Source organism: Ovis canadensis, chromosome 25, assembly GCF_042477335.2.
Source record: "Ovis canadensis isolate MfBH-ARS-UI-01 breed Bighorn chromosome 25, ARS-UI_OviCan_v2, whole genome shotgun sequence".
Taxonomy (NCBI): domain Eukaryota; kingdom Metazoa; phylum Chordata; class Mammalia; order Artiodactyla; family Bovidae; genus Ovis; species Ovis canadensis.
This window is the reverse complement of record NC_091269.1, coordinates 20,622,863-20,735,352: the sequence shown is the minus strand read 5'-3', so window position 1 is coordinate 20,735,352 and position 112,490 is coordinate 20,622,863. Positions and strand designations below refer to the sequence as shown.

Genomic DNA, 112,490 nt, shown 5'->3' with positions numbered 1-112,490 from the left:
TATTTAACTTATATGCAGGGTACATCATGTGAAATGCCAGGCTGGATGAAGCTCAAGCTAGAATCATGACTCCTAGGAGAAATATCAATAACCTCAGATATGCAGATGACATCACCCTTATGGCAGAAAACGAAGAAGAACTAGAGAGCCTCTTGATGAAGGTGAAAGAGGAGAGTGGAAAAGCTGGCTTAAAACTCAACATTCAAAAAATGAAGATAATGGCATCCAGTCCCCTCACTTCATGGCAAATAGATAGGGAAACAATGGAAACAGTGATAGACTTTATTTTCTTGGGCTCCAAAATCACTTCAGACGGTGACTGCAGCCATGAAATTAAAAGACGCTTGCTCCTTGGAAGAAAAGCAATGACAAAGCTAGACAGTGTATTAAAAAACAGAGACATTACCAACAAAGGTCCATATAGTCAAACCTATGGTTTTTCCAGTAGTCATGTATGGATGTGAGAGTTGGGACCATAAAGAAGGCTGAGTGCCAAAGAACTGATGCTTTTGAACTGTGGTGCTGGAGAAGACCCTCCAGAGTCCCTTGGACAGCAAGGAGATCAAACCCATCAATCCTAAAGGAAATCAATCCTGAATATTCATTGGAAGGACTGATGCTGAAGCTGAAGCTCCAATACTTTGACCATCTAATGGGAAGTACCGACTCATTGGAAAACATCTTGATGCACTGAAAGATTGAGGGCAGGAGAAGGGCACAGAGAATGAGACGGTTGGACGGCATCACTGATGCAATGGAGGTGAGTTTGAGCAAACTGCGGGAGATAGCGAAGGACAGGGAAGCCTGGCGTGCCGCAGCCTATGGGTCACAAAGAGTCGGACGGGACTGAGCGACTAAACAACCTCCCCAAGGCACCTGCTACAGCTGGCTGAGACACCACAGCACCTAGAATACGCCGCGACAGCCCCGCCTCCTGCCCTGCCCCCTCCGTGAGCGCGGAAGGCTGGGCACCACCCCCACGCCCTACCCTGTGCAACCGGGAACTGTAGTTCTACAGCCCTGCAAGCCGCCGGCTGCAGCAGCTGAGACTACCGCTCCCAGAATGCGCAGCGAGCCCCCCCTACCCCTCGCCTTCCCTCCGGCGGGAGGTCCTGCCACGCAAAGAAGAGAGCGTTTTCTTCCCCAGCACCTCCTGCCTGCGGAGACAAAGCGAGGCGGGGAGCCCAGTGTGGCTGGAGTCACCCTGCAGACAGGTACGTCTCCACGAGATGCTGGTGGTGAGACTGGGTTTCTCGCTGACCAGCGAGCGGCTTGCACTTCCGGCAGCCCGCGCAGCGCAGCCTGGGGTTCCTGGAGCTCGGCTGGGCCAGCTGCCGCTCTGCGCACTCCTCTGGCCGCACCGTCTCCTTTGGTCCCCGCTCCGCCGCCAAGTGCAGTGAGGCTGGGGCGTGGGGCGCCTCCGTGGTTACTCAGATCTTTACGGACAACTCGTTGAAGCCCCACGCTGGGTGTCTGAAACAGTAAGTCCAGTTTAAAACAGAAGTACAGTACCTGGTACCTAGGGACCTGGAATTGCCTTTTGAAGGCCTCCTTTTTCTCTCTCCCTCTGGACTGCGGTAAATCTTCCCTCTGGACCCGGCATCTAGAGCTGAAAGTGAAAGTATTAGTGGCTCTCAGTCGTGTCCTTTGCGACCCCACGGACTGTAGCCCGCCGTGCTCCTCTGTCCATGGAACTCTCCAGGCGAGAATAGTGGAGTGAGTAGCCAGTGCCTTCTCCAGGAGAACCTTCCAAACGCAGGGCTGGAACCCGGATCTACCGCATTGCAGGCAGGTTCTTTACCGTCTGAGCCACCAAGGAAGCCTGCCAAAGCAGTCTTAATAGACAAAAAAGGTATTAGATCACGGACTCCAGAGGAAAAGTCTAAGAGACAGTATGAAGGGCCAGAATGGTTTTTTTTTTTTAAAGCACTCAAAACTGGAAACATAACTGACCTGTATGTAGAAATCCAAAATATTGTGGTAACAAAATGAATTTTTTAAAAACCTGAGCCAACAGTCTTGCTAATAAATAAATGCATATCCTGTAAACAAAAGGATGTAATTAGTAAAAAGGACACGAATTTTACACATTACATTTCCAAGTCATAAGGCAATAAAGTTAGAAATAAGTAGGGAATTTAATTATCAACTCCTCAAAAAATTTTCAGTTTTTTAAAAAAATAAATTTCTGGGTCTGGGTGCAAGTCCAAAACACAAACAGAGTACCTATAAATATCTGTGCTTACAAATATATCCTAATCAGATATACGCAGTGAAGGTGAATCGAGAAAGTTCTCTGACTGGGAAGCTCCCTGAGTGCCCAGGTCCTGTTGGTTGAAGCTCTTGAGTGCCTCCTTATGAGTGGGAGCAGCAGGGAAGGGGGGGCAGTGCTTGGAAATGGAGCTGATGCAGCAGCTGGTAGCAGAGGCCTCCCTCCTCCTCAGCCTGAACCTGCCTTCACAGTCCTCTCCATCACAGAGCCGTGCTGCCACCACAAGTGGGCTGGTGTTGGCAGACAAGATCACAACCACCCTGCAATAGCACATGGGGTGGAAACTGGCAGCAGCAGCTGCAGTAGGGGAAGTTAACAGCCAGGAAGAGTATATGATCTACCCTGTGCAAGGACTTGTGGTCCCAGAAGTTCTGGTGAGGACTCGGAGCCAGGCTGCTTTGTCTCTCCTTTTCTCCACCATTCTTCCTGTGACTGGTATGGAAATCCACAAACACATTAACAGTGCCCCTCTGTGGGCTGTGTCAACACATGGAAGTACACAGATGAAGGAGTGTTTTTTTAAATTTATTGATTTAGTTGGGGCATGTGGGATCTAGTTTCCTGACCAGGGATTGAACTCAGGGCCCAAACATTGGGAGCTAGTTGTCTTAGCCACTGGACCTGGCATCCAGCTTGGAATGGGTGTGCATGTTAATTGGTTGTGTGTGCTAATTGGCTACCGTTGGATGATAAACCACCCCAAAACCTAGCTAGCTCGTGGTTGGACTCATGGTCAGCACAGTGAGCTTAGCTCAGCTGAGCCATTCTTTCATTTCACCTGGACAGCAAGGTGCGTGTATGGTCTGCTGCTGGTTGACTAGGGTGCTCTACTTCTAGGGTTGAGCTGGGGGCCACCTGGGCACCTGGCTGTCATCCAGCAAGCTCATATGGGCTTGTTTTCATGGAGAGCAGGGATCCAGAGAAAAAGCAAAACATTCAAGATCTTTCCAGCCTAGGCCCAAAGCTGTCAGGGTCATACCTACTGCATATTTCTCGCCAAAGCACATGAGACTGAGAGGGTAACAGGCAGGAAGGCCAGGGGTCTCCAAAGAGAGGAAATAGCCTGCAAGTGTCAGACTTTTATCTCTCTTAAGCGGCAGGAGGAAGCAAACTAGTGCTATTTTTTCCTTCTCTATACAAATTTAAAAGGAGGTTTCTCTTAAAATTCTGCGATGCCATGACACCTGGTTTCACCTGAAGTTAACTATTCTCCAACCTAGAGATAACCAATGCCTTTTTCTTATGGAAATGTTTATCTTAAGCTATGCTAATATACTATTCATTTACCCCAAACTCTGTCTTCAAGTCTGTTCCGCTTGACAAACCAGTATGTTATACTCAGATATTGTTCCTCTAATCTATGTAAATGAAATTGTTTGTATGGTGATCTGCCCTTCTTCAAGATTCAAGTTAATCATTTTATGGCCCAAGATAAAGCATTTGGTGCCAAGATTATCCCAAAATACATCTTATGGGTAAGGGGCCTGGTGCCATTCTGAGTTTTAAGACATTCTTTTCTTTCATTAACAGACTGCTAGTGACTATATTACATCCAGCTGAAGACTAGCAGGGGGTACTCTTTCTGCCCCCCCTTCTCTTGCCTATGTCAGAAGCTTTCTCTATCTCCTTTATACTTTAATAAAACTTTATTACACAAAAGCTCTGAGCGGTCAAGCCTCGTCTCTGACCTCAGATTGAATTCTCCTCCAGGGGCCAAGAATCGCGGCATTGTGATTCAACAACAACCTTTCAAGACCAGCCTCACAAAGTTTAAAGGACAGATTTCTGTCTCTCCATCTTTTGTTTCACTTTTTACAGAACCAGCTGTAAAATCACATTGCAAAGGGCATGGATATAGGTAGAAAACACACAATCACTGTTTTTACAATCAGTATCATCATTCCTAAACAAACAAGTTTTATATATAGGTGCCAAGAGAAGTATTAGTAAATTGTTGAAAAGCTCACAGAGCTATTAAACAGCTGGGATACACTCTGTCACATCCACCTGATTCCACAGCAGTCATTGCCAGTAGACCACTCTTCTCCTGCAACAACCCCAGAGTCCTGAGAAGGTGGCTGCTGCAACTGAATGAAGATTCCTCTGATTCTTCCCATTTAGTACTATTTAATATCAAAATAATGCCCTAAGTACAATGCAGAAGAATTTGAATAATTTAAGGAAAGCTCTGAATTTAGGAAATCAAGCCCAAAGGTATTTTTCCTTTCTAATCATAGAAGACATTTTAAAATATTAATACCTAAAATGCACTCCACATATTTGAAAATTCTTTTCATCACATTTTGCTATTTCTAGACTATGTAAATCACAAATGGACTAAGATCTACCTGTCAGATAAAGAATATATTTTTCAAATTAAAAGATCTTCAGAAAACGCATTCCATCAGCTACATTTCATGAAATCAGCTGAGTAATGGTAAGGGTTTTATCCTTTCCTTTCTGCAAACCAATTTTCCAGGACAAAAAAAAAGATATGATCCAGTGAAGACTCACAGCTGACTTGTGGCAGTAACTATGCCAAAGCTTAAGAGGAGCCTAGCAGCCGTGGCTATACAGAAGGCCTAATTACAGATAAGCCCCGCAACCCCCATTCCACCTCCAACAAGGCTGTAGAAGGCTTCCCCAGGCCCCACAACCAGAGATATTACAGTACTACCAGACAGGAGGGGGGTGGATGCAAAAATCTCTGTGCTCTCCCACCTCCCTAGATCCATCCATGCCAGGGTCACGATATAGAACCCTGCTTTGGGGAAGCTGTCTCCTAAGGTGTCTGGTTACATGGGCCAGGACCCTCAGTCTTATGTGCCCTCTAACAAACCAAGGGCACCCCATCCAGAATCATGACCTCCCATCATGCCCTGCAATAGCGGGAGCCAACAGAAGAGTCACTTAAGGTCATCCGACTCACCCCTATGCCCTACCAAGGCACCTGGCCCCTAAGTCACCCAACAAACAAAGGATCTGGCCCCAAGTCGGCAGCAGGCCCTTTACTCAAGCACTGGAATGTTCACTAAGGAGAGCAGGCCAGCAACTTAAGGAGCCACTCCAGGAATCCACAGCCAGTGCAAATGGCCAACCGTAGCACGTGTGAGAGGCCGGGGCCAGAGGAGGTGTTGGAGGAGTGTCTAATTTCCTCAGTTCTGTCTTGTCACAACAAAAACTTGAAGTGACGGACCAGTGTTACAGCTCCATGCTCCACCTCAGTTTTATTTAGAAAACAAAGGAAAATACATCCTTGAGGCGTGAGGGCATGCTGACCCAAAAGACGCGAAGAGGAGAGAGAGAGAGAGACCCCTGTCCCTCTGACTCCTCTTTTTATATGTTTTTCTCCTACCCCTGGGCCTGCCCGATGTGAGCTGGGCTAGCCTCGAATGCTGTTTCTTCTGCCTGAGGTTCTCATTCTGGTCCTCGGCCCTTCCTTTGTTCTGTTTTCATGGGCTTCTCCCTTCCTTGTCTTTTAGCCACCGCCATTCTATACTCCATTTTCCTACTCTAACTACCTAACATTCCCCCCCTCAAGAGATGGGAGGCAAAATTCTTTGGGAATATGGGCGTCAAGGTCTTTCTGGCTACTTCCTGCTGAACTGGGATGGTGAGGGGCATTGGGCCTCCCCCTCTTGCCAGTCTCAGGCCTCAGAGTCTTTATAGTGGTGTCCATCTAAGGGTGAGTGATATTTTCTGTGGTCGGCTATAGTTTTATATATCCTTGTTGAACTGACAATGCATGTTGTAGCTTGTTGACCTGGGCAGAAACAAAACGAGCTAGACAATTGATAATACATGGAGCAATCATAAGCAGAATCAATATGGTGATTACAAGGACTAGCAGGGGCATCAGCCAACTCCAAATTCCCATCACAGGAAGATCCCCCAAAGGGAGATTGTAGGCACCCAGAGAACTCTCCAGCTCGTTTTTTGAGATCTTGTAGGGTCTGAATGTTTTTCTTGAGGACTGTGAGACTTTCTTTAACTTAGCTGGAGGTATTTACCCAGAAACAACACTTACCATTCAGATGGCTCAAGTCCCTCCTTGTTCAGGGCTCAGAAGATCTATCTCCTGTCTGTTCTGGAGTACAACCCCTGCCAAGCTGTGTTGGCTCTTTAGAGCTGTCCTGAGAAATCTTATCCCCAGAAACTTAATTTGGGGGGTATTTGTTAGAATGGCACTCATTTGTAGTTCTGAATAGGTATCTGAGATCTCCCAGGGGCTCACAGGTATATTGAGTGTCCTCTTCTGTTTTCTTCCATGGCTTGACTCAGTTCAATTCAGTCACTCAGTCATGTCCGACTCTTTGCGACCCCATGAATCGCAGCATGCCAGGCCTCCTTGTCCATCACCAATTCACGGAGTTCACTCAAACTCATGTCCATCAAGTCGGTGATACCATCCAGCCAACTCAACCTCTGTCATCCCCTTTTCCTCCTGCCCCCAATCCCTCTCAGCATCAGGATCTTTTCCAATGAGTCAACTCTTCGCTTGAGGTGGCCAAAGTATTGGAGTTTCAGCTTTAGCATCAGTCCTTCCAGTGAACACCCAGGACTGATCTCCTTTAGAATGGACTGGTTGGATCTCCTTGCAGTCCAAGGGACTCTCAAGAGTCTTCTTCAACACCACAGTTCAAAAGCATCAAAAGTGCTCATCTTTCTTCACAGTCCAACTCTCACATCCATACATGACGACAGGAAAAACCATAGTCTTGACTAGTTGGATATTTGTTGGCAAAGTAATGTCTCTGCTTTTCAATATGCTATGTAGGTTGGTCATAACTTTCCTTCCAAGGAGTAAGCGTCTTTTAATATCATGGCTGCAATCACCATCTGCAGTGATTTTGTAGCCCAGAAAAATAAAGTCTGACATGTTTCCACTGTTTCCCAATCTATTTCCCATGAAGTGATGGGACCAGATGCCATGGTCTTCGTTTTCTGAATGTTGAGTTTTAAGCCAACTTTTTCATTCTCCACTTTCACTTTCATCAAGAGGCTTTTTAGTTCCTCTTCACTTTCTGCCATAAGGGTGGTATCATCTGCACATCTGAGGTTATTGGTATTTCTCCCGGCAATCTTGATTCCAGCTTGTGCTTCTTCCAGCCCAGCGTTTCTCATGATGTACTCTGCATATAAGTTAAATAAGCAGGGTGACAATATACAGCCTTGACGTACTCCTTTTCCTATTTGGAACCAGTCTGTTGTTCCATGTCCAGTTCTAACTGTAGCTTCCTGACCTGCATACAGGTTTCTCAAGAGGCAGGTCAGGTGGTCTGGTATTCCCATCTCTTTCAGAATTTTCCACAGTTTCTTGTGATCCACACAGTCAAAGGCTTTGGCATAGTCAATAAAGCAGAAATAGATGTTTTTCTGGAATTCTCTTCCTTTTTTCCATGATCCAGCGTATGTTGGCAGTTTGATCTCTGGTTCCTCTGCCTTTTCTAAAACCAGCTTGAACATCAGGAAGTTCATGGTTCACATATTACTGAAGCCTGGCCTGGAGAATTTTGAGCATTACTTTACTAGCGTGTGAGATGAGTGCCATTGTGTGGTAGTTTGAGCATTCTTTGGCATTGCCTTTCTTTGTGATTGGAATGAAAACGGACCTTTTGCAGTTCTGTGGCCACTGCTGAGTTTTCCAAATTTGCTGGCATATTGAGTGCAGCACTTTCACAGCATCATCTTTCAGGATTTGAAACAGCTCCACTGGAATTCCATCACCTCCACTAGCTTTGTTCATAGTGATGCTTTCTAAGGCCCACTCCACTTCACATTCCAGGATGTCTGGCTCTAGGTGAATGATCACACCATTGTGATTATCTGTGTCGTGAAGATCTTTTTTGTACAGTCCTTCTGTGTATTCTTACCACTTCTTGTTAATATCTTCTGCTTCTGTTAGGTCCAGACCATTTCTGTCCTTTATCGAGCCCATCTTTGCATGAAATGTTCCCTTGGTATCCTTAATTTTCTTGAAGAGATCTCTAGTCTTTCCCATTCTCTTGTTTTCCTCTATTTCTTTGCACTGATCGCTGAGGAAGGCTTTCTTATCTCTCCTTGCTATTCTTTGGAACTCTGCAATCAAATGCTTATATCTTTCCTTTTTTCCTTTGCTTTTCACTTCTCTTCTTTTCACAGCTATTTGTAAGGCCTCCCCAGATAGCCATTTTGCTTTTTTGCATTTCTTTTCCACAGGATGGTCTTGTTCCCTGTCTCCTGTAGTGTCACAAACCTCTGTCCATAGTTCATCAGGCACTCTGTCTATCAGATCTAGTCCCTTAAATCTATTTCTCACCTCCACTGTGTAATCATAAGGGATTTGATTTAGGTCATACCTGAATGGTGTAGTGGTTTTCCCACGTCCAGGGTAAGAGAAACCCAAGTAAGATGGTAGGTGTTGCGAGAGGGCATCAGAGGGCAGACACACTGAAACCATAATCACAAAAAACTAGTCACGGTTGATATAATTCAGTCAGTGCAGAACACTTCTATCACAAGGATCCCTCAAGTTGCCTTTTACAGTCGTATCTCCTTTCTACCCAGCCCACCTCTTATTTAATACCAGGTAATTACTGATCTGTTCTACATGTCTACAATCTTTGCATTTCAAGAATATTACATACAGTTCCCAGAGAAGGCGATGGCACCCCACTGCAATACTCTTGCCTGGAAAATCCTGTGGACAGAGGAGTCTGGTAGGCTGCAGTCCATGGGGTCTTGAAGAGTTGGACACGACTGAGCGACTTCCCTTTCACTTGTTACTTTCATGCATTGGAGAAGGAAATGGCAACCCACTCCAGTGTTCTTGCCTGGAGAATCCCAGGTGTGGGGGAGCCTGGTGGGCTGCTGTCTATGGGGTCACATAGAGTCGGACACGACTGAAGTGACTTAGCAGCTGCAGCACATACAGTTCCGGCAGGGAGCACGGTGAGAAGCGGATGGCTGCCTTTAACCCAGGGGCCCTCCAGGTCCTCTGACCTCTGGTGGGCAGGTGAACTGGGGGCCCCGGATGGCACCTCCTGCAGGCGGGCGAACCGGGGGCCCCTGGGCCGGACCGGGGCCCCTGATTGGTAGGTGAACTGGGGGTGCACTCACTCGGACAGCTTTGGCTGTGTCTTGCGGGGCCTCAGAGCTCTCACCACCATCACCCGCTGGAAGCCACAGCAAACCTCGCCCTCACCCTCACCCTCACCTCTGCAGCCTAACGGCGGTGGCCACTCAGAGCCCAGATCTCACTGACCAACGACCAGTTTCTTGGCCCAAGGCTGCAGGGCTTAGGCCAAGCCTCCACCAGGCCCTCGCAGGTGGGCGTGGATGCCTTGGACCCGCGCGGATCCGGTACCTGAGGTGACCACTCCTGTGTGGAGACTGACAAAGACCTTAATGGCGCTGAAGGTGAGCGGAGCTGCGGTGGGCAAAGGATAGAAATTAGCCATTCGGCAGTTGGTAGTGGTTCTACCAAGACCTTGTCATCGAAAGATATTAACAGAAATAGTGGAATAACTTACCGCATGCAGCCAATAGGAACTGCCCATTGCCCTTTGGGTAGACTGTCCAGTTATAGAAAGCCTATGTCTATAATGTGAAAAAGCTGCTCTCAACTTTTCACTCAACCTTGCAAAAGGAAACGCACTCTATCTAGGCCTTCTAGATATGAAGAGGTTGCTGAAGTATGATAAAGTCAAATTAGAAAATCATATATCTTGTAAATGCCCATTTGTTTTTTTTTAAACCATAGAAAAGACATATCTTCTGGAAACAATTTTTCTAAATGGAGTTGTTTGACCATTGTAAAATAGTAAAAAAGTTACAGATTAAAAGTCACACAGACTTGATGCAACAAAGATTGTCCTAGATACATCAACCAAGGCAGAAATCCTAAAGGAAAAGACTGACAGATTTAATTACATTAAAATAGAAACACACATAGCATTTTCTATCTCACTTATAGATAAAGTGATAAGCATGTGAATATCCAGGCTTCCCAGGTGGCACTAGTGGTAAAGAATCTTCCTGCCAATGCAGGAGACATAAGAGAGGTGGGTTCTATCCCTGGCTCAGGAACATCCCCTAGAGAAGGAAGTGGCTACTCACTCCAATAGTCTTGCCTGGGAAATCCCATGGACAGAGCCTGGCAGGCTATAGTCCATGCGGTTGCAAAGAGTCAGACATGACTTAGTGACTAAACAACGCCAACAAATGTGAATATCCACACGAAAAGGCAGTAGTAAAAGCACAAGCATATGGGCTGGAAGAAAACCCACCAAAGCGCCTCTAAGGATGGCGGGAGCAGGACAAGGAGTGAGGCTGTTAGGGAAACACACAAAAGGAATACCAACAGAACATTTTATTCTCCTCCCACCCCTCCCATAAAAAAATCTGACGCAAACATGACAAAGCATTCAATTTGATGAAGTCAGGTGGTGATGAAGTCAGAATGGATGTTAGTTTTCTCTGAATTGCTATGGATTTTGAAATTTCTTATTAAACATTTGGGGATAAAAGGCAATAATTAGAGAAGAATGTAAGCCTTACCACATTTAATACAGGTAAGTGTGTCCGTGCCTAGGAAGGGAATCAGAGGTTAATTAAGATGTTAGCAGCTGCTACCTCTAGGTGGAAGGATACTGAGCTATTTTACTTCTTTTGTATTTGTGTCTCTGCATTTTGTAAAGTTCTTTTGTAAAGCCAACACTTTAATATTTTAATCGAAAACAAGCAAGCAAACAAACAAAACCACATCCTGTTGACATACAGAAAAGCTCGAGTCAGACAGGACTTCATAGGTGAGTTCTACCTTAGAGGCCAGGAGAGTTTATGCAGGAAACCCTGACATCTAATAAATTGAAGCAAGGGACTCCACTAGATATTACACAAATTTCCTTAAGCCTTTAGGCCAAGTTACCTCATCCAACCAAAAAAAAAAAAAAATTAAATTAAGAGTGGGATCTATAGAAAGGACCTTCAAATGTAAAATGAAGAAATAATGACTCCTAGCTAGGAAGAGGTTTTCCAATAATTTTTACCCATATCTCACCCATCAGTGGGTTTCTGGCTTCTTCCCAAGTCATCTATTTATAGCACAGTAAGCAGCTCTACTCGGAGAAGGCGATGACACCCACTCCAGTACTCTCGCCTGGAAAATCCCAGTGGATGGGGGACCCTGGTAGGCTGCAGTCCATGGGGTTGCTAAGAGTCAGACACGACTGAGCAACTTCACTTTCACTTTTCACTTTCATACATTGGAGAAGGAAATGGCAACCCGCTCCAGTGTTCTTGCCTGGAGAATCCCAGGGATGGGGGAGCCTGGTGGGCTGCCGTCTATGGGGTCGCACAGAGTCGGACACGACTGAAGCGACTTAGCAGCAGCAGCAAGCAACTCTACTAGAGGCAATATTTCAGCAAGAGTCAAGTGAAAAGAAAATATAGATATCTGGCAACTGACCAAGTCTGTCATCGGGAATAAGGGCTAATTAAACCCATATTATTTCTAATAATTTATTTCTAATTATTTCTAATTAGTTCTAATTAGACCACTGTTCAGTTCCATTTTCTACGCCAAATATCACCAAACAGAACTGTGTCCTGTCTATAACATAAAGTTTTAATTCATAAAAAATACAATAAGCAGTTTAATATATTCATCTGGGCTTTTAGGTTGGTGAGTTCAAATCATTTTAGGTAAACGATTAAAATATACACAGCTGAAATTGACTTTTCATTTTGTCACGATATACTGATACATTGAATGTGAAAAACATCATCATATATTTTTTTAAATGAAAGTTGAGAGTTCATTGCAATATTGTTTGAATTCCCACTCTTCCATCTATTCCACCTAGTTTATAGTTAGAGTCAGGTTCCTTTCCATAACTTCTCCACCTTTACTTACCAAAGATAAGTATTTTGATTCTAAAGTAACTAAAATAGGCAACTTGTATAGGCAGGTTTTTGATTTATCTGATTGAATCAGTAAGATTTTTTCCCCCTAAGAAAACAGAGAGAAAATGACATCTCAAGAGGGGTCCTCAAGTTTTTCTCCTCTCCATGGCCATGAAGATGGTTAGATTTTGCTTTGAAATGGCACTGATGTTTCCTACCAGCCAATCTTCCTGCCATCTCATCAATCTTCTTTTTCGAAAGAGTAGCAATGATATTCCCAGTTTCCACCTGCTTTTCATCTCTTCCCTGTGATGCCAACAGTATGATGATAATAACACAAACATTTAGAAAAACAGAACCTCTCTTGGACCTGAACAAACTGTCACAGAGCCTTTTCTGAACATTTATATTTGTGTGTTTTCTTCCTCATAATGACAGAGAATCTGCTTCCCTGCAACTTTTAGCCTTCTAGAGCAGTGGACGGTGAGTCTCCATCTTCTGCTACAGAAGAACTCTTCTTGAGATTTCTCAAACTAGCTGGTACCTTCAAGAATGCAGACAAGGTCAAATGCTGAAAAGTGTTATGCAGGCTAAAGTGTTGAGAGTCAGCTCTGCCTAGCACTGAGGAAGTCACTGGTATATTTGTGAACAGTTTCACTGTCATGATGAAACAAACAAAAACGAGAGCAGGCAGTCGGGGGGCCAGGAGGCAACTAAAGGAGAAGGGACCGTAGTGCAGCCTGGACAGCGGGGTTTTCTGTTTGTTTTTCTAATCCAAGTGACTGACTTAAGCTTTGCTTGCCAAGGCACGCATTTCGAAGATGGCTGTCTTCAATAAACACACTGCCAGCTACGCAACTGGATAAAAAAGCTGGGCTCTACCTCCCCCTGCTCCATCCCGGAATGAGGCACCTTATTGCAAGCAAGTAATTTCTTGCATCAATTTTTTTTTAAAAAATGGAGGTTTATTTGGTGAAGCTGTTGAAAAGTCCTGGACTTGGGGATGAATTCAAAAGTCAAAGAGAAAGAAACAAATCTAATATGGAGTTAGATTTTATTGTTGTTGTACAGTAGCTCAGTCCTGTCTGACTCTTTGCGACCCCGTGGACTGCAGCACGCCAGGCTTCCCTGTCCATCACCAACTCCCAGAGCTTGCTCAGACTCATGTCCATCGAGTTGGTGATGCCATCCAACCATCTCATCCTCTGTCCTCCCCTTCTCCTCCTGCCCTCAATCTTTCCCAGCATCAGGGTCTTTTCGAATGAGTCAGCTTTTTCACATCATGTGGCCATTATTGGTGCTTCAGCTTCGGCATCAGACCTTCCAGTGAACACTCAGGATTGATTTCTGTGGCGGTTGTACACTGGCTAATTCTCACAAACACACAGGATGATGAGAGACAGTGCAGGCAGAGTCGCAGAAGAGCAACTCCCTGACAAAACGCTGTGTGTGTGTGTTACTCACTCAGTCGTGCTGGACTCTTTGTGACCCTACGGACTGTAGCCCGCCAGGCTCCTCTCTCCATGGGATTCTCCAGGCAAGAATACTGGAGTGGGTTGCCATTCCCTTCTCCAGGGGATCTTCCCGACCCAGGGTTCGAACCCAGGTCTCCCTCATTGCAGGCAGATTCTTTACCACCTGAGTCAGCAGGGAAGCCCAAAATCCATGAAAAGTGAAAGATACTCAGTCGTGTCTGACTCTTTGCAACCCCATGGCTGTGCAGTCCATGGAATTCTCCAGGCCAGAAAACTGGAGTGGGTAGCCCTTCCCTTCTCCAGGGGATCTTCCCAACCCAGGGATCAAACCCAGGTCTCCTGCATTGCAGGTGGATTCTTTACCCGCTGAACCACATATGCTGAGTGCATATTTGTTGGTAACTTATAATCTTTAACTAAGAGCAGTAAAGCAAGACGGAGATCAAAACTCTGGGATTAAGGGTCCTCCTGGAAGTCTAGAGGTAATCACATGAGAGTTGTAAAGAAAGGTCTTTGAGGATAAGAGAGTTTGTTCTGCGTGCAGAACAGTATCTAGCTAATGCTGACATGTCAGCCAGAACTTCTAACTTAAGGGCAGAGGGAAGAGCAAGCAAGGAAGAGAGAATAAGTAAGATTAAATTCCAGGAGACATTCCTGAGAAAGCAGCAAAACAGGGTTCCCCCAGATTTCCTTTAAGATTGACTGGTTTGATCTCCTTGCGGTCCAAGGGTCTCTGAAGAGTCTTCTCCAACACCACAATTCAAAAGCATCAATTCTTTGGCACTCAGCCTTCTTTATGGTCAAATTCTCACATCCATACATGACTATGGGAAAAAACATAGCTTTGACTACACTGACCTTTGTTGGCAAAGCAATGTCTCTGCTTTTTAATATGCTGTCTAGGTTTGTCATAGCTTGTTTTCCAAGGAGTTAGATTGATTCTTCCCTATTACATGAACATGGACAAGTTTCTTACCCTAAGTTACTTTCTTGATGTGTGTGTGTGCTAAGTCACTTTAGTTATGTCTGGCTTTGTGTGTCTCTCTGGACTGTAGCCCACAGGGCCCCTCTGTCCATGAGATTCTTCAGGCAAGAAAACTGGAGTGGGTTGCTATTTCCTTCTCCAGGGGATATTCCTGACCCGGATCGAACCTGAGTCTCTTATGTCTCCTGCATTGGCAGGCAGGTTCTCTACCACTAGTACCGCCTGGGAGGCCCACTTTCCTGATAACTACTTCTTTTTTTTTCTGGCTGTACCTCATGGCATGTGGGGTCTAGTTCCCTGACCAGGGATCAAACCTGCACCCCTTACACTGAAAGTGTAGAGTCTTATCCACTGGACCACTAGGCAAGTTCCCTCCAGATAGTTACTTTACAATGGTGGTGGGGTGGGGAGAATGTGTAGATAAAAATCAAGAAAATGTGACCGAATGTTAGCAATTGGTGGAAATCTAGGTTATAAGCATACAGCACTTACATGCTTTGTGTTGTTCTATCAATATTTCTGTAGGTTTGACTTTTCAAAAGAGAAAAATAACACTGGGAATAGTGGTAATGGTAAAGAACGGTAAATAGTGGAGAAATAAAGCTAGGGGTCAAGGATCCGCCTGCCAATGCAGGAGACTTCAGAGACATAGGTTCAATCCCTGGGTTGGGAAGATCCCCTGGAGGAGGGCATGGCCACCCACTCCAGTATTCTTGCCTGGAGAATCCCATGGACAGAGGGGCCTTGTGGGCTACAGTCCATAGGGTCACAAAGAGTCACAGGCAACTGAAGTGACTTAGCACACACATGAGGGAGGGGCATGGTTGATCATTGCAAAGGTCTTGGTGTAGGAGTCCTTTGTTCCCACAGCTGTCCAGGTAGATCAGGTCACAGTATTCCTATAGACCTCCAACAGGACAAATGTTATTCTCTGCTCGGCCACTTTTTATCTCTATACAAAAGGAAAAGTGTTTTACCCTTAAAGGTCAGAGCCTTCGGGCTCTGCGAATGGGCTATCCTGCGTATTTCAGGCTATGGCAGCATTCTTTATGCACGCAGTAGAACACAAAGACTCAACTAAAAGAAACAGATTTAATATGGAGTGAGATTTATTCTTCCCTATTACATGGACACGGACAAGCTTCTTACTGTCTCTAAGTTTCTTGCTTGATAGTTAAAAGTAAGAAAGAAGAAGAAGCTATGCCTTGCACCTTCCCTAATTATTTTGTGAACAGTAGTCATGGTAACAGATATAAAGTTCTTTGCAAACAGCAGAGCCCTTCCTGGGCACAAAGGGTCACCCGTGTGATTATTTGGGCATCACCAAGTGGTCCTAGATCACCTGGCCAACCCTCTTGCCTTCGGCTGTCTCAACTCCAGCCAGTCTCTGCTGCCACAGCCACCTTAACATACATATGCATGAGCGGCTTCCTGGCTTCTCTGCTCAGCATCACTGCAGACACACAGACCTGCTCCTGAGAACTGAGGGCAGAGCAACTCACACAGCAGACTCTGGCCTGCCTGCTTCTCAGCGCCCTGTCTACCCCCTCCTGATCCCTGGTGGCCAGCCAGCTCCCATGAAACCACCAAAGTCATCCCAGCATTCTAGAAGCATCCGGAGAAACACCAACCAGCACAACTTCTTTCAGGAGTCCCTGCTGCTCAGGTGAGCCATCCTGCCCTTCCACCGAGCACTGAAGGCAGATGTGTGAGGAGGGAAAGCCTGGGTCCCCCTTGCTTGCATCTCACCAGAGGACCAAGTCCCTATCCTGCTGGGTTCTCCTTCAGAATAAGCTCAGAAACTCCTTTTTCCAGGTCCTTATCCATCAAGAGAGGCAACCTCAGCCATGTGCAAAGAGGGTAGTATCTCTGTCTGCTTCTGATCGGCATCCAAAATCTTACACCCCAACCTGCCTTTATTGCTGGCCAAACCCGCAGATGTGCTTTATCTGTTTTTTCTTCTTATGCCCTGTTTTTTCTGTTTTTTCTTCTCTTTACTCCATCAGCAATATCAAGAGAGAACAGATGATACATCTGTCGTAAATATGAAGTTTCTGTTGGAATATAGACTGGTTAGAAATGGGGGAGTGTTACTCGAATTTGTTAAACATTTACAAAGGTATATTAAAACCTCCGTAAATTTAGAGAAAATGGAGAAAATTTTCCGTGGAGTAAGACAGTCTGAATTAGAAAAAACAAAGGAATTATTTCCGCTTACCTTGAAGTGCTTCCTTGAACAAAATAGCCACAGCACAATACTCTATCTGCTCCTGAAAAGTTGTATTAGGGTGCGTGTGTCCTTTTGAATTAAACACCGGAAGCTCAGCTCAGGTGCTCTGTGCTGCCCTAGTTGGGCGGATGGGAGGTGGGAGGGAGGAAGGTCCAAGGGGGAGGGGATATATGTATACTTAGAGCTAATTCACTTCCTTGTACAGCAGAAACTATTACTGAGTCCAGGCTAACTCAGTTCACCACAGGGCAGGCTAATGAATCTGAGAGAGGAAGCATTGAGGCAAGAACAGATTTTAGTTGGGGAGCCAGCTGACGGAGAAGATGCCAGGCTAGTGCCTCAAAATAACTTTCTTGTCAGGGCCTGGTTACCAGGATCTTTCATACCTCAGAGATGAGGGGTGGGGGAAGGTGAGGAAACCAAGTAAAAAGACTATTCAATCCTTGCAAATGTCCCCTGGAATGGGAAGCCTCAGGCAGGGGGATGTGCTTGACTTGCCTGCAGTCCTTCACAGGTGGGAGGGCAGCTCAGGTTATCTCCCTGAGGCAGGCCATTATGTAGGGTTAATAACAAAAAAGGGTTACAGTCACAGAAACAGATGCAACATAAATTCAAAATTAACCCTTTCTGGTTACAAAATTAACACAACATTGTAAAGCAATTATATTCCAATAGATATATAACATTACAGAAAAAAATTTGCATTAGAATTAGTGTATTCATTTTCACTGGGAATAAATATTGCTACATGTTGGAAAGTTTTCTCCTTAGTAGTAGTTCAGTCGCTCAGTCATGTCCGACCCTTTGCGACCCCATGAATCACAGCATGCCAGGCCTCCCTGTCCATCACCAACTCCCAGAGTTCACTCAAACTCATGTCCATCGAGTCCGTGATGCCATCCAGCCATCTCATCCTCTGTCGTCCCCTTCTTCTCCTGCCCCCAATCCCTCCCAGCATCAAAGTCTTTTCCAATGAGTCAACTCTTTGCATGAGGTGGCCAAAGTACTGGAGTTTCAGCTTTAGCATCATTCCTTCCAAAGAAATCCCAGGGCTGATCTCCTTCAGAATGGATGGGTTGGATCTCCTTGTAGTCCAAGGGACTCTCAAGAGTCTCCTCCAACACCACAGTTTAAAAGCTTCAATTCTTTGGTGCTCAGCTTTCTTCACAGTCCAACTCTCACATCCATACATGACTACTGGAAAAACCATAGCCTTGACTAGACAGACCTTTGTTGGCAAAGTAATATCTCTGCTTTTCAATATGCTATCTGCTGCTGCTGCTGCTAAGTCACTTCAGTCATGTCCGACTCTATGCGACCCCATAGACAGCAGCCCATCAGGCTCCACCGTGCCTGGGATTCTCCAGGCAAGAACACGGGTGGGTTGCCATTTCCTTCTCCAGTGCATGAAAGTGAAAAGTGAAAGTGAAGTCGCTCAGTTGCAACCCCATGGACTGCAGCTCACCAGGCTCCTCTGTCCATGGGATTTTCCAGGCAAGAGTACTGGAGTGGGGTGCCATTGCCTTCTCCTAGATATGCTGTCTAGGTTGGTCATAACTTTCCTTCCAAGGAGTAAGCGTCTTTTAATTTCATGGCTGCAGTCACCATCTGCAGTGATTTGGGAGCCCAGAAAAATAAAGTCTGACACTGTTTCAAAGGACTCATTCCAAATAGGAAAAGGAGTATGTCAAGGCTGTATATTGTCACCCTGCTTATTTAACTTATATGCAGAGTACATCCTGAGAAATGCTGGGCTGGAAGAAGCACAAGCTGGAATCAAGATTGCTGGAAGAAATACCAATAACCTCAGATATGCACCTCAGATATGATGACACCACCCTTATGGCAGAAAGTGAAGAGGAACTAAAAAGCCTCTTGATGAAAGTGAAAGAGGAGAGTGGAAAAGTTGGCTTAAAGCTCAACATTCAGAAAACTAAGATATGGCACCTGGTCCCATCACTTCATGGGCAATAGATGGGGAAACAGTGGAAACAGTGTCAGACTTTGTTTTCTCCTTCAGTTCAGTTCAATAACTAATACCCTGAAATATTTGCCCATGTAAATTTGCTTAGCTAATTTCTTGTTCATAGAAATGCATAGAAACAGCTGCCTGTTTCCCATCGTTATCTCAGGTTTCAAATGAATCCAAGCAAGATTGAGGGGGGATGGGGAGAGTCATTAGATGAGAGAGTTTGTTTTCAATTTATTTTACATCCAGAGTTACGGGGCAGAAGGAGTCCTTTCTTCAAAATTAAGCTGATTATCTTAGTTAACCTGTAAAAGAAATTGTTGTTTTGCCACCAAAGATGCTGCTCTTCAGGAATCCTACATAAGTACTTTCTTGGTTGCTTTCATTATGGCTGCTGATGGCATATTTTAACCTTTGAAGACTCTGTCTTTCACTGACCCATCAAAGTAAAACCCAGTGAATGTGTTCCAGTGTCTGCTAACACTGCTGGATTCTCTCTCTAAGGCCCAGGATCCCTCCTCCCCTTCCACACACACCACCTTCATCCAGATGACCCCTAGGCAGCAGGAGGATGAACTTACCCAGGGCAAGATCTTGGCCTGAAGCAATTCTACTAATCCGATTTCCTCCTTAATGCCCTGATCCATTTGCAACTTGGAGGACAGCTTTACTGTGGATGAAACAGCGGACAGCCATAATCCAGAACAAATCTTCCAGAATGTATGGTGAGCACAGAGAAAAAGAGAGAGCTGGGCATTCAGGGAGAGAAAGATTTTTTTATAGGAAGAAAAAAAGGGACTGGCTATAGAGAGAAACCAGTGCTCTCCGTTTATAGCCAACTCTTCTTACACCCTATCGATGGGATATTGTGCCCCGAAGGGAGGGGGTCTTAGTTTATCTTTAGCCTGAAGCGGGGGTCTTGCGTCACATAGTTGGAGGGACTCTCACAGTCGAGTGGTCACATAGTCTTGAGAAACTGGCACCAGCAGGGAAAACGGGACACTGCCTTAAGGAGAAACAGGATGCCAGCAGGGCGGTGTGGCGACTGTGGCTTCATCTCCTGTCTGTCAGGCCAGCACAACGGGCCACTTTTAAATAATACGCTACGAGCCCCAACACAGAACATACCTGTTCCAGAAAGATCTCATGGCAAACATTCGCTGCCGACCCTGGACCACAGGGCGGAAGTTGAGGGCGCTGAAGTAATGGCCTCGACAGAGCCAGCTGGCTATTGCAAGCGCATATGTGAGTGCCAAGTGCTCCAGTCCTGTCGGACTCTTTTCGACCCCATGGTCTGTAACCCACCAGGCTCCTCTGTCCGTGGAATTCTCCAGGCAAGAATACTGGAGTGGGTTGCCATGCTCTCCTCCAGGGAATCTTCCCGACCCAGGGATCGAACCCCCATCTCTCATGCTTCCTGCACTGGCAGGTGTGTCCTTTGCGACTGGTGCCACCTGGGAAGCCCCATATGAGTGGTATCATATGGCATTTGTCTTTCTGTCTCACTGACTTCACTTAGTGTGCTCGTCTCTAGGTCCATCCACGTTGCTGCAAGTGGCATTAAAGTAAAGTTAAAAAATCACTCAATTGTGTCCAACTCTTTGCAACCACATGAACTATATAGTCCGTAGAATGCTCCAGGCCAGAATACTGGAGTGGGTAGCCTTGCCCTTCTCCAAGGGATCTTCCCAACCCAGGGATCGAACCCAGATTTCCCGCATTGCAGGCGGATTCTTTACCAGCTGAGCCATAAGGGAAGCAAGTGGCATTTGCTCATTCTTTTTATGGCAGAGTAGTATTCTGCTGTACGTATGCACTACATCTTCTCCACCCATTCCTCTGTTCAGGGACATTTAGGTTGCATCCATGTTCTGGCTATTGTAACTAGTGCTGCATTGAACACTGGGGTGCGTGTATCTTTTCGAAATAGAGTTTTCTGTGACTTCTGAATGACACTAAGGAAAACAAAACAACCTAACTGGTCACCTTTGGAGAATGATTATTTTGAATTTTGGTAAATATCAGAAAAGACTGAATCAATTCAGCCTCCATTTCCCACCACCAGTCTGCTGAAGCATGGAGGACAGGGGACAGTGTTCTCCTCCGCTGTAGGAACAGTCCTCAAAATCTCAGTCAAGGGAAATTCTCTCCGACAAATAATCGATTCAGTGTCTTCAGTGAGTAAATTGCAAGGGTAAATAGAGAAGTAGAAGCCGATGAATTGAATGTGATGTACTCAGTGTTGATGGCTGGGTGCTCAGTGGAAAACGGTTAAGGAGAGGTGAGGCCGTGATGACCACATGATCCAGATGGTCAGGGCACACATGGCGGGGTCTTGGTCTCTGAAAAGCACTGGGGAGGCCTCAGGGGAGGTCGGCTCAGTCTATCTTCTTACCTGACTGGGATTGCCAGGGTGTTTAATATTCGTGTATCAGGGCTTCCCAAAGAACCTGCCTGCCAGTGCAGGAGACACAGGGCTTCCCAGGTGGTGCTAGCGGTAAAGAACCTGCCTGCCAGTGCAGGAGACATGAGGCATGAGTTCAGTCGCTGGGTTGAGAAGATCCGCTGGAGAAGGGCATGGCAACCCACTCCATCCCATGAACAGAGGAGCCTGGTGGTCTGTGGTTCACGCGGTCACAAAAGAGTCAGACACGACTGAAGTGACATGGCATATTTGGCTAAATTATTTGCCTTATGCTGTTGTTTTGCTTGAGGGTTATTTTGACAATTTAAAAAAATTAAAAGAAGTTCAGGAAGTCTTGAAGGTGAGCAGCCAGCCTGGTCCTAGGCGTGTAAACTTCTCCCCTTCCTGCGACAGTAGTCACTGTCTCTCATATTTTCTTAGAACTTTTATTGTAAATTTACCCATAAATAAACTTGTGTATTTGGTTCTGTGCTTTCTAAATGGTACACTGGAGGTTTTTTTGGGTATGTGTGATTTTTTTATTCTGTTTTCTTTCCTGTAAGGAACTGTGTTAGGTCAGATCCTCTGAGAAGCAGACCTAAGGCAGGATTAAATATGTGTGGACATTGTTGAGGGAGCAGCCTGCAAGGAAACTGGGGAGGGAGAGTGTCAGGTGGGAGGAGGCGTCCGGTGCAGCCCAAGGAAGGCAGAGGCTGAGATGGTTGGATGGCATCACCGACTCAATGAACACGAGTCTCAGCAAACTCTGGGAGATAGAGAAGGACAGGGAAGCCTGGCATGCTGCAGTCCACAGGGTTGCAAAGACTTGGACATGACAGAGCAAGCGAACAATAACAATAGGGAAGGCAGAGCTGCCTGGAGGTGCCCACACAGGGCCTGTGGGCATATAGCAATGCGGATGGACCTAGAGATTATCATACTAAGTGAAGTAAGTCAGACAGAATTTGACAAATAGCATATGATATCACTTATATGTGAAATCTTTAATGTGAAATAAATGAACCTATCTACAGTACAGAAATGGGCTCAACAGACACAGAGAACCCAGTTGTGGTTGCCGAGGAGGGTGGAGGGGAAGGATTGCGAGTTTGGGGTTAGCAGATATAAACTATGATATCTAGGATGGATAAACAACAAGGTCCTACAGAACAGCTTGGGGAACTATATTCAATATCCTGTGATAAACTGTAATGGAAAAGAATATGGAAAAGTATATGTAGACCTTAAATCACTTTGCTGTGCAGCAGAAGGTAATACAATATTGTAAATCAAGTATATTTCAATTATATATATAAGCAGAGACCTTCAACATGTTTGCCTACAGCTCCCACCATAGGGGCAGTGAACATTCTCCCAGCCCCACACCTCCGCGCCTTTTCTGAGGACCTGGACGTTGGATTGAAGAAAAAAAAAGTTTTAAAGGGTCCTGGGTAAAGCCCTAGAGCGTGAAGAAAGGCCCAGAGCATATCCTTAGGGAAATACCAAGACACTATTTATTACACAAAAATAAGACACAGTTCATGTATTTAATAGGGGAAGAGTCAGATAATGTTTATTGGGACAGGAAACATTATGCAGCCATTAAATAATACTTAATAGTGGGTTTCTACTGCATTCCCTTTCTTCATGTTTCACTTAAAATGCTTCCCAGGACTTCCCTGGCAGCCCAGTGGTTAAGACTCTGTGTTGTCAATGCATGGGGCACGAGTTCAATCCCTGGTCAGGGAAATAAGATCCCATATGCCATGTGGTGTGGCCAAAAGATTTTTTAAAAGTTTCTCCACTCCTTGTATGTGGTAGGGGAAAAACACATTCATGGGAGTGAGGCCAGCATGGGTTGCTCTCCTGTTCAACCCACTTCAAGCCCAGCAGTAAGGACAATCATTTCCAATTTCCCAGGATGGGAAGGCCATCCATTCATTAAATATCGTGCTCAGGGCCTGACAGTGAATGGAAGACTGAATTGAAACAAGGACCTCCTGTCTTCATCTTTAATAGGAGACACTATCTCTTACACCACAAGTGTGCTATAGGTTAATTCTGCAGACCAACAATGTGACTTCTGTCCTGGGTGACCAGCCTGGGTCCTTCCATTTGTATCCACGACGAGAGAATGGTTTGCACCATCAAGCGCTGGAAAAACTTTTAATTCTGGCTGCACTAGGTTTCTGTTGCCTCACGTGGGCTTTCTCTAGGTGTGGGGCACGGGCTTAGTTGCCCCTCAGCATGTGAGAGCTTATTAATAAGCCCGAAATGGGCTTTTCGGGCTTCCCTGGTGGCCCAGTAAAGACTCATGCCTGCTAATGCAGGAGACTCCTGGCCAGGAGTCAAACCCTAGTCTCCTGCATTGGAAGGTCGGTTCTTTTTTATATATAATTTCATTCAGCTAGCTATTTACTTATAGCTGTCTTCAGTGATGCTCGGACTGCTCTCTAGTTGTGGTGAGCAGGGGCTACTCTCCAGCGCAGTGTGAGGGCTTCTTACTGCAAGTGCTCCTCTTGCTTTGCAGCACAGGCTCCAGGGCAGGTGAGCGTCAGTAGCTGCAGTTCCTGGGCTTAGTTGCTCCACAGCCTGTGAGATCTTCCCAGATCAGGGACCGAACCTGTGTCGCCTGCACTGTGCAGGTGGATTCTTTACCACTGAGCTGCTAGGGAAGTCCTTAATGGGGAAAACTTGAACAAAAAAAAAAAAGGTTCATTCACAGAGCCCAGCCAAGCCCTATTGGAGCCTGAGCCCACCCCCCAAAACAAATCACTAATAATCAACCTTGTCTTTAACATTTTACTCTCTTGTTCATCGTGGATTTTTTTTTTTGCATTAATTTTTATTTTTCGAAGTCTTGCATTTAAATTTTATCTATTTTGATTCCTGAGTTTTTTGGCACCCTGTTAAATCTTGCGCCCGAGGCAAGGGTCACGCCTACCTCACCCTGGGCCAGCCCTGCCTTTAAAAAGTGAAGACATTTTCCTTCATACATGATATTTGTTTTTTCTCTCTGACTTACTTCACTCTGTGTGTGTGCGCCCAGTTGCTTCAGTTGTGTCCGATTCTGTGGCCCTGTGGACTGCAGCATGCCAGGCTCCTCTGTCCATGGGATTTTGCAGGCAAGGATACTGGAGTAGGTTGCTGTGCCTTCCTCCAGGGATCTTCCTGACCCAGGGATCGAACCCGCATCTTTTATATCTCCTGCATTGAGAGGTGGGTTCTTTACCACTAGCACCACCTGGGGAGCCTGTATGACAGTCCCATGCTCTGAGGCGACAGAAATGGGAGGGAAATCCAAAAAAGAGGGGATATATGTATACGTGTAGCTGATTCACTTTGCTGTACAGCAGATAGTAACAACACTGTAAAGCAACTACACTCCAATAAAAAAATAATTTTAAAAAAGTAAAGGCATTTTCATTACAATTGGGAATAAGTCAGGGATGCCCCAGTACCTCTGTCGTGTAAATGGAAGGGCAGTGCAGCCAGACAGAATGCTGGAGAAGAGAATCAAATGTTCGACTAAAAGTACTGAAATTTCAAAATGGGCTTTTCGGGCTTCCCTGGTGGCCCAGTAAAGACTCATGCCTGCTAATGCAGGAGACGTGTGTTCGATCCCTGACCCAGGAAGACCCCACATGCTGTGGGGCAACTAAGCCTTTGTTTTTCAGCTATTGAGCCTGTACTCTAGAGTCCAGAAGCCAAAACTAATGAGCCCACGTGCCTCAATTACTAAAGCCCATGCTCCCCAACAAGGGACACCACTGCAATGAGAAACCCACGCACCACAACTCTAATCCTCCTGATTAGAGAACAGCTCAAGCAGTAAGATGCAGCACAGCCAAAAATAAACAAACAAAAAGGCTTTTACAAGATCAGTAGAATTTTTTTTTATGTACCAACAACAGGTATATAAGATAGAAAAAATCTATTCCCCATGGCTACAAAAACTAAAACGTCTTAGAATGAGCTTCCTGTGTCGATAGCTATGAAGAAACCCACAGTGCTGTTGACATTTAAGGTTCGAATAAACGGGGAGACGTATCTTGAGTGAAAAGACCTGATGTTGTGTGTATAAAATTCCATCACTGTTGGACAGTATGAAGTAAGGCACAAGATGATTTTTCAGCCGACTTGCTGCAGTGGCTTGGCCACCTGGATTTCTTTGTTGAGGCAAGAGGAGGAGCCTCTATTTTTAAACTGTGGATAGAAGTGGGCTGTCCTTGGCCACATCTGTTTGTTCCAGGGGACAATGCGCATGCCACTTGGGGGGCAAGAAATGTGTTCACTTCCCCAGCCTGTGAGCTGCGCCCCCATCACAGCTGCCAGGAATGCAAACTCCCCATGAGAGGGACTGGACATCTTCCCTTGAAGCGGGCATGTCCAGCCACTATCTGTAACCTTGATTTGTTGTTTTTTTACGAAAATGCATTTATTTAATATAAATATATATTTTCATAAATAAGTATAATATTTTATAACCTGTGTATTTTACTTAACATATTGTATCTTCCATGAAATAGTTGTAATAATATCATTTTCAATGATTGCAATACTCATCACTATTTTATCATAATGTACAAATTGCATGTTATTGGACATTTAAGTAGTATGTGATTTGTACATTAACAAATAAATTTTCTTTATTTCAGACAATGTAATGGTGAAATGGACATCCTTTTTAGGCTATACCTTTGTACACATGGGCTTCCCTGGTGGCTGAGCATCTGGCTGGTAAAGCATCTGCCTGCAATGTGGGAGACCTGGGTGTGATCCCTGGGTTGGGAAGATCCCCTGGAGAAGGGAAGAGCTACCCACTCCAGTATTTGGCCTGGAGAATTCCACGGACTGTATAGTCCATGGGGTCGCAAAGAGTTGGATATGCCTGAGCGACTTTCCCTTTGTACATATACACCATTGTTTATCTGGTGTTCATTCCTAGATTTGGAATTGCCAGGCCAGTCTTTTGAAAGGTTTTTGATTCCCAGTTGCAAATTAGTTTCCAGAAAGGTTATGCTTTTTAAAAATTAAAATTATTGCCACTTTTATTTTTCTCCTCTGTCATCTTTTTGTTGGACTGTGATTGCTTTCTGATGTTGTGTTAGTTTCTGCTGCACAGAACATGGGAAGTCTGCTGTGAAATGAGGCTTGGTGCTCTGGGTGCATCCTCTGTGGTCACCCGTGTTCTAGGAAACACTGGACACCTTGCCTCTCCCTGGGAGCAGGTCTCTGAAATGGGCCCATCAGTTTCAGGTTTGGGAATGGGGTGACACAGAAGGATGCTCAGACCCTGCAGGGTCCGTCTCAGCGACAGTTTTCCTGCTGTGGGACCATTTCTGGTGTGTGAGCTGCTCTGGATAAGCATGGTGGATCTGCTGGAGTCTGGTGATGCTATGGAGACACAGCCACACGTGAGCCTTTCAGGTTCCCTAAAGGACAGGAAGGAGATTTCCACTGACCTCCCTTCCCCCACTGTCTCTCCAAGGGTCTGAAAAAGAAATCCTGTGAGTCAACGTGCCCATTGAGAATTGTCCAGGGACTCTATGTTTTGTGGGATAAAATGTAGGGTTCTGGAGGGTGGGGTTCGGGACCTCCCTGGTTTGGGCCCATGGGATCTTTGCAGTGTCCTGCAGTATCATGACCTGAAATGGCAGCCACATCCCTTGCACCCTCCTGGGTGCCACCTTCTCCTGGTGGCTGTCCTCCCTCTGGTGTTCCCCCCAACTCCGTCCTGAGGCCCCACCCCATCAAGCCTGTGAGGCTGGGGCTCATGTCCAGTGTCTCTGTGTGGCATTCAGCCTGGATGGTTCCTGGCAAATCCAGTCAGTGGTTTTGTTTTGAGTGAGGAGGAAGCAGAAGCTTGTGTGTGCTGGGAGTTGGAGGCAAGCAATGGGAAGATTGGAGATGGGCTTCAGGGGCAGCAGATGAGATTTGGAAGGGGTAGGGCACCTCCTCTTTGGTTTCATAATATCTTTGGGATGAAAGCTTCTCTTTTTCTTTTTGAGAACAAATAACCTGATTTTACAACCTGTTGTCTCCGTCACCTGGGCTCCTCAACCCAGGAACCATCTTCACAAAGTCATGAGTGTGATGGTCAGCAGGTACATGAAAAGATGCTCAGCATCATTTCTTAGGCTTGCTGCTGCTGCTAAGTAGCTTCAGTCGTGTCCAACTCTGCGACCCCATAGATGGCAGCCCACGAGGCTCCCCCGTCCCTGGGGTTCTCCAGACAAGAACACTGGAGTGGGTTGCCATTTCCTTCCCCAATGCATAAAAGTGAAAGTGATGATGCTCAGTCGTGCCTGACTCATTTCTTATGAGGGATATGCATATCAGAACTACAGTGGGGTACCATCTCACACTAGCCAGAGGGGCCACTGTTAGACAGTCCACAAATAATAAATGCTGGAGAGGGTATGGTGAAAAGGGAATCCTCCTACACTGATGCTGGGAATGTCAGTGGGTGCTGCCACTATGGAGAACAGTATGGAGGTTCCTTAAAATACTACAAATAGAGCTACTGTATGATCCAGCAACCCCATCCCTATCCGAAAAAAGATATATACACCCCAGTGTTCAGTGCAGCATTATTTACAATAGCCAAAACATAAAAACAACCTCAATGTCTATCCTCAGATGAATGAATAAAGATGATGTGATACATATATACTATGGAATATTACTCTGCCATTAAAAACGAGAGAATGCCATTTGCAGCAATGGATGGACCTAGAGATGATCATATTAAGTGAAGTAAATAAATGAAAAACAAATATCATACAGTATCATCATATCTAAAAAAGATATAAGTGAACTTATTTACAAAACAGAAACAGATTCATAGACATAGAAAATAAACCACGGTTACCAAAGAGAAAGGCTGGGGAGAGGAATAAATAGGGAATTTGGTATTAACAGATACACACTACTGCTGCTGCTGCTGCTAAGTCACTTCAGTCGTGTCCGTCTCTGTGTGACCCCATAGATGGCAGCCCACCAGGCTCCCCCGTCCCTGGGATTCTCAAGGCAAGAACACTGGAGTGGGTTGCCATTTCCTTCTCCAATGCATGAGAGTGAAAAGTGAAAGTGAAGTCGCTCAGTCGTGTCCAACTCCTAGCGACCCCATGGACTGTAGCCCACCAGGCTCCTCCATCCATGGGATTTTCCAGGCAAGAGTACTGGAGGGGGGTGCCATTGCCTTCTCCGCAGATACACACTACTATATATAAATTAGACAGTCAACAAAGACCTGCAGTACAGCACAGGGAACTATATTCAAAAAGAATATGTATGTGTATATATAGATATATAAAATGCACACACATAGATATATATAACTGAAGCACTTTGCTGTACACCAGAAACTAACAGCATTGTAAGTTAACTATATGCTAATCAAATCAAAGGGAGAATTCATGCATGAGCAGGGAGTTGGGGGGAAGTAGCAGGTGTCCTGGGAAGTCTCCAGGGTCCCCTTTCCTCCTCCATCCCTGGTGCCCTCCTGTCTCTCAGGCAGAGCATGTGCTGGTCCTGGCACCATAGTCAGCTGAGGAGGGGCACCCTGTCATTCGAGTGGACGCGAGTCACTTCTGGGTGCCCCTCGGGTTGGCTGTGTGGGGTGGGCTCTGACTCTCCTGTCCCCCTTCCTGACTGCAGTGGCTGCCTCCCGGTGACGACGGCAGCGTGAGCCCCGCCAGGGCCCACCTGAAGTGTCGGGGTGCTGCGAGCAGCCTACTGAGCTGCAGGGCAAGAGAGGGCCTGGGTCCCGAGCGGAGGACTGGGAGCTGGCCCTGGAGCAGCACGTGCCCGGCGGCCCGGAGCTGGCAGCCCTGTGGCCCGAGAGCCTGCGTCCTCTGAGCAGGGCGGCCCCGACCAGAGCCCCGACGGGGACTCCAGCTCTGACTACGTGAACAACACCTCGGAGGAGAAGGACTACGACTCGGGGCTGCCTGAAGAGGAGGAGGGCATCACCTACTTCATCCGCTACTGCCCCGAGGACGACAGCTCCCTGCAGGGCAGGGACTGCGAGGGGCGAGGCTACCTGGCCCATGACGCGCACCACCTGGAGATGGACGAGTGCCAGGAGGCAGTGCAGGAGTGGACAGAACCGGGGCCCAGCGACTCCCCCCAGGGCCTGCCCACCCACTGAGGCCGGCTGCCGCCCCGAAAGACACGAGTGCAGGCCCAAGTCTCTGAACCTCCCTCCTGAGGCCAAGCAGCCTGCTGACGCCCTGGGCTTCAAGACCAAGAGGAGCTTCAAGATCAAGACCAGGACCTCAGAGGAGAGGCCCAAGTGGCCCCAAGAGGAGGTAGAATTCTGGCTGGCCCTGGAGAAGCAGATTGAGGGGCTGAGAGCAAAGGCTTCTGTGCAGCCCCCAAGTCAGAATGCGAGTCAGTTCTCCATGCGTTCAGTTATGCATGGAAGTCCCGGCCACTCCTGTTCACCCATCAGATGCCGTAGTAAATGTTGAGGAAATCTTGTTGAGGCTGATTGGCAGCCAGGGCCCCCAGCAGACACCCAGCCCCCCAGCAGAGCTTGGGTTCTTCACCTGCTTGCTCTGGATCTGCTCGTGTGGGGGTGGTCCCTGAGACTGTCGCCCCTCTCCAAGGGGTTTCGGTCAGTCACAGGGATCTGGTACTGCTGGCAAGTGCAGACAGCTGCAGCCAGTGGTTGGGACAGCCCAGCGGTGAGGGGCAGCGAGCCGAGTGCATTTCACAGGGGCGGTGGAATCTGGGGACACTTCTCTGAAAGACCCGGGGCCTTGGTATGATTGGCAGTTCACTGTAAATAACCATTTTGCAAATGATTAGTTGAAAGTCTGCCAGTCTTGGAGAAGAAATGCATGCTAATGAGGCCAGTAGATTTAAGCATAACTGTAGCAAAGTAAGCAAAGTAAGTGTGCATTCTAATAAACACTTTTGAAAAGTTCCCTTTCAGAAAGAAAAACTTACGTGTATATAGAAAGAAGATGCATGTGAAGGAACTTCTATTTGACTAACTCTATGGAAAGTGAGAATGAACTGCTTTCATATTTATTTTTAATTGAAGTGTAGTTTCTTTACAATGTTGTGTTAGTTTCTGCATTTCCCTCTTCCTGTGTTGCTGTAAAGCCATCTCTAGACCTTATGTAATTTAATCCATAAATTGTTCAGTTGTATGTGTGTTTATTGCATTTTTTACATATTTATACAAAATCATAATGGCTCCTAAGACAAAATTAATGGTAATCCTTTAATATCATGAAATATCTAGTAGATATTCAAATTTGTTATTCTGTAGTTTTTATAGGGTCTTTCTTCGATTGAAAATCCCAATAATAGGTACCTATTGCCTTTGCTTGTTATATCTCCTTTGAGCTTTTTTGTTGTCATTTAGTTGTGTGTGGGGAGGGGGTGGTGTAAGCAGGGTCTTTTTTTTCCATGATATTATTTATCTGGGAAACTCAACATATCTCACAAAGTATACTCATGGATTCCATATGACCTCAAGAAAATTAATCACTCTGTGCATCAGACTCTATATCTATAAAATGAGAATAATTAGACATCAATCCAATTAGTAATCATTTATTATATCCCCATAAGATTAATGACATTCTTTAAATATTTTTAAAAATAAAGTTTTAAAGGCATTTTACTGTTATGCAGCGCATACACGGAAGCATATTGAAGATGGGCTTGAGATCAGGTATACAGATGAACAACGTGAAGTGATATACAAAGATCTGGTTGGGCCAACTCAAGCTATCTGGTAGTCATGTACAGATATGAGAACTGGACCATAAGGAAGGCTAAGCACCGAAGGTTGATCTCTATGCTTTCAAAGTGTAGTGCTGGAGAAGACTCTTGAGAGTTCCTTGGACAGCAAGGAGATCAAACCTATCAATCCTAAAAGAAATCAACCCTGAATATTCATTGGAAGGACTGAGACTGAAGCTGAAGCTCCCATACTTTGTCCACCTGATGCAAACAGCTGACTCATTGGAAAAGACCCTGATGCTGGGAAAGATTGAAAGCAGGAGGAGAAGGGGGAGACAGAGGATGAGACGGTTGGATGGCATCACTGACTCAATGGACATGAGTTTGAGCAAACTCCAGTAGATGGTGATGGACAGGGAGGCCTGGCACGCTGCAGTCCATGGTGTCGGAAAGAGTCTGACACAAATGAGCAACTGAACAACAAGCTCACGTTATATTTTGTCATCAGCATTTGGGAAAATTTTTACTTTAAATACAGGTTTTTTTTCTTATTTTAATTGGAATGTAATTGCTTTACAGTGCTGTGTTAATCTGTGCTGTACAATGCGAATCAGCTGTATGCATATGTATATCCCCTCCCTCTTGAGCCTTACTCTCACCCTCCACACCCATCCCACCCCTCTAGATCATCACAGAGCACCGAGCTGAGCTCTTTGTACACAGCAGCTTTGCACTAGCTATTTACTTTACACATGGTAGTGTGTATATGTCAAGGCTACTCTCTCAGTTTGTTCCCCCCTCCCCTCCCCCAACTGTGTCCACAAGCCCATTCTCTATGTCTGTGCCTCTGTTCCTGCCTTGCAAAGCTCTTAAAATATTCTTTGTATCATTGATGTTACTAGGTTTCTCTATTATGTGTATTGGTATTGGTTTATCTTTATCCTGCTTCATTCTCAAGTGCACTTTTAATTTGAGAACTCATCTCTCTCTTCAATTATGTAGAATTATCAGATATCTCTTCAAATACTTCTACTCTTACTCCAGCTGGTCTCTTTTTCTTTAGCTCAGGTTTGTTAGAATTTATGAAGCTGTCCTCCATATCTCTTAGTTTCACTTCAGTTCAGTTCAGTTCAGTTCAGTCGCTCAGTCGTGTCCGACTCTTTGCGACCCCATGAATCACAGCACGCCAGGCCTCCCTGTCCATCACCATCTCCCGGAGTTCACTCAGACTCATGTCCATCAAGTCCGTGATGCCATCCAGCCATCTCATCCTTGGTCGTTCCCTTCTCCTCCTGCCTCCAACCGTGAACTCCCTGATGTTCAAGCTGGTTTTAGAAAAGGCAGAGGAACCAGAGATCAAATTGCCAACATACGCTGGATCATGGAAAAAGCAAGAGAGTTCCAGAAAAACATCGATTTCTGCTTTATTGACTATGCCAAAGCCTTTGACTGTGTGGATCACAAGAAACTGTGGAAAATTCTTCAAGAGATGGGAATACCAGACCACCTGACCTGCCTCTTGAGAAATCTGTATGCAGGTCAGGAAGCTACAGTTAGAACTGGACATGGAACAACAGACTGGTTCCAAATAGGAAAAGGAGTACGTCAAGGCTGTATATTGTCACCCTGCTTATTTAACTTCTATGCAGAGTACATCATGAGAAATGCTGGGCTGGAAGAAGCACAAGCTGGAATCAAGATTGCCAGGAGAAATCTCAATAACCTCAGATATGCAGATGACACCACCCTTATGGCAGAAAGTGAAGAGGAGCTAAAAAGCCTCTTGATGAAAGTGAAAGAGGAGAGTGAAGAAGTTGGCTTAAAGCTCAACATTCAGAAAACGAAGATCATGGCATCTGGTACCATCACTTCATGGGAAATAGATGGGGAAACAGTAGAAACAGTGTCAGACTTTATTTTGGGGGGCTCCAAAATCACTGCAGATTGTGACTGCAGCCATGAAATTAAAAGACGTTTACTCCTTGGAAGAAAAGTTATGACCAATCTAGATAGTTTCACTTAGAATATTTATATCTGCCTCCGCCTGTCCCTGCTATATGCACGTGGCCTCAGATGCCCGTGGAGTGGTGTCCACAAACTTGCACCAAACTCTTTTGTTCAACGGGCAACACCAGGGAGGCATAGTTCATCACCAAACCATTGAGAAGAGCTCACTTCCCTTCTTAGAGTCCAAATGTTTATTACCACAGGAAGGATTAGATCACCTTTTGTATTTCTATGAAATAATTATTTAGGATACTATGTAGTAGGTTAAAAGTTGTTGACCTCTATGTACTGACATGGAAAAATTGCTAAGACATCTTGAATAAAAAAGAAAATACAAGTAATGCATACAGTTGACATCATATGCACCTATACACACACACACAATGTATGTGTAAGGATATATATATACACATATGTGGAGGAGGGCATGGCAACCCACGCTAGTACTCTTGCCTGGATAGTCCCATGCACTGAGCAGCCTGGCAGACCACAGCCCATAGGGTCGCGAAGAGTCGGACACGAGTGAAGAGACTTAGCATGCATATGTATATATATATATATGCATATATAAACTTTAATTGATATGCCTATTAGTCAGACTGCAAAGTTTAGAGCCAGCCATCACCAGAGAATTGATGTTTTCAAACTGTGGTGCTGGAGAAGACTCTTGAGAGTCCATTGGACTGAAAGGAGATAAAACCAATCTTAAAGGAAATCAACCCTGAATATTCATTGGAAGGACTGATGCTAAAGCTAAAGTTCCAATACTTTGGCCATCTGATGTCAAGAGCTGACTCGCTGAAAAAGACCCTGATGCTGGGAGAGATTGAAGGCAGGAGGAGAAGGGACAACAGAGGATGAGACCGTTGGATGGCATCATTGACTCAATGGACATGAGTTTGAGTAAACCCTAGGAGACCGTGAAGGACAGGGAAGTCTGGCATGTTGCAGTCCATGGGGTCACAAAGAGTTGGACATGACTGAGTGCCTAAGCACAGAACAGCATAAACCCACACTCATGCCCAGTTCAGTTCAGTTCAGTTCAGTCGCGTCCAACTCTTTGCGACCCCATGCTCAGTAACTCCCTGGAAATGCTCACAGTTCCCTAGTCAGGGAACTAAGATCCCACATACCACACTGCATGGCCAAAATAAAAGTAATAACCAGACAGTTTGGCAGATGGGAGATTTGGTGATCAGGGAGGCACTCGTATTTGTTGAGTACCTTCTATAAACGGTGCTAAGAGCTGCTTATCTGTTATCTCATTTTGATCTCTTGTCCATTTATATAGCAGGCCTCATCTCCCTCTTATAAATAAGGAATCCAAGGCTCTTAGGAAAAATAATTTGTGAGGAATCATCAACAGTGTTGTCACAAGAACATACTATCAAGTGGAGAAGACATCATTCAGGCCCTAAGGAGAAATGTTTACTAATGGAGAAAATTCTTAAGCATGTGGTTCCTCATTTAGGAAAATTTAGCAACCTCCTTTTTGGTCTCTAGAAGTATTAAGCTTATTTTTGTGATGGTTAAAGAATGGCTCTGCCCAAAGGCAGAGGAGTTAGACACAGGAGTGTGCGAAGTTTCTTCTAAGTCTTGTGAAACTATAAATTGGTGTGTTTATTTCAGATGCGTTCTTGTTTATTTCCGTTTCTTAGGGTGGATAATATAAATGCAGCCGTGATGGATTCGAAAGAAAAGATACGTATTCTAAGTGAAGAGGCCAAAATAGGAGCACATAGAAAACCAATGCTCTTTCTCCATCTTAGTGACTGTGGTGGAGTCTTTGTGGAATTGGAGCAAGCCTGATGAATAATTCACAAGAAACTGATTGCCCTGAAAACATCTTTTCACAGTGTGCTTTGACACTGAGTTCTTCACTGCTTCTGTCACTGAGAAGTCAGAACTAAATCATGGAAAGGGATTTTTTTTAATTATATATGTATACATACATATATATACACACAAAATATTTGCTGATTACTTTGGATTTTTTCCTGATTTGGAGACAACTTTAATTACTGAATACTTATGGAATATTATTAAAATCATATTCATAGAAACAAATTATTCCTGTTTTGAAACAGGGTGATCGAGTACAGTGTATCTGCTCTGTGGAAGGGGGTGCAGGATGGAGGCATAGAGGACACTTGGCAGCTGCATGGCCGCGAATCTGGAACAAGGGCTTCCTAAGGACGCTATGGAGAGTTTGTTTAGAGCAAACTATTTAAGGACAAGGAGTCTTTACCTCAGAACTTTTGTTCTTCTGCAGCAGCACATGGTCACAATTCCCCTATTTGGGGGCCTAGTGATGGATTATGAACAGGAAGTTTTGTGGCAAGCTTGGTGCCTAATCTACTGGGTGCATAGATGGGTAATTTTTTTAAAGTGGTAGCCATAGAAAATTGGAAATGTCACAGGAACATTTCATCCAAAGGTGGGCACAATAAAGGACAGACAGAACTGGTAATGACCTAATAGAAGCAGAAGAGATCAAGAAGAGATGGAAAGAATATACTCAGGAACTATACAAAAAAGATCTTCATGATCTGGATAACCACAATGGTGTAGGCTCTCACTGAGAGTCAGGCATCCTGGAGTGTGAAGTCAAGTGGGCATTAGGAAACAGTGCTGCCAATAAATCTAGTGGAGGGAATGGAATTCCAGAAGAGTTATTTAAAATCCTAAAAGATGATGCTATTAAAGTGCTGCACTCAATACGTCAGAAAATTTGGAAAACCTAGCAGAGGCCACAGGACTGGCAAAGGTCAATCCTCATCCCAATCCCCAAGAAGGGCATTACTAAGGAATTTTTAAACCACTGGACAATTGCACTCATCTTCCATGCTAGGAAGGTTAAGCTCAAAACCCTCCAAGCTAGGCTTCAGCAGTACATGAACCAAGAACTTCCAGATATTCAAGCAATAGAAAAGGGTTTAGAAAAGGCAGGGGAACCAGAAATGAAATTGCCAACATTTGCTGGATCATAGAGAAAGCAAGGGAATTCCAGAAAAACATCTACTTCTGTTTCATTGACTATGCTAGAGCCTTTGACTGTGTGGATCATAACAAACTGTGGAAAATTCTTAAAGGGATGAGAATACCAGACTGCTTTACCTGTCTCCTGAGAAACCTGTATGCGGGTCAAGAAGCAACAGTGAGAACACTGTACGGAACAACTGATTGGTTCAGGATTAAGAATGGGTTACCGCACAGCTGTCTGCTGTCACCCTGTTTATTTAAACTATATGCTGAGCACCTTGTGAAAAATGCCAGGCTGGATGAGTTATAAGCTGGAATCAAGATTGCTGGGAGAAATATAAACCTGAGATATGCAGATGATGCCACTCTAATGACAGAGAGTGAAGGAGAAGGAAAGAGCCTCTTGATGCGGGTGAAGGAGGAAAGTGGAAAAGCCAGCTTAAAACTCAACATTTAAAAAATAAAAATTAAAAAAACCTAAGATCACAAAGATTTTAGCCATGAAACGAAAAGATCCTTGCTCCTTGAAAGAAAACTTATGACAAACATACATGGCATATTTGAAGCAGACACATTGCTTTGCCAACAGGGGTTCACATACCCAAAGCTATGGTTTTCCCTGTAGTCATACAAGGATGTGATAGTTGGATCATAAGGAAGGCTGAATGCTGAGGAATTGATGCTTTCAAACTGGGGTCCTGGAAAGACTCTTCAGAGAACTGTGCCTGTAAAGAAAACGAACCACTAAATCCTAAAGAAAACAACACTGGATATTCACTGGAATGATTTAGGATGAAGCCCCAGGCGGAAACCCTACCCCAGGACACCAGCAGACAAATAATATCAGGCAAATGCTCCAACTCCCACAGATGCACACAACACACACACACAAACGCACAGACGCACTAGCCAACAACACAGACCAAAAGCCAAAAGCCACAAATCAGGGAGACTGAGATTACTGGGAGAGAGAGACAGCAAGACGACCCCACAGGCTTCCAAAGCCCCGGCTGCCACACCCTCCCACCTCCACTGTAGGTATCCACCCGGCCCCCCCAGTCGACCCGACCCCACCGTCGCCCACCGACACACTCACACGCACACTCTCTCCCACACTCACCCTCTGGCCTGGGGGCGGGGGCTGGGTCTCGCCTCAGGGAGCCAAGCCGAAGGGGACCTTTGAGACCTCGGCTGCGAGGAAGTCTTGGGGTCCCCACGGGTGATTGCCAGCCCCAGGGCACCGCGTCCAGCCGGGGCTCGCCGGGCCCAAGGCTCACGCCCCCTCCCTTGCGCACGGGCCGCTCTCTGCGGTGTGTGACGGTCTGTGCCAGAGTGTCCGTCTCGGATGGGATGCCGTCCCCTGTGCCCTGTCCGTCTCCCGCTTTCCGTCTCGCTGTGGGTCGGTCGCTCTGTGTCTCCGTCTCTCTGGCTCTCCCTCCCTGGGTGTGCCTGCGCGCTCGTGTCTGTCTGTCTGTCTGCATCTGCATCTGCATCTGCATCTGCCCTCTCGCCGTCTTGGGAGCCTGTCTCTGAACCTTCATCTCTTTGCGTCTCTGTCTCTCCTGACCCCCGGCCTGCCGTCCCTTCCTCTGGCCCCGGCCTCTCACGGGTGGGTGCTCTGGCCGTGGCCCTGGCTGACGAGCTTGCGCCGGCCGGCTGTCTCACTTGGCGTGGGTGCCTGCGAGTGTGTCTGTGTGCCTGTCCGTGTGGCTGCACGTCGCTCGTCTGCACCCTCAGCAAGGTCCGGTGCTTGGAGGGCGGCGTGGGGGCAAGGGGGGGGCCTCGGTAGGGCGAAGGGGCGGGGCTGACGAGCTCTGGTCGCCGGCGCTGGTGGCTGCAGGTGGGTTTGGGCACCGCGCAGGTGCCGGGCAGGATGGGCGCTCAGGGCCACGGCTGGGCTGCGCCTAGGCCCGCAGGAGGCTCAGAGGACCGCGGGCCCCAGCGGGCCCCGAGGCCCTGGGCAGCGAACGCCTTGGGGAGGTGGGCGAGGGGCTGGGGGAGGGGCGGCGGCCCCCGAGCCGGGTGGTGCCTGGAGGGTCCCAGGGTGGGAGAGCGCCACGACCTCGGCGCCCCTCACTCCACCCTCCCCGCTACACCCCCCGGCAGGCACACCCGGCCGGCTGCTCCCGGTCCCGGAAGCCCTGTGGTCCCCCGGGCCGGGCCGGCCGTGTGTTGGCCGGGGCGGGGGGGGGCGGGGGACGTGGGCGGGGGCGGGGCGCGGGGCGGCGTGTGCCGGCCACCGGGCCGCCGGGAGTCCGGTCGCGGGTGGTGCAGCTCAAGTGCAGCGCGCGCTCCGTGGAGAGCTGGAGAGCTGCGGCCGCCGGCTGGCCCGGGCGGCAGGTCAGAGCGAAAGGCAGGCGCAGCGCAGGGCTCTTAGGGCGCCTGGCGGCAGCCGCCTCCGTCTACGGCCATACCACCCTGAACGCGCCCGATCTCGTCTGATCTCGGAAGCTAAGCAGGGTCGGGCCCGGTTAGTACTTGGATGGGAGACCGCCTGGGAATACCGGGTGCTGTAGGCTTTTTGTTGTTTCTGTTTTGCCCTGCCTCCCCTCTCCTTTAGCCCCCGGCCCCAGCCGCACCGCAAGCCGCACCAGCCGCTGGCCCCTGGCACCCCACCGCGCTCAGAGCCGCCGCCTGCCTTCCAGCCCCTCTCAGGTTGGCTGGCCGGGGCCCCGACTCCCGCTGCAGACCTGGGTTGCCTCCGCGCGGCCCGCGAGCCCCTCGGCTTTCGGCGTCCAGGAAACCAGAGGAACGGCGGCGGCGGGGGCGCGGGGGTCTCTGTCTGGGGCTCCCTTGGCAGGCCTCAGGCAATTCTGGGCGGGGCCGGGGCCCCAGCCCCACCCCCAGACGCATCCTGGCAGGCAACCTCGCGGTCTCCCGCAGGCGCGGGCGCACAACACACACACACACACACACACACACACCCTCACGCCCGCCCCCCTCCCCCCAAACACAGGCACACCTCCCGCAGCCCAGACAGGTCAAGAGCCGGAAACCACAAGTAAGGGAGACGGAGAAAGAGGGAGAGAGAGAGACAGCAAGAGGACCGCACAGGCTTCCAAAGCCCCGGCCGCCACACCCTCCCCCCTCCACTGTGGGTATCCACCCGGCCCCCCCAGTCGACCCGACCCCACCGTCGCCCACCGACACACTCACACGCACACTCTCTCCCACACTCACCCTCTGGCCTGGGGGCGGGGGCTGGGTCTCGCCTCAGGGAGCCAAGCCGAAGGGGACCTTTGAGACCTCGGCTGCGAGGAAGTCTTGGGGTCCCCACGGGTGATTGCCAGCCCCAGGGCACCGCGTCCAGCCGGGGCTCGCCGGGCCCAAGGCTCACGCCCCCTCCCTTGCGCGCGGGCCGCTCTCTGCGGTGTGTGACGGTCTGTGCCAGAGTGTCCGTCTCGGATGGGATGCCGTCCCCTGTGCCCTGTCCGTCTCCCGCTTTCCGTCTCGCTGTGGGTCGGTCGCTCTGTGTCTCCGTCTCTCTGGCTCTCCCTCCCTGGGTGTGCCTGCGCGCTCGTGTCTGTCTGTCTGTCTGCATCTGCATCTGCCCTCTCGCCGTCTTGGGAGCCTGTCTCTGAACCTTCATCTCTTTGCGTCTCTGTCTCTCCTGACCCCCGGCCTGCCGTCCCTTCCTCTGGCCCCGGCCTCTCACGGGTGGGTGCTCTGGCCGTGGCCCTGGCTGACGAGCTTGCGCCGGCCGGCTGTCTCACTTGGCGTGGGTGCCTGCGAGTGTGTCTGTGTGCCTGTCCGTGTGGCTGCACGTCGCTCGTCTGCACCCTCAGCAAGGTCCGGTGCTTGGAGGGCGGCGTGGGGGCAAGGGGGGGGCCTCGGTAGGGCGAAGGGGCGGGGCTGACGAGCTCTGGTCGCCGGCGCTGGTGGCTGCAGGTGGGTTTGGGCACCGCGCAGGTGCCGGGCAGGATGGGCGCTCAGGGCCACGGCTGGGCTGCGCCTAGGCCCGCAGGAGGCTCAGAGGACCGCGGGCCCCAGCGGGCCCCGAGGCCCTGGGCAGCGAACGCCTTGGGGAGGTGGGCGAGGGGCTGGGGGAGGGGCGGCGGCCCCCGAGCCGGGTGGTGCCTGGAGGGTCCCAGGGTGGGAGAGCGCCACGACCTCGGCGCCCCTCACTCCACCCTCCCCGCTACACCCCCCGGCAGGCACACCCGGCCGGCTGCTCCCGGTCCCGGAAGCCCTGTGGTCCCCCGGGCCGGGCCGGCCGTGTGTTGGCCGGGGCGGGGGGGGGCGGGGGACGTGGGCGGGGGCGGGGCGCGGGGCGGCGTGTGCCGGCCACCGGGCCGCCGGGAGTCCGGTCGCGGGTGGTGCAGCTCAAGTGCAGCGCGCGCTCCGTGGAGAGCTGGAGAGCTGCGGCCGCCGGCTGGCCCGGGCGGCAGGTCAGAGCGAAAGGCAGGCGCAGCGCAGGGCTCTTAGGGCGCCTGGCGGCAGCCGCCTCCGTCTACGGCCATACCACCCTGAACGCGCCCGATCTCGTCTGATCTCGGAAGCTAAGCAGGGTCGGGCCCGGTTAGTACTTGGATGGGAGACCGCCTGGGAATACCGGGTGCTGTAGGCTTTTTGTTGTTTCTGTTTTGCCCTGCCTCCCCTCTCCTTTAGCCCCCGGCCCCAGCCGCACCGCAAGCCGCACCAGCCGCTGGCCCCTGGCACCCCACCGCGCTCAGAGCCGCCGCCTGCCTTCCAGCCCCTCTCAGGTTGGCTGGCCGGGGCCCCGACTCCCGCTGCAGACCTGGGTTGCCTCCGCGCGGCCCGCGAGCCCCTCGGCTTTCGGCGTCCAGGAAACCAGAGGAACGGCGGCGGCGGGGGCGCGGGGGTCTCTGTCTGGGGCTCCCTTGGCAGGCCTCAGGCAATTCTGGGCGGGGCCGGGGCCCCAGCCCCACCCCCAGACGCATCCTGGCAGGCAACCTCGCGGTCTCCCGCAGGCGCGGGCGCACAACACACACACACACACACACACACACACCCTCACGCCCGCCCCCCTCCCCCCAAACACAGGCACACCTCCCGCAGCCCAGACAGGTCAAGAGCCGGAAACCACAAGTAAGGGAGACGGAGAAAGAGGGAGAGAGAGAGACAGCAAGAGGACCGCACAGGCTTCCAAAGCCCCGGCCGCCACACCCTCCCCCCTCCACTGTGGGTATCCACCCGGCCCCCCCAGTCGACCCGACCCCACCGTCGCCCACCGACACACTCACACGCACACTCTCTCCCACACTCACCCTCTGGCCTGGGGGCGGGGGCTGGGTCTCGCCTCAGGGAGCCAAGCCGAAGGGGACCTTTGAGACCTCGGCTGCGAGGAAGTCTTGGGGTCCCCACGGGTGATTGCCAGCCCCAGGGCACCGCGTCCAGCCGGGGCTCGCCGGGCCCAAGGCTCACGCCCCCTCCCTTGCGCACGGGCCGCTCTCTGCGGTGTGTGACGGTCTGTGCCAGAGTGTCCGTCTCGGATGGGATGCCGTCCCCTGTGCCCTGTCCGTCTCCCGCTTTCCGTCTCGCTGTGGGTCGGTCGCTCTGTGTCTCCGTCTCTCTGGCTCTCCCTCCCTGGGTGTGCCTGCGCGCTCGTGTCTGTCTGTCTGTCTGCATCTGCATCTGCATCTGCATCTGCCCTCTCGCCGTCTTGGGAGCCTGTCTCTGAACCTTCATCTCTTTGCGTCTCTGTCTCTCCTGACCCCCGGCCTGCCGTCCCTTCCTCTGGCCCCGGCCTCTCACGGGTGGGTGCTCTGGCCGTGGCCCTGGCTGACGAGCTTGCGCCGGCCGGCTGTCTCACTTGGCGTGGGTGCCTGCGAGTGTGTCTGTGTGCCTGTCCGTGTGGCTGCACGTCGCTCGTCTGCACCCTCAGCAAGGTCCGGTGCTTGGAGGGCGGCGTGGGGGCAAGGGGGGGGCCTCGGTAGGGCGAAGGGGCGGGGCTGACGAGCTCTGGTCGCCGGCGCTGGTGGCTGCAGGTGGGTTTGGGCACCGCGCAGGTGCCGGGCAGGATGGGCGCTCAGGGCCACGGCTGGGCTGCGCCTAGGCCCGCAGGAGGCTCAGAGGACCGCGGGCCCCAGCGGGCCCCGAGGCCCTGGGCAGCGAACGCCTTGGGGAGGTGGGCGAGGGGCTGGGGGAGGGGCGGCGGCCCCCGAGCCGGGTGGTGCCTGGAGGGTCCCAGGGTGGGAGAGCGCCACGACCTCGGCGCCCCTCACTCCACCCTCCCCGCTACACCCACCGGCGGGCACACCCGGCCGGCTGCTCCCGGTCCCGGAAGCCCTGTGGTCCCCCGGGCCGGGCCGGCCGTGTGTTGGCCGGGGCGGGGGGGGGGGGCCGGGACGTGGGCGGGGGCGGGGCGCGGGGCGGCTTGTACTGGCCACCGGGCCGCCGGGAGTCCGGTCGCGGGTGGTGCAGCTCAAGTGCAGCGCGCGCTCCGTGGAGAGCTGGAGAGCTGCGGCCGCCGGCTGGCCCGGGCGGCAGGTCAGAGCGAAAGGCAGGCGCAGCGCAGGGCTCTTAGGGCGCCTGGCGGCAGCCGCCTCCGTCTACGGCCATACCACCCTGAACGCGCCCGATCTCGTCTGATCTCGGAAGCTAAGCAGGGTCGGGCCCGGTTAGTACTTGGATGGGAGACCGCCTGGGAATACTGGGTGCTGTAGGCTTTTTGTTGTTTCTGTTTTGCCCTGCCTCCCCTCTCCTTTAGCCCCCGGCCCCAGCCGCACCGCAAGCCGCACCAGCCGCTGGCCCCTGGCACCCCACCGCGCTCAGAGCCGCCGCCTGCCTTCCAGCCCCTCTCAGGTTGGCTGGCCGGGGCCCCGACTCCCGCTGCAGACCTGGGTTGCCTCCGCGCGGCCCGCGAGCCCCTCGGCTTTCGGCGTCCAGGAAACCAGAGGAACGGCGGCGGCGGGGGCGCGGGGGTCTCTGTCTGGGGCTCCCTTGGCAGGCCTCAGGCAATTCTGGGCGGGGCCGGGGCCCCAGCCCCACCCCCAGACGCATCCTGGCAGGCAACCTCGCGGTCTCCCGCAGGCGCGGGCGCACAACACACACACACACACACACACACACACACACACCCTCACGCCCGCCCCCCTCCCCCCAAACACAGGCACACCTCCCGCAGCCCAGACAGGTCAAGAGCCGGAAACCACAAGTAAGGGAGACGGAGAAAGAGGGAGAGAGAGAGACAGCAAGAGGACCGCACAGGCTTCCAAAGCCCCGGCCGCCACACCCTCCCCCCTCCACTGTGGGTATCCACCCGGCCCCCCCAGTCGACCCGACCCCACCGTCGCCCACCGACACACTCACACGCACACTCTCTCCCACACTCACCCTCTGGCCTGGGGGCGGGGGCTGGGTCTCGCCTCAGGGAGCCAAGCCGAAGGGGACCTTTGAGACCTCGGCTGCGAGGAAGTCTTGGGGTCCCCACGGGTGATTGCCAGCCCCAGGGCACCGCGTCCAGCCGGGGCTCGCCGGGCCCAAGGCTCACGCCCCCTCCCTTGCGCACGGGCCGCTCTCTGCGGTGTGTGACGGTCTGTGCCAGAGTGTCCGTCTCGGATGGGATGCCGTCCCCTGTGCCCTGTCCGTCTCCCGCTTTCCGTCTCGCTGTGGGTCGGTCGCTCTGTGTCTCCGTCTCTCTGGCTCTCCCTCCCTGGGTGTGCCTGCGCGCTCGTGTCTGTCTGTCTGTCTGCATCTGCATCTGCCCTCTCGCCGTCTTGGGAGCCTGTCTCTGAACCTTCATCTCTTTGCGTCTCTGTCTCTCCTGACCCCCGGCCTGCCGTCCCTTCCTCTGGCCCCGGCCTCTCACGGGTGGGTGCTCTGGCCGTGGCCCTGGCTGACGAGCTTGCGCCGGCCGGCTGTCTCACTTGGCGTGGGTGCCTGCGAGTGTGTCTGTGTGCCTGTCCGTGTGGCTGCACGTCGCTCGTCTGCACCCTCAGCAAGGTCCGGTGCTTGGAGGGCGGCGTGGGGGCAAGGGGGGGGCCTCGGTAGGGCGAAGGGGCGGGGCTGACGAGCTCTGGTCGCCGGCGCTGGTGGCTGCAGGTGGGTTTGGGCACCGCGCAGGTGCCGGGCAGGATGGGCGCTCAGGGCCACGGCTGGGCTGCGCCTAGGCCCGCAGGAGGCTCAGAGGACCGCGGGCCCCAGCGGGCCCCGAGGCCCTGGGCAGCGAACGCCTTGGGGAGGTGGGCGAGGGGCTGGGGGAGGGGCGGCGGCCCCCGAGCCGGGTGGTGCCTGGAGGGTCCCAGGGTGGGAGAGCGCCACGACCTCGGCGCCCCTCACTCCACCCTCCCCGCTACACCCCCCGGCAGGCACACCCGGCCGGCTGCTCCCGGTCCCGGAAGCCCTGTGGTCCCCCGGGCCGGGCCGGCCGTGTGTTGGCCGGGGCGGGGGGGGGCGGGGGACGTGGGCGGGGGCGGGGCGCGGGGCGGCGTGTGCCGGCCACCGGGCCGCCGGGAGTCCGGTCGCGGGTGGTGCAGCTCAAGTGCAGCGCGCGCTCCGTGGAGAGCTGGAGAGCTGCGGCCGCCGGCTGGCCCGGGCGGCAGGTCAGAGCGAAAGGCAGGCGCAGCGCAGGGCTCTTAGGGCGCCTGGCGGCAGCCGCCTCCGTCTACGGCCATACCACCCTGAACGCGCCCGATCTCGTCTGATCTCGGAAGCTAAGCAGGGTCGGGCCCGGTTAGTACTTGGATGGGAGACCGCCTGGGAATACCGGGTGCTGTAGGCTTTTTGTTGTTTCTGTTTTGCCCTGCCTCCCCTCTCCTTTAGCCCCCGGCCCCAGCCGCACCGCAAGCCGCACCAGCCGCTGGCCCCTGGCACCCCACCGCGCTCAGAGCCGCCGCCTGCCTTCCAGCCCCTCTCAGGTTGGCTGGCCGGGGCCCCGACTCCCGCTGCAGACCTGGGTTGCCTCCGCGCGGCCCGCGAGCCCCTCGGCTTTCGGCGTCCAGGAAACCAGAGGAACGGCGGCGGCGGGGGCGCGGGGGTCTCTGTCTGGGGCTCCCTTGGCAGGCCTCAGGCAATTCTGGGCGGGGCCGGGGCCCCAGCCCCACCCCCAGACGCATCCTGGCAGGCAACCTCGCGGTCTCCCGCAGGCGCGGGCGCACAACACACACACACACACACACACACACACACACACACACACCCTCACGCCCGCCCCCCTCCCCCCAAACACAGGCACACCTCCCGCAGCCCAGACAGGTCAAGAGCCGGAAACCACAAGTAAGGGAGACGGAGAAAGAGGGAGAGAGAGAGACAGCAAGAGGACCGCACAGGCTTCCAAAGCCCCGGCCGCCACACCCTCCCCCCTCCACTGTGGGTATCCACCCGGCCCCCCCAGTCGACCCGACCCCACCGTCGCCCACCGACACACTCACACGCACACTCTCTCCCACACTCACCCTCTGGCCTGGGGGCGGGGGCTGGGTCTCGCCTCAGGGAGCCAAGCCGAAGGGGACCTTTGAGACCTCGGCTGCGAGGAAGTCTTGGGGGTCCCCACGGGTGATTGCCAGCCCCAGGGCACCGCGTCCAGCCGGGGCTCGCCGGGCCCAAGGCTCACGCCCCCTCCCTTGCGCACGGGCCGCTCTCTGCGGTGTGTGACGGTCTGTGCCAGAGTGTCCGTCTCGGATGGGATGCCGTCCCCTGTGCCCTGTCCGTCTCCCGCTTTCCGTCTCGCTGTGGGTCGGTCGCTCTGTGTCTCCGTCTCTCTGGCTCTCCCTCCCTGGGTGTGCCTGCGCGCTCGTGTCTGTCTGTCTGTCTGCATCTGCATCTGCATCTGCATCTGCCCTCTCGCCGTCTTGGGAGCCTGTCTCTGAACCTTCATCTCTTTGCGTCTCTGTCTCTCCTGACCCCCGGCCTGCCGTCCCTTCCTCTGGCCCCGGCCTCTCACGGGTGGGTGCTCTGGCCGTGGCCCTGGCTGACGAGCTTGCGCCGGCCGGCTGTCTCACTTGGCGTGGGTGCCTGCGAGTGTGTCTGTGTGCCTGTCCGTGTGGCTGCACGTCGCTCGTCTGCACCCTCAGCAAGGTCCGGTGCTTGGAGGGCGGCGTGGGGGCAAGGGGGGGGCCTCGGTAGGGCGAAGGGGCGGGGCTGACGAGCTCTGGTCGCCGGCGCTGGTGGCTGCAGGTGGGTTTGGGCACCGCGCAGGTGCCGGGCAGGATGGGCGCTCAGGGCCACGGCTGGGCTGCGCCTAGGCCCGCAGGAGGCTCAGAGGACCGCGGGCCCCAGCGGGCCCCGAGGCCCTGGGCAGCGAACGCCTTGGGGAGGTGGGCGAGGGGCTGGGGGAGGGGCGGCGGCCCCCGAGCCGGGTGGTGCCTGGAGGGTCCCAGGGTGGGAGAGCGCCACGACCTCGGCGCCCCTCACTCCACCCTCCCCGCTACACCCACCGGCGGGCACACCCGGCCGGCTGCTCCCGGTCCCGGAAGCCCTGTGGTCCCCCGGGCCGGGCCGGCGGTGTGTTGGCCGGGGGGGGGGGGGGGGGGGGGGGGGCGGGGACGTGGGCGGGGGCGGGGCGCGGGGCGGCGTGTGCCGGCCACCGGGCCGCCGGGAGTCCGGTCGCGGGTGGTGCAGCTCAAGTGCAGCGCGCGCTCCGTGGAGAGCTGGAGAGCTGCGGCCGCCGGCTGGCCCGGGCGGCAGGTCAGAGCGAAAGGCAGGCGCAGCGCAGGGCTCTTAGGGCGCCTGGCGGCAGCCGCCTCCGTCTACGGCCATACCACCCTGAACGCGCCCGATCTCGTCTGATCTCGGAAGCTAAGCAGGGTCGGGCCCGGTTAGTACTTGGATGGGAGACCGCCTGGGAATACCGGGTGCTGTAGGCTTTTTGTTGTTTCTGTTTTGCCCTGCCTCCCCTCTCCTTTAGCCCCCGGCCCCAGCCGCACCGCAAGCCGCACCAGCCGCTGGCCCCTGGCACCCCACCGCGCTCAGAGCCGCCGCCTGCCTTCCAGCCCCTCTCAGGTTGGCTGGCCGGGGCCCCGACTCCCGCTGCAGACCTGGGTTGCCTCCGCGCGGCCCGCGAGCCCCTCGGCTTTCGGCGTCCAGGAAACCAGAGGAACGGCGGCGGCGGGGGCGCGGGGGTCTCTGTCTGGGGCTCCCTTGGCAGGCCTCAGGCAATTCTGGGCGGGGCCGGGGCCCCAGCCCCACCCCCAGACGCATCCTGGCAGGCAACCTCGCGGTCTCCCGAAGGCGCGGGCGCACAACACACACACACACACACACACACACACACACACACACACCCTCACGCCCGCCCCCCTCCCCCCAAACACAGGCACACCTCCCGCAGCCCAGACAGGTCAAGAGCCGGAAACCACAAGTAAGGGAGACGGAGAAAGAGGGAGAGAGAGAGACAGCAAGAGGACCGCACAGGCTTCCAAAGCCCCGGCCGCCACACCCTCCCCCCTCCACTGTGGGTATCCACCCGGCCCCCCCAGTCGACCCGACCCCACCACCGTCGCCCACCGACACACTCACACGCACACTCTCTCCCACACTCACCCTCTGGCCTGGGGGCGGGGGCTGGGTCTCGCCTCAGGGAGCCAAGCCGAAGGGGACCTTTGAGACCTCGGCTGCGAGGAAGTCTTGGGGTCCCCACGGGTGATTGCCAGCCCCAGGGCACCGCGTCCAGCCGGGGCTCGCCGGGCCCAAGGCTCACGCCCCCTCCCTTGCGCACGGGCCGCTCTCTGCGGTGTGTGACGGTCTGTGCCAGAGTGTCCGTCTCGGATGGGATGCCGTCCCCTGTGCCCTGTCCGTCTCCCGCTTTCCGTCTCGCTGTGGGTCGGTCGCTCTGTGTCTCCGTCTCTCTGGCTCTCCCTCCCTGGGTGTGCCTGCGCGCTCGTGTCTGTCTGTCTGTCTGCATCTGCATCTGCATCTGCATCAGCATCTGCCCTCTCGCCGTCTTGGGAGCCTGTCTCTGAACCTTCATCTCTTTGCGTCTCTGTCTCTCCTGACCCCCGGCCTGCCGTCCCTTCCTCTGGCCCCGGCCTCTCACGGGGGGGTGCTCTGGCCGTGGCCCTGGCTGACGAGCTTGCGCCGGCCGGCTGTCTCACTTGGCGTGGGTGCCTGCGAGTGTGTCTGTGTGCCTGTCCGTGTGGCTGCACGTCGCTCGTCTGCACCCTCAGCAAGGTCCGGTGCTTGGAGGGCGGCGTGGGGGCAAGGGGGGGGCCTCGGTAGGGCGAAGGGGTGGGGCTGACGAGCTCTGGTCGCCGGCGCTGGTGGCTGCAGGTGGGTTTGGGCACCGCGCAGGTGCCGGGCAGGATGGGCGCTCAGGGCCACGGCTGGGCTGCGCCTAGGCACGCAGGAGGCTCAGAGGACCGCGGGCCCCAGCGAGCCCCGAGGCCCTGGGCAGCGAACGCCTTGGGGAGGTGGGCGAGGGGCTGGGGGAGGGGCGGCGGCCCCCGAGCCGGGTGGTGCCTGGAGGGTCCCAGGGTGGGAGAGCGCCACGACCTCGGCGCCCCTCACTCCACCCTCCCCGCTACACCCACCGGCGGGCACACCCGGCCGGCTGCTCCCGGTCCCGGAAGCCCTGTGGTCCCCCGGGCCGGGCCGGCGGTGTGTTGGCCGGGGGGGGGGGGGGGGGGGGGGGGGGGGGGGGGGGGACGGGGGGGGGGGCGGGGCGCGGGGCGGCGTGTGCCGGCCACCGGGCCGCCGGGAGTCCGGTCGCGGGTGGTGCAGCTCAAGTGCAGCGCGCGCTCCGTGGAGAGCTGGAGAGCTGCGGCCGCCGGCTGGCCCGGGCGGCAGGTCAGAGCGAAAGGCAGGCGCAGCGCAGGGCTCTTAGGGCGCCTGGCGGCAGCCGCCTCCGTCTACGGCCATACCACCCTGAACGCGCCCGATCTCGTCTGATCTCGGAAGCTAAGCAGGGTCGGGCCCGGTTAGTACTTGGATGGGAGACCGCCTGGGAATACCGGGTGCTGTAGGCTTTTTGTTGTTTCTGTTTTGCCCTGCCTCCCCTCTCCTTTAGCCCCCGGCCCCAGCCGCACCGCAAGCCGCACCAGCCGCTGGCCCCTGGCACCCCACCGCGCTCAGAGCCGCCGCCTGCCTTCCAGCCCCTCTCAGGTTGGCTGGCCGGGGCCCCGACTCCCGCTGCAGACCTGGGTTGCCTCCGCGCGGCCCGCGAGCCCCTCGGCTTTCGGCGTCCAGGAAACCAGAGGAACGGCGGCGGCGGGGGCGCGGGGGTCTCTGTCTGGGGCTCCCTTGGCAGGCCTCAGGCAATTCTGGGCGGGGCCGGGGCCCCAGCCCCACCCCCAGACGCATCCTGGCAGGCAACCTCGCGGTCTCCCGAAGGCGCGGGCGCACAACACACACACACACACACACACACACACACACACACACACCCTCACGCCCGCCCCCCTCCCCCCAAACACAGGCACACCTCCCGCAGCCCAGACAGGTCAAGAGCCGGAAACCACAAGTAAGGGAGACGGAGAAAGAGGGAGAGAGAGAGACAGCAAGAGGACCGCACAGGCTTCCAAAGCCCCGGCCGCCACACCCTCCCCCCTCCACTGTGGGTATCCACCCGGCCCCCCCAGTCGACCCGACCCCACCACCGTCGCCCACCGACACACTCACACGCACACTCTCTCCCACACTCACCCTCTGGCCTGGGGGCGGGGGCTGGGTCTCGCCTCAGGGAGCCAAGCCGAAGGGGACCTTTGAGACCTCGGCTGCGAGGAAGTCTTGGGGTCCCCACGGGTGATTGCCAGCCCCAGGGCACCGCGTCCAGCCGGGGCTCGCCGGGCCCAAGGCTCACGCCCCCTCCCTTGCGCACGGGCCGCTCTCTGCGGTGTGTGACGGTCTGTGCCAGAGTGTCCGTCTCGGATGGGATGCCGTCCCCTGTGCCCTGTCCGTCTCCCGCTTTCCGTCTCGCTGTGGGTCGGTCGCTCTGTGTCTCCGTCTCTCTGGCTCTCCCTCCCTGGGTGTGCCTGCGCGCTCGTGTCTGTCTGTCTGTCTGCATCTGCATCTGCATCTGCATCAGCATCTGCCCTCTCGCCGTCTTGGGAGCCTGTCTCTGAACCTTCATCTCTTTGCGTCTCTGTCTCTCCTGACCCCCGGCCTGCCGTCCCTTCCTCTGGCCCCGGCCTCTCACGGGGGGGTGCTCTGGCCGTGGCCCTGGCTGACGAGCTTGCGCCGGCCGGCTGTCTCACTTGGCGTGGGTGCCTGCGAGTGTGTCTGTGTGCCTGTCCGTGTGGCTGCACGTCGCTCGTCTGCACCCTCAGCAAGGTCCGGTGCTTGGAGGGCGGCGTGGGGGCAAGGGGGGGGCCTCGGTAGGGCGAAGGGGTGGGGCTGACGAGCTCTGGTCGCCGGCGCTGGTGGCTGCAGGTGGGTTTGGGCACCGCGCAGGTGCCGGGCAGGATGGGCGCTCAGGGCCACGGCTGGGCTGCGCCTAGGCACGCAGGAGGCTCAGAGGACCGCGGGCCCCAGCGAGCCCCGAGGCCCTGGGCAGCGAACGCCTTGGGGAGGTGGGCGAGGGGCTGGGGGAGGGGCGGCGGCCCCCGAGCCGGGTGGTGCCTGGAGGGTCCCAGGGTGGGAGAGCGCCACGACCTCGGCGCCCCTCACTCCACCCTCCCCGCTACACCCACCGGCGGGCACACCCGGCCGGCTGCTCCCGGTCCCGGAAGCCCTGTGGTCCCCCGGGCCGGGCCGGCGGTGTGTTGGCCGGGGGGGGGGGGGGGGCGGGGACGTGGGCGGGGCCGGGGGGCGGGGCGGCGTGTGCCGGCCACCGGGCCGCCGGGAGTCCGGTCGCGGGTGGTGCAGCTCAAGTGCAGCGCGCGCTCCGTGGAGAGCTGGAGAGCTGCGGCCGCCGGCTGGCCCGGGCGGCAGTTCAGAGCGAAAGGCAGGCGCAGCGCAGGGCTCTTAGGGCGCCTGGCGGCAGCCGCCTCCGTCTACGGCCATACCACCCTGAATGCGCCCGATCTCGTCTGATCTCGGAAGCTAAGCAGGGTCGGGCCCGGTTAGTACTTGGATGGGAGACCGCCTGGGAATACCGGGTGCTGTAGGCTTTTTGTTGTTTCTGTTTTGCCCTGCCTCCCCTCTCCTTTAGCCCCCGGCCCCAGCCGCACCGCAAGCCGCACCAGCCGCTGGCCCCTGGCACCCCACCGCGCTCAGAGCCGCCGCCTGCCTTCCAGCCCCTCTCAGGTTGGCTGGCCGGGGCCCCGACTCCCGCTGCAGACCTGGGTTGCCTCCGCGCGGCCCGCGAGCCCCTCGGCTTTCGGCGTCCAGGAAACCAGAGGAACGGCGGCGGCGGGGGCGCGGGGGTCTCTGTCTGGGGCTCCCTTGGCAGGCCTCAGGCAATTCTGGGCGGGGCCGGGGCCCCAGCCCCACCCCCAGACGCATCCTGGCAGGCAACCTCGCGGTCTCCCGCAGGCGCGGGCGCACAACACACACACACACACACACACACACACACACACACACACACCCTCACGCCCGCCCCCCTCCCCCCAAACACAGGCACACCTCCCGCAGCCCAGACAGGTCAAGAGCCGGAAACCACAAGTAAGGGAGACGGAGAAAGAGGGAGAGAGAGAGACAGCAAGAGGACCGCACAGGCTTCCAAAGCCCCGGCCGCCACACCCTCCCCCCTCCACTGTGGGTATCCACCCGGCCCCCCCAGTCGACCCGACCCCACCGTCGCCCACCGACACACTCACACGCACACTCTCTCCCACACTCACCCTCTGGCCTGGGGGCGGGGGCTGGGTCTCGCCTCAGGGAGCCAAGCCGAAGGGGACCTTTGAGACCTCGGCTGCGAGGAAGTCTTGGGGTCCCCACGGGTGATTGCCAGCCCCAGGGCACCGCGTCCAGCCGGGGCTCGCCGGGCCCAAGGCTCACGCCCCCTCCCTTGCGCGCGGGCCGCTCTCTGCGGTGTGTGACGGTCTGTGCCAGAGTGTCCGTCTCGGATGGGATGCCGTCCCCTGTGCCCTGTCCGTCTCCCGCTTTCCTTCTCGCTGTGGGTCGGTCGCTCTGTGTCTCCGTCTCTCTGGCTCTCCCTCCCTGGGTGTGCCTGCGCGCTCGTGTCTGTCTGTCTGTCTGCATCTGCATCTGCATCTGCATCTGCCCTCTCGCCGTCTTGGGAGCCTGTCTCTGAACCTTCATCTCTTTGCGTCTCTGTCTCTCCTGACCCCCGGCCTGCCGTCCCTTCCTCTGGCCCCGGCCTCTCACGGGTGGGTGCTCTGGCCGTGGCCCTGGCTGACGAGCTTGCGCCGGCCGGCTGTCTCACTTGGCGTGGGTGCCTGCGAGTGTGTCTGTGTGCCTGTCCGTGTGGCTGCACGTCGCTCGTCTGCACCCTCAGCAAGGTCCGGTGCTTGGAGGGCGGCGTGGGGGCAAGGGGGGGGCCTCGGTAGGGCGAAGGGGCGGGGCTGACGAGCTCTGGTCGCCGGCGCTGGTGGCTGCAGGTGGGTTTGGGCACCGCGCAGGTGCCGGGCAGGATGGGCGCTCAGGGCCACGGCTGGGCTGCGCCTAGGCCCGCAGGAGGCTCAGAGGACCGCGGGCCCCAGCGGGCCCCGAGGCCCTGGGCAGCGAACGCCTTGGGGAGGTGGGCGAGGGGCTGGGGGAGGGGCGGCGGCCCCCGAGCCGGGTGGTGCCTGGAGGGTCCCAGGGTGGGAGAGCGCCACGACCTCGGCGCCCCTCACTCCACCCTCCCCGCTACACCCACCGGCGGGCACACCCGGCCGGCTGCTCCCGGTCCCGGAAGCCCTGTGGTCCCCCGGGCCGGGCCGGCGGTGTGTTGGCCGGGGGGGGGGGGGGGGGGGGGCGGGGCCGTGGGCGGGGGCGGGGCGCGGGGCGGCGTGTGCCGGCCACCGGGCCGCCGGGAGTCCGGTCGCGGGTGGTGCAGCTCAAGTGCAGCGCGCGCTCCGTGGAGAGCTGGAGAGCTGCGGCCGCCGGCTGGCCCGGACGGCAGGTCAGAGCGAAAGGCAGGCGCAGCGCAGGGCTCTTAGGGCGCCTGGCGGCAGCCGCCTCCGTCTACGGCCATACCACCCTGAACGCGCCCGATCTCGTCTGATCTCGGAAGCTAAGCAGGGTCGGGCCCGGTTAGTACTTGGATGGGAGACCGCCTGGGAATACCGGGTGCTGTAGGCTTTTTGTTGTTTCTGTTTTGCCCTGCCTCCCCTCTCCTTTAGCCCCCGGCCCCAGCCGCACCGCAAGCCGCACCAGCCGCTGGCCCCTGGCACCCCACCGCGCTCAGAGCCGCCGCCTGCCTTCCAGCCCCTCTCAGGTTGGCTGGTCGGGGCCCCGACTCCCGCTGCAGACCTGGGTTGCCTCCGCGCGGCCCGCGAGCCCCTCGGCTTTCGGCGGCCAGGAAACCAGAGGAACGGCGGCGGCGGGGGCGCGGGGGTCTCTGTCTGGGGCTCCCTTGGCAGGCCTCAGGCAATTCTGGGAGGGGCCGGGGCCCCAGCCCCACCCCCAGACGCATCCTGGCAGGCAACCTCGCGGTCTCCCGCAGGCGCGGGCGCACAACACACACACACACACACACACACACACACACACACACACCCTCACGCCCGCCCCCCTCCCCCCAAACACAGGCACACCTCCCGCAGCCCAGACAGGTCAAGAGCCGGAAACCACAAGTAAGGGAGACGGAGAAAGAGGGAGAGAGAGAGACAGCAAGAGGACCGCACAGGCTTCCAAAGCCCCGGCCGCCACACCCTCCCCCCTCCACTGTGGGTATCCACCCGGCCCCCCCAGTCGACCCGACCCCACCGTCGCCCACCGACACACTCACACGCACACTCTCTCCCACACTCACCCTCTGGCCTGGGGGCGGGGGCTGGGTCTCGCCTCAGGGAGCCAAGCCGAAGGGGACCTTTGAGACCTCGGCTGCGAGGAAGTCTTGGGGTCCCCACGGGTGATTGCCAGCCCCAGGGCACCGCGTCCAGCCGGGGCTCGCCGGGCCCAAGGCTCACGCCCCCTCCCTTGCGCACGGGCCGCTCTCTGCGGTGTGTGACGGTCTGTGCCAGAGTGTCCGTCTCGGATGGGATGCCGTCCCCTGTGCCCTGTCCGTCTCCCGCTTTCCGTCTCGCTGTGGGTCGGTCGCTCTGTGTCTCCGTCTCTCTGGCTCTCCCTCCCTGGGTGTGCCTGCGCGCTCGTGTCTGTCTGTCTGTCTGCATCTGCATCTGCATCTGCATCTGCCCTCTCGCCGTCTTGGGAGCCTGTCTCTGAACCTTCATCTCTTTGCGTCTCTGTCTCTCCTGACCCCCGGCCTGCCGTCCCTTCCTCTGGCCCCGGCCTCTCACGGGTGGGTGCTCTGGCCGTGGCCCTGGCTGACGAGCTTGCGCCGGCCGGCTGTCTCACTTGGCGTGGGTGCCTGCGAGTGTGTCTGTGTGCCTGTCCGTGTGGCTGCACGTCGCTCGTCTGCACCCTCAGCAAGGTCCGGTGCTTGGAGGGCGGCGTGGGGGCAAGGGGGGGGCCTCGGTAGGGCGAAGGGGCGGGGCTGACGAGCTCTGGTCGCCGGCGCTGGTGGCTGCAGGTGGGTTTGGGCACCGCGCAGGTGCCGGGCAGGATGGGCGCTCAGGGCCACGGCTGGGCTGCGCCTAGGCCCGCAGGAGGCTCAGAGGACCGCGGGCCCCAGCGGGCCCCGAGGCCCTGGGCAGCGAACGCCTTGGGGAGGTGGGCGAGGGGCTGGGGGAGGGGCGGCGGCCCCCGAGCCGGGTGGTGCCTGGAGGGTCCCAGGGTGGGAGAGCGCCACGACCTCGGCGCCCCTCACTCCACCCTCCCCGCTACACCCACCGGCGGGCACACCCGGCCGGCTGCTCCCGGTCCCGGAAGCCCTGTGGTCCCCCGGGCCGGGCCGGCGGTGTGTTGGCCGGGGGGGGGGGGGGGGGGGGGGGGGGGGGCGGGGACGTGGGCGGGGGCGGGGCGCGGGGCGGCGTGTGCCGGCCACCGGGCCGCCGGGAGTCCGGTCGCGGGTGGTGCAGCTCAAGTGCAGCGCGCGCTCCGTGGAGAGCTGGAGAGCTGCGGCCGCCGGCTGGCCCGGGCGGCAGGTCAGAGCGAAAGGCAGGCGCAGCGCAGGGCTCTTAGGGCGCCTGGCGGCAGCCGCCTCCGTCTACGGCCATACCACCCTGAACGCGCCCGATCTCGTCTGATCTCGGAAGCTAAGCAGGGTCGGGCCCGGTTAGTACTTGGATGGGAGACCGCCTGGGAATACCGGGTGCTGTAGGCTTTTTGTTGTTTCTGTTTTGCCCTGCCTCCCCTCTCCTTTAGCCCCCGGCCCCAGCCGCACCGCAAGCCGCACCAGCCGCTGGCCCCTGGCACCCCACCGCGCTCAGAGCCGCCGCCTGCCTTCCAGCCCCTCTCAGGTTGGCTGGCCGGGGCCCCGACTCCCGCTGCAGACCTGGGTTGCCTCCGCGCGGCCCGCGAGCCCCTCGGCTTTCGGCGTCCAGGAAACCAGAGGAACGGCGGCGGCGGGGGCGCGGGGGTCTCTGTCTGGGGCTCCCTTGGCAGGCCTCAGGCAATTCTGGGCGGGGCCGGGGCCCCAGCCCCACCCCCAGACGCATCCTGGCAGGCAACCTCGCGGTCTCCCGAAGGCGCGGGCGCACAACACACACACACACACACACACACACACACACACACACACCCTCACGCCCGCCCCCCTCCCCCCAAACACCGGCACACCTCCCGCAGCCCAGACAGGTCAAGAGCCGGAAACCACAAGTAAGGGAGACGGAGAAAGAGGGAGAGAGAGAGACAGCAAGAGGACCGCACAGGCTTCCAAAGCCCCGGCCGCCACACCCTCCCCCCTCCACTGTGGGTATCCACCCGGCCCCCCCAGTCGACCCGACCCCACCACCGTCGCCCACCGACACACTCACACGCACACTCTCTCCCACACTCACCCTCTGGCCTGGGGGCGGGGGCTGGGTCTCGCCTCAGGGAGCCAAGCCGAAGGGGACCTTTGAGACCTCGGCTGCGAGGAAGTCTTGGGGTCCCCACGGGTGATTGCCAGCCCCAGGGCACCGCGTCCAGCCGGGGCTCGCCGGGCCCAAGGCTCACGCCCCCTCCCTTGCGCACGGGCCGCTCTCTGCGGTGTGTGACGGTCTGTGCCAGAGTGTCCGTCTCGGATGGGATGCCGTCCCCTGTGCCCTGTCCGTCTCCCGCTTTCCGTCTCGCTGTGGGTCGGTCGCTCTGTGTCTCCGTCTCTCTGGCTCTCCCTCCCTGGGTGTGCCTGCGCGCTCGTGTCTGTCTGTCTGTCTGCATCTGCATCTGCATCTGCATCAGCATCTGCCCTCTCGCCGTCTTGGGAGCCTGTCTCTGAACCTTCATCTCTTTGCGTCTCTGTCTCTCCTGACCCCCGGCCTGCCGTCCCTTCCTCTGGCCCCGGCCTCTCACGGGGGGGTGCTCTGGCCGTGGCCCTGGCTGACGAGCTTGCGCCGGCCGGCTGTCTCACTTGGCGTGGGTGCCTGCGAGTGTGTCTGTGTGCCTGTCCGTGTGGCTGCACGTCGCTCGTCTGCACCCTCAGCAAGGTCCGGTGCTTGGAGGGCGGCGTGGGGGCAAGGGGGGGGCCTCGGTAGGGCGAAGGGGTGGGGCTGACGAGCTCTGGTCGCCGGCGCTGGTGGCTGCAGGTGGGTTTGGGCACCGCGCAGGTGCCGGGCAGGATGGGCGCTCAGGGCCACGGCTGGGCTGCGCCTAGGCACGCAGGAGGCTCAGAGGACCGCGGGCCCCAGCGAGCCCCGAGGCCCTGGGCAGCGAACGCCTTGGGGAGGTGGGCGAGGGGCTGGGGGAGGGGCGGCGGCCCCCGAGCCGGGTGGTGCCTGGAGGGTCCCAGGGTGGGAGAGCGCCACGACCTCGGCGCCCCTCACTCCACCCTCCCCGCTACACCCACCGGCGGGCACACCCGGCCGGCTGCTCCCGGTCCCGGAAGCCCTGTGGTCCCCCGGGCCGGGCCGGCGGTGTGTTGGCCGGGGGGGGGGGGGGGGGCGGGGACGTGGGCGGGGCCGGGGGGCGGGGCGGCGTGTGCCGGCCACCGGGCCGCCGGGAGTCCGGTCGCGGGTGGTGCAGCTCAAGTGCAGCGCGCGCTCCGTGGAGAGCTGGAGAGCTGCGGCCGCCGGCTGGCCCGGGCGGCAGTTCAGAGCGAAAGGCAGGCGCAGCGCAGGGCTCTTAGGGCCCCTGGCGGCAGCCGCCTCCGTCTACGGCCATACCACCCTGAATGCGCCCGATCTCGTCTGATCTCGGAAGCTAAGCAGGGTCGGGCCCGGTTAGTACTTGGATGGGAGACCGCCTGGGAATACCGGGTGCTGTAGGCTTTTTGTTGTTTCTGTTTTGCCCTGCCTCCCCTCTCCTTTAGCCCCCGGCCCCAGCCGCACCGCAAGCCGCACCAGCCGCTGGCCCCTGGCACCCCACCGCGCTCAGAGCCGCCGCCTGCCTTCCAGCCCCTCTCAGGTTGGCTGGCCGGGGCCCCGACTCCCGCTGCAGACCTGGGTTGCCTCCGCGCGGCCCGCGAGCCCCTCGGCTTTCGGCGTCCAGGAAACCAGAGGAACGGCGGCGGCGGGGGCGCGGGGGTCTCTGTCTGGGGCTCCCTTGGCAGGCCTCAGGCAATTCTGGGCGGGGCCGGGGCCCCAGCCCCACCCCCAGACGCATCCTGGCAGGCAACCTCGCGGTCTCCCGCAGGCGCGGGCGCACAACACACACACACACACACACACACACACACACACACACACACACCCTCACGCCCGCCCCCCTCCCCCCAAACACAGGCACACCTCCCGCAGCCCAGACAGGTCAAGAGCCGGAAACCACAAGTAAGGGAGACGGAGAAAGAGGGAGAGAGAGAGACAGCAAGAGGACCGCACAGGCTTCCAAAGCCCCGGCCGCCACACCCTCCCCCCTCCACTGTGGGTATCCACCCGGCCCCCCCAGTCGACCCGACCCCACCGTCGCCCACCGACACACTCACACGCACACTCTCTCCCACACTCACCCTCTGGCCTGGGGGCGGGGGCTGGGTCTCGCCTCAGGGAGCCAAGCCGAAGGGGACCTTTGAGACCTCGGCTGCGAGGAAGTCTTGGGGGTCCCCACGGGTGATTGCCAGCCCCAGGGCACCGCGTCCAGCCGGGGCTCGCCGGGCCCAAGGCTCACGCCCCCTCCCTTGCGCACGGGCCGCTCTCTGCGGTGTGTGACGGTCTGTGCCAGAGTGTCCGTCTCGGATGGGATGCCGTCCCCTGTGCCCTGTCCGTCTCCCGCTTTCCGTCTCGCTGTGGGTCGGTCGCTCTGTGTCTCCGTCTCTCTGGCTCTCCCTCCCTGGGTGTGCCTGCGCGCTCGTGTCTGTCTGTCTGTCTGCATCTGCATCTGCATCTGCATCTGCCCTCTCGCCGTCTTGGGAGCCTGTCTCTGAACCTTCATCTCTTTGCGTCTCTGTCTCTCCTGACCCCCGGCCTGCCGTCCCTTCCTCTGGCCCCGGCCTCTCACGGGGGGGTGCTCTGGCCGTGGCCCTGGCTGACGAGCTTGCGCCGGCCGGCTGTCTCACTTGGCGTGGGTGCCTGCGAGTGTGTCTGTGTGCCTGTCCGTGTGGCTGCACGTCGCTCGTCTGCACCCTCAGCAAGGTCCGGTGCTTGGAGGGCGGCGTGGGGGCAAGGGGGGGGCCTCGGTAGGGCGAAGGGGCGGGGCTGACGAGCTCTGGTCGCCGGCGCTGGTGGCTGCAGGTGGGTTTGGGCACCGCGCAGGTGCCGGGCAGGATGGGCGCTCAGGGCCACGGCTGGGCTGCGCCTAGGCACGCAGGAGGCTCAGAGGACCGCGGGCCCCAGCGAGCCCCGAGGCCCTGGGCAGCGAACGCCTTGGGGAGGTGGGCGAGGGGCTGGGGGAGGGGCGGCGGCCCCCGAGCCGGGTGGTGCCTGGAGGGTCCCAGGGTGGGAGAGCGCCACGACCTCGGCGCCCCTCACTCCACCCTCCCCGCTACACCCACCGGCGGGCACACCCGGCCGGCTGCTCCCGGTCCCGGAAGCCCTGTGGTCCCCCGGGCCGGGCCGGCGGTGTGTTGGCCGGGGGGGGGGGGGGGGGGGGGGGGGGCGGGGGGGGGGCGGGGGCGGGGCGCGGGGCGGCGTGTGCCGGCCACCGGGCCGCCGGGAGTCCGGTCGCGGGTGGTGCAGCTCAAGTGCAGCGCGCGCTCCGTGGAGAGCTGGAGAGCTGCGGCCGCCGGCTGGCCCGGGCGGCAGTTCAGAGCGAAAGGCAGGCGCAGCGCAGGGCTCTTAGGGCGCCTGGCGGCAGCCGCCTCCGTCTACGGCCATACCACCCTGAATGCGCCCGATCTCGTCTGATCTCGGAAGCTAAGCAGGGTCGGGCCCGGTTAGTACTTGGATGGGAGACCGCCTGGGAATACCGGGTGCTGTAGGCTTTTTGTTGTTTCTGTTTTGCCCTGCCTCCCCTCTCCTTTAGCCCCCGGCCCCAGCCGCACCGCAAGCCGCACCAGCCGCTGGCCCCTGGCACCCCACCGCGCTCAGAGCCGCCGCCTGCCTTCCAGCCCCTCTCAGGTTGGCTGGCCGGGGCCCCGACTCCCGCTGCAGACCTGGGTTGCCTCCGCGCGGCCCGCGAGCCCCTCGGCTTTCGGCGTCCAGGAAACCAGAGGAACGGCGGCGGCGGGGGCGCGGGGGTCTCTGTCTGGGGCTCCCTTGGCAGGCCTCAGGCAATTCTGGGCGGGGCCGGGGCCCCAGCCCCACCCCCAGACGCATCCTGGCAGGCAACCTCGCGGTCTCCCGCAGGCGCGGGCGCACAACACACACACACACACACACACACACACACACACACACACACCCTCACGCCCGCCCCCCTCCCCCCAAACACAGGCACACCTCCCGCAGCCCAGACAGGTCAAGAGCCGGAAACCACAAGTAAGGGAGACGGAGAAAGAGGGAGAGAGAGAGACAGCAAGAGGACCGCACAGGCTTCCAAAGCCCCGGCCGCCACACCCTCCCCCCTCCACTGTGGGTATCCACCCGGCCCCCCCAGTCGACCCGACCCCACCGTCGCCCACCGACACACTCACACGCACACTCTCTCCCACACTCACCCTCTGGCCTGGGGGCGGGGGCTGGGTCTCGCCTCAGGGAGCCAAGCCGAAGGGGACCTTTGAGACCTCGGCTGCGAGGAAGTCTTGGGGTCCCCACGGGTGATTGCCAGCCCCAGGGCACCGCGTCCAGCCGGGGCTCGCCGGGCCCAAGGCTCACGCCCCCTCCCTTGCGCGCGGGCCGCTCTCTGCGGTGTGTGACGGTCTGTGCCAGAGTGTCCGTCTCGGATGGGATGCCGTCCCCTGTGCCCTGTCCGTCTCCCGCTTTCCGTCTCGCTGTGGGTCGGTCGCTCTGTGTCTCCGTCTCTCTGGCTCTCCCTCCCTGGGTGTGCCTGCGCGCTCGTGTCTGTCTGTCTGTCTGCATCTGCATCTGCATCTGCATCTGCCCTCTCGCCGTCTTGGGAGCCTGTCTCTGAACCTTCATCTCTTTGCGTCTCTGTCTCTCCTGACCCCCGGCCTGCCGTCCCTTCCTCTGGCCCCGGCCTCTCACGGGTGGGTGCTCTGGCCGTGGCCCTGGCTGACGAGCTTGCGCCGGCCGGCTGTCTCACTTGGCGTGGGTGCCTGCGAGTGTGTCTGTGTGCCTGTCCGTGTGGCTGCACGTCGCTCGTCTGCACCCTCAGCAAGGTCCGGTGCTTGGAGGGCGGCGTGGGGGCAAGGGGGGGGCCTCGGTAGGGCGAAGGGGCGGGGCTGACGAGCTCTGGTCGCCGGCGCTGGTGGCTGCAGGTGGGTTTGGGCACCGCGCAGGTGCCGGGCAGGATGGGCGCTCAGGGCCACGGCTGGGCTGCGCCTAGGCCCGCAGGAGGCTCAGAGGACCGCGGGCCCCAGCGGGCCCCGAGGCCCTGGGCAGCGAACGCCTTGGGGAGGTGGGCGAGGGGCTGGGGGAGGGGCGGCGGCCCCCGAGCCGGGTGGTGCCTGGAGGGTCCCAGGGTGGGAGAGCGCCACGACCTCGGCGCCCCTCACTCCACCCTCCCCGCTACACCCACCGGCGGGCACACCCGGCCGGCTGCTCCCGGTCCCGGAAGCCCTGTGGTCCCCCGGGCCGGGCCGGCGGTGTGTTGGCCGGGGGGGGGGGGGGGGGGGGGGGGGGCGGGGGGGGGGGGGGGGGGGGGGCGGGGCGGCGTGTGCCGGCCACCGGGCCGCCGGGAGTCCGGTCGCGGGTGGTGCAGCTCAAGTGCAGCGCGCGCTCCGTGGAGAGCTGGAGAGCTGCGGCCGCCGGCTGGCCCGGGCGGCAGGTCAGAGCGAAAGGCAGGCGCAGCGCAGGGCTCTTAGGGCGCCTGGCGGCAGCCGCCTCCGTCTACGGCCATACCACCCTGAACGCGCCCGATCTCGTCTGATCTCGGAAGCTAAGCAGGGTCGGGCCCGGTTAGTACTTGGATGGGAGACCGCCTGGGAATACCGGGTGCTGTAGGCTTTTTGTTGTTTCTGTTTTGCCCTGCCTCCCCTCTCCTTTAGCCCCCGGCCCCAGCCGCACCGCAAGCCGCACCAGCCGCTGGCCCCTGGCACCCCACCGCGCTCAGAGCCGCCGCCTGCCTTCCAGCCCCTCTCAGGTTGGCTGGCCGGGGCCCCGACTCCCGCTGCAGACCTGGGTTGCCTCCGCGCGGCCCGCGAGCCCCTCGGCTTTCGGCGTCCAGGAAACCAGAGGAACGGCGGCGGCGGGGGCGCGGGGGTCTCTGTCTGGGGCTCCCTTGGCAGGCCTCAGGCAATTCTGGGCGGGGCCGGGGCCCCAGCCCCACCCCCAGACGCATCCTGGCAGGCAACCTCGCGGTCTCCCGAAGGCGCGGGCGCACAACACACACACACACACACACACACACCCACACACACACACACACCCTCACGCCCGCCCCCCTCCCCCCAAACACAGGCACACCTCCCGCAGCCCAGACAGGTCAAGAGCCGGAAACCACAAGTAAGGGAGACGGAGAAAGAGGGAGAGAGAGAGACAGCAAGAGGACCGCACAGGCTTCCAAAGCCCCGGCCGCCACACCCTCCCCCCTCCACTGTGGGTATCCACCCGGCCCCCCCAGTCGACCCGACCCCACCACCGTCGCCCACCGACACACTCACACGCACACTCTCTCCCACACTCACCCTCTGGCCTGGGGGCGGGGGCTGGGTCTCGCCTCAGGGAGCCAAGCCGAAGGGGACCTTTGAGACCTCGGCTGCGAGGAAGTCTTGGGGTCCCCACGGGTGATTGCCAGCCCCAGGGCACCGCGTCCAGCCGGGGCTCGCCGGGCCCAAGGCTCACGCCCCCTCCCTTGCGCACGGGCCGCTCTCTGCGGTGTGTGACGGTCTGTGCCAGAGTGTCCGTCTCGGATGGGATGCCGTCCCCTGTGCCCTGTCCGTCTCCCGCTTTCCGTCTCGCTGTGGGTCGGTCGCTCTGTGTCTCCGTCTCTCTGGCTCTCCCTCCCTGGGTGTGCCTGCGCGCTCGTGTCTGTCTGTCTGTCTGCATCTGCATCTGCATCTGCATCAGCATCTGCCCTCTCGCCGTCTTGGGAGCCTGTCTCTGAACCTTCATCTCTTTGCGTCTCTGTCTCTCCTGACCCCCGGCCTGCCGTCCCTTCCTCTGGCCCCGGCCTCTCACGGGGGGGTGCTCTGGCCGTGGCCCTGGCTGACGAGCTTGCGCCGGCCGGCTGTCTCACTTGGCGTGGGTGCCTGCGAGTGTGTCTGTGTGCCTGTCCGTGTGGCTGCACGTCGCTCGTCTGCACCCTCAGCAAGGTCCGGTGCTTGGAGGGCGGCGTGGGGGCAAGGGGGGGGCCTCGGTAGGGCGAAGGGGTGGGGCTGACGAGCTCTGGTCGCCGGCGCTGGTGGCTGCAGGTGGGTTTGGGCACCGCGCAGGTGCCGGGCAGGATGGGCGCTCAGGGCCACGGCTGGGCTGCGCCTAGGCACGCAGGAGGCTCAGAGGACCGCGGGCCCCAGCGAGCCCCGAGGCCCTGGGCAGCGAACGCCTTGGGGAGGTGGGCGAGGGGCTGGGGGAGGGGCGGCGGCCCCCGAGCCGGGTGGTGCCTGGAGGGTCCCAGGGTGGGAGAGCGCCACGACCTCGGCGCCCCTCACTCCACCCTCCCCGCTACACCCACCGGCGGGCACACCCGGCCGGCTGCTCCCGGTCCCGGAAGCCCTGTGGTCCCCCGGGCCGGGCCGGCGGTGTGTTGGCCGGGGGGGGGGGGGGGCGGGGACGTGGGCGGGGCCGGGGGGCGGGGCGGCGTGTGCCGGCCACCGGGCCGCCGGGAGTCCGGTCGCGGGTGGTGCAGCTCAAGTGCAGCGCGCGCTCCGTGGAGAGCTGGAGAGCTGCGGCCGCCGGCTGGCCCGGGCGGCAGTTCAGAGCGAAAGGCAGGCGCAGCGCAGGGCTCTTAGGGCCCCTGGCGGCAGCCGCCTCCGTCTACGGCCATACCACCCTGAATGCGCCCGATCTCGTCTGATCTCGGAAGCTAAGCAGGGTCGGGCCCGGTTAGTACTTGGATGGGAGACCGCCTGGGAATACCGGGTGCTGTAGGCTTTTTGTTGTTTCTGTTTTGCCCTGCCTCCCCTCTCCTTTAGCCCCCGGCCCCAGCCGCACCGCAAGCCGCACCAGCCGCTGGCCCCTGGCACCCCACCGCGCTCAGAGCCGCCGCCTGCCTTCCAGCCCCTCTCAGGTTGGCTGGCCGGGGCCCCGACTCCCGCTGCAGACCTGGGTTGCCTCCGCGCGGCCCGCGAGCCCCTCGGCTTTCGGCGGCCAGGAAACCAGAGGAACGGCGGCGGCGGGGGCGCGGGGGTCTCTGTCTGGGGCTCCCTTGGCAGGCCTCAGGCAATTCTGGGCGGGGCCGGGGCCCCAGCCCCACCCCCAGACGCATCCTGGCAGGCAACCTCGCGGTCTCCCGCAGGCGCGGGCGCACAACACACACACACACACACACACACACACACACACACACCCACACCCTCACGCCCGCCCCCCTCCCCCCAAACACAGGCACACCTCCCGCAGCCCAGACAGGTCAAGAGCCGGAAACCACAAGTAAGGGAGACGGAGAAAGAGGGAGAGAGAGAGACAGCAAGAGGACCGCACAGGCTTCCAAAGCCCCGGCCGCCACACCCTCCCCCCTCCACTGTGGGTATCCACCCGGCCCCCCCAGTCGACCCGACCCCACCGTCGCCCACCGACACACTCACACGCACACTCTCTCCCACACTCACCCTCTGGCCTGGGGGCGGGGGCTGGGTCTCGCCTCAGGGAGCCAAGCCGAAGGGGACCTTTGAGACCTCGGCTGCGAGGAAGTCTTGGGGTCCCCACGGGTGATTGCCAGCCCCAGGGCACCGCGTCCAGCCGGGGCTCGCCGGGCCCAAGGCTCACGCCCCCTCCCTTGCGCGCGGGCCGCTCTCTGCGGTGTGTGACGGTCTGTGCCAGAGTGTCCGTCTCGGATGGGATGCCGTCCCCTGTGCCCTGTCCGTCTCCCGCTTTCCTTCTCGCTGTGGGTCGGTCGCTCTGTGTCTCCGTCTCTCTGGCTCTCCCTCCCTGGGTGTGCCTGCGCGCTCGTGTCTGTCTGTCTGTCTGCATCTGCATCTGCATCTGCATCTGCCCTCTCGCCGTCTTGGGAGCCTGTCTCTGAACCTTCATCTCTTTGCGTCTCTGTCTCTCCTGACCCCCGGCCTGCCGTCCCTTCCTCTGGCCCCGGCCTCTCACGGGTGGGTGCTCTGGCCGTGGCCCTGGCTGACGAGCTTGCGCCGGCCGGCTGTCTCACTTGGCGTGGGTGCCTGCGAGTGTGTCTGTGTGCCTGTCCGTGTGGCTGCACGTCGCTCGTCTGCACCCTCAGCAAGGTCCGGTGCTTGGAGGGCGGCGTGGGGGCAAGGGGGGGGCCTCGGTAGGGCGAAGGGGCGGGGCTGACGAGCTCTGGTCGCCGGCGCTGGTGGCTGCAGGTGGGTTTGGGCACCGCGCAGGTGCCGGGCAGGATGGGCGCTCAGGGCCACGGCTGGGCTGCGCCTAGGCCCGCAGGAGGCTCAGAGGACCGCGGGCCCCAGCGGGCCCCGAGGCCCTGGGCAGCGAACGCCTTGGGGAGGTGGGCGAGGGGCTGGGGGAGGGGCGGCGGCCCCCGAGCCGGGTGGTGCCTGGAGGGTCCCAGGGTGGGAGAGCGCCACGACCTCGGCGCCCCTCACTCCACCCTCCCCGCTACACCCACCGGCGGGCACACCCGGCCGGCTGCTCCCGGTCCCGGAAGCCCTGTGGTCCCCCGGGCCGGGCCGGCGGTGTGTTGGCCGGGGGGGGGGGGGGGGGGGGGGGGGGGGGGGGCGGGGGGGGGGGGGGGGGGGGCGGGGCGGCGTGTGCCGGCCACCGGGCCGCCGGGAGTCCGGTCGCGGGTGGTGCAGCTCAAGTGCAGCGCGCGCTCCGTGGAGAGCTGGAGAGCTGCGGCCGCCGGCTGGCCCGGGCGGCAGGTCAGAGCGAAAGGCAGGCGCAGCGCAGGGCTCTTAGGGCCCCTGGCGGCAGCCGCCTCCGTCTACGGCCATACCACCCTGAACGCGCCCGATCTCGTCTGATCTCGGAAGCTAAGCAGGGTCGGGCCCGGTTAGTACTTGGATGGGAGACCGCCTGGGAATACCGGGTGCTGTAGGCTTTTTGTTGTTTCTGTTTTGCCCTGCCTCCCCTCTCCTTTAGCCCCCGGCCCCAGCCGCACCGCAAGCCGCACCAGCCGCTGGCCCCTGGCACCCCACCGCGCTCAGAGCCGCCGCCTGCCTTCCAGCCCCTCTCAGGTTGGCTGGCCGGGGCCCCGACTCCCGCTGCAGACCTGGGTTGCCTCCGCGCGGCCCGCGAGCCCCTCGGCTTTCGGCGTCCAGGAAACCAGAGGAACGGCGGCGGCGGGGGCGCGGGGGTCTCTGTCTGGGGCTCCCTTGGCAGGCCTCAGGCAATTCTGGGCGGGGCCGGGGCCCCAGCCCCACCCCCAGACGCATCCTGGCAGGCAACCTCGCGGTCTCCCGCAGGCGCGGGCGCACAACACACACACACACACACACACACACACACACACACACCCTCACGCCCGCCCCCCTCCCCCCAAACACAGGCACACCTCCCGCAGCCCAGACAGGTCAAGAGCCGGAAACCACAAGTAAGGGAGACGGAGAAAGAGGGAGAGAGAGAGACAGCAAGAGGACCGCACAGGCTTCCAAAGCCCCGGCCGCCACACCCTCCCCCCTCCACTGTGGGTATCCACCCGGCCCCCCCAGTCGACCCGACCCCACCGTCGCCCACCGACACACTCACACGCACACTCTCTCCCACACTCACCCTCTGGCCTGGGGGCGGGGGCTGGGTCTCGCCTCAGGGAGCCAAGCCGAAGGGGACCTTTGAGACCTCGGCTGCGAGGAAGTCTTGGGGGTCCCCACGGGTGATTGCCAGCCCCAGGGCACCGCGTCCAGCCGGGGCTCGCCGGGCCCAAGGCTCACGCCCCCTCCCTTGCGCACGGGCCGCTCTCTGCGGTGTGTGACGGTCTGTGCCAGAGTGTCCGTCTCGGATGGGATGCCGTCCCCTGTGCCCTGTCCGTCTCCCGCTTTCCGTCTCGCTGTGGGTCGGTCGCTCTGTGTCTCCGTCTCTCTGGCTCTCCCTCCCTGGGTGTGCCTGCGCGCTCGTGTCTGTCTGTCTGTCTGCATCTGCATCTGCATCTGCATCTGCCCTCTCGCCGTCTTGGGAGCCTGTCTCTGAACCTTCATCTCTTTGCGTCTCTGTCTCTCCTGACCCCCGGCCTGCCGTCCCTTCCTCTGGCCCCGGCCTCTCACGGGGGGGTGCTCTGGCCGTGGCCCTGGCTGACGAGCTTGCGCCGGCCGGCTGTCTCACTTGGCGTGGGTGCCTGCGAGTGTGTCTGTGTGCCTGTCCGTGTGGCTGCACGTCGCTCGTCTGCACCCTCAGCAAGGTCCGGTGCTTGGAGGGCGGCGTGGGGGCAAGGGGGGGGCCTCGGTAGGGCGAAGGGGCGGGGCTGACGAGCTCTGGTCGCCGGCGCTGGTGGCTGCAGGTGGGTTTGGGCACCGCGCAGGTGCCGGGCAGGATGGGCGCTCAGGGCCACGGCTGGGCTGCGCCTAGGCACGCAGGAGGCTCAGAGGACCGCGGGCCCCAGCGAGCCCCGAGGCCCTGGGCAGCGAACGCCTTGGGGAGGTGGGCGAGGGGCTGGGGGAGGGGCGGCGGCCCCCGAGCCGGGTGGTGCCTGGAGGGTCCCAGGGTGGGAGAGCGCCACGACCTCGGCGCCCCTCACTCCACCCTCCCCGCTACACCCACCGGCGGGCACACCCGGCCGGCTGCTCCCGGTCCCGGAAGCCCTGTGGTCCCCCGGGCCGGGCCGGCGGTGTGTTGGCCGGGGGGGGGGGGGGGGGGGGGGGGGGGGCGGGGACGGGGGCGGGGGCGGGGCGCGGGGCGGCGTGTGCCGGCCACCGGGCCGCCGGGAGTCCGGTCGCGGGTGGTGCAGCTCAAGTGCAGCGCGCGCTCCGTGGAGAGCTGGAGAGCTGCGGCCGCCGGCTGGCCCGGGCGGCAGGTCAGAGCGAAAGGCAGGCGCAGCGCAGGGCTCTTAGGGCGCCTGGCGGCAGCCGCCTCCGTCTACGGCCATACCACCCTGAACGCGCCCGATCTCGTCTGATCTCGGAAGCTAAGCAGGGTCGGGCCCGGTTAGTACTTGGATGGGAGACCGCCTGGGAATACCGGGTGCTGTAGGCTTTTTGTTGTTTCTGTTTTGCCCTGCCTCCCCTCTCCTTTAGCCCCCGGCCCCAGCCGCACCGCAAGCCGCACCAGCCGCTGGCCCCTGGCACCCCACCGCGCTCAGAGCCGCCGCCTGCCTTCCAGCCCCTCTCAGGTTGGCTGGCCGGGGCCCCGACTCCCGCTGCAGACCTGGGTTGCCTCCGCGCGGCCCGCGAGCCCCTCGGCTTTCGGCGTCCAGGAAACCAGAGGAACGGCGGCGGCGGGGGCGCGGGGGTCTCTGTCTGGGGCTCCCTTGGCAGGCCTCAGGCAATTCTGGGCGGGGCCGGGGCCCCAGCCCCACCCCCAGACGCATCCTGGCAGGCAACCTCGCGGTCTCCCGCAGGCGCGGGCGCACAACACACACACACACACACACACACACACACACACACCCTCACGCCCGCCCCCCTCCCCCCAAACACAGGCACACCTCCCGCAGCCCAGACAGGTCAAGAGCCGGAAACCACAAGTAAGGGAGACGGAGAAAGAGGGAGAGAGAGAGACAGCAAGAGGACCGCACAGGCTTCCAAAGCCCCGGCCGCCACACCCTCCCCCCTCCACTGTGGGTATCCACCCGGCCCCCCCAGTCGACCCGACCCCACCACCGTCGCCCACCGACACACTCACACGCACACTCTCTCCCACACTCACCCTCTGGCCTGGGGGCGGGGGCTGGGTCTCGCCTCAGGGAGCCAAGCCGAAGGGGACCTTTGAGACCTCGGCTGCGAGGAAGTCTTGGGGTCCCCACGGGTGATTGCCAGCCCCAGGGCACCGCGTCCAGCCGGGGCTCGCCGGGCCCAAGGCTCACGCCCCCTCCCTTGCGCACGGGCCGCTCTCTGCGGTGTGTGACGGTCTGTGCCAGAGTGTCCGTCTCGGATGGGATGCCGTCCCCTGTGCCCTGTCCGTCTCCCGCTTTCCGTCTCGCTGTGGGTCGGTCGCTCTGTGTCTCCGTCTCTCTGGCTCTCCCTCCCTGGGTGTGCCTGCGCGCTCGTGTCTGTCTGTCTGTCTGCATCTGCATCTGCATCTGCATCTGCCCTCTCGCCGTCTTGGGAGCCTGTCTCTGAACCTTCATCTCTTTGCGTCTCTGTCTCTCCTGACCCCCGGCCTGCCGTCCCTTCCTCTGGCCCCGGCCTCTCACGGGTGGGTGCTCTGGCCGTGGCCCTGGCTGACGAGCTTGCGCCGGCCGGCTGTCTCACTTGGCGTGGGTGCCTGCGAGTGTGTCTGTGTGCCTGTCCGTGTGGCTGCACGTCGCTCGTCTGCACCCTCAGCAAGGTCCGGTGCTTGGAGGGCGGCGTGGGGGCAAGGGGGGGGCCTCGGTAGGGCGAAGGGGCGGGGCTGACGAGCTCTGGTCGCCGGCGCTGGTGGCTGCAGGTGGGTTTGGGCACCGCGCAGGTGCCGGGCAGGATGGGCGCTCAGGGCCACGGCTGGGCTGCGCCTAGGCCCGCAGGAGGCTCAGAGGACCGCGGGCCCCAGCGGGCCCCGAGGCCCTGGGCAGCGAACGCCTTGGGGAGGTGGGCGAGGGGCTGGGGGAGGGGCGGCGGCCCCCGAGCCGGGTGGTGCCTGGAGGGTCCCAGGGTGGGAGAGCGCCACGACCTCGGCGCCCCTCACTCCACCCTCCCCGCTACACCCACCGGCGGGCACACCCGGCTGGCTGCTCCCGGTCCCGGAAGCCCTGTGGTCCCCCGGGCCGGGCCGGCGGTGTGTTGGCCGGGGGGGGGGGGGGGGGGGGGGGGGGGGGGGGGGGGGGGACGGGGGGGGGGGCGGGGCGCGGGGCGGCGTGTGCCGGCCACCGGGCCGCCGGGAGTCCGGTCGCGGGTGGTGCAGCTCAAGTGCAGCGCGCGCTCCGTGGAGAGCTGGAGAGCTGCGGCCGCCGGCTGGCCCGGGCGGCAGGTCAGAGCGAAAGGCAGGCGCAGCGCAGGGCTCTTAGGGCGCCTGGCGGCAGCCGCCTCCGTCTACGGCCATACCACCCTGAACGCGCCCGATCTCGTCTGATCTCGGAAGCTAAGCAGGGTCGGGCCCGGTTAGTACTTGGATGGGAGACCGCCTGGGAATACCGGGTGCTGTAGGCTTTTTGTTGTTTCTGTTTTGCCCTGCCTCCCCTCTCCTTTAGCCCCCGGCCCCAGCCGCACCGCAAGCCGCACCAGCCGCTGGCCCCTGGCACCCCACCGCGCTCAGAGCCGCCGCCTGCCTTCCAGCCCCTCTCAGGTTGGCTGGCCGGGGCCCCGACTCCCGCTGCAGACCTGGGTTGCCTCCGCGCGGCCCGCGAGCCCCTCGGCTTTCGGCGTCCAGGAAACCAGAGGAACGGCGGCGGCGGGGGCGCGGGGGTCTCTGTCTGGGGCTCCCTTGGCAGGCCTCAGGCAATTCTGGGCGGGGCCGGGGCCCCAGCCCCACCCCCAGACGCATCCTGGCAGGCAACCTCGCGGTCTCCCGCAGGCGCGGGCGCACAACACACACACACACACACACACACACACACACACACCCTCACGCCCGCCCCCCTCCCCCCAAACACAGGCACACCTCCCGCAGCCCAGACAGGTCAAGAGCCGGAAACCACAAGTAAGGGAGACGGAGAAAGAGGGAGAGAGAGAGACAGCAAGAGGACCGCACAGGCTTCCAAAGCCCCGGCCGCCACACCCTCCCCCCTCCACTGTGGGTATCCACCCGGCCCCCCCAGTCGACCCGACCCCACCACCGTCGCCCACCGACACACTCACACGCACACTCTCTCCCACACTCACCCTCTGGCCTGGGGGCGGGGGCTGGGTCTCGCCTCAGGGAGCCAAGCCGAAGGGGACCTTTGAGACCTCGGCTGCGAGGAAGTCTTGGGGTCCCCACGGGTGATTGCCAGCCCCAGGGCACCGCGTCCAGCCGGGGCTCGCCGGGCCCAAGGCTCACGCCCCCTCCCTTGCGCACGGGCCGCTCTCTGCGGTGTGTGACGGTCTGTGCCAGAGTGTCCGTCTCGGATGGGATGCCGTCCCCTGTGCCCTGTCCGTCTCCCGCTTTCCGTCTCGCTGTGGGTCGGTCGCTCTGTGTCTCCGTCTCTCTGGCTCTCCCTCCCTGGGTGTGCCTGCGCGCTCGTGTCTGTCTGTCTGTCTGCATCTGCATCTGCCCTCTCGCCGTCTTGGGAGCCTGTCTCTGAACCTTCATCTCTTTGCGTCTCTGTCTCTCCTGACCCCCGGCCTGCCGTCCCTTCCTCTGGCCCCGGCCTCTCACGGGTGGGTGCTCTGGCCGTGGCCCTGGCTGACGAGCTTGCGCCGGCCGGCTGTCTCACTTGGCGTGGGTGCCTGCGAGTGTGTCTGTGTGCCTGTCCGTGTGGCTGCACGTCGCTCGTCTGCACCCTCAGCAAGGTCCGGTGCTTGGAGGGCGGCGTGGGGGCAAGGGGGGGGCCTCGGTAGGGCGAAGGGGCGGGGCTGACGAGCTCTGGTCGCCGGCGCTGGTGGCTGCAGGTGGGTTTGGGCACCGCGCAGGTGCCGGGCAGGATGGGCGCTCAGGGCCACGGCTGGGCTGCGCCTAGGCCCGCAGGAGGCTCAGAGGACCGCGGGCCCCAGCGGGCCCCGAGGCCCTGGGCAGCGAACGCCTTGGGGAGGTGGGCGAGGGGCTGGGGGAGGGGCGGCGGCCCCCGAGCCGGGTGGTGCCTGGAGGGTCCCAGGGTGGGAGAGCGCCACGACCTCGGCGCCCCTCACTCCACCCTCCCCGCTACACCCACCGGCGGGCACACCCGGCCGGCTGCTCCCGGTCCCGGAAGCCCTGTGGTCCCCCGGGCCGGGCCGGCGGTGTGTTGGCCGGGGGGGGGGGGGGGGGGGCGGGGACGTGGGCGGGGGCGGGGCGCGGGGCGGCGTGTGCCGGCCACCGGGCCGCCGGGAGTCCGGTCGCGGGTGGTGCAGCTCAAGTGCAGCGCGCGCTCCGTGGAGAGCTGGAGAGCTGCGGCCGCCGGCTGGCCCGGGCGGCAGGTCAGAGCGAAAGGCAGGCGCAGCGCAGGGCTCTTAGGGCCCCTGGCGGCAGCCGCCTCCGTCTACGGCCATACCACCCTGAACGCGCCCGATCTCGTCTGATCTCGGAAGCTAAGCAGGGTCGGGCCCGGTTAGTACTTGGATGGGAGACCGCCTGGGAATACCGGGTGCTGTAGGCTTTTTGTTGTTTCTGTTTTGCCCTGCCTCCCCTCTCCTTTAGCCCCCGGCCCCAGCCGCACCGCAAGCCGCACCAGCCGCTGGCCCCTGGCACCCCACCGCGCTCAGAGCCGCCGCCTGCCTTCCAGCCCCTCTCAGGTTGGCTGGCCGGGGCCCCGACTCCCGCTGCAGACCTGGGTTGCCTCCGCGCGGCCCGCGAGCCCCTCGGCTTTCGGCGTCCAGGAAACCAGAGGAACGGCGGCGGCGGGGGCGCGGGGGTCTCTGTCTGGGGCTCCCTTGGCAGGCCTCAGGCAATTCTGGGCGGGGCCGGGGCCCCAGCCCCACCCCCAGACGCATCCTGGCAGGCAACCTCGCGGTCTCCCGCAGGCGCGGGCGCACAACACACACACACACACACACACACACACACACACACACACACCCTCACGCCCGCCCCCCTCCCCCCAAACACAGGCACACCTCCCGCAGCCCAGACAGGTCAAGAGCCGGAAACCACAAGTAAGGGAGACGGAGAAAGAGGGAGAGAGAGAGACAGCAAGAGGACCGCACAGGCTTCCAAAGCCCCGGCCGCCACACCCTCCCCCCTCCACTGTGGGTATCCACCCGGCCCCCCCAGTCGACCCGACCCCACCGTCGCCCACCGACACACTCACACGCACACTCTCTCCCACACTCACCCTCTGGCCTGGGGGCGGGGGCTGGGTCTCGCCTCAGGGAGCCAAGCCGAAGGGGACCTTTGAGACCTCGGCTGCGAGGAAGTCTTGGGGGTCCCCACGGGTGATTGCCAGCCCCAGGGCACCGCGTCCAGCCGGGGCTCGCCGGGCCCAAGGCTCACGCCCCCTCCCTTGCGCACGGGCCGCTCTCTGCGGTGTGTGACGGTCTGTGCCAGAGTGTCCGTCTCGGATGGGATGCCGTCCCCTGTGCCCTGTCCGTCTCCCGCTTTCCGTCTCGCTGTGGGTCGGTCGCTCTGTGTCTCCGTCTCTCTGGCTCTCCCTCCCTGGGTGTGCCTGCGCGCTCGTGTCTGTCTGTCTGTCTGCATCTGCATCTGCATCTGCATCTGCCCTCTCGCCGTCTTGGGAGCCTGTCTCTGAACCTTCATCTCTTTGCGTCTCTGTCTCTCCTGACCCCCGGCCTGCCGTCCCTTCCTCTGGCCCCGGCCTCTCACGGGGGGGTGCTCTGGCCGTGGCCCTGGCTGACGAGCTTGCGCCGGCCGGCTGTCTCACTTGGCGTGGGTGCCTGCGAGTGTGTCTGTGTGCCTGTCCGTGTGGCTGCACGTCGCTCGTCTGCACCCTCAGCAAGGTCCGGTGCTTGGAGGGCGGCGTGGGGGCAAGGGGGGGGCCTCGGTAGGGCGAAGGGGCGGGGCTGACGAGCTCTGGTCGCCGGCGCTGGTGGCTGCAGGTGGGTTTGGGCACCGCGCAGGTGCCGGGCAGGATGGGCGCTCAGGGCCACGGCTGGGCTGCGCCTAGGCACGCAGGAGGCCCAGAGGACCGCGGGCCCCAGCGAGCCCCGAGGCCCTGGGCAGCGAACGCCTTGGGGAGGTGGGCGAGGGGCTGGGGGAGGGGCGGCGGCCCCCGAGCCGGGTGGTGCCTGGAGGGTCCCAGGGTGGGAGAGCGCCACGACCTCGGCGCCCCTCACTCCACCCTCCCCGCTACACCCACCGGCGGGCACACCCGGCCGGCTGCTCCCGGTCCCGGAAGCCCTGTGGTCCCCCGGGCCGGGCCGGCGGTGTGTTGGCCGGGGGGGGGGGGGGGGGGGGGGCGGGGACGTGGGCGGGGGCGGGGCGCGGGGCGGCGTGTGCCGGCCACCGGGCCGCCGGGAGTCCGGTCGCGGGTGGTGCAGCTCAAGTGCAGCGCGCGCTCCGTGGAGAGCTGGAGAGCTGCGGCCGCCGGCTGGCCCGGGCGGCAGGTCAGAGCGAAAGGCAGGCGCAGCGCAGGGCTCTTAGGGCGCCTGGCGGCAGCCGCCTCCGTCTACGGCCATACCACCCTGAACGCGCCCGATCTCGTCTGATCTCGGAAGCTAAGCAGGGTCGGGCCCGGTTAGTACTTGGATGGGAGACCGCCTGGGAATACCGGGTGCTGTAGGCTTTTTGTTGTTTCTGTTTTGCCCTGCCTCCCCTCTCCTTTAGCCCCCGGCCCCAGCCGCACCGCAAGCCGCACCAGCCGCTGGCCCCTGGCACCCCACCGCGCTCAGAGCCGCCGCCTGCCTTCCAGCCCCTCTCAGGTTGGCTGGCCGGGGCCCCGACTCCCGCTGCAGACCTGGGTTGCCTCCGCGCGGCCCGCGAGCCCCTCGGCTTTCGGCGTCCAGGAAACCAGAGGAACGGCGGCGGCGGGGGCGCGGGGGTCTCTGTCTGGGGCTCCCTTGGCAGGCCTCAGGCAATTCTGGGCGGGGCCGGGGCCCCAGCCCCACCCCCAGACGCATCCTGGCAGGCAACCTCGCGGTCTCCCGAAGGCGCGGGCGCACAACACACACACACACACACACACACACACACACACACACACCCTCACGCCCGCCCCCCTCCCCCCAAACACAGGCACACCTCCCGCAGCCCAGACAGGTCAAGAGCCGGAAACCACAAGTAAGGGAGACGGAGAAAGAGGGAGAGAGAGAGACAGCAAGAGGACCGCACAGGCTTCCAAAGCCCCGGCCGCCACACCCTCCCCCCTCCACTGTGGGTATCCACCCGGCCCCCCCAGTCGACCCGACCCCACCACCGTCGCCCACCGACACACTCACACGCACACTCTCTCCCACACTCACCCTCTGGCCTGGGGGCGGGGGCTGGGTCTCGCCTCAGGGAGCCAAGCCGAAGGGGACCTTTGAGACCTCGGCTGCGAGGAAGTCTTGGGGTCCCCACGGGTGATTGCCAGCCCCAGGGCACCGCGTCCAGCCGGGGCTCGCCGGGCCCAAGGCTCACGCCCCCTCCCTTGCGCACGGGCCGCTCTCTGCGGTGTGTGACGGTCTGTGCCAGAGTGTCCGTCTCGGATGGGATGCCGTCCCCTGTGCCCTGTCCGTCTCCCGCTTTCCGTCTCGCTGTGGGTCGGTCGCTCTGTGTCTCCGTCTCTCTGGCTCTCCCTCCCTGGGTGTGCCTGCGCGCTCGTGTCTGTCTGTCTGTCTGCATCTGCATCTGCATCTGCATCAGCATCTGCCCTCTCGCCGTCTTGGGAGCCTGTCTCTGAACCTTCATCTCTTTGCGTCTCTGTCTCTCCTGACCCCCGGCCTGCCGTCCCTTCCTCTGGCCCCGGCCTCTCACGGGGGGGTGCTCTGGCCGTGGCCCTGGCTGACGAGCTTGCGCCGGCCGGCTGTCTCACTTGGCGTGGGTGCCTGCGAGTGTGTCTGTGTGCCTGTCCGTGTGGCTGCACGTCGCTCGTCTGCACCCTCAGCAAGGTCCGGTGCTTGGAGGGCGGCGTGGGGGCAAGGGGGGGGCCTCGGTAGGGCGAAGGGGCGGGGCTGACGAGCTCTGGTCGCCGGCGCTGGTGGCTGCAGGTGGGTTTGGGCACCGCGCAGGTGCCGGGCAGGATGGGCGCTCAGGGCCACGGCTGGGCTGCGCCTGGGCACGCAGGAGGCTCAGAGGACCGCGGGCCCCAGCGAGCCCCGAGGCCCTGGGCAGCGAACGCCTTGGGGAGGTGGGCGAGGGGCTGGGGGAGGGGCGGCGGCCCCCGAGCCGGGTGGTGCCTGGAGGGTCCCAGGGTGGGAGAGCGCCACGACCTCGGCGCCCCTCACTCCACCCTCCCCGCTACACCCACCGGCGGGCACACCCGGCCGGCTGCTCCCGGTCCCGGAAGCCCTGTGGTCCCCCGGGCCGGGCCGGCGGTGTGTTGGCCGGGGGGGGGGGGGGCGGGGACGTGGGCGGGGCCGGGGGGCGGGGCGGCGTGTGCCGGCCACCGGGCCGCCGGGAGTCCGGTCGCGGGTGGTGCAGCTCAAGTGCAGCGCGCGCTCCGTGGAGAGCTGGAGAGCTGCGGCCGCCGGCTGGCCCGGGCGGCAGTTCAGAGCGAAAGGCAGGCGCAGCGCAGGGCTCTTAGGGCCCCTGGCGGCAGCCGCCTCCGTCTACGGCCATACCACCCTGAATGCGCCCGATCTCGTCTGATCTCGGAAGCTAAGCAGGGTCGGGCCCGGTTAGTACTTGGATGGGAGACCGCCTGGGAATACCGGGTGCTGTAGGCTTTTTGTTGTTTCTGTTTTGCCCTGCCTCCCCTCTCCTTTAGCCCCCGGCCCCAGCCGCACCGCAAGCCGCACCAGCCGCTGGCCCCTGGCACCCCACCGCGCTCAGAGCCGCCGCCTGCCTTCCAGCCCCTCTCAGGTTGGCTGGCCGGGGCCCCGACTCCCGCTGCAGACCTGGGTTGCCTCCGCGCGGCCCGCGAGCCCCTCGGCTTTCGGCGTCCAGGAAACCAGAGGAACGGCGGCGGCGGGGGCGCGGGGGTCTCTGTCTGGGGCTCCCTTGGCAGGCCTCAGGCAATTCTGGGCGGGGCCGGGGCCCCAGCCCCACCCCCAGACGCATCCTGGCAGGCAACCTCGCGGTCTCCCGCAGGCGCGGGCGCACAACACACACACACACACACACACACACACACACACACACACACCCTCACGCCCGCCCCCCTCCCCCCAAACACAGGCACACCTCCCGCAGCCCAGACAGGTCAAGAGCCGGAAACCACAAGTAAGGGAGACGGAGAAAGAGGGAGAGAGAGAGACAGCAAGAGGACCGCACAGGCTTCCAAAGCCCCGGCCGCCACACCCTCCCCCCTCCACTGTGGGTATCCACCCGGCCCCCCCAGTCGACCCGACCCCACCGTCGCCCACCGACACACTCACACGCACACTCTCTCCCACACTCACCCTCTGGCCTGGGGGCGGGGGCTGGGTCTCGCCTCAGGGAGCCAAGCCGAAGGGGACCTTTGAGACCTCGGCTGCGAGGAAGTCTTGGGGTCCCCACGGGTGATTGCCAGCCCCAGGGCACCGCGTCCAGCCGGGGCTCGCCGGGCCCAAGGCTCACGCCCCCTCCCTTGCGCGCGGGCCGCTCTCTGCGGTGTGTGACGGTCTGTGCCAGAGTGTCCGTCTCGGATGGGATGCCGTCCCCTGTGCCCTGTCCGTCTCCCGCTTTCCTTCTCGCTGTGGGTCGGTCGCTCTGTGTCTCCGTCTCTCTGGCTCTCCCTCCCTGGGTGTGCCTGCGCGCTCGTGTCTGTCTGTCTGTCTGCATCTGCATCTGCATCTGCATCTGCCCTCTCGCCGTCTTGGGAGCCTGTCTCTGAACCTTCATCTCTTTGCGTCTCTGTCTCTCCTGACCCCCGGCCTGCCGTCCCTTCCTCTGGCCCCGGCCTCTCACGGGTGGGTGCTCTGGCCGTGGCCCTGGCTGACGAGCTTGCGCCGGCCGGCTGTCTCACTTGGCGTGGGTGCCTGCGAGTGTGTCTGTGTGCCTGTCCGTGTGGCTGCACGTCGCTCGTCTGCACCCTCAGCAAGGTCCGGTGCTTGGAGGGCGGCGTGGGGGCAAGGGGGGGGCCTCGGTAGGGCGAAGGGGCGGGGCTGACGAGCTCTGGTCGCCGGCGCTGGTGGCTGCAGGTGGGTTTGGGCACCGCGCAGGTGCCGGGCAGGATGGGCGCTCAGGGCCACGGCTGGGCTGCGCCTAGGCCCGCAGGAGGCTCAGAGGACCGCGGGCCCCAGCGGGCCCCGAGGCCCTGGGCAGCGAACGCCTTGGGGAGGTGGGCGAGGGGCTGGGGGAGGGGCGGCGGCCCCCGAGCCGGGTGGTGCCTGGAGGGTCCCAGGGTGGGAGAGCGCCACGACCTCGGCGCCCCTCACTCCACCCTCCCCGCTACACCCACCGGCGGGCACACCCGGCCGGCTGCTCCCGGTCCCGGAAGCCCTGTGGTCCCCCGGGCCGGGCCGGCGGTGTGTTGGCCGGGGGGGGGGGGGGGGGGGGGGGGGGGGGGGGGGGGGGGGGCGGGGCGCGGGGCGGCGTGTGCCGGTCACCGGGCCGCCGGGAGTCCGGTCGCGGGTGGTGCAGCTCAAGTGCAGCGCGCGCTCCGTGGAGAGCTGGAGAGCTGCGGCCGCCGGCTGGCCCGGGCGGCAGGTCAGAGCGAAAGGCAGGCGCAGCGCAGGGCTCTTAGGGCGCCTGGCGGCAGCCGCCTCCGTCTACGGCCATACCACCCTGAACGCGCCCGATCTCGTCTGATCTCGGAAGCTAAGCAGGGTCGGGCCCGGTTAGTACTTGGATGGGAGACCGCCTGGGAATACCGGGTGCTGTAGGCTTTTTGTTGTTTCTGTTTTGCCCTGCCTCCCCTCTCCTTTAGCCCCCGGCCCCAGCCGCACCGCAAGCCGCACCAGCCGCTGGCCCCTGGCACCCCACCGCGCTCAGAGCCGCCGCCTGCCTTCCAGCCCCTCTCAGGTTGGCTGGCCGGGGCCCCGACTCCCGCTGCAGACCTGGGTTGCCTCCGCGCGGCCCGCGAGCCCCTCGGCTTTCGGCGTCCAGGAAACCAGAGGAACGGCGGCGGCGGGGGCGCGGGGGTCTCTGTCTGGGGCTCCCTTGGCAGGCCTCAGGCAATTCTGGGCGGGGCCGGGGCCCCAGCCCCACCCCCAGACGCATCCTGGCAGGCAACCTCGCGGTCTCCCGCAGGCGCGGGCGCACAACACACACACACACACACACACACACACACACACACCCTCACGCCCGCCCCCCTCCCCCCAAACACAGGCACACCTCCCGCAGCCCAGACAGGTCAAGAGCCGGAAACCACAAGTAAGGGAGACGGAGAAAGAGGGAGAGAGAGAGACAGCAAGAGGACCGCACAGGCTTCCAAAGCCCCGGCCGCCACACCCTCCCCCCTCCACTGTGGGTATCCACCCGGCCCCCCCAGTCGACCCGACCCCACCACCGTCGCCCACCGACACACTCACACGCACACTCTCTCCCACACTCACCCTCTGGCCTGGGGGCGGGGGCTGGGTCTCGCCTCAGGGAGCCAAGCCGAAGGGGACCTTTGAGACCTCGGCTGCGAGGAAGTCTTGGGGTCCCCACGGGTGATTGCCAGCCCCAGGGCACCGCGTCCAGCCGGGGCTCGCCGGGCCCAAGGCTCACGCCCCCTCCCTTGCGCACGGGCCGCTCTCTGCGGTGTGTGACGGTCTGTGCCAGAGTGTCCGTCTCGGATGGGATGCCGTCCCCTGTGCCCTGTCCGTCTCCCGCTTTCCGTCTCGCTGTGGGTCGGTCGCTCTGTGTCTCCGTCTCTCTGGCTCTCCCTCCCTGGGTGTGCCTGCGCGCTCGTGTCTGTCTGTCTGTCTGCATCTGCATCTGCATCTGCATCTGCCCTCTCGCCGTCTTGGGAGCCTGTCTCTGAACCTTCATCTCTTTGCGTCTCTGTCTCTCCTGACCCCCGGCCTGCCGTCCCTTCCTCTGGCCCCGGCCTCTCACGGGTGGGTGCTCTGGCCGTGGCCCTGGCTGACGAGCTTGCGCCGGCCGGCTGTCTCACTTGGCGTGGGTGCCTGCGAGTGTGTCTGTGTGCCTGTCCGTGTGGCTGCACGTCGCTCGTCTGCACCCTCAGCAAGGTCCGGTGCTTGGAGGGCGGCGTGGGGGCAAGGGGGGGGCCTCGGTAGGGCGAAGGGGCGGGGCTGACGAGCTCTGGTCGCCGGCGCTGGTGGCTGCAGGTGGGTTTGGGCACCGCGCAGGTGCCGGGCAGGATGGGCGCTCAGGGCCACGGCTGGGCTGCGCCTAGGCCCGCAGGAGGCTCAGAGGACCGCGGGCCCCAGCGGGCCCCGAGGCCCTGGGCAGCGAACGCCTTGGGGAGGTGGGCGAGGGGCTGGGGGAGGGGCGGCGGCCCCCGAGCCGGGTGGTGCCTGGAGGGTCCCAGGGTGGGAGAGCGCCACGACCTCGGCGCCCCTCACTCCACCCTCCCCGCTACACCCACCGGCGGGCACACCCGGCCGGCTGCTCCCGGTCCCGGAAGCCCTGTGGTCCCCCGGGCCGGGCCGGCGGTGTGTTGGCCGGGGGGGGGGGGGGGCGGGGACGTGGGCGGGGGCGGGGCGCGGGGCGGCGTGTGCCGGCCACCGGGCCGCCGGGAGTCCGGTCGCGGGTGGTGCAGCTCAAGTGCAGCGCGCGCTCCGTGGAGAGCTGGAGAGCTGCGGCCGCCGGCTGGCCCGGGCGGCAGGTCAGAGCGAAAGGCAGGCGCAGCGCAGGGCTCTTAGGGCGCCTGGCGGCAGCCGCCTCCGTCTACGGCCATACCACCCTGAACGCGCCCGATCTCGTCTGATCTCGGAAGCTAAGCAGGGTCGGGCCCGGTTAGTACTTGGATGGGAGACCGCCTGGGAATACCGGGTGCTGTAGGCTTTTTGTTGTTTCTGTTTTGCCCTGCCTCCCCTCTCCTTTAGCCCCCGGCCCCAGCCGCACCGCAAGCCGCACCAGCCGCTGGCCCCTGGCACCCCACCGCGCTCAGAGCCGCCGCCTGCCTTCCAGCCCCTCTCAGGTTGGCTGGCCGGGGCCCCGACTCCCGCTGCAGACCTGGGTTGCCTCCGCGCGGCCCGCGAGCCCCTCGGCTTTCGGCGTCCAGGAAACCAGAGGAACGGCGGCGGCGGGGGCGCGGGGGTCTCTGTCTGGGGCTCCCTTGGCAGGCCTCAGGCAATTCTGGGCGGGGCCGGGGCCCCAGCCCCACCCCCAGACGCATCCTGGCAGGCAACCTCGCGGTCTCCCGCAGGCGCGGGCGCACAACACACACACACACACACACACACACACACACACACCCTCACGCCCGCCCCCCTCCCCCCAAACACAGGCACACCTCCCGCAGCCCAGACAGGTCAAGAGCCGGAAACCACAAGTAAGGGAGACGGAGAAAGAGGGAGAGAGAGAGACAGCAAGAGGACCGCACAGGCTTCCAAAGCCCCGGCCGCCACACCCTCCCCCCTCCACTGTGGGTATCCACCCGGCCCCCCCAGTCGACCCGACCCCACCACCGTCGCCCACCGACACACTCACACGCACACTCTCTCCCACACTCACCCTCTGGCCTGGGGGCGGGGGCTGGGTCTCGCCTCAGGGAGCCAAGCCGAAGGGGACCTTTGAGACCTCGGCTGCGAGGAAGTCTTGGGGTCCCCACGGGTGATTGCCAGCCCCAGGGCACCGCGTCCAGCCGGGGCTCGCCGGGCCCAAGGCTCACGCCCCCTCCCTTGCGCACGGGCCGCTCTCTGCGGTGTGTGACGGTCTGTGCCAGAGTGTCCGTCTCGGATGGGATGCCGTCCCCTGTGCCCTGTCCGTCTCCCGCTTTCCGTCTCGCTGTGGGTCGGTCGCTCTGTGTCTCCGTCTCTCTGGCTCTCCCTCCCTGGGTGTGCCTGCGCGCTCGTGTCTGTCTGTCTGTCTGCATCTGCATCTGCCCTCTCGCCGTCTTGGGAGCCTGTCTCTGAACCTTCATCTCTTTGCGTCTCTGTCTCTCCTGACCCCCGGCCTGCCGTCCCTTCCTCTGGCCCCGGCCTCTCACGGGTGGGTGCTCTGGCCGTGGCCCTGGCTGACGAGCTTGCGCCGGCCGGCTGTCTCACTTGGCGTGGGTGCCTGCGAGTGTGTCTGTGTGCCTGTCCGTGTGGCTGCACGTCGCTCGTCTGCACCCTCAGCAAGGTCCGGTGCTTGGAGGGCGGCGTGGGGGCAAGGGGGGGGCCTCGGTAGGGCGAAGGGGCGGGGCTGACGAGCTCTGGTCGCCGGCGCTGGTGGCTGCAGGTGGGTTTGGGCACCGCGCAGGTGCCGGGCAGGATGGGCGCTCAGGGCCACGGCTGGGCTGCGCCTAGGCCCGCAGGAGGCTCAGAGGACCGCGGGCCCCAGCGGGCCCCGAGGCCCTGGGCAGCGAACGCCTTGGGGAGGTGGGCGAGGGGCTGGGGGAGGGGCGGCGGCCCCCGAGCCGGGTGGTGCCTGGAGGGTCCCAGGGTGGGAGAGCGCCACGACCTCGGCGCCCCTCACTCCACCCTCCCCGCTACACCCACCGGCGGGCACACCCGGCCGGCTGCTCCCGGTCCCGGAAGCCCTGTGGTCCCCCGGGCCGGGCCGGCGGTGTGTTGGCCGGGGGGGGGGGGGGGGGGGCGGGGACGTGGGCGGGGGCGGGGCGCGGGGCGGCGTGTGCCGGCCACCGGGCCGCCGGGAGTCCGGTCGCGGGTGGTGCAGCTCAAGTGCAGCGCGCGCTCCGTGGAGAGCTGGAGAGCTGCGGCCGCCGGCTGGCCCGGGCGGCAGGTCAGAGCGAAAGGCAGGCGCAGCGCAGGGCTCTTAGGGCCCCTGGCGGCAGCCGCCTCCGTCTACGGCCATACCACCCTGAACGCGCCCGATCTCGTCTGATCTCGGAAGCTAAGCAGGGTCGGGCCCGGTTAGTACTTGGATGGGAGACCGCCTGGGAATACCGGGTGCTGTAGGCTTTTTGTTGTTTCTGTTTTGCCCTGCCTCCCCTCTCCTTTAGCCCCCGGCCCCAGCCGCACCGCAAGCCGCACCAGCCGCTGGCCCCTGGCACCCCACCGCGCTCAGAGCCGCCGCCTGCCTTCCAGCCCCTCTCAGGTTGGCTGGCCGGGGCCCCGACTCCCGCTGCAGACCTGGGTTGCCTCCGCGCGGCCCGCGAGCCCCTCGGCTTTCGGCGTCCAGGAAACCAGAGGAACGGCGGCGGCGGGGGCGCGGGGGTCTCTGTCTGGGGCTCCCTTGGCAGGCCTCAGGCAATTCTGGGCGGGGCCGGGGCCCCAGCCCCACCCCCAGACGCATCCTGGCAGGCAACCTCGCGGTCTCCCGCAGGCGCGGGCGCACAACACACACACACACACACACACACACACACACACACACACACCCTCACGCCCGCCCCCCTCCCCCCAAACACAGGCACACCTCCCGCAGCCCAGACAGGTCAAGAGCCGGAAACCACAAGTAAGGGAGACGGAGAAAGAGGGAGAGAGAGAGACAGCAAGAGGACCGCACAGGCTTCCAAAGCCCCGGCCGCCACACCCTCCCCCCTCCACTGTGGGTATCCACCCGGCCCCCCCAGTCGACCCGACCCCACCGTCGCCCACCGACACACTCACACGCACACTCTCTCCCACACTCACCCTCTGGCCTGGGGGCGGGGGCTGGGTCTCGCCTCAGGGAGCCAAGCCGAAGGGGACCTTTGAGACCTCGGCTGCGAGGAAGTCTTGGGGGTCCCCACGGGTGATTGCCAGCCCCAGGGCACCGCGTCCAGCCGGGGCTCGCCGGGCCCAAGGCTCACGCCCCCTCCCTTGCGCACGGGCCGCTCTCTGCGGTGTGTGACGGTCTGTGCCAGAGTGTCCGTCTCGGATGGGATGCCGTCCCCTGTGCCCTGTCCGTCTCCCGCTTTCCGTCTCGCTGTGGGTCGGTCGCTCTGTGTCTCCGTCTCTCTGGCTCTCCCTCCCTGGGTGTGCCTGCGCGCTCGTGTCTGTCTGTCTGTCTGCATCTGCATCTGCATCTGCATCTGCCCTCTCGCCGTCTTGGGAGCCTGTCTCTGAACCTTCATCTCTTTGCGTCTCTGTCTCTCCTGACCCCCGGCCTGCCGTCCCTTCCTCTGGCCCCGGCCTCTCACGGGGGGGTGCTCTGGCCGTGGCCCTGGCTGACGAGCTTGCGCCGGCCGGCTGTCTCACTTGGCGTGGGTGCCTGCGAGTGTGTCTGTGTGCCTGTCCGTGTGGCTGCACGTCGCTCGTCTGCACCCTCAGCAAGGTCCGGTGCTTGGAGGGCGGCGTGGGGGCAAGGGGGGGGCCTCGGTAGGGCGAAGGGGCGGGGCTGACGAGCTCTGGTCGCCGGCGCTGGTGGCTGCAGGTGGGTTTGGGCACCGCGCAGGTGCCGGGCAGGATGGGCGCTCAGGGCCACGGCTGGGCTGCGCCTAGGCACGCAGGAGGCCCAGAGGACCGCGGGCCCCAGCGAGCCCCGAGGCCCTGGGCAGCGAACGCCTTGGGGAGGTGGGCGAGGGGCTGGGGGAGGGGCGGCGGCCCCCGAGCCGGGTGGTGCCTGGAGGGTCCCAGGGTGGGAGAGCGCCACGACCTCGGCGCCCCTCACTCCACCCTCCCCGCTACACCCACCGGCGGGCACACCCGGCCGGCTGCTCCCGGTCCCGGAAGCCCTGTGGTCCCCCGGGCCGGGCCGGCGGTGTGTTGGCCGGGGGGGGGGGGGGGGGGGGGGGCGGGGACGTGGGCGGGGGCGGGGCGCGGGGCGGCGTGTGCCGGCCACCGGGCCGCCGGGAGTCCGGTCGCGGGTGGTGCAGCTCAAGTGCAGCGCGCGCTCCGTGGAGAGCTGGAGAGCTGCGGCCGCCGGCTGGCCCGGGCGGCAGGTCAGAGCGAAAGGCAGGCGCAGCGCAGGGCTCTTAGGGCGCCTGGCGGCAGCCGCCTCCGTCTACGGCCATACCACCCTGAACGCGCCCGATCTCGTCTGATCTCGGAAGCTAAGCAGGGTCGGGCCCGGTTAGTACTTGGATGGGAGACCGCCTGGGAATACCGGGTGCTGTAGGCTTTTTGTTGTTTCTGTTTTGCCCTGCCTCCCCTCTCCTTTAGCCCCCGGCCCCAGCCGCACCGCAAGCCGCACCAGCCGCTGGCCCCTGGCACCCCACCGCGCTCAGAGCCGCCGCCTGCCTTCCAGCCCCTCTCAGGTTGGCTGGCCGGGGCCCCGACTCCCGCTGCAGACCTGGGTTGCCTCCGCGCGGCCCGCGAGCCCCTCGGCTTTCGGCGTCCAGGAAACCAGAGGAACGGCGGCGGCGGGGGCGCGGGGGTCTCTGTCTGGGGCTCCCTTGGCAGGCCTCAGGCAATTCTGGGCGGGGCCGGGGCCCCAGCCCCACCCCCAGACGCATCCTGGCAGGCAACCTCGCGGTCTCCCGAAGGCGCGGGCGCACAACACACACACACACACACACACACACACACACACACACCCTCACGCCCGCCCCCCTCCCCCCAAACACAGGCACACCTCCCGCAGCCCAGACAGGTCAAGAGCCGGAAACCACAAGTAAGGGAGACGGAGAAAGAGGGAGAGAGAGAGACAGCAAGAGGACCGCACAGGCTTCCAAAGCCCCGGCCGCCCCCCCCTCCCCCCTCCACTGTGGGTATCCACCCGGCCCCCCCAGTCGACCCGACCCCACCACCGTCGCCCACCGACACACTCACACGCACACTCTCTCCCACACTCACCCTCTGGCCTGGGGGCGGGGGCTGGGTCTCGCCTCAGGGAGCCAAGCCGAAGGGGACCTTTGAGACCTCGGCTGCGAGGAAGTCTTGGGGTCCCCACGGGTGATTGCCAGCCCCAGGGCACCGCGTCCAGCCGGGGCTCGCCGGGCCCAAGGCTCACGCCCCCTCCCTTGCGCACGGGCCGCTCTCTGCGGTGTGTGACGGTCTGTGCCAGAGTGTCCGTCTCGGATGGGATGCCGTCCCCTGTGCCCTGTCCGTCTCCCGCTTTCCGTCTCGCTGTGGGTCGGTCGCTCTGTGTCTCCGTCTCTCTGGCTCTCCCTCCCTGGGTGTGCCTGCGCGCTCGTGTCTGTCTGTCTGTCTGCATCTGCATCTGCATCTGCATCAGCATCTGCCCTCTCGCCGTCTTGGGAGCCTGTCTCTGAACCTTCATCTCTTTGCGTCTCTGTCTCTCCTGACCCCCGGCCTGCCGTCCCTTCCTCTGGCCCCGGCCTCTCACGGGGGGGTGCTCTGGCCGTGGCCCTGGCTGACGAGCTTGCGCCGGCCGGCTGTCTCACTTGGCGTGGGTGCCTGCGAGTGTGTCTGTGTGCCTGTCCGTGTGGCTGCACGTCGCTCGTCTGCACCCTCAGCAAGGTCCGGTGCTTGGAGGGCGGCGTGGGGGCAAGGGGGGGGCCTCGGTAGGGCGAAGGGGCGGGGCTGACGAGCTCTGGTCGCCGGCGCTGGTGGCTGCAGGTGGGTTTGGGCACCGCGCAGGTGCCGGGCAGGATGGGCGCTCAGGGCCACGGCTGGGCTGCGCCTAGGCACGCAGGAGGCTCAGAGGACCGCGGGCCCCAGCGAGCCCCGAGGCCCTGGGCAGCGAACGCCTTGGGGAGGTGGGCGAGGGGCTGGGGGAGGGGCGGCGGCCCCCGAGCCGGGTGGTGCCTGGAGGGTCCCAGGGTGGGAGAGCGCCACGACCTCGGCGCCCCTCACTCCACCCTCCCCGCTACACCCACCGGCGGGCACACCCGGCCGGCTGCTCCCGGTCCCGGAAGCCCTGTGGTCCCCCGGGCCGGGCCGGCGGTGTGTTGGCCGGGGGGGGGGGGGGCGGGGACGTGGGCGGGGCCGGGGGGCGGGGCGGCGTGTGCCGGCCACCGGGCCGCCGGGAGTCCGGTCGCGGGTGGTGCAGCTCAAGTGCAGCGCGCGCTCCGTGGAGAGCTGGAGAGCTGCGGCCGCCGGCTGGCCCGGGCGGCAGTTCAGAGCGAAAGGCAGGCGCAGCGCAGGGCTCTTAGGGCCCCTGGCGGCAGCCGCCTCCGTCTACGGCCATACCACCCTGAATGCGCCCGATCTCGTCTGATCTCGGAAGCTAAGCAGGGTCGGGCCCGGTTAGTACTTGGATGGGAGACCGCCTGGGAATACCGGGTGCTGTAGGCTTTTTGTTGTTTCTGTTTTGCCCTGCCTCCCCTCTCCTTTAGCCCCCGGCCCCAGCCGCACCGCAAGCCGCACCAGCCGCTGGCCCCTGGCACCCCACCGCGCTCAGAGCCGCCGCCTGCCTTCCAGCCCCTCTCAGGTTGGCTGGCCGGGGCCCCGACTCCCGCTGCAGACCTGGGTTGCCTCCGCGCGGCCCGCGAGCCCCTCGGCTTTCGGCGTCCAGGAAACCAGAGGAACGGCGGCGGCGGGGGCGCGGGGGTCTCTGTCTGGGGCTCCCTTGGCAGGCCTCAGGCAATTCTGGGCGGGGCCGGGGCCCCAGCCCCACCCCCAGACGCATCCTGGCAGGCAACCTCGCGGTCTCCCGCAGGCGCGGGCGCACAACACACACACACACACACACACACACACACACACACACACACCCTCACGCCCGCCCCCCTCCCCCCAAACACAGGCACACCTCCCGCAGCCCAGACAGGTCAAGAGCCGGAAACCACAAGTAAGGGAGACGGAGAAAGAGGGAGAGAGAGAGACAGCAAGAGGACCGCACAGGCTTCCAAAGCCCCGGCCGCCACACCCTCCCCCCTCCACTGTGGGTATCCACCCGGCCCCCCCAGTCGACCCGACCCCACCGTCGCCCACCGACACACTCACACGCACACTCTCTCCCACACTCACCCTCTGGCCTGGGGGCGGGGGCTGGGTCTCGCCTCAGGGAGCCAAGCCGAAGGGGACCTTTGAGACCTCGGCTGCGAGGAAGTCTTGGGGTCCCCACGGGTGATTGCCAGCCCCAGGGCACCGCGTCCAGCCGGGGCTCGCCGGGCCCAAGGCTCACGCCCCCTCCCTTGCGCGCGGGCCGCTCTCTGCGGTGTGTGACGGTCTGTGCCAGAGTGTCCGTCTCGGATGGGATGCCGTCCCCTGTGCCCTGTCCGTCTCCCGCTTTCCTTCTCGCTGTGGGTCGGTCGCTCTGTGTCTCCGTCTCTCTGGCTCTCCCTCCCTGGGTGTGCCTGCGCGCTCGTGTCTGTCTGTCTGTCTGCATCTGCATCTGCATCTGCATCTGCCCTCTCGCCGTCTTGGGAGCCTGTCTCTGAACCTTCATCTCTTTGCGTCTCTGTCTCTCCTGACCCCCGGCCTGCCGTCCCTTCCTCTGGCCCCGGCCTCTCACGGGTGGGTGCTCTGGCCGTGGCCCTGGCTGACGAGCTTGCGCCGGCCGGCTGTCTCACTTGGCGTGGGTGCCTGCGAGTGTGTCTGTGTGCCTGTCCGTGTGGCTGCACGTCGCTCGTCTGCACCCTCAGCAAGGTCCGGTGCTTGGAGGGCGGCGTGGGGGCAAGGGGGGGGCCTCGGTAGGGCGAAGGGGCGGGGCTGACGAGCTCTGGTCGCCGGCGCTGGTGGCTGCAGGTGGGTTTGGGCACCGCGCAGGTGCCGGGCAGGATGGGCGCTCAGGGCCACGGCTGGGCTGCGCCTAGGCCCGCAGGAGGCTCAGAGGACCGCGGGCCCCAGCGGGCCCCGAGGCCCTGGGCAGCGAACGCCTTGGGGAGGTGGGCGAGGGGCTGGGGGAGGGGCGGCGGCCCCCGAGCCGGGTGGTGCCTGGAGGGTCCCAGGGTGGGAGAGCGCCACGACCTCGGCGCCCCTCACTCCACCCTCCCCGCTACACCCACCGGCGGGCACACCCGGCCGGCTGCTCCCGGTCCCGGAAGCCCTGTGGTCCCCCGGGCCGGGCCGGCGGTGTGTTGGCCGGGGGGGGGGGGGGGGGGGGGGGGGGGGGGGGGCCGGGGGGCGGGGGGGGGGCGCGGGGCGGCGTGTGCCGGTCACCGGGCCGCCGGGAGTCCGGTCGCGGGTGGTGCAGCTCAAGTGCAGCGCGCGCTCCGTGGAGAGCTGGAGAGCTGCGGCCGCCGGCTGGCCCGGGCGGCAGGTCAGAGCGAAAGGCAGGCGCAGCGCAGGGCTCTTAGGGCGCCTGGCGGCAGCCGCCTCCGTCTACGGCCATACCACCCTGAACGCGCCCGATCTCGTCTGATCTCGGAAGCTAAGCAGGGTCGGGCCCGGTTAGTACTTGGATGGGAGACCGCCTGGGAATACCGGGTGCTGTAGGCTTTTTGTTGTTTCTGTTTTGCCCTGCCTCCCCTCTCCTTTAGCCCCCGGCCCCAGCCGCACCGCAAGCCGCACCAGCCGCTGGCCCCTGGCACCCCACCGCGCTCAGAGCCGCCGCCTGCCTTCCAGCCCCTCTCAGGTTGGCTGGCCGGGGCCCCGACTCCCGCTGCAGACCTGGGTTGCCTCCGCGCGGCCCGCGAGCCCCTCGGCTTTCGGCGTCCAGGAAACCAGAGGAACGGCGGCGGCGGGGGCGCGGGGGTCTCTGTCTGGGGCTCCCTTGGCAGGCCTCAGGCAATTCTGGGCGGGGCCGGGGCCCCAGCCCCACCCCCAGACGCATCCTGGCAGGCAACCTCGCGGTCTCCCGCAGGCGCGGGCGCACAACACACACACACACACACACACACACACACACACACCCTCACGCCCGCCCCCCTCCCCCCAAACCCAGGCACACCTCCCGCAGCCCAGACAGGTCAAGAGCCGGAAACCACAAGTAAGGGAGACGGAGAAAGAGGGAGAGAGAGAGACAGCAAGAGGACCGCACAGGCTTCCAAAGCCCCGGCCGCCACACCCTCCCCCCTCCACTGTGGGTATCCACCCGGCCCCCCCAGTCGACCCGACCCCACCGTCGCCCACCGACACACTCACACGCACACTCTCTCCCACACTCACCCTCTGGCCTGGGGGCGGGGGCTGGGTCTCGCCTCAGGGAGCCAAGCCGAAGGGGACCTTTGAGACCTCGGCTGCGAGGAAGTCTTGGGGTCCCCACGGGTGATTGCCAGCCCCAGGGCACCGCGTCCAGCCGGGGCTCGCCGGGCCCAAGGCTCACGCCCCCTCCCTTGCGCACGGGCCGCTCTCTGCGGTGTGTGACGGTCTGTGCCAGAGTGTCCGTCTCGGATGGGATGCCGTCCCCTGTGCCCTGTCCGTCTCCCGCTTTCCGTCTCGCTGTGGGTCGGTCGCTCTGTGTCTCCGTCTCTCTGGCTCTCCCTCCCTGGGTGTGCCTGCGCGCTCGTGTCTGTCTGTCTGTCTGCATCTGCATCTGCATCTGCATCTGCCCTCTCGCCGTCTTGGGAGCCTGTCTCTGAACCTTCATCTCTTTGCGTCTCTGTCTCTCCTGACCCCCGGCCTGCCGTCCCTTCCTCTGGCCCCGGCCTCTCACGGGTGGGTGCTCTGGCCGTGGCCCTGGCTGACGAGCTTGCGCCGGCCGGCTGTCTCACTTGGCGTGGGTGCCTGCGAGTGTGTCTGTGTGCCTGTCCGTGTGGCTGCACGTCGCTCGTCTGCACCCTCAGCAAGGTCCGGTGCTTGGAGGGCGGCGTGGGGGCAAGGGGGGGGCCTCGGTAGGGCGAAGGGGCGGGGCTGACGAGCTCTGGTCGCCGGCGCTGGTGGCTGCAGGTGGGTTTGGGCACCGCGCAGGTGCCGGGCAGGATGGGCGCTCAGGGCCACGGCTGGGCTGCGCCTAGGCCCGCAGGAGGCTCAGAGGACCGCGGGCCCCAGCGGGCCCCGAGGCCCTGGGCAGCGAACGCCTTGGGGAGGTGGGCGAGGGGCTGGGGGAGGGGCGGCGGCCCCCGAGCCGGGTGGTGCCTGGAGGGTCCCAGGGTGGGAGAGCGCCACGACCTCGGCGCCCCTCACTCCACCCTCCCCGCTACACCCACCGGCGGGCACACCCGGCCGGCTGCTCCCGGTCCCGGAAGCCCTGTGGTCCCCCGGGCCGGGCCGGCGGTGTGTTGGCCGGGGGGGGGGGGGGGGCGGGGACGTGGGCGGGGGCGGGGCGCGGGGCGGCGTGTGCCGGCCACCGGGCCGCCGGGAGTCCGGTCGCGGGTGGTGCAGCTCAAGTGCAGCGCGCGCTCCGTGGAGAGCTGGAGAGCTGCGGCCGCCGGCTGGCCCGGGCGGCAGGTCAGAGCGAAAGGCAGGCGCAGCGCAGGGCTCTTAGGGCGCCTGGCGGCAGCCGCCTCCGTCTACGGCCATACCACCCTGAACGCGCCCGATCTCGTCTGATCTCGGAAGCTAAGCAGGGTCGGGCCCGGTTAGTACTTGGATGGGAGACCGCCTGGGAATACCGGGTGCTGTAGGCTTTTTGTTGTTTCTGTTTTGCCCTGCCTCCCCTCTCCTTTAGCCCCCGGCCCCAGCCGCACCGCAAGCCGCACCAGCCGCTGGCCCCTGGCACCCCACCGCGCTCAGAGCCGCCGCCTGCCTTCCAGCCCCTCTCAGGTTGGCTGGCCGGGGCCCCGACTCCCGCTGCAGACCTGGGTTGCCTCCGCGCGGCCCGCGAGCCCCTCGGCTTTCGGCGTCCAGGAAACCAGAGGAACGGCGGCGGCGGGGGCGCGGGGGTCTCTGTCTGGGGCTCCCTTGGCAGGCCTCAGGCAATTCTGGGCGGGGCCGGGGCCCCAGCCCCACCCCCAGACGCATCCTGGCAGGCAACCTCGCGGTCTCCCGCAGGCGCGGGCGCACAACACACACACACACACACACACACACACACACACACACACCCTCACGCCCGCCCCCCTCCCCCCAAACACAGGCACACCTCCCGCAGCCCAGACAGGTCAAGAGCCGGAAACCACAAGTAAGGGAGACGGAGAAAGAGGGAGAGAGAGAGACAGCAAGAGGACCGCACAGGCTTCCAAAGCCCCGGCCGCCACACCCTCCCCCCTCCACTGTGGGTATCCACCCGGCCCCCCCAGTCGACCCGACCCCACCGTCGCCCACCGACACACTCACACGCACACTCTCTCCCACACTCACCCTCTGGCCTGGGGGCGGGGGCTGGGTCTCGCCTCAGGGAGCCAAGCCGAAGGGGACCTTTGAGACCTCGGCTGCGAGGAAGTCTTGGGGTCCCCACGGGTGATTGCCAGCCCCAGGGCACCGCGTCCAGCCGGGGCTCGCCGGGCCCAAGGCTCACGCCCCCTCCCTTGCGCACGGGCCGCTCTCTGCGGTGTGTGACGGTCTGTGCCAGAGTGTCCGTCTCGGATGGGATGCCGTCCCCTGTGCCCTGTCCGTCTCCCGCTTTCCGTCTCGCTGTGGGTCGGTCGCTCTGTGTCTCCGTCTCTCTGGCTCTCCCTCCCTGGGTGTGCCTGCGCGCTCGTGTCTGTCTGTCTGTCTGCATCTGCATCTGCCCTCTCGCCGTCTTGGGAGCCTGTCTCTGAACCTTCATCTCTTTGCGTCTCTGTCTCTCCTGACCCCCGGCCTGCCGTCCCTTCCTCTGGCCCCGGCCTCTCACGGGTGGGTGCTCTGGCCGTGGCCCTGGCTGACGAGCTTGCGCCGGCCGGCTGTCTCACTTGGCGTGGGTGCCTGCGAGTGTGTCTGTGTGCCTGTCCGTGTGGCTGCACGTCGCTCGTCTGCACCCTCAGCAAGGTCCGGTGCTTGGAGGGCGGCGTGGGGGCAAGGGGGGGGCCTCGGTAGGGCGAAGGGGCGGGGCTGACGAGCTCTGGTCGCCGGCGCTGGTGGCTGCAGGTGGGTTTGGGCACCGCGCAGGTGCCGGGCAGGATGGGCGCTCAGGGCCACGGCTGGGCTGCGCCTAGGCCCGCAGGAGGCTCAGAGGACCGCGGGCCCCAGCGGGCCCCGAGGCCCTGGGCAGCGAACGCCTTGGGGAGGTGGGCGAGGGGCTGGGGGAGGGGCGGCGGCCCCCGAGCCGGGTGGTGCCTGGAGGGTCCCAGGGTGGGAGAGCGCCACGACCTCGGCGCCCCTCACTCCACCCTCCCCGCTACACCCCCCGGCAGGCACACCCGGCCGGCTGCTCCCGGTCCCGGAAGCCCTGTGGTCCCCCGGGCCGGGCCGGCCGTGTGTTGGCCGGGGCGGGGGGGGGCGGGGGACGTGGGCGGGGGCGGGGCGCGGGGCGGCGTGTGCCGGCCACCGGGCCGCCGGGAGTCCGGTCGCGGGTGGTGCAGCTCAAGTGCAGCGCGCGCTCCGTGGAGAGCTGGAGAGCTGCGGCCGCCGGCTGGCCCGGGCGGCAGGTCAGAGCGAAAGGCAGGCGCAGCGCAGGGCTCTTAGGGCGCCTGGCGGCAGCCGCCTCCGTCTACGGCCATACCACCCTGAACGCGCCCGATCTCGTCTGATCTCGGAAGCTAAGCAGGGTCGGGCCCGGTTAGTACTTGGATGGGAGACCGCCTGGGAATACCGGGTGCTGTAGGCTTTTTGTTGTTTCTGTTTTGCCCTGCCTCCCCTCTCCTTTAGCCCCCGGCCCCAGCCGCACCGCAAGCCGCACCAGCCGCTGGCCCCTGGCACCCCACCGCGCTCAGAGCCGCCGCCTGCCTTCCAGCCCCTCTCAGGTTGGCTGGCCGGGGCCCCGACTCCCGCTGCAGACCTGGGTTGCCTCCGCGCGGCCCGCGAGCCCCTCGGCTTTCGGCGTCCAGGAAACCAGAGGAACGGCGGCGGCGGGGGCGCGGGGGTCTCTGTCTGGGGCTCCCTTGGCAGGCCTCAGGCAATTCTGGGCGGGGCCGGGGCCCCAGCCCCACCCCCAGACGCATCCTGGCAGGCAACCTCGCGGTCTCCCGCAGGCGCGGGCGCACAACACACACACACACACACACACACACACCCTCACGCCCGCCCCCCTCCCCCCAAACACAGGCACACCTCCCGCAGCCCAGACAGGTCAAGAGCCGGAAACCACAAGTAAGGGAGACGGAGAAAGAGGGAGAGAGAGAGACAGCAAGAGGACCGCACAGGCTTCCAAAGCCCCGGCCGCCACACCCTCCCCCCTCCACTGTGGGTATCCACCCGGCCCCCCCAGTCGACCCGACCCCACCGTCGCCCACCGACACACTCACACGCACACTCTCTCCCACACTCACCCTCTGGCCTGGGGGCGGGGGCTGGGTCTCGCCTCAGGGAGCCAAGCCGAAGGGGACCTTTGAGACCTCGGCTGCGAGGAAGTCTTGGGGTCCCCACGGGTGATTGCCAGCCCCAGGGCACCGCGTCCAGCCGGGGCTCGCCGGGCCCAAGGCTCACGCCCCCTCCCTTGCGCGCGGGCCGCTCTCTGCGGTGTGTGACGGTCTGTGCCAGAGTGTCCGTCTCGGATGGGATGCCGTCCCCTGTGCCCTGTCCGTCTCCCGCTTTCCGTCTCGCTGTGGGTCGGTCGCTCTGTGTCTCCGTCTCTCTGGCTCTCCCTCCCTGGGTGTGCCTGCGCGCTCGTGTCTGTCTGTCTGTCTGCATCTGCATCTGCCCTCTCGCCGTCTTGGGAGCCTGTCTCTGAACCTTCATCTCTTTGCGTCTCTGTCTCTCCTGACCCCCGGCCTGCCGTCCCTTCCTCTGGCCCCGGCCTCTCACGGGTGGGTGCTCTGGCCGTGGCCCTGGCTGACGAGCTTGCGCCGGCCGGCTGTCTCACTTGGCGTGGGTGCCTGCGAGTGTGTCTGTGTGCCTGTCCGTGTGGCTGCACGTCGCTCGTCTGCACCCTCAGCAAGGTCCGGTGCTTGGAGGGCGGCGTGGGGGCAAGGGGGGGGCCTCGGTAGGGCGAAGGGGCGGGGCTGACGAGCTCTGGTCGCCGGCGCTGGTGGCTGCAGGTGGGTTTGGGCACCGCGCAGGTGCCGGGCAGGATGGGCGCTCAGGGCCACGGCTGGGCTGCGCCTAGGCCCGCAGGAGGCTCAGAGGACCGCGGGCCCCAGCGGGCCCCGAGGCCCTGGGCAGCGAACGCCTTGGGGAGGTGGGCGAGGGGCTGGGGGAGGGGCGGCGGCCCCCGAGCCGGGTGGTGCCTGGAGGGTCCCAGGGTGGGAGAGCGCCACGACCTCGGCGCCCCTCACTCCACCCTCCCCGCTACACCCCCCGGCAGGCACACCCGGCCGGCTGCTCCCGGTCCCGGAAGCCCTGTGGTCCCCCGGGCCGGGCCGGCCGTGTGTTGGCCGGGGCGGGGGGGGGGGCGGGGGACGTGGGCGGGGGCGGGGCGCGGGGCGGCGTGTACCGGCCACCGGGCCGCCGGGAGTCCGGTCGCGGGTGGTGCAGCTCAAGTGCAGCGCGCGCTCCGTGGAGAGCTGGAGAGCTGCGGCCGCCGGCTGGCCCGGGCGGCAGGTCAGAGCGAAAGGCAGGCGCAGCGCAGGGCTCTTAGGGCGCCTGGCGGCAGCCGCCTCCGTCTACGGCCATACCACCCTGAACGCGCCCGATCTCGTCTGATCTCGGAAGCTAAGCAGGGTCGGGCCCGGTTAGTACTTGGATGGGAGACCGCCTGGGAATACCGGGTGCTGTAGGCTTTTTGTTGTTTCTGTTTTGCCCTGCCTCCCCTCTCCTTTAGCCCCCGGCCCCAGCCGCACCGCAAGCCGCACCAGCCGCTGGCCCCTGGCACCCCACCGCGCTCAGAGCCGCCGCCTGCCTTCCAGCCCCTCTCAGGTTGGCTGGCCGGGGCCCCGACTCCCGCTGCAGACCTGGGTTGCCTCCGCGCGGCCCGCGAGCCCCTCGGCTTTCGGCGTCCAGGAAACCAGAGGAACGGCGGCGGCGGGGGCGCGGGGGTCTCTGTCTGGGGCTCCCTTGGCAGGCCTCAGGCAATTCTGGGCGGGGCCGGGGCCCCAGCCCCACCCCCAGACGCATCCTGGCAGGCAACCTCGCGGTCTCCCGCAGGCGCGGGCGCACAACACACACACACACACACACACACACACCCTCACGCCCGCCCCCCTCCCCCCAAACACAGGCACACCTCCCGCAGCCCAGACAGGTCAAGAGCCGGAAACCACAAGTAAGGGAGACGGAGAAAGAGGGAGAGAGAGAGACAGCAAGAGGACCGCACAGGCTTCCAAAGCCCCGGCCGCCACACCCTCCCCCCTCCACTGTGGGTATCCACCCGGCCCCCCCAGTCGACCCGACCCCACCGTCGCCCACCGACACACTCACACGCACACTCTCTCCCACACTCACCCTCTGGCCTGGGGGCGGGGGCTGGGTCTCGCCTCAGGGAGCCAAGCCGAAGGGGACCTTTGAGACCTCGGCTGCGAGGAAGTCTTGGGGTCCCCACGGGTGATTGCCAGCCCCAGGGCACCGCGTCCAGCCGGGGCTCGCCGGGCCCAAGGCTCACGCCCCCTCCCTTGCGCACGGGCCGCTCTCTGCGGTGTGTGACGGTCTGTGCCAGAGTGTCCGTCTCGGATGGGATGCCGTCCCCTGTGCCCTGTCCGTCTCCCGCTTTCCGTCTCGCTGTGGGTCGGTCGCTCTGTGTCTCCGTCTCTCTGGCTCTCCCTCCCTGGGTGTGCCTGCGCGCTCGTGTCTGTCTGTCTGTCTGCATCTGCATCTGCATCTGCATCTGCCCTCTCGCCGTCTTGGGAGCCTGTCTCTGAACCTTCATCTCTTTGCGTCTCTGTCTCTCCTGACCCCCGGCCTGCCGTCCCTTCCTCTGGCCCCGGCCTCTCACGGGTGGGTGCTCTGGCCGTGGCCCTGGCTGACGAGCTTGCGCCGGCCGGCTGTCTCACTTGGCGTGGGTGCCTGCGAGTGTGTCTGTGTGCCTGTCCGTGTGGCTGCACGTCGCTCGTCTGCACCCTCAGCAAGGTCCGGTGCTTGGAGGGCGGCGTGGGGGCAAGGGGGGGGCCTCGGTAGGGCGAAGGGGCGGGGCTGACGAGCTCTGGTCGCCGGCGCTGGTGGCTGCAGGTGGGTTTGGGCACCGCGCAGGTGCCGGGCAGGATGGGCGCTCAGGGCCACGGCTGGGCTGCGCCTAGGCCCGCAGGAGGCTCAGAGGACCGCGGGCCCCAGCGGGCCCCGAGGCCCTGGGCAGCGAACGCCTTGGGGAGGTGGGCGAGGGGCTGGGGGAGGGGCGGCGGCCCCCGAGCCGGGTGGTGCCTGGAGGGTCCCAGGGTGGGAGAGCGCCACGACCTCGGCGCCCCTCACTCCACCCTCCCCGCTACACCCACCGGCGGGCACACCCGGCCGGCTGCTCCCGGTCCCGGAAGCCCTGTGGTCCCCCGGGCCGGGCCGGCCGTGTGTTGGCCGGGGCGGGGGGGGGGGGCCGGGACGTGGGCGGGGGCGGGGCGCGGGGCGGCTTGTACTGGCCACCGGGCCGCCGGGAGTCCGGTCGCGGGTGGTGCAGCTCAAGTGCAGCGCGCGCTCCGTGGAGAGCTGGAGAGCTGCGGCCGCCGGCTGGCCCGGGCGGCAGGTCAGAGCGAAAGGCAGGCGCAGCGCAGGGCTCTTAGGGCGCCTGGCGGCAGCCGCCTCCGTCTACGGCCATACCACCCTGAACGCGCCCGATCTCGTCTGATCTCGGAAGCTAAGCAGGGTCGGGCCCGGTTAGTACTTGGATGGGAGACCGCCTGGGAATACTGGGTGCTGTAGGCTTTTTGTTGTTTCTGTTTTGCCCTGCCTCCCCTCTCCTTTAGCCCCCGGCCCCAGCCGCACCGCAAGCCGCACCAGCCGCTGGCCCCTGGCACCCCACCGCGCTCAGAGCCGCCGCCTGCCTTCCAGCCCCTCTCAGGTTGGCTGGCCGGGGCCCCGACTCCCGCTGCAGACCTGGGTTGCCTCCGCGCGGCCCGCGAGCCCCTCGGCTTTCGGCGTCCAGGAAACCAGAGGAACGGCGGCGGCGGGGGCGCGGGGGTCTCTGTCTGGGGCTCCCTTGGCAGGCCTCAGGCAATTCTGGGCGGGGCCGGGGCCCCAGCCCCACCCCCAGACGCATCCTGGCAGGCAACCTCGCGGTCTCCCGCAGGCGCGGGCGCACAACACACACACACACACACACACACACACACACACCCTCACGCCCGCCCCCCTCCCCCCAAACACAGGCACACCTCCCGCAGCCCAGACAGGTCAAGAGCCGGAAACCACAAGTAAGGGAGACGGAGAAAGAGGGAGAGAGAGAGACAGCAAGAGGACCGCACAGGCTTCCAAAGCCCCGGCCGCCACACCCTCCCCCCTCCACTGTGGGTATCCACCCGGCCCCCCCAGTCGACCCGACCCCACCACCGTCGCCCACCGACACACTCACACGCACACTCTCTCCCACACTCACCCTCTGGCCTGGGGGCGGGGGCTGGGTCTCGCCTCAGGGAGCCAAGCCGAAGGGGACCTTTGAGACCTCGGCTGCGAGGAAGTCTTGGGGTCCCCACGGGTGATTGCCAGCCCCAGGGCACCGCGTCCAGCCGGGGCTCGCCGGGCCCAAGGCTCACGCCCCCTCCCTTGCGCACGGGCCGCTCTCTGCGGTGTGTGACGGTCTGTGCCAGAGTGTCCGTCTCGGATGGGATGCCGTCCCCTGTGCCCTGTCCGTCTCCCGCTTTCCTTCTCGCTGTGGGTCGGTCGCTCTGTGTCTCCGTCTCTCTGGCTCTCCCTCCCTGGGTGTGCCTGCGCGCTCGTGTCTGTCTGTCTGTCTGCATCTGCATCTGCATCTGCATCTGCCCTCTCGCCGTCTTGGGAGCCTGTCTCTGAACCTTCATCTCTTTGCGTCTCTGTCTCTCCTGACCCCCGGCCTGCCGTCCCTTCCTCTGGCCCCGGCCTCTCACGGGTGGGTGCTCTGGCCGTGGCCCTGGCTGACGAGCTTGCGCCGGCCGGCTGTCTCACTTGGCGTGGGTGCCTGCGAGTGTGTCTGTGTGCCTGTCCGTGTGGCTGCACGTCGCTCGTCTGCACCCTCAGCAAGGTCCGGTGCTTGGAGGGCGGCGTGGGGGCAAGGGGGGGGCCTCGGTAGGGCGAAGGGGCGGGGCTGACGAGCTCTGGTCGCCGGCGCTGGTGGCTGCAGGTGGGTTTGGGCACCGCGCAGGTGCCGGGCAGGATGGGCGCTCAGGGCCACGGCTGGGCTGCGCCTAGGCCCGCAGGAGGCTCAGAGGACCGCGGGCCCCAGCGGGCCCCGAGGCCCTGGGCAGCGAACGCCTTGGGGAGGTGGGCGAGGGGCTGGGGGAGGGGCGGCGGCCCCCGAGCCGGGTGGTGCCTGGAGGGTCCCAGGGTGGGAGAGCGCCACGACCTCGGCGCCCCTCACTCCACCCTCCCCGCTACACCCACCGGCGGGCACACCCGGCCGGCTGCTCCCGGTCCCGGAAGCCCTGTGGTCCCCCGGGCCGGGCCGGCGGTGTGTTGGCCGGGGGGGGGGGGGGGGGGGGGGGGGCGGGGACGTGGGCGGGGGCGGGGCGCGGGGCGGCGTGTGCCGGCCACCGGGCCGCCGGGAGTCCGGTCGCGGGTGGTGCAGCTCAAGTGCAGCGCGCGCTCCGTGGAGAGCTGGAGAGCTGCGGCCGCCGGCTGGCCCGGACGGCAGGTCAGAGCGAAAGGCAGGCGCAGCGCAGGGCTCTTAGGGCGCCTGGCGGCAGCCGCCTCCGTCTACGGCCATACCACCCTGAACGCGCCCGATCTCGTCTGATCTCGGAAGCTAAGCAGGGTCGGGCCCGGTTAGTACTTGGATGGGAGACCGCCTGGGAATACCGGGTGCTGTAGGCTTTTTGTTGTTTCTGTTTTGCCCTGCCTCCCCTCTCCTTTAGCCCCCGGCCCCAGCCGCACCGCAAGCCGCACCAGCCGCTGGCCCCTGGCACCCCACCGCGCTCAGAGCCGCCGCCTGCCTTCCAGCCCCTCTCAGGTTGGCTGGTCGGGGCCCCGACTCCCGCTGCAGACCTGGGTTGCCTCCGCGCGGCCCGCGAGCCCCTCGGCTTTCGGCGGCCAGGAAACCAGAGGAACGGCGGCGGCGGGGGCGCGGGGGTCTCTGTCTGGGGCTCCCTTGGCAGGCCTCAGGCAATTCTGGGAGGGGCCGGGGCCCCAGCCCCACCCCCAGACGCATCCTGGCAGGCAACCTCGCGGTCTCCCGCAGGCGCGGGCGCACAACACACACACACACACACACACACACACACACACACACACCCTCACGCCCGCCCCCCTCCCCCCAAACACAGGCACACCTCCCGCAGCCCAGACAGGTCAAGAGCCGGAAACCACAAGTAAGGGAGACGGAGAAAGAGGGAGAGAGAGAGACAGCAAGAGGACCGCACAGGCTTCCAAAGCCCCGGCCGCCACACCCTCCCCCCTCCACTGTGGGTATCCACCCGGCCCCCCCAGTCGACCCGACCCCACCGTCGCCCACCGACACACTCACACGCACACTCTCTCCCACACTCACCCTCTGGCCTGGGGGCGGGGGCTGGGTCTCGCCTCAGGGAGCCAAGCCGAAGGGGACCTTTGAGACCTCGGCTGCGAGGAAGTCTTGGGGTCCCCACGGGTGATTGCCAGCCCCAGGGCACCGCGTCCAGCCGGGGCTCGCCGGGCCCAAGGCTCACGCCCCCTCCCTTGCGCACGGGCCGCTCTCTGCGGTGTGTGACGGTCTGTGCCAGAGTGTCCGTCTCGGATGGGATGCCGTCCCCTGTGCCCTGTCCGTCTCCCGCTTTCCGTCTCGCTGTGGGTCGGTCGCTCTGTGTCTCCGTCTCTCTGGCTCTCCCTCCCTGGGTGTGCCTGCGCGCTCGTGTCTGTCTGTCTGTCTGCATCTGCATCTGCATCTGCATCTGCCCTCTCGCCGTCTTGGGAGCCTGTCTCTGAACCTTCATCTCTTTGCGTCTCTGTCTCTCCTGACCCCCGGCCTGCCGTCCCTTCCTCTGGCCCCGGCCTCTCACGGGTGGGTGCTCTGGCCGTGGCCCTGGCTGACGAGCTTGCGCCGGCCGGCTGTCTCACTTGGCGTGGGTGCCTGCGAGTGTGTCTGTGTGCCTGTCCGTGTGGCTGCACGTCGCTCGTCTGCACCCTCAGCAAGGTCCGGTGCTTGGAGGGCGGCGTGGGGGCAAGGGGGGGGCCTCGGTAGGGCGAAGGGGCGGGGCTGACGAGCTCTGGTCGCCGGCGCTGGTGGCTGCAGGTGGGTTTGGGCACCGCGCAGGTGCCGGGCAGGATGGGCGCTCAGGGCCACGGCTGGGCTGCGCCTAGGCCCGCAGGAGGCTCAGAGGACCGCGGGCCCCAGCGGGCCCCGAGGCCCTGGGCAGCGAACGCCTTGGGGAGGTGGGCGAGGGGCTGGGGGAGGGGCGGCGGCCCCCGAGCCGGGTGGTGCCTGGAGGGTCCCAGGGTGGGAGAGCGCCACGACCTCGGCGCCCCTCACTCCACCCTCCCCGCTACACCCACCGGCGGGCACACCCGGCCGGCTGCTCCCGGTCCCGGAAGCCCTGTGGTCCCCCGGGCCGGGCCGGCGGTGTGTTGGCCGGGGGGGGGGGGGGGGGGGGGGGGGGGGCGGGGGGGGGGGGGGGGGCGGGGCGGGGGGCGGCGTGTGCCGGCCACCGGGCCGCCGGGAGTCCGGTCGCGGGTGGTGCAGCTCAAGTGCAGCGCGCGCTCCGTGGAGAGCTGGAGAGCTGCGGCCGCCGGCTGGCCCGGGCGGCAGGTCAGAGCGAAAGGCAGGCGCAGCGCAGGGCTCTTAGGGCGCCTGGCGGCAGCCGCCTCCGTCTACGGCCATACCACCCTGAACGCGCCCGATCTCGTCTGATCTCGGAAGCTAAGCAGGGTCGGGCCCGGTTAGTACTTGGATGGGAGACCGCCTGGGAATACCGGGTGCTGTAGGCTTTTTGTTGTTTCTGTTTTGCCCTGCCTCCCCTCTCCTTTAGCCCCCGGCCCCAGCCGCACCGCAAGCCGCACCAGCCGCTGGCCCCTGGCACCCCACCGCGCTCAGAGCCGCCGCCTGCCTTCCAGCCCCTCTCAGGTTGGCTGGCCGGGGCCCCGACTCCCGCTGCAGACCTGGGTTGCCTCCGCGCGGCCCGCGAGCCCCTCGGCTTTCGGCGTCCAGGAAACCAGAGGAACGGCGGCGGCGGGGGCGCGGGGGTCTCTGTCTGGGGCTCCCTTGGCAGGCCTCAGGCAATTCTGGGCGGGGCCGGGGCCCCAGCCCCACCCCCAGACGCATCCTGGCAGGCAACCTCGCGGTCTCCCGAAGGCGCGGGCGCACAACACACACACACACACACACACACACACACACACACACACCCTCACGCCCGCCCCCCTCCCCCCAAACACAGGCACACCTCCCGCAGCCCAGACAGGTCAAGAGCCGGAAACCACAAGTAAGGGAGACGGAGAAAGAGGGAGAGAGAGAGACAGCAAGAGGACCGCACAGGCTTCCAAAGCCCCGGCCGCCACACCCTCCCCCCTCCACTGTGGGTATCCACCCGGCCCCCCCAGTCGACCCGACCCCACCACCGTCGCCCACCGACACACTCACACGCACACTCTCTCCCACACTCACCCTCTGGCCTGGGGGCGGGGGCTGGGTCTCGCCTCAGGGAGCCAAGCCGAAGGGGACCTTTGAGACCTCGGCTGCGAGGAAGTCTTGGGGTCCCCACGGGTGATTGCCAGCCCCAGGGCACCGCGTCCAGCCGGGGCTCGCCGGGCCCAAGGCTCACGCCCCCTCCCTTGCGCACGGGCCGCTCTCTGCGGTGTGTGACGGTCTGTGCCAGAGTGTCCGTCTCGGATGGGATGCCGTCCCCTGTGCCCTGTCCGTCTCCCGCTTTCCGTCTCGCTGTGGGTCGGTCGCTCTGTGTCTCCGTCTCTCTGGCTCTCCCTCCCTGGGTGTGCCTGCGCGCTCGTGTCTGTCTGTCTGTCTGCATCTGCATCTGCATCTGCATCAGCATCTGCCCTCTCGCCGTCTTGGGAGCCTGTCTCTGAACCTTCATCTCTTTGCGTCTCTGTCTCTCCTGACCCCCGGCCTGCCGTCCCTTCCTCTGGCCCCGGCCTCTCACGGGGGGGTGCTCTGGCCGTGGCCCTGGCTGACGAGCTTGCGCCGGCCGGCTGTCTCACTTGGCGTGGGTGCCTGCGAGTGTGTCTGTGTGCCTGTCCGTGTGGCTGCACGTCGCTCGTCTGCACCCTCAGCAAGGTCCGGTGCTTGGAGGGCGGCGTGGGGGCAAGGGGGGGGCCTCGGTAGGGCGAAGGGGTGGGGCTGACGAGCTCTGGTCGCCGGCGCTGGTGGCTGCAGGTGGGTTTGGGCACCGCGCAGGTGCCGGGCAGGATGGGCGCTCAGGGCCACGGCTGGGCTGCGCCTAGGCACGCAGGAGGCTCAGAGGACCGCGGGCCCCAGCGAGCCCCGAGGCCCTGGGCAGCGAACGCCTTGGGGAGGTGGGCGAGGGGCTGGGGGAGGGGCGGCGGCCCCCGAGCCGGGTGGTGCCTGGAGGGTCCCAGGGTGGGAGAGCGCCACGACCTCGGCGCCCCTCACTCCACCCTCCCCGCTACACCCACCGGCGGGCACACCCGGCCGGCTGCTCCCGGTCCCGGAAGCCCTGTGGTCCCCCGGGCCGGGCCGGCGGTGTGTTGGCCGGGGGGGGGGGGGGGCGGGGACGTGGGCGGGGCCGGGGGGCGGGGCGGCGTGTGCCGGCCACCGGGCCGCCGGGAGTCCGGTCGCGGGTGGTGCAGCTCAAGTGCAGCGCGCGCTCCGTGGAGAGCTGGAGAGCTGCGGCCGCCGGCTGGCCCGGGCGGCAGTTCAGAGCGAAAGGCAGGCGCAGCGCAGGGCTCTTAGGGCCCCTGGCGGCAGCCGCCTCCGTCTACGGCCATACCACCCTGAATGCGCCCGATCTCGTCTGATCTCGGAAGCTAAGCAGGGTCGGGCCCGGTTAGTACTTGGATGGGAGACCGCCTGGGAATACCGGGTGCTGTAGGCTTTTTGTTGTTTCTGTTTTGCCCTGCCTCCCCTCTCCTTTAGCCCCCGGCCCCAGCCGCACCGCAAGCCGCACCAGCCGCTGGCCCCTGGCACCCCACCGCGCTCAGAGCCGCCGCCTGCCTTCCAGCCCCTCTCAGGTTGGCTGGCCGGGGCCCCGACTCCCGCTGCAGACCTGGGTTGCCTCCGCGCGGCCCGCGAGCCCCTCGGCTTTCGGCGGCCAGGAAACCAGAGGAACGGCGGCGGCGGGGGCGCGGGGGTCTCTGTCTGGGGCTCCCTTGGCAGGCCTCAGGCAATTCTGGGCGGGGCCGGGGCCCCAGCCCCACCCCCAGACGCATCCTGGCAGGCAACCTCGCGGTCTCCCGCAGGCGCGGGCGCACAACACACACACACACACACACACACACACACACACACACACACACCCTCACGCCCGCCCCCCTCCCCCCAAACACAGGCACACCTCCCGCAGCCCAGACAGGTCAAGAGCCGGAAACCACAAGTAAGGGAGACGGAGAAAGAGGGAGAGAGAGAGACAGCAAGAGGACCGCACAGGCTTCCAAAGCCCCGGCCGCCACACCCTCCCCCCTCCACTGTGGGTATCCACCCGGCCCCCCCAGTCGACCCGACCCCACCGTCGCCCACCGACACACTCACACGCACACTCTCTCCCACACTCACCCTCTGGCCTGGGGGCGGGGGCTGGGTCTCGCCTCAGGGAGCCAAGCCGAAGGGGACCTTTGAGACCTCGGCTGCGAGGAAGTCTTGGGGTCCCCACGGGTGATTGCCAGCCCCAGGGCACCGCGTCCAGCCGGGGCTCGCCGGGCCCAAGGCTCACGCCCCCTCCCTTGCGCGCGGGCCGCTCTCTGCGGTGTGTGACGGTCTGTGCCAGAGTGTCCGTCTCGGATGGGATGCCGTCCCCTGTGCCCTGTCCGTCTCCCGCTTTCCTTCTCGCTGTGGGTCGGTCGCTCTGTGTCTCCGTCTCTCTGGCTCTCCCTCCCTGGGTGTGCCTGCGCGCTCGTGTCTGTCTGTCTGTCTGCATCTGCATCTGCATCTGCATCTGCCCTCTCGCCGTCTTGGGAGCCTGTCTCTGAACCTTCATCTCTTTGCGTCTCTGTCTCTCCTGACCCCCGGCCTGCCGTCCCTTCCTCTGGCCCCGGCCTCTCACGGGTGGGTGCTCTGGCCGTGGCCCTGGCTGACGAGCTTGCGCCGGCCGGCTGTCTCACTTGGCGTGGGTGCCTGCGAGTGTGTCTGTGTGCCTGTCCGTGTGGCTGCACGTCGCTCGTCTGCACCCTCAGCAAGGTCCGGTGCTTGGAGGGCGGCGTGGGGGCAAGGGGGGGGCCTCGGTAGGGCGAAGGGGCGGGGCTGACGAGCTCTGGTCGCCGGCGCTGGTGGCTGCAGGTGGGTTTGGGCACCGCGCAGGTGCCGGGCAGGATGGGCGCTCAGGGCCACGGCTGGGCTGCGCCTAGGCCCGCAGGAGGCTCAGAGGACCGCGGGCCCCAGCGGGCCCCGAGGCCCTGGGCAGCGAACGCCTTGGGGAGGTGGGCGAGGGGCTGGGGGAGGGGCGGCGGCCCCCGAGCCGGGTGGTGCCTGGAGGGTCCCAGGGTGGGAGAGCGCCACGACCTCGGCGCCCCTCACTCCACCCTCCCCGCTACACCCACCGGCGGGCACACCCGGCCGGCTGCTCCCGGTCCCGGAAGCCCTGTGGTCCCCCGGGCCGGGCCGGCCGTGTGTTGGCCGGGGCGGGGGGGGGCGGGGACGTGGGCGGGGGCGGGGCGCGGGGCGGCGTGTGCCGGCCACCGGGCCGCCGGGAGTCCGGTCGCGGGTGGTGCAGCTCAAGTGCAGCGCGCGCTCCGTGGAGAGCTGGAGAGCTGCGGCCGCCGGCTGGCCCGGGCGGCAGGTCAGAGCGAAAGGCAGGCGCAGCGCAGGGCTCTTAGGGCCCCTGGCGGCAGCCGCCTCCGTCTACGGCCATACCACCCTGAACGCGCCCGATCTCGTCTGATCTCGGAAGCTAAGCAGGGTCGGGCCCGGTTAGTACTTGGATGGGAGACCGCCTGGGAATACCGGGTGCTGTAGGCTTTTTGTTGTTTCTGTTTTGCCCTGCCTCCCCTCTCCTTTAGCCCCCGGCCCCAGCCGCACCGCAAGCCGCACCAGCCGCTGGCCCCTGGCACCCCACCGCGCTCAGAGCCGCCGCCTGCCTTCCAGCCCCTCTCAGGTTGGCTGGCCGGGGCCCCGACTCCCGCTGCAGACCTGGGTTGCCTCCGCGCGGCCCGCGAGCCCCTCGGCTTTCGGCGTCCAGGAAACCAGAGGAACGGCGGCGGCGGGGGCGCGGGGGTCTCTGTCTGGGGCTCCCTTGGCAGGCCTCAGGCAATTCTGGGCGGGGCCGGGGCCCCAGCCCCACCCCCAGACGCATCCTGGCAGGCAACCTCGCGGTCTCCCGCAGGCGCGGGCGCACAACACACACACACACACACACACACACACACACACACACCCTCACGCCCGCCCCCCTCCCCCCAAACACAGGCACACCTCCCGCAGCCCAGACAGGTCAAGAGCCGGAAACCACAAGTAAGGGAGACGGAGAAAGAGGGAGAGAGAGAGACAGCAAGAGGACCGCACAGGCTTCCAAAGCCCCGGCCGCCACACCCTCCCCCCTCCACTGTGGGTATCCACCCGGCCCCCCCAGTCGACCCGACCCCACCGTCGCCCACCGACACACTCACACGCACACTCTCTCCCACACTCACCCTCTGGCCTGGGGGCGGGGGCTGGGTCTCGCCTCAGGGAGCCAAGCCGAAGGGGACCTTTGAGACCTCGGCTGCGAGGAAGTCTTGGGGGTCCCCACGGGTGATTGCCAGCCCCAGGGCACCGCGTCCAGCCGGGGCTCGCCGGGCCCAAGGCTCACGCCCCCTCCCTTGCGCACGGGCCGCTCTCTGCGGTGTGTGACGGTCTGTGCCAGAGTGTCCGTCTCGGATGGGATGCCGTCCCCTGTGCCCTGTCCGTCTCCCGCTTTCCGTCTCGCTGTGGGTCGGTCGCTCTGTGTCTCCGTCTCTCTGGCTCTCCCTCCCTGGGTGTGCCTGCGCGCTCGTGTCTGTCTGTCTGTCTGCATCTGCATCTGCATCTGCATCTGCCCTCTCGCCGTCTTGGGAGCCTGTCTCTGAACCTTCATCTCTTTGCGTCTCTGTCTCTCCTGACCCCCGGCCTGCCGTCCCTTCCTCTGGCCCCGGCCTCTCACGGGGGGGTGCTCTGGCCGTGGCCCTGGCTGACGAGCTTGCGCCGGCCGGCTGTCTCACTTGGCGTGGGTGCCTGCGAGTGTGTCTGTGTGCCTGTCCGTGTGGCTGCACGTCGCTCGTCTGCACCCTCAGCAAGGTCCGGTGCTTGGAGGGCGGCGTGGGGGCAAGGGGGGGGCCTCGGTAGGGCGAAGGGGCGGGGCTGACGAGCTCTGGTCGCCGGCGCTGGTGGCTGCAGGTGGGTTTGGGCACCGCGCAGGTGCCGGGCAGGATGGGCGCTCAGGGCCACGGCTGGGCTGCGCCTAGGCACGCAGGAGGCTCAGAGGACCGCGGGCCCCAGCGAGCCCCGAGGCCCTGGGCAGCGAACGCCTTGGGGAGGTGGGCGAGGGGCTGGGGGAGGGGCGGCGGCCCCCGAGCCGGGTGGTGCCTGGAGGGTCCCAGGGTGGGAGAGCGCCACGACCTCGGCGCCCCTCACTCCACCCTCCCCGCTACACCCACCGGCGGGCACACCCGGCCGGCTGCTCCCGGTCCCGGAAGCCCTGTGGTCCCCCGGGCCGGGCCGGCGGTGTGTTGGCCGGGGGGGGGGGGGGGGGGGGGGGGGGGGGGGGGGGGGGCGGGGCGCGGGGCGGCGTGTGCCGGCCACCGGGCCGCCGGGAGTCCGGTCGCGGGTGGTGCAGCTCAAGTGCAGCGCGCGCTCCGTGGAGAGCTGGAGAGCTGCGGCCGCCGGCTGGCCCGGGCGGCAGTTCAGAGCGAAAGGCAGGCGCAGCGCAGGGCTCTTAGGGCGCCTGGCGGCAGCCGCCTCCGTCTACGGCCATACCACCCTGAATGCGCCCGATCTCGTCTGATCTCGGAAGCTAAGCAGGGTCGGGCCCGGTTAGTACTTGGATGGGAGACCGCCTGGGAATACCGGGTGCTGTAGGCTTTTTGTTGTTTCTGTTTTGCCCTGCCTCCCCTCTCCTTTAGCCCCCGGCCCCAGCCGCACCGCAAGCCGCACCAGCCGCTGGCCCCTGGCACCCCACCGCGCTCAGAGCCGCCGCCTGCCTTCCAGCCCCTCTCAGGTTGGCTGGCCGGGGCCCCGACTCCCGCTGCAGACCTGGGTTGCCTCCGCGCGGCCCGCGAGCCCCTCGGCTTTCGGCGTCCAGGAAACCAGAGGAACGGCGGCGGCGGGGGCGCGGGGGTCTCTGTCTGGGGCTCCCTTGGCAGGCCTCAGGCAATTCTGGGCGGGGCCGGGGCCCCAGCCCCACCCCCAGACGCATCCTGGCAGGCAACCTCGCGGTCTCCCGCAGGCGCGGGCGCACAACACACACACACACACACACACACACACACACACACACACACCCTCACGCCCGCCCCCCTCCCCCCAAACACAGGCACACCTCCCGCAGCCCAGACAGGTCAAGAGCCGGAAACCACAAGTAAGGGAGACGGAGAAAGAGGGAGAGAGAGAGACAGCAAGAGGACCGCACAGGCTTCCAAAGCCCCGGCCGCCACACCCTCCCCCCTCCACTGTGGGTATCCACCCGGCCCCCCCAGTCGACCCGACCCCACCGTCGCCCACCGACACACTCACACGCACACTCTCTCCCACACTCACCCTCTGGCCTGGGGGCGGGGGCTGGGTCTCGCCTCAGGGAGCCAAGCCGAAGGGGACCTTTGAGACCTCGGCTGCGAGGAAGTCTTGGGGTCCCCACGGGTGATTGCCAGCCCCAGGGCACCGCGTCCAGCCGGGGCTCGCCGGGCCCAAGGCTCACGCCCCCTCCCTTGCGCGCGGGCCGCTCTCTGCGGTGTGTGACGGTCTGTGCCAGAGTGTCCGTCTCGGATGGGATGCCGTCCCCTGTGCCCTGTCCGTCTCCCGCTTTCCTTCTCGCTGTGGGTCGGTCGCTCTGTGTCTCCGTCTCTCTGGCTCTCCCTCCCTGGGTGTGCCTGCGCGCTCGTGTCTGTCTGTCTGTCTGCATCTGCATCTGCATCTGCATCTGCCCTCTCGCCGTCTTGGGAGCCTGTCTCTGAACCTTCATCTCTTTGCGTCTCTGTCTCTCCTGACCCCCGGCCTGCCGTCCCTTCCTCTGGCCCCGGCCTCTCACGGGTGGGTGCTCTGGCCGTGGCCCTGGCTGACGAGCTTGCGCCGGCCGGCTGTCTCACTTGGCGTGGGTGCCTGCGAGTGTGTCTGTGTGCCTGTCCGTGTGGCTGCACGTCGCTCGTCTGCACCCTCAGCAAGGTCCGGTGCTTGGAGGGCGGCGTGGGGGCAAGGGGGGGGCCTCGGTAGGGCGAAGGGGCGGGGCTGACGAGCTCTGGTCGCCGGCGCTGGTGGCTGCAGGTGGGTTTGGGCACCGCGCAGGTGCCGGGCAGGATGGGCGCTCAGGGCCACGGCTGGGCTGCGCCTAGGCCCGCAGGAGGCTCAGAGGACCGCGGGCCCCAGCGGGCCCCGAGGCCCTGGGCAGCGAACGCCTTGGGGAGGTGGGCGAGGGGCTGGGGGAGGGGCGGCGGCCCCCGAGCCGGGTGGTGCCTGGAGGGTCCCAGGGTGGGAGAGCGCCACGACCTCGGCGCCCCTCACTCCACCCTCCCCGCTACACCCACCGGCGGGCACACCCGGCCGGCTGCTCCCGGTCCCGGAAGCCCTGTGGTCCCCCGGGCCGGGCCGGCGGTGTGTTGGCCGGGGGGGGGGGGGGGGGGGCGGGGACGTGGGCGGGGGCGGGGCGCGGGGCGGCGTGTGCCGGCCACCGGGCCGCCGGGAGTCCGGTCGCGGGTGGTGCAGCTCAAGTGCAGCGCGCGCTCCGTGGAGAGCTGGAGAGCTGCGGCCGCCGGCTGGCCCGGACGGCAGGTCAGAGCGAAAGGCAGGCGCAGCGCAGGGCTCTTAGGGCGCCTGGCGGCAGCCGCCTCCGTCTACGGCCATACCACCCTGAACGCGCCCGATCTCGTCTGATCTCGGAAGCTAAGCAGGGTCGGGCCCGGTTAGTACTTGGATGGGAGACCGCCTGGGAATACCGGGTGCTGTAGGCTTTTTGTTGTTTCTGTTTTGCCCTGCCTCCCCTCTCCTTTAGCCCCCGGCCCCAGCCGCACCGCAAGCCGCACCAGCCGCTGGCCCCTGGCACCCCACCGCGCTCAGAGCCGCCGCCTGCCTTCCAGCCCCTCTCAGGTTGGCTGGTCGGGGCCCCGACTCCCGCTGCAGACCTGGGTTGCCTCCGCGCGGCCCGCGAGCCCCTCGGCTTTCGGCGGCCAGGAAACCAGAGGAACGGCGGCGGCGGGGGCGCGGGGGTCTCTGTCTGGGGCTCCCTTGGCAGGCCTCAGGCAATTCTGGGAGGGGCCGGGGCCCCAGCCCCACCCCCAGACGCATCCTGGCAGGCAACCTCGCGGTCTCCCGCAGGCGCGGGCGCACAACACACACACACACACACACACACACACACACACACACACACCCTCACGCCCGCCCCCCTCCCCCCAAACACAGGCACACCTCCCGCAGCCCAGACAGGTCAAGAGCCGGAAACCACAAGTAAGGGAGACGGAGAAAGAGGGAGAGAGAGAGACAGCAAGAGGACCGCACAGGCTTCCAAAGCCCCGGCCGCCACACCCTCCCCCCTCCACTGTGGGTATCCACCCGGCCCCCCCAGTCGACCCGACCCCACCGTCGCCCACCGACACACTCACACGCACACTCTCTCCCACACTCACCCTCTGGCCTGGGGGCGGGGGCTGGGTCTCGCCTCAGGGAGCCAAGCCGAAGGGGACCTTTGAGACCTCGGCTGCGAGGAAGTCTTGGGGTCCCCACGGGTGATTGCCAGCCCCAGGGCACCGCGTCCAGCCGGGGCTCGCCGGGCCCAAGGCTCACGCCCCCTCCCTTGCGCACGGGCCGCTCTCTGCGGTGTGTGACGGTCTGTGCCAGAGTGTCCGTCTCGGATGGGATGCCGTCCCCTGTGCCCTGTCCGTCTCCCGCTTTCCGTCTCGCTGTGGGTCGGTCGCTCTGTGTCTCCGTCTCTCTGGCTCTCCCTCCCTGGGTGTGCCTGCGCGCTCGTGTCTGTCTGTCTGTCTGCATCTGCATCTGCATCTGCATCTGCCCTCTCGCCGTCTTGGGAGCCTGTCTCTGAACCTTCATCTCTTTGCGTCTCTGTCTCTCCTGACCCCCGGCCTGCCGTCCCTTCCTCTGGCCCCGGCCTCTCACGGGTGGGTGCTCTGGCCGTGGCCCTGGCTGACGAGCTTGCGCCGGCCGGCTGTCTCACTTGGCGTGGGTGCCTGCGAGTGTGTCTGTGTGCCTGTCCGTGTGGCTGCACGTCGCTCGTCTGCACCCTCAGCAAGGTCCGGTGCTTGGAGGGCGGCGTGGGGGCAAGGGGGGGGCCTCGGTAGGGCGAAGGGGCGGGGCTGACGAGCTCTGGTCGCCGGCGCTGGTGGCTGCAGGTGGGTTTGGGCACCGCGCAGGTGCCGGGCAGGATGGGCGCTCAGGGCCACGGCTGGGCTGCGCCTAGGCCCGCAGGAGGCTCAGAGGACCGCGGGCCCCAGCGGGCCCCGAGGCCCTGGGCAGCGAACGCCTTGGGGAGGTGGGCGAGGGGCTGGGGGAGGGGCGGCGGCCCCCGAGCCGGGTGGTGCCTGGAGGGTCCCAGGGTGGGAGAGCGCCACGACCTCGGCGCCCCTCACTCCACCCTCCCCGCTACACCCACCGGCGGGCACACCCGGCCGGCTGCTCCCGGTCCCGGAAGCCCTGTGGTCCCCCGGGCCGGGCCGGCGGTGTGTTGGCCGGGGGGGGGGGGGGGGGGGGGGGGGGGGGGGGGGGGGGGGACGGGGGCGGGGGCGGGGCGCGGGGCGGCGTGTGCCGGCCACCGGGCCGCCGGGAGTCCGGTCGCGGGTGGTGCAGCTCAAGTGCAGCGCGCGCTCCGTGGAGAGCTGGAGAGCTGCGGCCGCCGGCTGGCCCGGGCGGCAGGTCAGAGCGAAAGGCAGGCGCAGCGCAGGGCTCTTAGGGCGCCTGGCGGCAGCCGCCTCCGTCTACGGCCATACCACCCTGAACGCGCCCGATCTCGTCTGATCTCGGAAGCTAAGCAGGGTCGGGCCCGGTTAGTACTTGGATGGGAGACCGCCTGGGAATACCGGGTGCTGTAGGCTTTTTGTTGTTTCTGTTTTGCCCTGCCTCCCCTCTCCTTTAGCCCCCGGCCCCAGCCGCACCGCAAGCCGCACCAGCCGCTGGCCCCTGGCACCCCACCGCGCTCAGAGCCGCCGCCTGCCTTCCAGCCCCTCTCAGGTTGGCTGGCCGGGGCCCCGACTCCCGCTGCAGACCTGGGTTGCCTCCGCGCGGCCCGCGAGCCCCTCGGCTTTCGGCGTCCAGGAAACCAGAGGAACGGCGGCGGCGGGGGCGCGGGGGTCTCTGTCTGGGGCTCCCTTGGCAGGCCTCAGGCAATTCTGGGCGGGGCCGGGGCCCCAGCCCCACCCCCAGACGCATCCTGGCAGGCAACCTCGCGGTCTCCCGAAGGCGCGGGCGCACAACACACACACACACACACACACACACACACACACACACACCCTCACGCCCGCCCCCCTCCCCCCAAACACAGGCACACCTCCCGCAGCCCAGACAGGTCAAGAGCCGGAAACCACAAGTAAGGGAGACGGAGAAAGAGGGAGAGAGAGAGACAGCAAGAGGACCGCACAGGCTTCCAAAGCCCCGGCCGCCACACCCTCCCCCCTCCACTGTGGGTATCCACCCGGCCCCCCCAGTCGACCCGACCCCACCACCGTCGCCCACCGACACACTCACACGCACACTCTCTCCCACACTCACCCTCTGGCCTGGGGGCGGGGGCTGGGTCTCGCCTCAGGGAGCCAAGCCGAAGGGGACCTTTGAGACCTCGGCTGCGAGGAAGTCTTGGGGTCCCCACGGGTGATTGCCAGCCCCAGGGCACCGCGTCCAGCCGGGGCTCGCCGGGCCCAAGGCTCACGCCCCCTCCGTTGCGCACGGGCCGCTCTCTGCGGTGTGTGACGGTCTGTGCCAGAGTGTCCGTCTCGGATGGGATGCCGTCCCCTGTGCCCTGTCCGTCTCCCGCTTTCCGTCTCGCTGTGGGTCGGTCGCTCTGTGTCTCCGTCTCTCTGGCTCTCCCTCCCTGGGTGTGCCTGCGCGCTCGTGTCTGTCTGTCTGTCTGCATCTGCATCTGCATCTGCATCAGCATCTGCCCTCTCGCCGTCTTGGGAGCCTGTCTCTGAACCTTCATCTCTTTGCGTCTCTGTCTCTCCTGACCCCCGGCCTGCCGTCCCTTCCTCTGGCCCCGGCCTCTCACGGGGGGGTGCTCTGGCCGTGGCCCTGGCTGACGAGCTTGCGCCGGCCGGCTGTCTCACTTGGCGTGGGTGCCTGCGAGTGTGTCTGTGTGCCTGTCCGTGTGGCTGCACGTCGCTCGTCTGCACCCTCAGCAAGGTCCGGTGCTTGGAGGGCGGCGTGGGGGCAAGGGGGGGGCCTCGGTAGGGCGAAGGGGTGGG

At 63.0% G+C, this 112,490-nt stretch overlaps 1 long non-coding RNA gene and 36 other non-coding genes across 40 annotated transcripts; all 37 read left to right on the top strand.

The window, feature by feature from the left end:
• The first annotated feature begins 1,054 nt into the window (after nucleotides 1–1,054).
• On the top strand, nucleotides 1,055–35,016 carry LOC138430407 (uncharacterized). 4 transcript variants are annotated; one of them, XR_011253150.1, is made up of 4 exons: nucleotides 1,061–1,214; nucleotides 9,476–9,670; nucleotides 28,883–29,535; nucleotides 30,154–30,378. It is a non-coding gene; the product is annotated as an uncharacterized lncRNA (long non-coding RNA). The 4 variants fall into 4 exon arrangements; XR_011253151.1 differs by lacking the exons at nucleotides 9,476–9,670; nucleotides 30,154–30,378 and adding an exon at nucleotides 34,591–35,016 and having other exon boundaries at nucleotides 1,055–1,481; XR_011253148.1 differs by lacking the exon at nucleotides 9,476–9,670 and having other exon boundaries at nucleotides 1,066–1,214.
• A 3,298-nt stretch (nucleotides 35,017–38,314) lies between these two features.
• Nucleotides 38,315–38,433, top strand: LOC138430594 (5S ribosomal RNA). The gene has a single exon (XR_011253284.1). It is a non-coding gene; the product is annotated as a 5S ribosomal RNA (ribosomal RNA).
• A 1,929-nt stretch (nucleotides 38,434–40,362) lies between these two features.
• On the top strand, nucleotides 40,363–40,481 carry LOC138430593 (5S ribosomal RNA). Its single transcript, XR_011253283.1, has one exon. It is a non-coding gene; the product is annotated as a 5S ribosomal RNA (ribosomal RNA).
• A 1,943-nt stretch (nucleotides 40,482–42,424) lies between these two features.
• LOC138430607 (5S ribosomal RNA) lies at nucleotides 42,425–42,543 on the top strand. The gene has a single exon (XR_011253296.1). It is a non-coding gene; the product is annotated as a 5S ribosomal RNA (ribosomal RNA).
• Nucleotides 42,544–44,478: 1,935 nt separating this feature from the next.
• LOC138430591 (5S ribosomal RNA) lies at nucleotides 44,479–44,597 on the top strand. Its single transcript, XR_011253281.1, has one exon. It is a non-coding gene; the product is annotated as a 5S ribosomal RNA (ribosomal RNA).
• A 1,964-nt stretch (nucleotides 44,598–46,561) lies between these two features.
• On the top strand, nucleotides 46,562–46,680 carry LOC138430590 (5S ribosomal RNA). Its single transcript, XR_011253280.1, has one exon. It is a non-coding gene; the product is annotated as a 5S ribosomal RNA (ribosomal RNA).
• A 1,978-nt stretch (nucleotides 46,681–48,658) lies between these two features.
• LOC138430589 (5S ribosomal RNA) lies at nucleotides 48,659–48,777 on the top strand. Its single transcript, XR_011253279.1, has one exon. It is a non-coding gene; the product is annotated as a 5S ribosomal RNA (ribosomal RNA).
• A 1,963-nt stretch (nucleotides 48,778–50,740) lies between these two features.
• LOC138430676 (5S ribosomal RNA) lies at nucleotides 50,741–50,859 on the top strand. Its single transcript, XR_011253353.1, has one exon. It is a non-coding gene; the product is annotated as a 5S ribosomal RNA (ribosomal RNA).
• Nucleotides 50,860–52,820: 1,961 nt separating this feature from the next.
• LOC138430588 (5S ribosomal RNA) lies at nucleotides 52,821–52,939 on the top strand. The gene has a single exon (XR_011253278.1). It is a non-coding gene; the product is annotated as a 5S ribosomal RNA (ribosomal RNA).
• Nucleotides 52,940–54,906: 1,967 nt separating this feature from the next.
• On the top strand, nucleotides 54,907–55,025 carry LOC138430587 (5S ribosomal RNA). The gene has a single exon (XR_011253277.1). It is a non-coding gene; the product is annotated as a 5S ribosomal RNA (ribosomal RNA).
• A 1,964-nt stretch (nucleotides 55,026–56,989) lies between these two features.
• Nucleotides 56,990–57,108, top strand: LOC138430675 (5S ribosomal RNA). Its single transcript, XR_011253352.1, has one exon. It is a non-coding gene; the product is annotated as a 5S ribosomal RNA (ribosomal RNA).
• Nucleotides 57,109–59,076: 1,968 nt separating this feature from the next.
• LOC138430674 (5S ribosomal RNA) lies at nucleotides 59,077–59,195 on the top strand. The gene has a single exon (XR_011253351.1). It is a non-coding gene; the product is annotated as a 5S ribosomal RNA (ribosomal RNA).
• Nucleotides 59,196–61,159: 1,964 nt separating this feature from the next.
• On the top strand, nucleotides 61,160–61,278 carry LOC138430585 (5S ribosomal RNA). The gene has a single exon (XR_011253275.1). It is a non-coding gene; the product is annotated as a 5S ribosomal RNA (ribosomal RNA).
• A 1,966-nt stretch (nucleotides 61,279–63,244) lies between these two features.
• LOC138430673 (5S ribosomal RNA) lies at nucleotides 63,245–63,363 on the top strand. The gene has a single exon (XR_011253350.1). It is a non-coding gene; the product is annotated as a 5S ribosomal RNA (ribosomal RNA).
• A 1,970-nt stretch (nucleotides 63,364–65,333) lies between these two features.
• Nucleotides 65,334–65,452, top strand: LOC138430584 (5S ribosomal RNA). Its single transcript, XR_011253274.1, has one exon. It is a non-coding gene; the product is annotated as a 5S ribosomal RNA (ribosomal RNA).
• A 1,965-nt stretch (nucleotides 65,453–67,417) lies between these two features.
• Nucleotides 67,418–67,536, top strand: LOC138430583 (5S ribosomal RNA). Its single transcript, XR_011253273.1, has one exon. It is a non-coding gene; the product is annotated as a 5S ribosomal RNA (ribosomal RNA).
• Nucleotides 67,537–69,507: 1,971 nt separating this feature from the next.
• On the top strand, nucleotides 69,508–69,626 carry LOC138430582 (5S ribosomal RNA). The gene has a single exon (XR_011253272.1). It is a non-coding gene; the product is annotated as a 5S ribosomal RNA (ribosomal RNA).
• A 1,944-nt stretch (nucleotides 69,627–71,570) lies between these two features.
• On the top strand, nucleotides 71,571–71,689 carry LOC138430581 (5S ribosomal RNA). The gene has a single exon (XR_011253271.1). It is a non-coding gene; the product is annotated as a 5S ribosomal RNA (ribosomal RNA).
• A 1,963-nt stretch (nucleotides 71,690–73,652) lies between these two features.
• LOC138430578 (5S ribosomal RNA) lies at nucleotides 73,653–73,771 on the top strand. Its single transcript, XR_011253269.1, has one exon. It is a non-coding gene; the product is annotated as a 5S ribosomal RNA (ribosomal RNA).
• Nucleotides 73,772–75,732: 1,961 nt separating this feature from the next.
• Nucleotides 75,733–75,851, top strand: LOC138430671 (5S ribosomal RNA). The gene has a single exon (XR_011253349.1). It is a non-coding gene; the product is annotated as a 5S ribosomal RNA (ribosomal RNA).
• Nucleotides 75,852–77,814: 1,963 nt separating this feature from the next.
• LOC138430577 (5S ribosomal RNA) lies at nucleotides 77,815–77,933 on the top strand. The gene has a single exon (XR_011253268.1). It is a non-coding gene; the product is annotated as a 5S ribosomal RNA (ribosomal RNA).
• Nucleotides 77,934–79,885: 1,952 nt separating this feature from the next.
• LOC138430576 (5S ribosomal RNA) lies at nucleotides 79,886–80,004 on the top strand. Its single transcript, XR_011253267.1, has one exon. It is a non-coding gene; the product is annotated as a 5S ribosomal RNA (ribosomal RNA).
• A 1,944-nt stretch (nucleotides 80,005–81,948) lies between these two features.
• LOC138430575 (5S ribosomal RNA) lies at nucleotides 81,949–82,067 on the top strand. Its single transcript, XR_011253266.1, has one exon. It is a non-coding gene; the product is annotated as a 5S ribosomal RNA (ribosomal RNA).
• A 1,964-nt stretch (nucleotides 82,068–84,031) lies between these two features.
• LOC138430574 (5S ribosomal RNA) lies at nucleotides 84,032–84,150 on the top strand. Its single transcript, XR_011253265.1, has one exon. It is a non-coding gene; the product is annotated as a 5S ribosomal RNA (ribosomal RNA).
• Nucleotides 84,151–86,109: 1,959 nt separating this feature from the next.
• Nucleotides 86,110–86,228, top strand: LOC138430670 (5S ribosomal RNA). The gene has a single exon (XR_011253348.1). It is a non-coding gene; the product is annotated as a 5S ribosomal RNA (ribosomal RNA).
• Nucleotides 86,229–88,197: 1,969 nt separating this feature from the next.
• On the top strand, nucleotides 88,198–88,316 carry LOC138430573 (5S ribosomal RNA). The gene has a single exon (XR_011253264.1). It is a non-coding gene; the product is annotated as a 5S ribosomal RNA (ribosomal RNA).
• Nucleotides 88,317–90,266: 1,950 nt separating this feature from the next.
• Nucleotides 90,267–90,385, top strand: LOC138430572 (5S ribosomal RNA). Its single transcript, XR_011253263.1, has one exon. It is a non-coding gene; the product is annotated as a 5S ribosomal RNA (ribosomal RNA).
• A 1,941-nt stretch (nucleotides 90,386–92,326) lies between these two features.
• Nucleotides 92,327–92,445, top strand: LOC138430571 (5S ribosomal RNA). Its single transcript, XR_011253262.1, has one exon. It is a non-coding gene; the product is annotated as a 5S ribosomal RNA (ribosomal RNA).
• A 1,931-nt stretch (nucleotides 92,446–94,376) lies between these two features.
• Nucleotides 94,377–94,495, top strand: LOC138430570 (5S ribosomal RNA). Its single transcript, XR_011253261.1, has one exon. It is a non-coding gene; the product is annotated as a 5S ribosomal RNA (ribosomal RNA).
• A 1,943-nt stretch (nucleotides 94,496–96,438) lies between these two features.
• On the top strand, nucleotides 96,439–96,557 carry LOC138430606 (5S ribosomal RNA). Its single transcript, XR_011253295.1, has one exon. It is a non-coding gene; the product is annotated as a 5S ribosomal RNA (ribosomal RNA).
• Nucleotides 96,558–98,517: 1,960 nt separating this feature from the next.
• Nucleotides 98,518–98,636, top strand: LOC138430569 (5S ribosomal RNA). Its single transcript, XR_011253260.1, has one exon. It is a non-coding gene; the product is annotated as a 5S ribosomal RNA (ribosomal RNA).
• Nucleotides 98,637–100,602: 1,966 nt separating this feature from the next.
• LOC138430567 (5S ribosomal RNA) lies at nucleotides 100,603–100,721 on the top strand. Its single transcript, XR_011253258.1, has one exon. It is a non-coding gene; the product is annotated as a 5S ribosomal RNA (ribosomal RNA).
• Nucleotides 100,722–102,683: 1,962 nt separating this feature from the next.
• Nucleotides 102,684–102,802, top strand: LOC138430669 (5S ribosomal RNA). The gene has a single exon (XR_011253347.1). It is a non-coding gene; the product is annotated as a 5S ribosomal RNA (ribosomal RNA).
• Nucleotides 102,803–104,758: 1,956 nt separating this feature from the next.
• LOC138430566 (5S ribosomal RNA) lies at nucleotides 104,759–104,877 on the top strand. Its single transcript, XR_011253257.1, has one exon. It is a non-coding gene; the product is annotated as a 5S ribosomal RNA (ribosomal RNA).
• A 1,957-nt stretch (nucleotides 104,878–106,834) lies between these two features.
• Nucleotides 106,835–106,953, top strand: LOC138430668 (5S ribosomal RNA). The gene has a single exon (XR_011253346.1). It is a non-coding gene; the product is annotated as a 5S ribosomal RNA (ribosomal RNA).
• A 1,959-nt stretch (nucleotides 106,954–108,912) lies between these two features.
• Nucleotides 108,913–109,031, top strand: LOC138430565 (5S ribosomal RNA). Its single transcript, XR_011253256.1, has one exon. It is a non-coding gene; the product is annotated as a 5S ribosomal RNA (ribosomal RNA).
• A 1,975-nt stretch (nucleotides 109,032–111,006) lies between these two features.
• Nucleotides 111,007–111,125, top strand: LOC138430563 (5S ribosomal RNA). Its single transcript, XR_011253255.1, has one exon. It is a non-coding gene; the product is annotated as a 5S ribosomal RNA (ribosomal RNA).
• Nucleotides 111,126–112,490: the final 1,365 nt, after the last annotated feature.